Source organism: Cyrtonyx montezumae, unplaced genomic scaffold (genome assembly GCF_038088225.1).
Source record: "Cyrtonyx montezumae isolate F1298 unplaced genomic scaffold, pur_monq_1.0 scaffold_2, whole genome shotgun sequence".
Taxonomy (NCBI): Eukaryota; Metazoa; Chordata; class Aves; order Galliformes; family Odontophoridae; genus Cyrtonyx; species Cyrtonyx montezumae.
The window spans coordinates 18,487,834-18,630,703 of record NW_027071936.1 but is presented as its reverse complement, the minus strand read 5'-3'; the positions used below and the strand labels follow the sequence as shown (position 1 = coordinate 18,630,703).

The window sequence follows — 142,870 nt, the reverse complement described above, 5'->3', positions numbered from 1 at the left end:
AAATGAGCTCAGATGCATCTGTTCTGTGACTGAATAGAGCCTTAAGCACAGCTCTCAGTAGCTGCCAGGTGTATCTGCATCTGTGCAAAGTATCTGCATCTGTGCAAAGCCACCTATGTGCAGGTCTGGCAAGGCTGCATTACACCAGGACTAGGAAATTCCTCTTGATGGGATTTCCCTCCAGTTCTGATGGAAATAAACTACTTTCATTTTGCTTCCACAACTGGTTCACAGATTAGCTATGGGAAAAAAAAGTTCTAGACAATTCTTTGAACTTTTTACTCAAAAAATAAAAAATAAAATAGTGACCTTGAATGATTCTGGCTTTCTATACAACTTTATCTCAAGTGCTTGTGAGAAATTCACTAATTCCATGCATAAATAAGAAAAATAACAGATACAAGAACCTGACTTACCAATAAAAAATTCTTCCTCTGTATTTCCTCTGCACACTAAAATGCAAACAAGCACCCCACGATGTATAATTTCTGGGACACAAGATCAGCCACAAGGACTCTATCTGTTAAAAAAAAGAATATTATTATTAACCATATTCTGTTCCTACAAACTGAACTACTAGCAAAGAGATGCAAGCACATACCAATAGGGTGAAGCACCATATGAAACAAGAGGATGAAATACTTCATGTATTCACGTGTGGCTTTTCTAGTCACATTTAATTAATGTTTGGCTGAATTTCAGTATTGCCTTTTATGAATTGTTTTGAATTCCAACAACAGAGGGCAGCACTATAACCTGGTCGGGTCTGACAGCAGCCTCAGATAAAGCCCCTTTCCCTAGGGCTGTCTTTGCTGTTTATCTGAAAGGTTATTTTAGGATACTCCCATGACACTGGGCATAGGCCCAGCAGTTAGAGGCACTGTCTACTTAGTAGGTATCTCCGGCTTCCCGAGTCACCCCAGCTATGGAAGGCCATGTATCCTGGCACTATCCCAGCCTGACCTATTCAGGGGAAAAACAATCCTGCTTCTGAAGGCCAATGCTAAAATAAACCCATGCTTGCTGGAGAGCAGAGGGGAGGCAAGGAAAAGCAGCCTATGCAAATGCATGCTTCACATCCTCTGCTGTAAGAGACCTCCTGCCACCCCCATTACTACTGGTTGAAGCTGAGAACTGCCTCCCCTGCTGAGCAGTGCCCAGTAGGAGAAAGTGCACAGCTTTAGGTTAGTTTTCCCTTAAGCAGTGCCAAGGAGATCTCTTTTGCTCACTGGAAAAGAGGGTGTTGTAGAAGTGGAGGAGAAAGGGGAGGATGTAAAGAGAGATCTACTGAGGACACTTCTACAGCATATATTCATTCATACCTACTTCTAATACAACTGTACTTGCTGGACATATTCATTCCAAACAATATACCAACATGCAAGAGTCTAATAGTAAATATTAGTGTAATCAGTATCTGTTTCTCATGACTCGCAAGAAAATACTAAAAGATCTTTTTCCTTTGAATCAGAGGCAGATAGTGCTGTTCCTGTTCTTGTGCTCCTGCATTAGACATGTTCCTTAAAGCACTACCCAAGGAATGACTGAAACACAGATTATGTTTTTGTCTTGCTGAGGCAACATGCTACATAATAATCTATTTCCCAACTTCTGCTTTCATCCACATTGTTTTTTCCCTCTCATATCCTGCACACCAACTCAGCTTGGCAAATTCAAATCCAAAGGAATTTTTGGAATTGGGACTCAAACTGGATCTTTTCCAGTTTGAGTTCTGAAGCAGTAAAATACCCCATCAACAGGTTGGACACCACTTGCTATTTTAAATCAGTCTCAGATGTCTTCTTAGTTATTCTTTTGCCTAGCTTAAACATGAAGCTTTGGGTTAGACTCATCCACCACTGACAGAGTAGCACATCTCAATTGTCAGGCCCATAAAGACAGGCAGAAGGTAATTAATATCCTTGCAGTCTCTCTCAGTTGTTTATCAACCAAGCCACACAGCCATCACTACTGCCCTAAGGTTCATGGCTGACTAAATTGAGTAGGTTGTTTCTGATAGCTTTTTAAATAATTCCTTTTGCTCAGGATATCTTGTTCACACTGCAGCAGGAATAAGCTCTGACATTTACAGATCATCTCAGCCACTCTTCTCTCATCTGTATGGTTACAGTCTTCAACATAAGCATCTCAGTCCCTGAGGTTCTGGCTGTCTGGCAGACCACCTTCCTTCATGCGTATACATGCTGGAACTAAGGACATTTTTGCTGAAATGAACACATTTTTTTGCTTATGCTTTAATGATTCGGGCACTTCTGATGGAAAAAAATTTAAAAAAAGCTATTCTCAGCAAAGTCACAACTAGCTCTGCTTCCAGTGGTTTTAGAAGAAAACAGTTCATGAAGAAAATAAGTAATCAAGGATTCCAGCTGGAAAAGAAAGAAGAAAAAAGAGAGAACAAATAAAAGGGAATAAAAATGAGATTTTAATCTTTTCAGATCCTCCATCCTTCCTGATGCCTTCATTCTTCACCACTATGGATCACTCCCTAAGCTGGACACTGAGTGCCCATCTCTGATTTCCATCTTGTCCCTAGAGTTTCATGCATCAGCTGCAAATCTTGGCGTTTTATTCCTGCATATTAAGGCTGAGATGTGTTTATTCCCATGCATCTGCAAAGACAGTGCGCCAATTCTCATGCTAAGTGAGGTTGTTGAGTCACCATCCCTGAATGTGCTTAAAACCCATCTCGATGTGGTGCTCAGGGACATGGTTTAGCAGTGGGTTGTTAGGGTTGTATGGTTGGTCTTGATGATCTTGAAGGTCTTTTCCAACCTGAGCAATTCTATGATTCTATGATTCATCACTTTAGTTACCACATTTCTTTTTGTCTGGTCTGAGAAATTAAGTCTTAAAATCTTATTACATACCTAGAACACACTGCATAGATCTAACTCACCATCTTCATTGTATTATCCCTATCTTTGCATCTTTCTACTGCCTCATGGTCCTCCAACACATGACACGAGTTACACTTTGCATTCTTACAGCTCTGCACAGCCCATTGTGAAAATGTAGGCTCCTGCCTCCAGCCAGATGGGTCACACCATGAGATGAGACTTCAGTGCATACTAGTTACATTTTCAGACTGTCACTTTTGAGCCTTTTCCCAGGCTTTTCCATTTACTTAGGAGGAACTCACCATAAAAACATAAATCAATCTTTTGCAAGGAGAATTTTCTGCAACCCCACAAATCTTTTCTGAAAACAGAACAAAAGAAAACACGTTTCTTTTTCTCACCTTACCACTACGTTGTCTACTTACAGCTTGATTGTGCTGGGGGGTCAGTATGGCCTTGCAGACTGCTTGTGCTCCCCCTTGTGTCTGCTGTCAGATGGAGACAGCTGACTACTGAGAAAATGCGTGCTTTTGTGCCTGGCCAAGCCTCAGCACTAGCAGTGTTTCAAGAAAATGCAGAACGCCAAGCACCAACGAATTCCACCAAAAGCCAAGCTCCTTTCACTTTTTCTTTAATGACATTTCCAGCTACTGGAAATCCCTATTCTTGTTTGGTAGAGTTAGTGAAAGGCCCTTTACAGAGTGCATTTGACTTCCTACAAGAAGAAGGATAACAATGCTGAATTATCATATACGTGGAAGATCTAAATAGTCATTTGGAGCAAAAATCAACTGAAAGAAGGCACCCAGAGTAGGAGGCACACGTCCTGGTCTAGCCCATTGTTTCAACACTGTTTACACTGAAATTTGAGTATCCCTTGTAACTAGGCATCTGGGTCCTGGGAAAGGAGATCAGAAGCACAAAAAGTGATTACTCAAATTTTCAGTGCATTGCTTTATTTAAATACTGTCAGTTGTGGGTTTGTAGCATTATGCTACAGAAATACATAACAAAACAAAGAACTTCTGTGGAATGGGATAATGATGTGTAACAGTAACTTCAAAAACTAACTGGAATTCTTATGATAAAGCCTCCTTTAAAACGTCTTTTAGAGAAAATAAAAGCAATGTAAACCAGCAAAAATGAAGAGGGTGGAGAAGAAGCAGGTGAAAGACCCTTTCGGACTACACTCTCCCCACCACAATCCCACACCGGACCCGCTCCCCTTCCTCCTGGTACCACTCTGCTGCCACTCACCAATCCCAGTCAGCGGGGCACTGGCACACACCTGCCTGCACGCACTGAGGAGACCTCACCCAGCTGGGCAGCACTGCAAACACTGCCATCCTACGGGCTTGTCTGAAACCAGCAGCAGAAGCCCGGGGATGTCAAAGGGATATTGTCTTCCTGTGAAAAGAGGAGACACCACACTTGGTGAATTAAGCATGAGGGAGAAAAAGCAAAGGTCAAGAGTAGCTACACCTGTTAAACAATAAACTCCTCAACTCACAAGCTAACTTTAGGGATCCCCTGTGCTTCCAGCTTGCACCTGCTGTCAGTTCTTGCTTGGGAAAAAGGTCTCTTCAGGCGACTACTCTTCCCATTTCTTAGAACTGGGGAAAGGTTCCATCTTGCTCATGGTGGCTTAGGTGTGCAGGGTTAAAGCTGCTGTCAGCTTCCCAGAGCTGAGATTCACGAGAAAAGACCTCTACCTCAACAGACTGGAGAGCAGCAGAGGGCAAGAGAGGCTGGGGATCAAATTTACAGTCTCACTGACTTGTGCTAACACAGACGTCAGTGAGAAGAGATTTGCTGTCCTGAAGGGAATGTCTATTCGCAGAACAGCCAATCTTTTAGCACCTCCACTGAGATGAATTCTATTTCCACTATTGATACTATATTACCAATTTAAAACTGACCTTATTAACCTCAGCATTCCTCAGTAAAACATCATACTAGAACAATATATAACTAATGTTTGAATGCAAATTCCTTGGTAGACACCTACAATCTGTTGCAGTGGCTTTCACATAGCTACTCCATGCCACAGCGAAACACAAGCTTTTACAGGTGTCAGCCAGAGGGAAGACACGAGGAAGACCATGTAGCCCGCACTTGAGACTGAAGTGTTCCCCTATGCGCTGAAGAGAGGCGGGGTTTTGCCTCACGCTGAGTGAGAGTCAAGCAACCGGAGCATTCCCAAGAACGTGGATCCTGCAGAGGTGACTGAGTGCAGCGCCTGCATGAGGTCTGACCTTGCCGGGTTGAAACCACGGCACACCCCAGGAGGGCACGCTGCCTCCTCTACAGATAGGCCAGCCTCAGAGCACCCCGACGCCCTCGTGCAGGGCCGACAGCCCCGACAAAGAGCTATCCCCTCCCGAGGCGCTCCTGCCAGCTTCCTCATCCCCTCGGGTGCCTCCCGCGAGCTATTAATACAGCAGGCACATGCTCTGACACCGCGTTCCACGCAGCCACCAGATAACTTTAATTTGCCCTTTAAACGTCCCGACCGCGGCGGCGGTCGCCGTCCCTGCGGGGGAACATGGCGGCACCGCCTCGCGCCCCCCAGCGGGGGCGGATCCCAGGGGGTCCCAGCCAATGTGCGCGCCCCGGGGGGCCGCTTCAGATATCGCGAGAGGACGCAGGGTATAAGTGGGGGGGCGGCCCGGGACACGGGGCTATTTGGGCGGCGGGGCGCGGCGCGGGGCGGCTAGGTGGGGAAGTGTGCGGCTCGTTGGCTCTCTCTGGGTAGGGGGTGTCGGAGCGGCTCGCAGCATGGGTGACCAAGCGCTCAGCTTCCTCAAGGACTTTTTGGCCGGCGGGATCGCTGCCGCTATCTCTAAGACGGCTGTCGCCCCCATCGAGAGAGTGAAGTTGCTGCTGCAGGTGAGGAGGCGCGGGGGGCTGCGGAGCTGTGCTACGGGTGGGCCGGGCGCGACCCGACGTGCCTAAATATGGGAAGGCTCTCGGCCGGCTCCGGTTTCGCGGGAGCTGCCCGGGCTCCTCGGGGAGCGGGAGCCGAGCCAGCCGGGCTTGCAGGGTGACCCTGCCGCGTCCTTCTCCCTGCTCTACCGTGCCCTCTCCTCCCGCCCTCCTCTCGCTCCTCCAGGTCCAGCACGCCAGCAAACAGATCACAGCGGAGAAGCAGTACAAGGGCATCATCGACTGCGTCGTCCGCATTCCCAAGGAGCAAGGCGTCATCTCCTTCTGGAGGGGCAACCTAGCCAACGTCATCCGCTACTTCCCCACCCAGGCCCTCAACTTCGCCTTCAAGGACAAGTACAAGCAGATCTTCCTGGGGGGAGTGGACAGGCACAAGCAGTTCTGGCGCTACTTCGCGGGCAACCTGGCGTCCGGCGGCGCGGCTGGAGCCACCTCGCTGTGCTTCGTCTACCCGCTGGATTTTGCCAGGACCCGGCTGGCAGCTGATGTGGGCAAAGGAGCGACCGAGAGAGAGTTCACCGGGCTGGGTGACTGCATCGTCAAGATCTTCAAGTCCGATGGCTTGAGGGGCCTGTACCAGGGATTCAGTGTGTCTGTCCAGGGCATCATCATCTACAGAGCGGCCTATTTTGGGGTTTATGACACAGCCAAGGGTAAGAAATGGATGGAGCGGTGGCTGCGAGGGAAGATCCAACCAGTAAAGGCCTACTAGGGCACCCTGCCCTACAAGGACAGGAGGGGATGGGCTTAGTACTGCTTTGGGAAGCTAGTGCTGGAGCATGTGCAGGTGTTTCTGAAATGCATTCCTGCCCTCTTCAACTTGCTGCTCCAGGCTGAAGCCATGGGTTTGCAGTTGCCCTTATTTGGTGTATTTTTAAGGTTTAATGTGGGGGCTAGTCCCTCCTCAAAGCCCATGGCAGGAGCACGTGTGAGAACTTCTGGTCAGTGAGTATGAAGCAGGCTGTAGATCACAAAATCCAATAATCCTGTGAGCTTGTTTCACTCATAACAGCTGTTCATGGTCATGAAGTTGCAGGCATGTTCCTATTGGCTAGACTGAGTGACTTTCGGGTTTGGTGGGTGACTGCGCCTTCCACAGCCATTCTTCTTGTAACCCTTTTCCTCTGTACTGACTCATAATTTGTTCTTGATGGCAGGTATGCTGCCTGATCCAAAGAACGTGCATATCGTAGTGAGCTGGATGATTGCCCAGAGTGTCACTGCAGCAGCAGGGTTGGTTTCATACCCTTTTGACACTGTGCGACGTAGGATGATGATGCAGTCTGGACGAAAGGGAGGTAAGAATAAACCTGTTCCTGTGGTGTTCTGGCCCTACAAGCATTTCATTAGGGTGGAAGGTGGTGGTGATTGCAAGGGACTTTTATAGAAGGGTTGTTGGTTTTCCACAACCCTACAGGAAACTTCTGGTTATCTCAATGGTGCTCATATCTGTGATTGTTTGCTTTGGTTTCCACATGGTGAACTAAACTGACTTCTTATGAACTCATTATTTCATTGAAGTTCTTGGTTGTTTTCCTTATTCCTGCCTGTTTTCTAAATACAAAAAATTGCTGTACAGCTCAGCCTTATGACCTTTGTTTGTTTCCACAGCTGATATTATGTACAAGGGCACAATTGATTGCTGGAAGAAGATAGCAAAAGATGAAGGATCCAAAGCATTCTTCAAAGGTGCCTGGTCAAATGTGTTGAGAGGCATGGGTGGAGCTTTTGTACTAGTACTTTATGATGAAATCAAGAAGTATGTCTAAAACTTAACATCCTAATTTAGTTCAGTTGTTCTCAATCAACTTTAAAAACACTATTGTGATGTAATGGACAACAAAATATTTCCTAGGGAAACAAAGAATAAGACTTGAATAACATACCTGGTTGAGAGAGGGAGGCATTTATTTAAAATGTGTCTGCTACAGCACAGTTGCACTTTGTATAGAAATTCCTCCAACATTTGTATTGGAACCTGTGTATATATTACACCCTTTCAAACTTCAGGCATGGCATTTTGTCTAGAGACAAGATGTAGGTGGAGAATACACCTAGTTTAAAATCTAATGTGAACTCAAAGTGAGAAGTAACTTTTATACTAAGTAAATGTCTCTAGGTATCCCATGATGATATGGTTTATAAACCATATCTTCTCTAAAGCTATTTTTTTAATCTAAGTGTAAAGAATTTCTGCAAACTATACTAAAACAGTGGGCTGTGAGTTCTAACTGCAGCCTTTTCACTGACAATTTATGTATTTGTAGTCAAACCAGACCACAATCTGATTTTTTCAATTGTACATTGAAGATGGAAATATTGTTAAAATCCCTATATTTTCACAAAGCAAAAAGTTGTTGTTCAATTGAACTAAAACTGAACTCATGAAATAAATTAATATATCCATGAACTTTTCCTGTTGTTTTCAGTGTAAATGGAACAGGTGTACCAAAACTAATATATTTGAAGATACTGTCTTGGTTAATATCAGACATAACTGTTAAGAACTGTTCATTCACTACAACATCTTCATAGTGGAGCATTCAGCTGAGAAGTCTAGAGATGTACATATTTTGGGTGAGAGAGCTCTGAGACTCCAGGTTTCTGTGCTTCGGTATCTAGTATTCTCTTTCCTGTATTTGAAATTAATTGTCAGGCAGGTGGTCCCCCTTTTGTCACTTAACATGAAGGTGCTTTTGGGTGCAGCTGCTCTGTGTGAAATTCAGTCTTTAAAATAATAGACTTCAAAATTACCTTAAGATACACAAATTCCAGTTGCACCAGTAGAGGAAGCTTCATTGCTTCAACCACAGTACTACTATACTTTGAGAGACATTTTCATTCTTGAGCTTCTAAGATTATTCTCCGCTCATTTTCCTCTTCTGTCCTATAAGGAAGCATTCTTCTTTAAATGTGGTCCAGAAGTCTTACTACCCCGGTCTGTTTTAACAGGTTTGTAACCTACTGAAGCATAGGGTTGGGAAGAAAATCAAGGTGCTTATTTATTGCAGCAGTCTTATAAATCTTGGCCTGCATGCTTGTCTTTTCTCCTTCCTTCAAGAATCCATTAGAGAAAGCCTGCCAACACACTGTAGCCATTTACCTCACCAGCATGGGTTCATATGGCATTTGGATGTTTTCTTAGAGAAGATACAAAAAAATATTGGTTACCAAACTTTGGGAGTAATTAAATACTATAAGAATTAAGAGGAAGAAGAAGTATTTTAAAGCTAAGGAGGAGGTAGAATACTACATTATAAAATGCAGGTTAAAAGTTCCTGCTTATAAGTTCACACACTCTGGCATTTAACAGGCACCACTTTCCACAAAGATACTCTGTGTATGAATTGAATAACCACTACTCCTCAGCATAAAAATCCAGCTACCTGCAAAGCAGCTAATTTTGCAGATACTTTGCTATTACAGTGAGATGAACTCCAGTTATCACAGCTGATAGGCCCACTTGAATCCATCTGCTCCTCACAGCATTCTTCAGCAGAACCTTGCACTGAAGTCACTATTACTATACCCTTCTATCTCATAGTTGAACACAGGGAAATACCTTGAATAGCCTAGTAGTAGAGACAGACAAAGCCTACCCACCAACAAGCATATATGTACTGCTCCACCCAGACAATAACCTACTGGAAGAGGGTACTGAGACATATCTTTTGGATCAGGAGGTGGTTAGGATCTGAAGGTAAACCTCTCTCTATAAAGCACAGCATACTGGAGAGTGGGAGGGGAAGAATTTATGCCCACAGGCCAAGTTTTCCCTACCTTTCTTATTATGGAAGGAGCAGCCACCTGCTATTTTAAAAACAAAAGAATTTAAGATGCTAAGACACAAAGGAGAAAAAATCCTAAAAAACAAACCAACTCAGTCCTGTATTCCCTTTCTGGCCCTTCAAACAAGAAAAAATCTCTCAATAGTATGTTCCAGTCTTGAGGTGGTGTGTGGGAAGAACTTTGAACTGATTTTTGTACCAAGCTTTCACCACACATAACCCAGTCGAGATAATTATGATTTTGCACGTGATCAGAACTTGCAACAGAAAATCATGAATGGCATTTTAGGTTCTACAGTGAAAAGCAAGTAATCTTGAAATGACACGACTGCAAGGATCTCCATTGGTAAATCCTGTCACATTTTGGCCAGAAGGAAACTTAACAGATGTACAGAAGCTAACATGACCAAGGAAATAGAACTAACAGCCTGAAGGCAAACCAGACCTGCACCACAAACACTAGCAATCCCTTCTGGTAGACAAAATACAAAGCTGGTCTAAACTGTAATCTGTCCTGGAAGATGGCTCTAGATGCAGCTCTGGATTTCTCATTTATCAGGTAGAAATGACAAAGTTCATCCACTATTTTGCTCATGACATTGAACAAACACCACAGATGGAGGGAGCATACAAGGAAAAGCAGTCAAGAATTTTATTGGTTAACATCATAAAAAGCTGGGATTTTTAACAGGATTTTAACAGGATTTATCCTGAAAGTGTTTAGCTGACAATTAGGAAAATATCCACCGTAAAAGACAAATATAGCTAGCCAATGCTTATCTGAGTGAGGGGTAACAGCTGAGATGCCTTAGGATCTTCAGTAAATGCTGCAAACAGTCTGGCAGAAGATCAGCTCTGGTATAGTGAAAAATCCTATAAACTTCATATGAAGAATGTCTGTGTGCAATTCTTCCAATTCAGCTCAAGTCTGAGATTTGCAGGAATCAAAATTTAAGGATGCAGCTTTCACTTCCTGTTTGAAGAAATAAAAGGGAAAAAGAAAAAACTGACATAAAAACTGACAGCTTACAAAAAAAATCTGTTAGAATTTACTGTTGTAAAAATCTTGATGAAATTATCTAATTTAATGAAGACCTATCTATGTAACTTATTTAAAGCAAAAGCAGTAATGCACCACACACTGATGTCACTAACAAGTACCTCCTACACCACAGGTGAGTGGAAGCATTTCTCCAATTACATCCTTCATAATTTAATATCAAATATAAAATCCTGAAAACTCGCTGTATTGGCAAACACTCCATGTTTATTTTTTCCTTACAACTTCTAAAAATGAAGAAATCAACAGTATTTGGTATTTCATATCAAAGTTAAGTAAAGTGAACTGATGAAAAATCTATTTTGAGAATTCTTTCCCAGAAGAGAATTACATGAACATTCAGAAGTATTTAAATTGTGACCTTGAAATTCACATTCAGGGACAGAAGTAAAATAGTGAATGATTTTAATCAGCAAAATTTTACAAATAAATGCAGCAGCACAATGCAAAAAATGCCTTAGAGTCCCTATCAACAAATATAGCTGTAATAAATTTTTTTTTTCCCCACAATGCTGCTTAAAGATAAAAGCTTAAATATTGTGAAACAGCTACATTTGATTTGCAGGTCACCAGGTGTAGAAGCTCTGCCACACTATCATACAGGACCATGCAAAAAGCTTATTACTGTACAGAATACTTGAAAGTATAGGCCCTCATGCAAGGATGAGTAAAGAATAAGCTTGCTTTTTCGTTGTTTTTGTAAGGCCAAAACAGCACTAACAAATTCCTTTTACTGTGTGTAAGGAAAAAAGCTGATTTCCTATATTTCTTCAAGGAAGAAGAAGAAGTTGGAATGAAAGCAGGGTTCCAACAATACCCACAGGGAACAGCATAACAATTTATGCTTTTTCATAAGACTACAGCCCAACAAATATAGTGCACTTTAAGTTTGCCTTCATGGGTAGAAATAAACATGACATCTATTTGCCAACTACATTTTGACAACTGCATTACATGTTGCCCCCTTTATAAATGGAAGTTAATAAGGAAGCCTATATATTGGACACTACTGCAGATAGTTGATATGAACATAACATTGTAGAAATAGACTAAGCAACTTAAGATTTTATTTATACTTTCTCTAGCTTTCTTTAAATCTTGTTCAAAAGCAGATGGAGTTTCCTGCAGCTCAAGCTTTTATCTTCCCACATGGAAAGGTACAGATCTGCAAAAGCAGGGTCATGAAATGATTGCTTTGCTTTCCATTCTCTAGCCTTGGAAATACCTAAAACCCAGAGTATTTACCCTAGAGTAAATCTGAAACTCTTGTTCAAGAATCATATGCCTCTTTCTAATGCAAAGGTCCTAGTGTTAACTTCTAAAATCCTTCCAAACATGGAAGGGACACAGCCTTGAGTACAAAATGAATATTCATCACCTTGAGCCACCTATAATCATGGAAGAGTAATACCTTCTGCTACCTCAGTATTCTAGCTTTTCACTTCTTCATGCTGCTGTAGAAGGAAGATTCTTTCAGACATCTGAATATGACCTAAGCATTCAGAACACTTACCTAAAGCCAGGATGAGAAGTGCAAATCTAGAAATAAAGTCCTATAGTACAGCAATTCTGTCCTTCCATGTCATGGATACAAATTTCACAAGATTGGACAATAAAACAACAAATACAAAGTAGAAATTAAGTACTTCTCTTTCATATATACTTTCTCTCTCAGAAAACACTGATGCAAAAGCGTATGCTTGAAACCATTTAATAAACAGTTACGTAGCTTATGATTCATTTAAAACATTAAACAATGCAGAGAATATTTTCACACAGTTTGCTGAAAACAGAAACCTGAGGAACATCCCAGATTGTGAGGCAAAGCACGCACTTACAAACAAGCAGAATGAGCTTTAGTTGATTTGGGCCTTTGTGATGCCCCAGTAGGTGAAGCTGACATAGGTTTTTCCTTCTTCTGTCTCACTATACTTGATGCAGTACATGCTCTTGAAGCATTTCCTGTTAACAAATACACAAAAGTATGAATGCTTATGCTAGCATGAAGCTTTCTGAGACACCTATGTTACATTATATTACTATATTCATTACCATAATTTCCAGAACAAAACAAAAATGCCCACAATCATTCTAAGTTGAATACAAAACCAAAACATTGTGAGTCATTTCTAAATGGTCAGAACAAGAAAACCTGAGCATCAGTAATCACAGTGCAGTGGTTCTTTGAACTTACATGCATTACTGGGGATAAGTGACCCACTTCCAAGTATTACACAACTTCTGAAGAAGCAAAACAACTACCAGTAGATTTACACTTTCTAAAAAAAGTGGAGAATTTGAACTTCCTCCACTTAGTCCTTTCAGTAAAAAGGAAAAAAAACTGGCAAATTAAGAAGTTTTTTTTTACCTTCTTAAAGATTCTTAAAATGATTAGAAATTTAGGAAGGTAAATAAGCATTCATAAGTTCACCATACTTGTGGTATGCTTAACAAGATCAGTTTAATGATCTCTCTGCAATGAACCAATCTAGGGAAAACAAATGAATTTACTTTCTCAGCAATCATAATTCTGAATTATGAAAGAGAAACATGTATAAAGAAATGCAAGAATCTGCAGCTTCCCAGCACTTACGAGACAGGCCACGCTGCCTGGAAAGGGAACTTTGTTCTCTTCCAGATGGAGAAATATTCACATAGCTCACATAACGCTGATAGTCCCACAGCTGTTCAGAACGCCTCAGCCCAGGTGTTGGTTTCACTGCTGTCAGTCTCTTCAGTAAAGCCTTAATACCAAATAATTAAATATTAATATTAAATATATCAAATAATATCAATAAGGAGAATGAACAAGAAACTACAGAATAAGTATTCAAAGACTTATTTCTATTTTAATTGGGAAAAAACCCACCAATTTATTATTTTCCAACATGAACAACTTCACTGCTGACTAGTGCATACTACCCCAGACAGATGGCAGCAGAGGGGCACTCTGACAGGGAAGTGTGGATGAAGCAAAGATGTGCCACTTAATTCCTGCATGCAGGAAAAAAAAAGGCACCTATGGATGTTCATCAACACTTGCTGAACATTTCTAGAGACCAAACAGTGTGTGTGAGCACAGTGAGGCAGTGGGTGGTACATTTCAGCAGCAATGACAGTACCACTGCTGGTGCAGATTGCTATGAACACAGCATGCAGGCTCTTGTTCATTGCTGACAAAAATGCAGAGCTAATGGAGGTGACTGTCGAAAAAGCATTGAGAATCTGCTCTTTCAAATAGTGTTATTACTATGCTTTTGGTACCTGTTGTTGTTCCCATGGAAATAAATAGGTGGCATTATTTTCAGAGCAAGTCCCAGATGCAACCCTAGACAATTCCTCTTCACTCAGTGCAGCCTAAGGAAGCCACAAGGCTGGACACCTCTACCCCATAGGATCCCTAGAGAGAGCTACTGACCTCAATTCTGTGAAACTGTAAAATGAAAAGCACAATGTTGGACTTTTTTTTTTTTAAACATCATCCTTTCTAAGTATCTTATCCTTAACATAATTTTAACAATAATTTCAACTATGACCTCATATTATTTCTTCCAAATGAAATCAACCCTGGCAATCATAAGGCAAGCATTACATCACAACAGCTACCTACATAGTACTTCTGAAGATGTACCCATTTTCCTCAAACTTTATTATCACTTGAAATTCTTAAACCAAGGCATCCCATCTTCCAGAATCTAAGAATTTGTAGCAGGACAAATTAGGAAGGACTCTGGTATATCCAACTCCCAGTTAACAGGTTCATGTTAGTATATTTAGCTTCCAGTGCCTGTTTTTCAGAGAACTATGCATTCTCTCTGCTAATTTAATTTGAATGGATGGCCTATGATATTTGACAGCAACAAAATCACTGGTCAGAGTTATAACATCCTATCAATGAGAGACTATGCAAACTGCATTACACAAGTTTCCAAAGGGCAAGTGATACCACTATTAATAAGGATGTATTGTCTAAACAATTACTTATGTGGCAGACATCAAGAATCTATACTGCTGTTAAACTACACTTCATATGAAGTGATCGTTTCCCCACCACCACTCCCATCTGCTCTCAGGTTCTGTTCAGTTTTCTTACTGTTGGTATTTTTTTGTTTGCTTGCTATTTTTAGACAGGATTTTTTGTTATAGATGAAAAAAATCACAGAAAGTGCTTTGGGAAACAGCACAACATTTACAAGATGTTATTTGCCATTGTCTAGCTGTAATTGGAATGTACAAGCTCTCAGTACTTTTTACACAGGACTGGAAACCTGCACAGTGTGCAGGAGAGAAAGGACAAGCCATTTTGGCTCAGGCATATGTCACAAGTGCTCGCATTAAGTGCCAGCCAGTTCACTCTGAAGTGGAAATACCTAAGTAAGCAGAAGTCAAAGGAAGGACTCCAGCTAGAAATAGCTCTTCACTAAAGCCAGTTCAGAACACAAAATGCTAGACTTCTCCACATGTTACATCCAACATTTTACACAGAAGTTCGTCACTGTGTTCTAACACAACCACATGCATTTGTATTTGCAAAGAACATCTTCTACATTGTAAATGAAAGCTCTCAAAACAGATAGTAGGAGCAACATTCTCTTCCCTGTCAAAGTCATTTCATGTCTGCACTGCATCCATAATAGCTTCAGAATTTGCATGTCTTAATATTACAGTAATTTCAAGCTTGCTTCCAAACACATGAATTTTAATATACCTGTTTAATCCCAGTTTAAATACAGTTCTCTGCTTTTACTACTGTCTGTATTTTAACAAGTAACTGTATTTTAACAAGTATCCAGCCCACATTACTAAGAGCAAAGTCAGATTATTCCTAATACAAGGATTGTTTTGTGAAAAGGTTAAGACTGGACATCATACAATCCTTGCCCATGGAAAGAGAAGATGCAGACTGTGCAGTGCTTAAGAGGCTCCATCACTATTTTAAGGAAAATTTGTTTTAAGAAAAGCTTTTGTAGAGAACTAGCTCTCATGGTATCCTACCTTCTGCTAAACACTAAGGACACACTAGTTGTGAACTCTGCAGTATGGAGAATGGCCTGCTTCATACAATCACCACACTAAAATGTGAGTCTTGATCTGATTATGTCTTTGTTACATATCTAATCCAATTCTTATTTTTCTACTAAGAAGTCTACTGTCTTGTGGACCAGGTAGCTACCTTCTACAAGTACTTTGAACAAATAACGTTCTTTTTCAATTATCCACTTAAATCTGCTAACTCTTTCACTGTATTCTCCTTAAAAGAGCATTCTGACAAATGAATTGAAGAACAGTGGCACTTTCCTTGGTCTGAAGTGCTAAATCTCTGTAGTCTTAATCTTGAACAACTGAAGTAATAGAAATTGTCATTGACTTTAACAAGCAAAGAATCAAATCAGACTAAGTAATCCAGGTGCTCAGAGGCAAAGATGTGCTCCTGATCAGATTTATAGAGAAAAATGAATAAGACACAAATGCAGGAATCTGTTAGTTGCTCTTAATAGTAGCTGCTCAGAGCACCTGATTCAAGCTCAGTAAGATTGATTGCACTAGCATTCAGACAGCCAACTATTTTCACTATTGTTTTCTCCTCTCTCATGGAAAGGGATGTAACAATGTCATTGACCATTCCCTAGCTTGGAAAAAGCAGCCTTCCAAGGTAAGAGATGCTACTTTTTCTTGTTTTACTTCTCTTTTTAAACATATGAAGGCTTCGGTTTTCACCTCCTTTGAATTCTAGCCAGCTGACGAGCATGCCTTGACAGCTGTTCAGATTTATTTATATTATGCCTCCTCTAATGTCACTCTCATTAACAACCACACTGTCCCTTTGCAGAGCCCAGGTGGGGGAGGGTGAAGCAGATAACAGTGCATTCAAGGACAGCTTCTTGTTCTTAATGAGAGGGTTTTTAAGCTTCTTCAATTGCCAGGTATATTTCTCAGCTCTAACCTCACAAACTCTTAATATCAGAAACCTCTTAAAAGTTCCTCAGACTACAGAAAAGTACTTTTACCCGAACTGCCACATTTATCTGCAGCTGACATCCAGAGAAAGTAAGCTAGGAGAATACAGAAGATGAAAAGACACCATGAACAGTGTGATAAATAACCAAAATAACTTGGTAATTAGTGAATTTTTATCAGAATTACCACAGCAGTGGTAAGGAATCTCGGGTCTGGGTAAGGAATCCGCACAAAGAGCATGCAGCCTCAAAACTGTGACCACAGTTGCACTACACTTACATCCTACAGCAGTCTGTTCTAGTCAGGTGCCATCTACATACTAATCCCATATCTGGATGGCTTCTCCAGCAAAAAGGCCATGGAAATAATTTTCTTTTTCCTTTCTTTTTTTTGTATTTATTGTACTTCATAATCCTGAGAACCACCTGTTTGGTATTAGTCTAAGCATAATATGAATTAGAACCTAATAAGTGGCAGCATCTTACAAAGCTCTGCACACTGGAGTTTCTAAGAAGCCTCCAGCCCAGAGCCAGTGTTTCTGACCTCTTAAGAGGATCACTTCCTACAACTCTTCCAGAAAAAGAACAGTAAGGTGAAACAACCTCAGTATTCTTTCTACAGAAACACTAAGTTTGTAGCATCTGAGGTGTGGTGCTCTCAGATTTGGGAATGGTTCTTGGGGTAAAGCATAGAAGTAAGGCAGGAGAAAAGCAGCACAGAATTCCTGAGGAAGGCACGTACCCAAGTCCTTCTAGTCTTGTTTGTTTCCACACCAAGAAGTTGTGCCCTTGTTTGCAGCATGACATGGGCATCATAGGAGTTGCACTGCAACACAAGATTAAAGGCTGTGGGCCAAGCAAAATTATGTTCTCTGTATGTGGTGACAGCCAACACAGAGACACTAGCTCTCTTTTGCCTCTTCTCCCCCTCTGAATATCACAGCCCATCAGCACACTCAAATCAAGTGGAGATAAATGAACACGCTATGGCAGCTGCAAAACACTTTCTGACAAGGAAGCTCAGATTGGCCAGCAAAACAAAAGCAGCTCACGGTACAGGAGAAAGGAAACAGTTTAGCTGGAGGATCTCTGCACTTGTAGAGGTCACAATGCCCAGACAAAGTGGGAGGTAAAAGCCTTAAGGACACTTGCAGCACAGGGAGCCAGGCATATAGAAAGGGAAGCCACTCCACAGGTGAACACAGAACCATTTTTCAGACAGGTGTGAGAGGCTGACTATACTAGAGCTAGGATCAGAGTTGTATTCACTGGGACACAGTACATTTCAGGAGAGTATGACACAGGAATGAATTTTAACATATACCAGCAGAAACCGTGATTAACTCATGTCAATACAGTGACTATGTAGACAGGAGAAAAGAGTATCATCAGTTACACTTCGTTCCCTTTCCATGGCAGAGGAGAGTGGCTGGGCATACCTTCAGACAAGGAAGTTTTCTCAATCAGCAGCGTCCCCTACTGGCAAGAGCTGCCCTCCAGGCATGCTAGCTCAGATCAGCAACCCAGAGTAGGTTCTATTGAGGAAAGCACACAGGCACGGACAGCAAGTATAAAATTCTGATACTATTAAATGCCAAGTGCCTGCACCTGAGATTAAGCTGCCTTTTCTTAAGGATAAAGGAAAGGCAATGCTTCAAGAACATTCTAGCAGAACAAGTGATAGTTTTCCTTAAACAAGATATTAACTTCACAAAAAGAAAGAAAAGCTATAATTCAATGGGGGGAAGAAAAAAATACTCAGCACCTGACCTATCTCATCCTCTGTAAACGCTGTTATAGATTTCTCTTCCTGAATTCGTTGGGAAAGCCTGCACCATTCTTCAGCGTTTCACAAAGGCGTATCAAAAGGCACATCCCTTATCTGATACCTCAGATCTTACATAAGGAAAAAATCCTATCAAGAAAGAGAAGACTGGTAAAGTTCAATGAAATTTCAGTTCTTAACTATACAGTGGTTGCTGACCAGAAGAAAACAAAAGTTCACACAGTACATACTTTTAGCTATATAAAAGCAAAATTGTCCTGATCAATGGACAGGGTAGGGAAGCACTTTGTAGCTTTCAGCCCACTCTTCATGGTCTCTGAGAAAAGCATGTCATGCCCACAATGCCAGAAAAGCAGCACTAGAAAAATCAGTATGTTACAAGTGTGATGTTCAAAGTGCATGTACACTTGAAACAAGGAAACAATTGCTCAAAAGCAAATAGTGTTAAATGAAACTTAAGAGCTGTACTAATCAATTGGTCTGCTGAGAAGAAAATGCATTGTCTTGAGTTTGAGGGAATTAACAGACTAAGTGATTTTAGTTTAAAATAGTATGACATCCATCCATCTTGTTGCCAGATCTGCTAACATCCATACAAGAGTCTAAACTTGTTTTATCTCTAAAATAAGTTTTTATGGTTGCCACATATATTCAAATAATAAGAGCAGAGAGCTACAAATACTGAAAGCACTGGATGGATAGCTATAAAAGGATTCAGAAACAAGAATGGCATTCACATTGTATCCGCTGTTTTGAATGTAATGGATTTGATGCCATTGTATCAATCGCTTTGTATTCTGTGAGCTTGTTCCTGAAAGATCAATAATCGTAATGCATAAAGTAGGACAAACAGAATTGACTATGCAGAATTATGATTGTGTAAATGAAAATTCACCTTAAATTGAATAACACTAAAAGTAGGACACAAAGTAAAATGTATTTTCACAAGAGAAAGCATAATTATACAAAGAGCATATTCATGGAAATTCATGGCAGACTTAGTGCAATAAAAACTGATTGGGCAGCACTTCTAGTTCTAAGTATTTAGCAGTGATTCGTTAATAATGAACAGTCCTCAAATTAGCATGCGAAAGTAGTTCTCAAAACTCACCAGGTTTTCTTTTTCAATTCTCCGCTGCTCCTTCTGCCTGTTGATGGCACTGTGGTACACTTGAAGATACGGTGAAGCCGACTTCCTCAGCATGTCAGTTCTGCTTCCCGGCATTGCATACAGTCGGGCCAGTTCTTGGAGCAGCCTCTGGTTTTCCTGATCAATTCGTCTAACTTCTTCATTTGAGAAAGAATAATTCTTCCTCATTCCTCTAGATGGATGAGCGATGCTTAGTTTTCGTCGTCGTTTATCCCTCAACTCTAGAGCAGCTTTAAAATCAGAGCAATGCCTAAGTTCTTTGTCTGCAGAAAAATCTTCTGCCATTCTTCTAGATGGATGACCTACAGTTAGTTCTTGCTGTTCTTTATTCTCCAACTGTGGAGCAGCTTTAAAATGACAGAAATAAAAGTAGGTTTATTCAGAAAGGAAACAAGAATGCAAATGTTACATTCTGTTAAGATTTACAGATCTGAAAAACCAAAGTATCTTTTCCCTCTGCCTATCTGAATTTCAGATCAATGCATTTTGCAATTTTTCAGGGACCGAATGCTTTCCTCAATACATTAATATTACACAAGATTCAGTACAAAAACCAAGTCCAATGTGGCCAAATACTTCCTGCTCACTAGGCACCTCCTCCTCACAGCCAGAAGTTCAGAAGAGCCGAATGAATATAATGAGCAACCAAACACTACAATAGGATTGGCAACACTCATGTTCTATAAGCAACTGAGTCTGACATCTTTATTCCTAAATAACACATACATCTATCAGCTTACTGTGCATGGCAATTACTTCTAAATGGTCAGTGTTCCTGATACCCATTTCAATGCAGTCACCTCTATCTCCACCTTCACCATCATGCATCAGTGCAATGCACACAAACTTCCATCCTCAGATATTTACAGTAGTTGCAACAGTACCAGCCATCAGTATAGGCATTTACCTATACACAGTAACAGGGCCACCGGTATGTAGCTCTAAAGTAATACCGCATATCATCATAATCACCACAGTGGTTATTATTTGCACTAGCAACACAAGCATAAGGTAAGTCTTTCAGGCAACAACAAACAGCTTTGGAAAGCTGAAACTAGAAATAATCCACAAAAACAGGAATCATACTGTCACTTAATATTTATAGGTCTGCACATGGAAAGCGATTTTCACTTTGCTCTGAAGATATTTAAGATGCCCGCAGAACAAATTATGTTTTAGATTGAAAATTGACATTGGGAAAGCATGACTCAGTTATACAAAATGCATTTCCTGAAGCAATTTTGCATATTTACTCCTGAAGCAGTGCTGCATCATGATGGTACAGGAACTGCAAAGAGAAAGATCAAAATTAAGTTTAATGGATGATGAGACTTTATGACAGCGGAAGAAATAGTTGGAAGATTGCAATTTAAGAAAGTAAAAACACTAGAATATTAAACCAGGACTGGAGGCTTTGAGATAGAAAAATAAAACAAAGAATGCACACTGAAATATACAACAAAGCAGACGTGGACATTCCACAAGATAAAGTATTAACTGGAAAATCTCACGCTTATGCTTAATCATGGTTTTGCTGAAGCTTAGCTATCAACCTCAGAAAAAGCAAAAGCTTAGGGATAGAACTTTGCTGTTCTATTATTACCCATCTGAGCCACAAGAAAGTCTGTGCCATAGGATCAGTGGTAGCAGGTTAGATCAGATACCTAGAGCCAAGAGATGGAGCAGGAAACCTTACTCAAAGCACTATCTGTATCACTCCAATATCACAAAGCCTCCAGAAGATAACTCTTGCTCTTACTCACAGGACCATGCAACCAAAGCAGAAGCTTTGAGCAAAGCACAAAAGGAAACAGACAGCATTATTTCCTCAGCAAACATTTCCATGTCAGCAATCTTAAAGCAAGGAACTGCTGAGGCAGTCATTAATAGCTTACAAGTCTCAAAGAATGATGAGCACACACTTACTTCAAAAGGAGACAAAAACATTATTGCAATCTGTCAACTGATTATATTCCAGAAATGATGCAAGTACATACTACTACTTTTTAAAAGTTAGAAACAGTAGCTGGAAATCAAAATCCAAGTTGATGAATTCTGGAATCCCTCTCTGGAAATCAGTAACTTTGTCCCATCACTAAATGCAGCCTAATGTATGCACAGTTGCCCTCAGGCAAGCGTAGTCACAAGGCTGTTGGCATTAGCAAACATTGCTCTATTAGGTTGTCAAGGGAAGATGAAAATCATTTCAAATTCAAAACACAAAACAGCACAGATCCAGTGTTCTAACCAACAGGTTAATAAAGTATAATGTCATTTGATAAACACCCACATACATTAGCAAGTTATTCTCAAGTAAAAAGTAGTATTCCTATCAAAGTCGTTTAGGAATCAAACCTGGGTAAGAATCACACCTGTAAACCTACAAGGGACAAAAAAATGCATGGAAAATAACTAGCACCACACCATTAACAGGGTAACATCAAGCCACCATATACTTAGGAAAAAACAATTAAATATATCCTTATGGGAACATGGTAAAATAGCACTGCCGAACACAGTTGGAAAAACTTAACTTGTAATAAATACATTTGGGCAGTTGTACATTCCACATGGAGCCACATTATACAGTTTTATCATGGAGCTGGGAGACACTACCACCTTTTGTCTTATAGCCATTGCATCTCATGAGTTGAGCAGGACCACACACCATATGCAAGTAGAAGGCAGGCTGTGACAAAGAAGAGTCATTCAACTGTTCAGCTGAAGTCCTGACCTGGCTTTGTGCCCAAAATGCTACCAGTTACGCAATCTCTTGCATTTATGTCTCTAAATAACCAGTGAAAATTTCAGACAGTGACCATATCATAGGACTAGAGGGAATGGCCTCAAATCATGCCAGGGGAGATTCAGGTTGGACATTAGAAAATACTACTTTTCCAAAAGAGTGCTCAGGTGCTGGAATGGGCTGCCCAGGGAGATGGTGGAATCACTGACCCTGGAGGTGCCCAAGGAACATTTTGACACTGTGTTGAGGAACATGGTTTAGTGAGAACTATCGGTGACAGGTATACAGCTGGACTGGATGATCTTGTAGGTCTTTTCCAACCTTAGTGACTCTATGATTCTATATGCCACAATTAAAATAAAAAGAAAATGAACTGCTTCAACCACCACAAAAGCTCTGCTGTGAAGTTGCTTGACAAAATCTGAGCAGGTGACTGGCAAAGCCCAATAACTAAACTCTAATAAGAGTGTGGTTGGGTTACAGAAGACTCCCACAATTCCTAACTGAATTCCAGACTCTAAACAGGGAAGTAGAACAGCACATTTCCCTGAAGAGGACAGGGCACAGAGATCAATCTTACAGTCTATAGATCTTCCCTACTTCCTTCAGCTCCTCAACAGATCTTTATATTACTAACCTTCAGAGGAAGAAAAGTAACAGAATGCATACTATGCAACTTCCTGAAAGAGAATCACTAATATTACAGGGCAAGTGCTTGTTCCTGACAAGGAGAATGTCAAGGATCTCTGTAGAGCCAATGCTTCTTGAACCGTCAAATAAACCATAGTAGCAATTTAAGGAAGTAGCAAAAAAAGGGGTGTAGGTCTCACCAAAAAAGTAGCAACACTGTTTCTGTGGTCAGCATCACTTTCAGTAGCAGTACTCTGTCAGCAACAAGGCTTCCAAACCTGTAATTTCTAATCAGCAGCAATAGCTTATTCCCAAAGCTATGTAGCTGAAAACCCATCCAAGCTTGCACTACTATAAAACGCTATTTACACTCCCAAACATCTCTATTCCCTCCACAATTACTGTGACAAAATTATACAATTAGTAACACGTATGTACAGCCAAATGTGAATTGAACATGATTCCAACTTCACAGCAATAACAACATTTTCACAGTAAAGGTGGCAGGTGCCTAAGCAAAGTCAACACAAGCCTACAGAAGCACAGAATTTGTTTACTGATGATGAAAAGTCATGATCCCACAGAAGCAGTAAACATTTACTCTAAACACTCCTAGTACTTCAGGCACAGTTACCATTCTGAGTTTCAAATTTATTTGAACAATTCAGAATCAAGCAGCCCAGGTTAGAAAGGATCTTCAAAATGCATGGAGCCATAGAATAGTTTGGGGTGAAAGGGACCTCAAGGATCAAGTTCCAATCCCCTGCCACGGGAGGAGTAAAACCTTCTAGTTGCAATTTAATCCCAACACCTAAGTATTTTAACTGTTTAACTTGTTTTGCACTGGCCAACGACAATATAATAGTGAAGCTTCAAGTTGCAATTAAAGATTGTGAAGAATTTGTGACTTCTCATAAAACTTGGAACAGTTCATCTGTACCTTTATATTCCACCAATGAATAATGTAATTTAAACAGATCCCTACTCAGCACTTCATTGCTTCTGAACCATAAATCAATTATTTGGGGGAGAGAAGTAAACAAGCAGTAGCATTTGCATACAGCATGCAGTTCTACTTCTCAATTACTGATAAACAGTAAAAGAAATCTCCCTGTGGTATTCATGGGATTTCTAGGAAAGCTGGTTTCCATGGAGAGACACCTGACTCCCTTGCAAGCAATAAATGAGCTGTTTACTGCTTTCAATTTGTGAGCATTTAAATGACCTTGAAGACTAAAACCAGCCAAACCTTGCATAAAATACAAATGATAATTAGCAAGTAAAATGCATTAGAACAGGATGATACAGCTGTCTTAGTTACACTGAGGCTAAAATTAAAACCATGCACATTTCGCTCTGGAAATCCCATCAAGAAAATGCGTTACATTGCTTCAGTGCTTAAAGCACCAGGCAAATTCAAGAGTTTTTTTTATACTGCTCTGCCATCACAAATGCAAATCTGAAAAATATAAAAGAATTAAATCACAGTTCCTCAGAAATATCTAATAGTTTATCCAAAACTTGGACATAAACTATACTTACTATAACTATTTTATACTAGATTTTTTTCAAAGAGTTTAAAAAATATAAAATCAGGAGTTCTGTTAAAGGAAAAAGTGATTTTTTGAGTATAAATTCTCCTCTTTAAAGCTGTAAGCTTAAAATAAGGCTGCTATTTATTTCATGCAACAAGATATTGTACAGGTGTAATTCTAGTTTTTTCCAGTATTGCACACTTCTGTGATGTTAACATATACTGCATTGCTTTGCAGTCTTTAACAACTTCAGCTGATTCTCAAGCTCTAAATGAGAAAAGCCAACAGCTGATCTTCTACCTCTTCTACCTTCTACCCCGTGAAAGTGATTAGATGTGTGTATACATGCATATTATTTTATACTCACAGTTCAAATTAAGAACATACAAGAACTCAGTGAGAAAGCTATTTGTGTTTAGTCCAGCTGTAAAGTTCAGGGGTTGACATATATTTAAGTAGTACTTTGGATTTGGATGTTGTTAAACATGTTGTACAAATGCATAAACTCAGCATGAAGAGCACATGGGAAGGATCCCTAAGAAAATTTCAGTTGTTAAGGATTTGCCTAACTGACAAATTAAAGCTAAAATGTTAAAGCAGCTCAATTGAAGCTTCTATGTAATTTCCTACAATAACTGTATTCAGGAACACAGGGCTTTTATTTTCATAGCAACGATACTTACACAACAGTGTCTTTCACCAAGTGATTTTCTATGCTTTTTTAATTATAGAAAATGAGGCAGAGAAAAGGTAGAAAGATACATCAGAGAGTACACAGGTCAGGGAGAACAACAAGGAGTTCAGGTCTTCAGTCTGCAGACCTATGTCCTACTTAACCCAACTTCCTCAGGTTAATAATAGCTAATACCATGGACTTACAGACTAATTCTCACAGTCACTTCTGTGAAATAAGCAGGTATCAACCTCATTTTACAGAGAAGAAAAATACTAACTACTAAATTCTTTAGTACTCTGAATACCCTGGGCAATCCCAATCCCACTATTATTCATATTCAACATAAAAATTCAGATAAAGTGATACATAACATTCTTGGCATACCATTGAATTCTGAACCACGGAAATCAAAAGATTTGTCTAAAACCAGAGAGTAAGTCATTAGCATAATGGAACAAGAACTGGAGGGGAACTTAGTTCCCTTTTTTGCCAAACCCATCTCATCAGCTACATTACCTCAAGTCCCTAAAGTAAGGCAGGACATTGAATCAAGACATAGAATCTAAAAATATAAAAAAATCTCCAAATTTCTATCACTGTCTTTCTAACATACAGTTTCCAGTGGGCAATTCCAACAACAAATTTTTCTAATTTTTTTTGCATTGAATTATTTCATACCCTGCTTCTCTGTTCAGGTTGCACAGGAGTTCAAGTAAGATTTGCTAGTGCAAGAAATTCAGGTCTTCCAAGTATTCGTATTTCCAATGCACTGAGTTTTCTGAAATAAACTGCTTCAGGGCCACTCAACACAATGCAGTAACAAATTACACTGAAGTTTTGTAAATTTCAGGGACCTTGGGAAATGAGACTCACATAGTGCTATAAATACTTATGTCCAGCTGTAATTTGACAAAAAAATGAACTACATGTTTCATCAGTGTAGACGATTGAATTCCATTGTTTAAAACTCACACATTCCTATTCTTTCCATAGTATAGTTAATACTATTTACATAACAATTTAAACCACCATGCTTACTTTCAAACATTCTAATAATATATCTGACTCAAATCTCCCTGATCTTCTCTTCCACTAAATGTAATTCTATGTTGTTTTCAACAATGTAAAAACATTCTACATTTTTTTAAATAAATGCATTTAAAAGTCACCTTTCAAATGCTGATTCAGGTCCATATCATTATGTAAGAGATTACTGCTGAAATCAGACTTGGATTCTAAGGGAAAAAGAAACATTAATACATGCACAAAAATGTATTTTGGAGCCTTAAGACTATTCAAGCATTTCATAGTACCAAAATTCTTCAAAACATACATATTATTGCCTCACACTGTCTTTTTACTTTTAATTTCTTAACATTTGAAGCTGCAAATTCAAATAACTGGGTAGAACTGCTGTCTGGAGTTGACAGGGATGTTATATCAGTACCTGTGTCTTCACATTGTTCCACACAGTCTCCAGGCTTTTGTTTTCCTTTTGGTAATCTTATTGCTGATCCACATTTCTGTTCTGGATACAGAAGAATTGAGCTACAAGCACTTCTCTTGGAGGAAGAATGCAATGAATCTGATAAAGAGCTATCAGAATCTGAATCTGAGCTTGAAGATGAGGAAGAGGAACTGGTAGTACTATATGTTTCGCTAGCCCTTCCTACATTGTAGGACTGCTTAGCTGACTCCAGTCTAATCTTCTGTTTCTTGCCATCATTACTACTATCTTCTACATCTGTATAATCTATTTCAGCAGGAACATTTTCCTGCATTCTCCTGCTTGCTGCAGATGTTGCTCCAGATGTACCTGCATTCTCACAAACTGGAGGAAGTGACAATGATGAAGCATCCTCAGGATTGTCTGTGCTATTCTGATTCTTCCACAGATCTTCCTGCTTCTCTTCACTTTCCTCCTCACAACAGTTTGCATCCTTTGAACTAGCAATCAAGTCAGGGTCTGAAAGAACTACTTTTGTATTTCCTTTCTCTATACATTGACCATTTTCTTCAGTTTCCTTCTCCTCAGCAAAATCACTCTCATAGAAAGTGTGATCCACTTCACCATCTGATGCATCTTCAAATCGGTCCACACTGAAATAGGTGTTGCCTGCAACCATCAGAAAAGGTTTCCAAATGTCAGCATAACAACAAATGCAAGTATACTTTTAATGTAATAGTTTCATTCCTTACTAGCTCTAATAATTTTTATTTCTTAAGTTAATTATGTAACATAGCAAGGGAAAACTCCATAGTTGAGTTTTATAATGAAACTTGGTACCACATTATTGTGCATGCTTACCTACTCCTTTCATCTGTTTGCCCATTCTCCAGGTTAAATTGTAATAGATGTGGGGTACCTATTAATGTTTTAGTCTGGATCAAGACACTGATTTTCTTGGCAGTCCTTTCTCTGTAATATACCATGTCTCATAGGAAGCAAACTTGATTCCTTTCAGAATCTAAAATAGCTTCCAAAGTGTGCTTAAGGCACAAGGCTAGTGTACTCAAAACAGTAGTCACTCCATTCACTCTCCCAGGAGCAGATGCTAGTTGAAAGTAAAAAAATCCTAAATTCATATACTGCAGTTATCAGGTCCTCACTGCTGGTACACTCTACAGATCTGCACCTGTAGTGCCATACTTCTTGCAGAAACATACGGTGTTAGCTCCTACACCAAACACACTCAGTAGAGGGGAGACAGTTTCCACTGGGAGATATAAAAGCTACATAAGTTAGGAGAACTAGAATATTAAGAGATGGTCTCAAAGAACAGATGATTTGTTGCCATGGCAAACAGAAGTGAAAAAGGAATTTCTAAGCTTGCTTTGAGCATGGAGGACTAATCCCAAGAAAGCTTCTACCCAAATTACTTCAAAATACAAGAATTACAAAGGTCATAGTCACTCAGGTCACTCAGTTATCTTGACACTTCCTAAATACTGCTCTGCCTCAGGGATTTGAAATCTGCACTTCCAAATAGAAAAAAGTAAAGAGAACAGAAATATTGTAAACCTTAAAAGCGGGAAGTGCAGAGTCTCCTGTGGTTTTAAGGCCCATGAAGAAACAAAGGAGCTAAATTAAGTTAAAGGTAGTATAAAGCTAAGAGCATGTTTACAAAAGAAGCAGAAGTTAATCTGATGCCATATGAGAAACATCTTAAAGCACCTAATAAAAAAGTTAAGTACTCTGAACTTGAAGTATTACATGAAATTCAGCAATATCTCATACACAATTTCCTATGATACCTGCCTTCAGAAAAGCTCATACAGCCTTCAATGTTCAACTGTCACATGAATTTCTGAATGTCTTATAATAGTTTTCTAAGAGAATAATACATTTTAATATATCAAGAGATGCACAAAATAAATGAGACTAGAACAACAGTATTTTATTATGACTGATGGTAAAATGTAGCATACTTCATTTGTCTCAAGTCAAGCACATAGATTTGCTCTGTTGTTGACAATGTTGTACATGTAAGAGTGAGAAGGAATAAGGCAAAACCAGGTTTGCAGGTGGAGGTACAGCTGAAATGCAACACTTTGTTGTGTAACCTACTTTTTGTTTCCTCACTGCTGCACTGTTCAGCAACAGAAGCTAAACAAATAGTATCTAATTGATTAGGCCACAACATAGCTGCACCCAGACATGTTAGATGTCTCACAGCTGAATACAATATCCCAAACAAGGAAAGAATTAAAGAGTGGCAAGAGGGCAGAGGGCCCACACACTCCTTCCCACCATCAGCACTAAACAAGAAGCACACATCTTCCCATTCCACATGGCTACAGATAGCTGAATCACCAGTTTTTCACCTAGAACTGAAACAGAACTGATTAACAGCCAACAACCACTGTTACCAGAAGAATTGCACTTTAGAAGTTGTAACATGCCTGCAGAACAGCAGTCATAACACCAATCAATTCACTGCCAAATGCTCTATCCACTTTTCTGGCACAACCCATAACTATTTCAGCCTCCTCCCTAATGGAAAACAGATGCACTACATTGGTCCATTTCTCTCACTCATGCTCTTAATCATTCAAACTAAACTTTAATTTTGTCAGTTTCCATTAAAAACAAAGAGGAAGCATGAAGAGTATTTTTTGTTCCTATGACTGTCACACAGCTAGAAGGTCTCTAAGAACATTTTTGCTATTTAGAGCAACACAGCAAATAAAAGCACACAACCACCACAGAGCCATAGATGATTGTAGGGCAAAGGCCCTTACAGTAACATATAAGCAATAAATATTGTTCCACTTGACTAAAAAATAGGTAACTCCCCTACTATGGAAAGCCAAAATACAAAACTAGTAAACAAAGCACAGCTTACACAGATTATCACACTGTTCAAGTATACATGCCTATTCTTTGCCACAGAACATGTGTAGTGCTCACATAGGCAAAGTTCCTAAAATGTATGACATGAACATCAGCTGAGATTACTGGATGGCAAATGCCTTCAAGAAAGACAAGACTTATTTTAGACTGCTGCCATCTTGGTTGAACATGAGACCAAGAAAGAAAAGTTCTAAAATGCAGCTCAGGTGGAAACACTGCCATTCATCTGCTATCATAACAGTCTGTTACACTCTCCCATGAATTTGAGGAGATACCCAGGTTTACTTGGAGACACTAAGTTCCAGGTATATTACTCTGTCATCCAGCTTCTGACATAGTACACTTGTAGATGCTCCTATCACCCATGCCACGGAAGGCTGTATACCATCCAATCCACAACTGATGGAAGCCTCCTTAAAGGAGGCACATGGACATGTAGCTGGGTCAAGCCTCTAAAGGAACCAGCCAACTTCCATTTCAAGCCCTCAGTGTGCAATTCTGGTGGGCCTCTAAACCCACAGAAATCTTAAGCAGAAAGACAGGATCCTCCAAATACATTTTTAAACAAAACCATGCTGAACTAAAAAGATTCCACTACATTGTAAGACAGCCCTAAAAAAAATAAGAGAACATCTCTGAACTCCTCAATCTTTCCCATGCTCCCCATCTCACACCATTACAAGAAGCACCTAGCTGAGAAATGAGAAAGGAATGATGCAACAAAACAAATGGTGGGAGAGCTTAAAGCATTTCAAAACCCGACTCTAAAGCTTTAGAGACTGATTATTTTAGCAAGCTGTTCTTAACAGTGATTAACTTTCTAGCAGCAGCAACAACATCACTTCAGCCCTCAGATACTCTGTAGTATTTCACTGTTCCTTTCTCTTGGTAACTGCTGTAATCAGCCACTACCAAGAAGTTTTCCAACCAGGAGAAAGATGCTGCTGTGAATAGGGCTTCAAGCCTAGAACGTATAACATGTGAGCATCCAAATGCAAACAGCAGATACACCCTGAGTGTTTCATAGCGAGAACAAAGATACATCCACGCACCATAACAAAATCAGCTTCTGAAGAGGCATATCCAGCAGAGGCACACGGGACCACCCTCAGCAACGCTTAATCCCCACCCGCCCCAGGGGACTCCGGCGGCTCGGCCCCAGCAGAAGCCATACAGACAGCCCCACACGTGTCACTCATGCCGCAAAATCCCCCCAGAAAAACACACTAACGAACACGCTCCCCACTTCGGTGGAGCAGCACAAACGGCAGAGCCAGTTACCACCCCCACCGGGCACCTATCCCCGTCCCAGCTACCTGCCATGGGTGAGTCGCTGCCCCCAGGCCTGCAGCCCAGATGCGTTATGGGAACGGCGCGGCCGCGGTAACGCCTCGCAACGTCACGGCCGCGTCACGCCAGGAGGAGGGAACCGCTCCCCTGCCCTTATATCGCGGGGCGAGGAAGGCGGGGCCTGAAGGGGGCGGCCCTCACGGCCTTCTTATCCCTTCCCGCCCGCCCTGAGCTGCCTGGGCGGCTTCTTTTTTTCTTAGTTTGCTTCACCCTGCAAGATGAAGGTGTAAGTGTAGCTGTGGTGTTGAGGTGAGGGTAACTGGGCTGAAGCAATGGAGCCTTAGGGTGAAGTGATGGGGTGCTGTGAGCCCCAGCTTGAGGTGGTGAGGTCTTCCACTGTGGGTGCTGGTGTGCTAGGTTAGGGCTGATGAGGTCTGATGCAGTGGTGTTTTGTGATTAAATGGGACGTGTTTCACAGAAGCATTGAGGTTAGAAAACATCTCTTAAGGTCACCAAGCCCAAATGTCCCTCACTGCCATGTCTATAAACTTCTTAGGCATCTCTAGGGATGATGACTCCACCACTTCCCTGAGCAGCCTGCTCCTCTGTGTTACCATTCTTTTGGAAAATAAAGGTTTTTTTATATTTGACCTGAATCTCCCTTGGCATGACTTGACATTGAGCCTATCACTGTTACCTGGGAGAAGAGGCTGACCCCCACCTCCCTACAACGTCCTTTTGGGTAGTTGTAGAGAGCAATAAAGTCTCCCCTGATCCTCCTCCAGACTGAACAATGCCTGCTCCCTGTAAGACTTGTATTGCACGCTCTGGGCACACTCTAGGGCCTCAAAGACTTGAGAAGAGACAGTGCCTGCTTCTGCTAGAAACTGAGCCTGATCTCTGCATCCTCAAGTTTAAGATAATTATTGCAGAAACATACACGAAGACTTCAGGCAGAGTTTCAATTACTTCTGGTGCTGGTGAGTGGCAGCTCTGCTCATGGTCTTCCACTGTAAGAAGCAGTATACTGTGTAGGGTGGAAAAAATTACAGCGTTTTTCAGGGGTCAGTTGTAATAGTAGACCTTGGCGTTTCTCCAGCAGTAGCAGTGTGGCTTTTTAACAAGAAGGAAAGAACTCTGTGCAAAAGATGACCAATTTATAGATTAACTTATTAAAAATCAAAAAGTTTAACTCCACTTTGGCCCTACTGCTCATTGTGAAAAAAAATGGAATGACACAATCATGTTGGGTTTTTTCTGAGTATGGTGATTATTGAGCTGGAACAGGCCAAGACAACTGTTGTGTATATGGCCCTATTTCATTTGGCACACAAACACACACAGAGGCATGTATGCGTACATGTATGAGTGTATATATACATGTGCATATGTATTTTATAATGTGTGCAGTGAATGTGGCAGAATACTACAAGTAAAGAAAAAAATAGCACAACTGGATTGCCTTGTGTTAACCAGATTCTAATTCTACTAATGTTACAGAGCATTTAATGGAGATTCTTCAACTTAAGCTAAATTTTCATATTTGATGTTGCATTTATGATACTTAAGGTTCCTTCCAACCCAACCCAATCCATAATTCTATTTATTTCTAATTTTCTTGAATCTTACTGTTGAAATGTTGAATAATCGCAGGTGCAGTTGAAATCAGTGGAAGCTGTATTTGGAAAACACCAAGTGCTACAAAACAGTAAGCATTCAAAACATTTTATCTCAGGTACCTTGCATTGTATTACTTTTGCCCTTTGTTTTTCAAATGCACCAGGTTTCCATCTGCATTGGCGAAATACCACTGCCTCAAAAAGGTACAGAGAGAATAAATCAGTTCATTTTGTAAAGTACTGAGCCTAACTGACATATTCTGCTGAAATGAAAGCAAGAAAAATCACAGTTTGTGGGAGAGCAGTTCAATTCATTTTCAGTAAAGGAGGAATGAGGTCTGAAGGAAAGATGGTACACAATAGTAATAAAGTGTGTATCATTATAGCGATGTAATCTGAGCCAGAAAGGCTCACAAAGCAAGAAGTAAATGTGAAAGAAGCCTTCATGAAAGTATGAATATGAAGCTGGTGTAGACATACTGGAGGTGCAGATGTATAAAGATAAAAGTACGCAGTACTGTTAAAGTGAAAGATATGTTATTTGTAGGAAAGATATTTGCTGTAATGCTTGAATGAGATAAGAGTTTGAATAACTGATCTTACAAAATAATTCCATGATGGAGGAAAGTTACAGAAAGACAATGAAGTAATTCCCTGGTGCAAAAACTTCACTTCTGAACTTGTTTAGTATTGTGCAGAGAAGTATTTATTTTTTGTAAGTGCAAATGGGAAATTCAAATAACAGTGAGGTACACTTGAAAATTGCTATTGACTTCAGTGGAGGTAGGATGTCATCTGAAATACTATGAATTGTATTTCAGGTTGGAAAGGCATAGAATCTTATTAAAGACTGAAAGAAAAGCAATCAAAGTTCCCTCTAGCTGTATGGATATATACCTGAGTTAATTTCAGTACATCTGATTCGGGGTATGATGTGTGAAGCCTAACTAAAATTGGTGGGATTACTCATTCAGACAAGATTGTATTTTCCTGCGTAAGCACTGCAGGACTAAACCTCCATCGTAGGTAGCTTTATTTTTTATCTTCCTCTCAAATTCTGAGAATTAATACTTTAATGAGAACATAATCTCTCTTTACACAGAACTAACAATGTTACATGCCCTGCTTCAGGTTAATTTAAAAATTCAATTCCCTGAAGTAGTTCTGACAGAGGCCTGGGCTGTTTCCTGAGCACATTTGTGGCAGGAGGTCTCCACATGCTCTGTCTTATTGCTTGTGTGGATCTTTCTGAAGATAGCATAAGAGCTGCTGATCCCTGCCCAGAGCATTGTATTTTCTGAACTCTGAGGAATTAAGTGTATGCTGGGAGTTGGATCTCTGCTTTTTGTTTTCTACCCAATGAGAATAAAACAACATTTCAGGAAACTTTCTGGCATGTTGGGCTTTCTTCAGAAGCTCTTGGGGCTCTGCATGAATCTCTCTGTTGGTCTTAATGATCGGGTGTACTGCAAGAGCTTTGTACCCCAAGCCCTTGGGTGAAGCATTGGGATCTTTGGGCACAGTAGTTTGCATAGAGAAGGACTGTCATCACATTTCAAATTCTCACTTTCAGGGTGATGATTTTTACCATTAACTGTGTTAGACACGTCACTGAAATAATTCTGTCTGCTGTGGATGGCCTGAGCTGGTGCTTAAAAGATCTTGGTGCAATTTAATATCCTCTAAACAGAATGAACTGTGTAACAAAACTAATTAAGCTACTGTAAAGGACTTTGGATCAGGTTAAGGAGCGCAGTCTCTTTTGGTTGGTGACTAAGAAGGGAACTGAAGTCTCTTCAACACTACTTCAGTATTTTGAGAGGAAGTAGATGCCTGTGCAAAGTGCTAACAGAAAAAGGCATGTGTATACCAAGACAAATAACCTGGTGTACGAGTTGGGCTGCACTGTGGGTTAGAACTAGCTCAGAAAATACTGTGTACTGTCCATGCTTCCATTACAGTTCTGTGCTGTAAATGGGGCCCCAAAGCATCTCCAGTGTGCAATATTAGAGCTGTATGTGTAACATTTTGATGCCTGTTCTATTCATGCTCACAGTCTTGGCCTGCTTAACATCTCAGAAGTTTTGGGAAGTTCAGAGTTTTGTTTTTATGTGGTGGCACTTTGCAGTCTTGAAACTTTACATAAATCTGTGAAACCATGGCCTTGATATTCACCTCTTCGCTTGAATGGTATCATGAATCTTACAGCAGTAACTACTGAATTTGATTAAATGAAAATGTCCCAGAGCTCAGCAGCAAGAGCTGCTGCTTATAAAGTAGATGTAGGGCTCTTTGACATCCAGAGACTATTCACAGAATGCCAATCTGAACCCAAACGTGCTTACTAGTAACGTCAGTACTCCAACGCACAATGTTCTCAGTGTAAGAGAGAAAAATTTCTCTCCCTGTAAACGAAGCCCGAGAGTAAAGGAAGACTCGCAAAGTCCCTCTGGCCGAGCCCAGCTTCCTGAGGGAAGGAAAGCACTGCTGCTCATCGCTTCTCGGACAAACCCAGGCCCGCACTCCGGCCGTGGCTGGCAGCTGCTACAACCGAGAAGTCAGCAGGAGCTGCCAGCGCAAGCTGAGAGTGGCTAGCGAGAGTGGCAGAGAGAGAGCAAAGCTTAACTCCCCGAGGAGTTACTGAACGCTAGAGCAAAGAGAGCACAACACCCTCAGCGATCCCAGCCCGGCCGGTCTGTCCGCCCGTAGCAGCGGGGCCGCCGGCCGCTTTCCTCGTGCCCCGCCTCCGCAGCGGCGGCCGAGCAGCGCTTCCCCGCCTCCCGCCCGGTGCCGCCTCCGCTCCTCCCCCGCCGGACCCGCCAGGCGCGGCGGGGCCTCCCCGCCTGCTGCCGCCGCGGCGCTGGGCTCCCGGCGCCCACCGGCGGGCATCGCTGCCGCTCGGGCATGAGAGCCGGCTCCTCCGGCGGCCGCAGCGGTGCCAGTGGCGGCGGCGAGCGGCGGAGGGAGACCCCGGCGACGGCGACCTTTGCGGGGGGCTGCCGCGGAGGGAGATGCGCTTTCTGCCCGCAGCGTCGCCAGCAGCAGCATGCTCCCCGCAACCGACAGCGCTAGTGGCGCGGCCGGGCAGCCCGAAGCGGCGGGGGGGACCGCCGCCGGCCCCGTGGGCTCTCCCAGCCCCGGCGGCGATCCCGGCCGTCGCGGCGCCCCGGCGGCCGCCGGCGAGGAAGGGGCGGCGGCGGCGGAAGACGAGGAGGACGACGACCCCCGCGCGTCCCGCTTCGTGCTGGCGGCGGGGCTGGGGCTGCTGGCCGCCTCCGTCGCCCTGCTGGGGCGGGAGCTCTCCGGGCCGGGGGACGGTGCTTGGCCCGGCTGGGCCCTGCTGCTGCCGCTCCGCCTCGTCCTGTACGCGGGCTGCGCCGCCGTCGCCGCCTCGCTGGGCGCTCTGCTCGGCCTGCTGTGGCGCGGCCGCCGCCTGCCGCCGCCGAGCTTCCCTGCCGCCGCGGGCGTGCCGCTGCCGCCGGTAAGCGCCCCCGAGACTGCGGGGCAGAGGGAGCGGGAGGAGCGGGACTTGGCTCCGCGGGGAGGATGCGAGGACGGGGGTGCGCCTGCGGCCGCCGGTGCTTGGTGAGCGTCGGGCCCTTCGCACTCCTGCGGGCGGGTGGTGGCGGTCGTCAGTGGGGCAGTGTCACCGCAGTACCCGTGGCGGGCGCTTTCTGTACCTCTTCTGACGTGCGCCGATCCGTTCTTAGAGCTCCTTGTTGCTCTTTAGGAGTGTTTTCTGAGCAGCTCAAGGGGAGCCCGGCGTTGGAGGGATATAAAACCCTGTGTATCGCAATTTTCCTCCCTACCCCTCTCCCCCCCGCAACTTGTGTAAAACCGTAACGCCTTAGACACCCGAGCAGGGGTGAAAGTGTCTGGAGACTCGTGCGGGCGTTTCGGTCTCTGTGCCCGATGTGTTTTCTGTGCCCGTGCCGTTGTCAGTGTAGGCAGCTCACTCCCAGTCTTGCTTTGCCCGCTGTGTTACGCGGTGCTGGGGCTTATTGCAGTCCTGTGCTACGTGCTGTTACTTCAGAGCACGATGATTTTAAAGTCGCTGCCAAAGCAGCAGTGCCCTCCCACTGCAGCCTTCTTTCTGGAACTGTGTGGTGTTTTTTTGTTGTTCTGTTTGGTTTTTTTTTCTTCCTTTTTTTAAATCTCTGCGATTCAGTTGAAATTATGTTCATCTCCCTTCCCTGTGCTGCTCTCAGAGCATAACCTGGTTGTAAGGAGGGGCCGTCCCAAAAGGACAGCTGTGTTACCCTGGCTGCGATTCCAGGCACCTTGCTCGGGTTTCTCATGCCTTCGATGTACATTTTTGCTGATGTGTGTATATATTTGATGAAAAATGGCTTCGGGGTCCCTGAGCTGCTTGAAGTACTCTTTCTGGAGGTGATTTTGTTTATGTTTAGCAGTTTTCCTGACTGTTGGTTCAGCATGATGTAGGCAGAGGAAACAATAGCGCCTTTCTCAGCAGCATATAGATGTGTTGGCCATCTGTGGAGACTTATTTCCAAGTATCTTCTGTACGTTTTTCTTGGGTAGAAATGTGAGGTTATTATATGTTCCTGTTGTGCCTGTGTGCTCCTTGTTATCATTCAGATGTTACCTTCTCATTTTCATAGAGCCTTCTGGTGCTGTGTTGTCTCTTTTGGGAACCAGTGTGAGGAAGACAGTAAAGCCAGAATGCCTTCAATGTTGTCATGTCTTTTGTCCTTCAGGAGCAGGAATAATAGGAAAGAACCCTCTCTTGGCCTAATATACAGATATATATATGGGGGAGGTGGGTCCTAAAGATCTAATCTTCTTTTGCGTTTCTTAAGTGTGCAAACACGGAGGATAATGTTTATTTTTCTTTCTTTGATTTTCACATTGGGGTTAGCATATGAGGAAACAGAAAGCATACAGCAATAAATATTTACTCTAGTGGGAGTCAGGCTCAGCTCTTGGGGAAGTGAGTGGGAGTACTCAGTCAACTTCAAAGGAACTTGGATTGAGCTCTTAATGCCATGCTGGAAAAACTGAGCTTTTCCTGAGTTCTCCAATTCTGAAGCACTTACAGTGGGAGTTTTGTGTTTCTGGTTTTCACGAATCTATTTGTGCAAGCGAATAACTCGGTTGAGGAAATGCAGTACTGTACGTTCAGATTTGCTTTGCTTTGTCCTAAATACCACTCTTCCCCTCCGGAACTTGAGAGATGAAGGGTTCTGTTGGGTATCTCAGTAAGAGCATTTTAAGACCACTGGGAATGGCAGAGAAAGGTGTGCAGACTGTGTTGCCACAAAGAAGCGCATTTCTCTATCTGTAGAGGAGAGTTCTGACCACAAGCTTTGGTTTCTTTTATAATTCTTCTTAGGAAGAGAAGGAGAGATGCGTAGACAGATGATAATATTTTGCAGGAATTAGTAGTATTGGTAAATAGTTTCCATTCATATTTAAACAGTGGAATTGTGACATGGAAGTCATACATGACATCATTGTCAGATATTTTTCAGCCCTTTCCAGGAGCAGGTTTAGGACCAGATTATTTGTGGTGGAGAAGGACAGCAACGTACAAGGCAGCAAAAAGGCACCAGTCAGACTCCATTTACAAGGTGTAAATCCCAGAGGGCTTCTCTCTTTGGTGTTAGCAGCCTTGCTAACGCCAACGATAGGCCTGGGAAGGACTTGTTAGACGTGTCGCCTCCTAAAATTCTGACTTGTTCTTTGTGCCACTGCTCCTCTACCACTAACTTGCATAGTGGTAGAGGAGATTGCTTTGTCTCCTGTGAAGAAGAATCATGTTGACTGTGGCAGTGGGAAGGAGAATGCTTTTTCCCACGTTTCCAGTGTGAGTTGTACTTTTGCCAAAAAACAAAACAAAACTGGCAGGACAGACTTCTCTTAGCAGCATAGTAATCTGACTGATTCAAAGCAAAAACTCTGAATATGGTGGTTGGTTTATCTGTATGGAAGGGATGCAAAACCCAAGAATTTGTTTATAAAATTCTGGTGCTGTGTTATAAATGCAGATGAAATGAACAGTACTCTTTATCAGGAACAATCTATGTGGTCTGCCTCACAGCAATAACAAAAGCCATAAATCTGAGCTTGGTTTTTCCTCAGCCAAGAGGGCACGCTGATTTTGTTGTCCTGCTTTTCAGTTTCTTGTGATTTCCAGGGCTCCCAGTGTTTCTTTAAAACTTAGCTCCTGACATGTTTGATCACTCTTGTTTGCTTCTATTTAGCAGCTCTCCATTCTTAGAAATATTTATCACTTAATTTAGAGAAACTTTTTTGGCCGTGTCATATGATCAGGACTGGCAGTTTAAGAACTTGAGGTTTTCTGGGATTTGCCATTAAAGTGAGGTAAAGCTTTTTTTTTTCTTTGGGTCAGGTAGTGACCGAAACCTCAGCATTCTGGAAGGTAGCACTCTTATGTAAGTCTGCCAGGAGTTCACAGCCACTATAACAATATATTTAATTATGTTTTCGAAGATAACCCTCTTTTATATCATAGAAGGTTGAATAATGAGATTATTGGAAGTTATTTGTGTGTAATCTGTGCTTTTCAAGGCAGGTAAGGGAGGCAAAGGACAGGCAGTTTCAGCCTGCTTCACTGTTGGATGCTTGCCATCTGATGAGGCTTGTGAAGGTGAGCTAGCAGGAGCCCCAGAAGCTGCAGGAAGCAGATTTGCCATCTGTGGGCCTCATTTTCAGGCTTGTTGCAAGGCAGCATTTGAGGTAATGAGGAGTTTGGAGCAGCTGTGAGGGAGAGGGAAAACTGCCTACTTCCTTCCTGTTTTCATCTTTACATCTTAATAAGTCTTCAGATGTATTTATGGTTTGTTGCTGCTTATTTATTTATTTTAATCTGCCTTAAACCAAGTGTGTCCTCCAGTCTGTCTCATTTTCTGTCCCATTACGGAATACCATGAGAGCTCTGCTCTGCACAGTTTTTGCTGGTGTTATTGCTAGTCCTTGCAGCTTCTGCTCACTACAGTTCTGTTATGCTAGATTTAGCTTCTCCTGGGTTTACTGCCAAATGCTCTGGTCAATGGTTGTTCTTTTAGATTATCAATCCTTTCTGCACTGAAAGGAGGGTATGTTTCAGTTTCGTTTACTTTCAACAAAACAGAGGATGTGATATTTTTGTTCTTAGTGATTTCTCTTACATAGGCAGTCTAGCAGTTCATTTTTGATGACACAGGTAGATGTATTACTATGCAAGTCCTGAAATTAAAATAATGAAGAGATAGGGTAGCATTGCCTACCAGTTTCAGGAATATTTTAGAACTGTAAATATATGCTGCATGAGCCTCAAGTATTCGGCGGTAGTTCTGTGAGCAGTTGCACTCTGGGGCCTGTAGCATCAATGCTTTTACTCCAGGAATGCCTGTTATGGATAGGAATTTGTAAGCTGGTTGAGAATGGAAGTCCTGCCAGGATCACAATTACCTGCACATGCAACTATGAAGCGTAAATTTTATTCTGACAGAAGACTGATCTCAGGAAACAAAATGCTTTTCAGACTTGAATTTATTTCTCACATAATCCCTTAGCAGTCAGTAACCTTAGTTTTCTGCTTTTTTATTCATTCCTGCCTATTTTGAGATGGCTTGTTGTGGTGTACTACTCTCTGTTCTTCTGTTGCATCTAGTGTTATTTTCACATCTGCATTGCGTCGAGCTTAACGTTTCCTTTTCTCAGTGTTGTGTTAGACTGGCATTTCATATTCTGTTGCAAATCTGGTGGGTTGTACCTTTGTGGGGACTGCTTCTTACTTGAAAAGTACTTTAGCTCTCTTCTGATGTTGTTTTCTGTTGCTCATGGACTTTCTCCTGCTACATGGGTTGCACTGAGTCGGTCAGTAAGAGCAGAGGTGGGCTCAGTGCCTGGGTCATTGACACACGAGTCCCAAAGTTGGAACCAGAAACTGTAATAAGGTCAAGAATGCTTGCATCTTGCATGCAAGGTATGCTTTGGGATTGAAAATGCCATACACCTCTAACAAATGCTCCAAAAATGAAATCTAATTGAGCTCCTTCTTTTGCCAGGTGTTAATTTCTTGTGTTCTGCAGAGGAGAGCAGCAAAACTTTCATAAGGAAAAGGCAATTAGTTGAATATGATGTCCTCTCCAGGCCACCACCTTATGTGGTGAAAAACCATTAGGTGAACAGCCCTAAGAGAAACAAGTTCATGTGTCTGTGGAGAGTTTGGGTAGTTGTTTTTCCCATGGTTTCTTCTTTCATCAGTTGAGCTTGCGCCGCAGAAGAGAACAAATTAATGTTAATAAGATGAATGGGTCAATTTCTTCTGCATCTGTTCTGATTCTGTGTCAGAAAGAGGCAGAACAAACCTCTTTTGTGGGGTGAAAAACCGTGGGAGGGAGGGGTAGGAATGGGCACGTGGGACTGTCAGGCAGGGGCTGCAATGAGGCAGCAGTCTGCAGGCTTTTCTGGCTCCCCTGGGCAGTTTCCGTAGCACGTGGCTCTTCTGACCTCAGAGTCAGGGATGTGGGTTCTCACCATCTTAACAAAGGAGAGACTGTGATGTTGTTCTGTACACTGGGACTGTATACGTTTCTTGAGAATTCATGGAAGCCTTCTGTGATATTAGTTAGCCTGGACGTCTGGCTGATGACCAACCTTGGGTTGGTTTTAGCTGGTCCTTTCAGACTGTTGTTTTCTGCATCTGAAATCATTCTCAAAAGTGTTGAACAATGAATATTGTTCAGAAATCTCTGGGAAATGTACACATCCTATCTTTTTATTTTTTTTCATCCAGGCTGTAAACAAAGGCAAGTTCAAGGAAAACGTAAGCAGTTCCAGGAAGCATTTGTTAGCAACCTCATTCTTTGCACGTACCTTCCAATTGTGCTTCCCACAGCTTGTAAGTTATTTTGTCAAATCTTAAGTTTCAGTCTGGTTTCTCTCATTCTTCTTTGGCAGTAAATTCTGTTGGAGTGGAGCACACCGTGAGGCTGCACCACTGTGAGTCAGGACCAACAGGAACATTCTGGGTATGAGAGCATTTAAGTGAGAGTTTCAGGCTAAGCTATGCCATTTGCAGACATCTTTGTTTCAGGGTGATGCCAGCAGTTTCATGAAACATAGCACGGTTTTCTTGTGGATGAGTGACATAGAGAAAAATATGAAAACACTTAAGTAATGGTTTTCTAGCTGAACCTGTTCTCCATGGGCTGAGACATCTGCATACATCCATCTGACTTGAGATGGGTGGGAGGAACATCTGCCAGGGGGAAGAGATCAGCTGGATTTCATATTCTCTCAGTTGATAACGCTGAGTTTGGAGTGTGAATTTTTGGAAGACCTTCTGTTATTGCAGGTGCTGTGAGCTTATGTTAGCAGGTTGTCACTGTTGTTTTGAAGGTGGCTGTTGCCATATGTTATCCATGCCTGTTTATTCAGCTGATTCATCATTATTGTCACAGAAACAGATTTATTTTTTTTTAAAGCAAGGTAATAGATTTTGCTAAATGCAGGTTCATAAGACTGAAAGGAAAAAGGAGTTTGATCAGCTGTTTCATTGCTCCATTTAAAATCTGGTCAGTTTTCAGCCTCCAAGTGAAGTACCCCAGGTCTCTGAAGGATCATCAAGAATGGTACAACAGTTCAGGTTGGAAGGCATCTCAGGAAGTCATCTATTCCAACTTCCTGCTCAGAGTGGGCACAGGTGGATCAGGTCACTCAGTACCTTCTCCCTTTCAGCTTTGAGCTTCTCCAGGGGTGGAGGTTCTGCAGTTTCTCAGGCTTGCTGTCCTTCTATTTGACCAGCCTCATTATTAAAGTAATTTTGCTTTATCTGATGGGAATTCCCTGTGTTTTAGCCTCTGTCCTGTGCCCCTTGTGCTATACAGCTGCAAGAAATAATAACTCCTTCTCTTTACCCTCTTATCTGGTAGCTGAAGATAAAAAATTACCTCCCCCCTATGTGTGAGCAAACCCAGCCTATGTCACTCCAATGCATTAAAAGTTGTGTTTATTCATATGTTAGATTCTCACCTGTCATTGAAAATTAGTTTTTAAACAAAGAGGAAGGTAGGTTTCTTGCTTGGTCTGTACCTTTCTGTTTGTCATTGCATACAATGTTTTGGTATAGAAGATTTCTCAGAAAATCCAGCATGTCGTGCCTCTCCCTTTTTCCATCAGTAATTACACTTGTGCAGGTGCAAAATCACTGTTTCTAATGCTGATAACCATTTCTCCCTGTTTAAAGTCCTCTTTGATCACTTGTCCTGAACTTTCTAATTGTAAACATTGCTGTTACCAGCTTCTCATTACAAAAATAAATAAATCCGTGTGTTTTGAAAGTCAGATGTATCAGCCTTAGAAAACCCTGTCAGCAAAATATATTCTTGCAAACCAAAATGTGAGGTTACATCTCAGGGAAGTGTTGGATGCTGAGGCAATAGTCCTGGTTTGTTCTCAATGTGAATGTTTGTAGTGGAAGGGCTAAGAGATGGCTTGAACTGGTGATTGAGCACCTGGTGGGAAGGAAGGCAGGGCCAGCCCAGTGGAGCTCAAGTGCATGCAATACACCTGAGTGACCAGAAGGGGTGGAGCCAGGATCCACCTCTTTCCAGACCTCATTTAAGGGTTGACAGTGGAGGTGAGGGTATCTGGAGATACCTGTGTGTGGATGAGGCCTTCTGAAGGTAAGCTGCCACTTTATTTTTGTGCTCACAGCTGCTGCATTTGAGCAGATGCTCATTTGCTGCAGCTTGGGACCTTGCTGCTGTTGTTGTTTTCCATCGTGTTATAATGTTCATGGTTGAATTGTGAAAGGATCCAATGGTGTAGGAAGCCAGCTTCCTGGAAATATGTGCATTGCATCATGCTGTTACTGTGCGGGACCACGTTGCAATTGTGGATTCTCCTTTAAAGCATTTGTTTTGTGCTCTTTACTGTAGAGAGATCCTAAATTGAGAGGCAGGTAAGAAGATGCAAGAATCAAAGAATCACAGAATTGCAGGGGTTGGAAGGGACCTGTAGAGATCATCAAGTTCAACCCCCACCAAAGCAGCTCCCTAGCCCAGGTTGCACAGGTAGGCATCCAGGCAGGTCTTGAACGCCTCCAGAGGAGGAGACTCCACCACCTCTGTGTGCAGCTGTGCCAGTGCTCCATCACTGCACTGTGAAGAAGTTCCCACGCACATTTGTGTGGAACTTCCTATGCTTCAGTTCGTGCTATCACCACACACTGCTGAGAAGAGCCTGACCTCATCCCTTTGCCTTCCGCACCTTAGATATGAGGAGAGCTCGGTATTCCTAATTTTCTTATTTCAGCTAGAGTTAAGCTACTTTTGAAGTGAACAATTTGGCTAGTGCCAGTATGAGACCATGTGCACGTCTGTATTACGTGGATAACATTAGACCAAAATACACTAGGCGTTAGCCTGCAAATTGGCTGAAATGATGGCCTTTTAAAAGCCTAAAGAGTGTTTCTGTTTAAACCCTCCTTGGAGTTTATACTGCTTTCATGTTCTCTGTTGGCGTATGGTGTAGTCACTGGGGGTTTGTGTGGGAGGTGCTGTCTCTTTGCAGTGCAGCTATGCTCTTTTCTTAAAGGACAGGTGTAGCTGGGTAGCTAACTCTTCTTCCCTTTTAAGTCATCTGCTACCACTCATTTAAGTTATTTGTGTCTCTGTGTGACTGAATTCCCAAGAAGAGGACTGAGGTAAGCTAAGTGGCAATAAGGACAATTTCTATTTCTGATTTTAATTATACTCCTATCTATATAGGGACAGTGTGAATCACAGAACTCTGTATGCCAACTGAAAAACATTTCTTCATCCACCCACCTGTTTGCACAGTAGTACTTCAAAATAGACCAATGTTTGTATTGTTCAGCAGCTTAAAATGGAGTGCCCAGAAATGTTTTTGAAGGAAGAAGCCTGAAACAATGTGAACTGAAATTACTGTAAGAAAGCTAATGGCTTCAGTTTTATTTTGAAGTGTTTTATGAAGCTAAATGAAGCCTGGTATGTTGCAAAGATTACATGCATGCACGCACACACACACAGATGAGAGTATGATCACCTTAAATTCCAGTTCTATTTTGTCACTTCTTAAAAATTCATTCTTTCTTATGAATGTTCTCTTTGAATTTCAGAGTAATTGGTCTGGAAGCTCCCATGATTCAGTTCAGACAAGGAGAGTGGTCATTTCTCACAACATGGATAAGGCACTGAAGGAAGGTGAGTCTTAATTTGGACAGAGGAGTATTAAATTCTGTATATACCTCTTGTCCTTTTACTGAACCATAACTGTACAATGTGCCTGGATTTTAGAATGGCCCTGGTTTCTTCCTCTTTGATAGAAAAAAATAAACTCTTGGTCTTCCCAAGAGATCTGCAGTGAGTAATGTGAAGTTGCATTTCCAGTTGAACTGTCATCTCGTTATTTTGACTGCTGTTTTTTTACATAAATACCTGGAAAATATGTGAGAATTGAGTCCTTTGTAAGTGAAAAAAATTTGCCTCACATTTCAAAGACTCACTTGGGTTTCTCTGGACTGATGAAATCTAGTTTCTTGCAGTTGGTCTTCCCATTTGGTCAAATTCTTGCCATGAAAACTGAATCTGAAGTGATGATTTGTACTCTTGACTGCTGTGGTATACTAAATTAATGGATCACCAGTGCTATCAATGACTTACGATTGTGAACTGTTTCTCATTATCAGCATGCAGTTGGAGGTAGAGGGGTTATTTGAAGAGCTGCTGTGGATTCCTGGGTGGATAATTGTCTTGTACTTTCCTCCTGCTACATGCAGATGGCACAAGCTTGTGTTTTTGAAAACTTGATAGTATCTTCATCTGAAGTATTTTTTTCTGCAGATGGTTGGATTTGTAAGTTCATCCTTACCTAGTCAGGCTGGAAGTTAGTTAAGAATATATTTAAGTGATTCATTTCTCAGAGTTGAGTTCCTACTGCTGCGGCAACTTTTTTTATTGCCGCTTCTTTTCAGAACAGTTTTTACTTTCCATTCACACTCTTGAATTTTGGAGAGTGAACTTGTGAGATGGGTTGTATTTCTTCCAGGCCCAGCGAAGTGACTAACAAAGCCAGCTTGTCCTCTGTTAGGCAGTTGAACAAGGATGAGGATTCTCAATGTGCTGCATGTAGATTTAAGCAAGTCTCTTTTTCTCCCAGAGGTATTGGAGAAGGTTTGAATTGAAGATGCTGAACAAGTTGCAAAATGAAACGTTTTACTTTTTTATTAGAGTAAAATTATCAGAGTCTGAAAATGGACAAGGTATACTCCTGGTCGTTGTGGATGCTCTTTTACAAGTTCATATTCTGGTTTCTTCAGCTCTTTATCATCCATGTAATTGAATTTGCCCAAGTTTTACAGTTAGTTGATAACTATCTTGCTTCCCTCCAGAATTACCTGTCAACTTTTGCTTCTGTGCTGTGTTTTTGCTGATTTTATTGCCACTCAGTGTGAACTTTTCTCTTTGTTTAGAGCAGGTCCCCATTGTTGCACAGTTTGCTGCGGTTTTGTGGTGTCTCTCTCTTGATAAGCTGTCACGTGCTTTATTGTATTTTTCCTCTGTTCTCTTGGTCTGTTAAGGTAGTGAGGAGAAAAGGATGATCGATGATGTCTAACTTTAACAGAAGGAGTTATTGATGTTTCCATTTCAACCATCAGTGTTATTTTATTAAACTAGTAAATACTGTGGTTTTCCTGTGATGCTGGCCAGCTGACAGTAGGTGCCCTCCTCTGGAATACCTTCTGTTGCTGGAGATGGTACAACAGAGGTATATGGAATTAATATTCAACAATGTCAGTCACTTTCTGCACTAAAAAGTTTTACATCTGTTTACAGCTCAGTTAGCAACTTCTACCTCCCACTGACAAGCAAGTAGTACAAAAGCACAAAGCTTCAGAATGTTTCTTTCCTTTTAATTGTAGCATCTTTCCATAAGATGCAGATAGAAGTTGAGGGGAAGCTGTGAATTAGCCCTGTTACCCCGTGATGTGTTGCGTTAAAGCATGCAGAATCTGAAGTATAATATTATGTGAAGATTTTTTCCTTGTTGAATACAGCAGGAAAAAAAACCTTTTCATTTTAAACCCGAGTCCTTTTTCTAACCTCTAAACACACTGGAATATGTTTTGCCAGAGTACTTAATGCTTTCTTTCGCTAGATTGATTTGATTCTTGTTTGCCCTTCGTTACTTATGCAAAGAAAAGATGACCCAGTTCTACAAACACTTTTAGTCTTTCCTTCTGATTCTTACTATGGTGTTTGTTGCTTGGGAGCCTCATGCTTTCATCCCACATCATTGGACAGCTCACAAGTGCCTCTTAGGAAAGGCTGTGCTCAGGCTGTTGTGCTGTGTGCTGTCAAGGCTAAAGGCTGCAGCTGTCACTAGACTTCTCTGCCACCAGGGTTGCTGGTCTCCTGGGAACTAAATTTCATCTTCTAATTGCCTGATATCCTGTGATTTTTATTTTTCATGGCCAGTCTTTGTCTCCATACTACTTGTCCACTTTTCTAGATCATTTATGAGTAAGTGAAACAGCATGGGTCATAGTATATATTGAAACTCTGCTTGTGAAATTATTCTGCTGTGAAAATTGGCTATTTTATGATTCCCTTTGTTTCTTAGCCCTGAAGATATTTCATACCAGGGAACCACCTCTTCCTCCATAGTTGCTTAGTTTCCTTAGATCCTGTACTGAGGCTGACTTGATGAAAATATTTTGGGAATTTGATAAGGTTGTACTTGTGGATCAGATCTTGCCTATCTGTTCTTGTTGACCTTTTAGAAGAACTCTCCTAGATTTGTACATCAGGATTTCCCTTTAAAAAATAAATATTTTCACTATCTCATTTCCCAGTGTAAGATCCACAAGTTGATTTTGAGAAAAAATGCAGTGCCTTCTGCCACTCTATTTGAACAGTTGTATTTTTTTTATTTTCGCAGCTCTCAAAAATCAGCTGTTTGGTTCCAGAATTTCAGCAAGACTTGATTTAAATTCATGTTCTCTCTGCTGCTGGGATTCAAACTCTTAGATCTAAGCACACTCTTGGCAGAGTACACAGTCAAAGTCATTTGTACAGAAATTTGTCTGATATTTCTTTGTGTCTCCTGGGCATTTTTGACAAATTATTTTTTATTCTATTGTTTATATGTTTGGATTTTTTGTTTCTTTTACACATCTCTAGTAATTAGTAGTAGTAATTAGTTTAGCTAATATAAAAAAAAGTTAATAACACAAACAGTATGAAATGGGAAATTGTATGGACATGATCTTTTTCTTGCATAGGAGCAGTGAGAACATCTAGCTTATAGAAGGAATGTGTCAGTTTCATCAAGGTTGAATGGTGTAAAATGGAGCTGACCATGAAATACTAGGTCTTTTCCCAGTACAAACTTGAAGAACATAACTCAGATTTTAACATCACTATTGCTAGTGTCCAGGGCTGGTTCCCAGTCCTGAAGTCTGGTATTTCACATAGCTTTTTTCCAACCTGTAGCACTGTGGTCTGAATACAGGTTTAGTGAGCATGAGGAAAGTAAGTAAACCAAGGCAATGTTAAGTGTAAGGCTTCATCATCTTGATCTGTATTGTAAAGCCAAAATCTAATAAAGTCCAAAGGACATTAGCTAAGTAATGGCCAATATCCCTTTAACTTGAAAAATCAGTATTTTGGCAATGATGGCATTGCACCAATTCAGGTTATTGGTTAGCCAGTTTTTAAGAACTTCAGGAAAAGAGCTTTAGGATTTTTAGCTTGTTTTTTGAAGTTGAAGGTAGGGGTGTTTTGTTTAATTGAGTTGGCTTAGGGTACTGGACAAGGGGAATGACTAACAAGTAGCAAAGCATGCAACATTTATTTCTGTGAAACAGTTCCTTGCTGAACAGTATAGTGTGTCATCTTTTGCTATATTTCTATTTGATGTTTTTTTCCCTAAAGATGCAGCTTACGATAACTGTGTTGTGTATGTTAAATCTAGCCTAGTATTAATGCAATATTATAGACAACTGTTTGGTGATCTCCTGATGCAAGATCCTAACTGAATTCATCTTAGTGGTGCACATAGATTTTACTGGTCGTGGTTCTTGCTGGTCTGGAAAAGCTCAAGCAAGTATTCTAGCTGTAGATTCTTTTCTGTTGCTAATACAGTCACTGAAGAGTTTTGCAATTGATGGTAATGAAACTGTTCCAGTCTCTCCTTTCAGGAGAGGATATTCACTTTTTCTTTGATACTTGAAGTCTATGCGTGCATTTGCATGAAGGCCTGCTCTGAGAAAAAGCTCGATTAGAATAGACTGTTCTAAAAGAGAAGCTATCCTAAGGGATTGAGATGCAAGTTGTTACTCCTGTTTTGTAGAGGTCTGGCCAATGCAGATAAGGAGCCACCACTCCTCTGTGCCATAACTCAGCTCCTTAGGCAAGGGGCAATTAAGAAATAAGTGTGCTACTATAGAAACTTTGCAATTTCTATTGACTTATTTATGTATTTCTCTGTTTTTCTTAAGTTGTTTGGAAGCCTTGAAATGTCTTAGAAAATACCATTTAACTGACTCCAGCTCAGCAAAGTGACTTAGTTTCTTTATAAAGCCAAGAAATTTAATTTCTGAAGCATTTGACTAGAAGCCTTTATCAATTTAGTATTTTTTTTTAAATGTTTTTGGTACAGTGATGTGGGATGAAGCCTGGTAGTGTTTCAGGGAGGCAAAATTGCTCAGTATAAGTCGTTATGCTATTAGTATGTTATTAATTCACTGTCGTGGTGTCAGGGAGCTTTTTATAGTTCACTAAGCTGACAAAAAAAACCCAACCAAATTCCTATCAAAGTGGAAAGTAAGAAATAGTGGTGTAGTGCAATTACTTTAAACCACGGTCTTACATTGTCACCTGGGATGTATTTTTCATATTTAAAGAAAAAAAAAGGAGTCCACAACAAAAAACACCAGCACAGCTCTGGAATCAGGATGTCTGATAAACAACCTGCTCAGACTCACAGGCATGTGATGTCCTTTTTCCCCTTTCTTTTCAGTTACCCCTCTGGTTGTTCTAAACTGGTTTCCTCTTGTTCACAACCCCTCCACTGCCAGCTTTTCTGTCGCCTTGTTGGCAGTGCTGTGTGTAGCTTGAACACCTCCTACAACTCCAGAGGCATCTGCTAGTTATGCATCAGTTAAATTGGAGATACACAAAGGTCAGAAAGTCAAAAGAGTAGAAGATGTTGTGATGGAACTTGTCAGTTACAGTAATCCCGTTGCTTGTAGGTACAGTTGGGAATGTTACCTTACCTTTCAAGTTAATGCTGTCCTGCTAATCTACTTGTTCGCTTTTATATCTAGCTCTTTTGATCCTTCAGTATCTTCTGTAGCGTTGTGTGTGTCTTTTCAGATACAAAAGTCTTAGCACCTTCTCTTTAGAGTAACTTCAGAGTGGAGACATTGTTAAATTTCTATCTGAAGAAAGTTTGTTTCAGTCTGCAACAGCCTATTTGCAGCCAGCTTATACGTGTTAATTCGTATAATCAGAGCCACCGTTAAGACACAGATATTAGCTCAAGGTTAGTGTGTAGCTGGTAGCCTGACTGTCTGAGCAAATCCACTTACAGGCTTTGCTCTGTGAAGTGACCTCCAGTAACCTGTTAGGTGCAGATTTCTGTAACTTCGCCAATCTCGCGCTCCAGTGAGAAATTAAAACCCAGTGGAGAAGTTGTGAAACCTATTACCCATCTGATTGTTGAAGGAGAAGTGTGGAGAACTAAGTTTCTGCTATCCTAATGTGCCTTCATTTTGCAGATTTTGCTATTTATTGTTGTACTTCTCCTTTCAGTGTTTGACTACATCTACAGAGATTACATCCTGTCCTGGTATGGGCATCTCAGCAGAGATGAAGGGCAGCTGTACCAGCTGCTGTCAGAAGACTTCTGGGAGATTGCCAAGCAGCTGCGAGTGAGGCTGAGTCACATTGATGTAGTTAAAGTCGTCTGCAATGATGTAGTGAAAGCTCTACTCACGCACTTCTGTGACCTTAAAGGAGCCAATGCCAGGTAAAACTCAAACTGTGCATTTCATTGGAGTTTTCTGCTTGTCTCTCTACTTCTAGATGTGCTGTATCAAAGTAAGGAATAATGTAATATTTTCTTGTGCAATTGATAAAAACCTTCCAGGTTTCTTACCAGATATAGAGACTTAACGTGCGTCGTGGCATCTGTAAGATGCAGGAAAAGAAACATTTATTCTTAGAGTTCAGATTCACTGCAGTTTTCATTTGGTCTGTGAATCCTTTGCTCACAGTAGGATGTGGGCTGCACATGTAGTGCAAACAAGCAAGAAAGAAAAGAGTGAATGTCAGAGCAGGGAGCAAAGAAGAAGCAGTTATCTGTACCTTTTCTGCTGTAGCACAAGGGGTAATTCCATTCAGTGTTTCATTTCTGCTAGCCCCAGGAGGGAAGGCCTTGTTTCTGTAAGCAGTCTGTCCTTCAGTAACTACGTTTTTCTGCTGGAAGATTGTTGGCTGGATTTTCTTTCTGTTTTTAGGTTATCTTGTTAATTTCCTGAATTTCTTTTTGGCAGTGTTTTCTATGTCCACTTGAAAAGGTCCTCTGCTCCTAAATACTGTAATTGCACCCAAATGGTAATTGCATGTGTGAACTCTTACACCTGTGCAGTTTGCTGATCTGAGTGAACTATTTGTGTAATTGAGCATGGAATTTAGGCTTACGTCTGCACTTACCTGTGGTTACCTTAACTGAAATATGCTTTAGTCATTCAGATTTGTGCCATACATTTTATGCTATGAAATTGTTTTGCCTACAGTTACATTAATGTACTTCTTAGCACCCTTTCAGAGGAAAAACATTGCAGTGTTTTTGGTCAGCGAGCAGTCTCTGTGTTGCCATTTGCACTTCATGCTGTACTGGTGCAGACAGTGAGGTTAATGTGTGTATGGTACATGCCAGCGTTATGTGATCTAACATGTAGGATGTGAAGGAAAACTAAAGAGTGATTACATTTAAAAATCAATAAATAAAAAAAAGAAATTCATATGTATGCATATCACAGTAGATCTTCAATCTCAGCATGTATATAATAAGTCTCTGGCATGCTTCCAGGTTTCTTGGTTTGCTTAATTTTTTTAAATATAAAGTGTTTCTTTGAATAATACGCATTTTATACTAAATAATTTGCCTTCTTATACAGTGTTTGCTTTGCTAGAACTTGTTGATGCTAAATCTTGGTCTGAGAATGACGTGTTTCTTTTGGCTTGGCTTAGAAGCTAGATATTCTTGGAAAACCTTTGCTTATATGTTATTATAACTTAAGCAGAAAATCCTTTCTAAGTTAGGGAGCAAAAGAGATGTCATCAGCCTATCTTCAGCTTTCTTTCAGTGTTTTAAAAATAGCAGAAGATTTAAATGGGGATTCACGTTTCCCTCTTAATGTCTATAATAATGAATCTGGTTAGCTTTGGATGATGACTATAGAAGCACAGAGACTGTAATTAGAGCCAGGTACTCTTCCTGTTGTGATGCCAGCTGGAATGCCATGTCCTGTTTCTAGAGCTGAGTTGATAAAGCAGTGTGACAGCATAGGGCGTTTTGGGTGTTCTCAAGGTGGCTTGCCAAGTTTTAAATACTTGCTCCAGCTCTGGAGTGGGTACTAGTGCAAATGAGTGCCTAGGCAAATGCATTCTCAGTTTTCTTCCCAAAAGATAACAGATATCTTCACAGAAGTATGAGAAATAAACCATCTGTCCCCGGGAGGGACAGAGGAATTGATTTCTTCAGTGAGAAGTTCATGTGTTTTGTCACTTGGTTCACTTCAGCCATAGAAATCCCTTTGCTTTTCTACTTCCACTGACTGAATGAAGCCTACAATACCTGACAGATCAGGATAGCTGATAGGATGAAATAGGCTGCAGCCCTTTAGGCTAAAACAGGTAAAAAGAGGATATGGTCCTCACTGTTCCCTTGCATTCCCTCTGGCTTATTTTAATCATTGCAGTGTTCCACTTGATAACAAATAGCTCAAGGTACATGCCCACCAGAGGTGAACAGATAAGGAAAAAATGTGCATTTGAATGAGGGAAAGCATGAGAAGAGGAGGCCTCTTCCATGCTGGCTGGTCGGGAGGCAGAGAATTGGGAGGAAGATCTGTTTTCCTTTTCTTTCCTGTCTCTAATTTCTTTAAAGGAGAACGTCTTTCCAGCTAGAAATGAAGCAAAAGGGTTGTGATGCTCCTCTAGCTGCGGGTAGGACTGTCTGGCATGACACAGAACCATTATGAGTTGCCTTGTCTACTACTCTAACTTCTTCATCTGGCATAAATCATAGGGGTTTATCCTGATGTCCAACTGCTTTTCCTTTTTAGGAAGGTAACTGTGACGTGTGTAAATAATACAGTTACTAAAACAGCAAATGCTGGATGATTCTTTAATTAAAATCTTTCTGATCATGATAAAAATGACTTTGGAAATTAAAGGTTGGCTTTGTCCTTGTTTTTTTGCAGTGCTTTTCAAGGCTGGTTTGGTTTTGGAGTTTCATTTTGCTTTTAGCAAGTCCTTTTTTTCAGGTGTGCTTATGATTCTGGCTTATAAAGATCTAAATTCATTTGTTTTATTTCTTAGAAAGCGCAAACAACTTTCATTCTGCTAGAGTCAAGAAGCTTAGAACTGAGGGTGATACAGATGAAGAGGTGCAGGTTGTGTGTTATTTTAATAGCTCTCAGAATCTCTTTAATAAAAATAGGTGTATGTTCTGATGAAATTCATTTACAGCAAGTTGCATGTACACTTCAGCTCACAACTGTATCGACTGAGACTTAAATGCAACTCTGCAAGACTCTTTCTTGAAAGTCAAAGCAGCAGCTAGACTGGATGGAAGATTTTAGATTTTTTTTTCTCTTATTAGAAAGGATCTTTACGTAATATCCTGTAGAGTTGTCATTAACATCCTGGATGCTCTTTATTCATTTACTTGCTTGCTTCCTGTTTCCAAAGCAGACAGATTCATCTTGTTTGTCATTAAATTCCTGGTTGTGCACATCTGAGTCCAGGTTAATTTTTGTGGCATTTGTTGTCTGCAGACCAGTAGTACTGCAACTCCAAATCTGAGTCCATGAGTTGCATGGGCACTGTAGGTGGTAACTTCAGGATGGGTTTTTAATTTCATAAATCTCTTTTGGGAATCGTTTTTAAGCTCTTCCATGTGGTCTAGAGCATTCAGACTATGTAAAAATAAAGATGATGCTTCTCATCACAAGCTTGTAACCCAACCACAAATAACAGAGGTCTTTTATTGCTTCTGACTGTCATGAGTCTTCACAACACAGAGTTATCAGATGGTTAAGACTGTGGCTATCTAGCATAGACATTAGATTAAAGTAAGGTATTTTTGCAAGACTTCTGTGGTGATGAACCTGAAAGCCCTGTGATAGGCTGTGCTTATAGGTGTGTGTTCACAGTTTCTGGATCTTTCAGTGATTTAGGGGTGGCTGAAGGAAATCTTATTTGCTTTCTGAAGCTGTGGGGTGGCATTGAATTGTGTCAAGAATTCAGAGCGTGCTTGAACTCGTACATTGAAAATCACTGGCAAGAAACTTCTGTGAAGTTAACACTGGCACTGCAGCTCATGGGGAAGTGAAGAGGATGATTTTTAAGTGTGCTGTGCAAACCTGAGTTCTGTCTGCTGCGTTAGAATCTTTGAAGTCACTTGGATCTCTGTGCTCCTATGTATGTCACTATTCTTTACTGTTTGGGAGAACACGAGTGAATGAAGCTGCTACTGGCCGTTTGTTGCCTGTTGCCTAAAGGAGATGAAATGAGCCTGGTTTACAGGCTTGTCATAGCTCTTCTGGAACTTTTATCTGCTGTGCTGCATTTATTAGTTTACTGCATACAGATGTGCAAGAACTTGTAGATAATTGACCTATCTTTCAGATTTCACTCAGGAGAAGCCTGAGTCAGAAGAGATGCAGCTTTCTGGGCGGATGTTTAATTGATAAATAGTGTATTTTCCTTACAAGCTGGACGATGTTTATATTGAGGCAAATAGAATGAAAGTATTCATATCCTCTTAGATAATGGAGAATTCTCCAGAAAACAATGGAAACTGTTCTTACATGGTCTGTCACCTGCAGTGCATGCAACTCCCTTTTCCCCTCGTGTTTCCTCATGCAAAAATATATTAGTTGAGTTAGAAAAACAAGAGTCAAAGATTGGCCATTCTGCTTGTTTATTCTGTGCAGTTCTGTTTGCTCTGTTGACTTCACCAGAAAAGTCCTGGCATGAGTCTTAACTCAGCCTAGCTGCATGTACTGGCTGTTCACAGGGAATAAGTGTGTACAACGGAGAGGTGAAGGTGATGAGAAATGATTCCTGTGTGCATGATAGTGTAGGTGCAGTAAATACTCCAGGGTGTTGGCAGTCCCAAACAGATTGGCATTCCTGGCTGCATGTGGGTGTGTTTAGACAGATGCTAATGGCAAAGCGGACTTGAATCTTGTTTTAGTGAAATGCTATGTGCATGACAGCTGGGCTTCATGCTTTGCACATGATCTAATAACTGTGCACCATGTCCCACAAATTAGGTAAGTTTGTCTGGGAAGGAAGGGCTGTGTGTGTGTATGCTTCTAGGCCACAAAACAGTTGCTGCTTGCTTTTAGTTCAGGCACTCTATCGTTGCTTTTAATACCCAGGAACTGCTTGGAAGAAATGGGTCTGTTGCCAGCTAACAGATGCTGAGCAGACGTCACCTGTTCCCTGGCATTTTGCTTCTGCTTCTGGCAGTGTTTTGAAGTTGCTGACTGGAGGTGGCTCGACCTGTCCAGAGGAGGAAGACTTGGCTTCCCTGAGAGATGGCTGCACAGAGATGGCCCAGACTTTCTGTCTGCCTGGGATGTGTCTGATTTTGGATAAATAATGAATGCCTTTAGGGACAGCATGTGATGTGGTGACTGATGTGCTGTTGAGGAGGCAGAAGGATGTATCTGGAGGATGCAAGAGCAATGGAAATGCTCTAAGTTAAATGGCCAGGTATGCAGTTGCCAGAGAGAAAAGATCCTACCAGAACAAGATAAACAACTTCTGGAGCTGCATCAGCTGCACCACCTGTGCTGGTTAGTAACGAAATCTGCACATCTTATACACTGTTCCTCAGAAGAGCAAACAGTATTCACATCCAAGCTGTTCCAAGGGACTTGTTTTGAAATTAGTCTTGTGGATAATGGAGAGGATTTCAATTCTACATTTAAATACAAAACATTTGGTTTGGGACTGAATAAAAAAGCTTCAGTCAAATTGAAACCCAATGCCATATTTTCACGTTCTTGTTCTTCTAAGGATGTGTTTAATTTTGGCCACCTTGAAACAAATGACTTGTGTTAGTACAACACTGTTTTTACTGTTGCAGCAAATTTACTCTTTCCTGGTCTGACTGGCGAAAATCAGTAGTGCAGTGCTGCCTGGTTGCTGGTGCCACACACTGGTGCCAAACCAAAAACTTCTGGTTTGGCAGCATGCAGTTCTTGTTCACTTTTGCCACACTGAGACAGTTGGGTTGGAGCAGCCCTATGAGTATCAGTTGGTTGATGCAACCAGGGCACAGCCTACAGTTGTGGGAGGGAAACAGATGGAGGATGGGAGGAGGCTCTGGGATGGGATCCGTGACAGCTGAGGGCCTTCTACTGAGGTGCTGGGCCTCTGAGGTGATGCTGTGTCTGTCTCGCTGTAATCACTGGTGTGATAGCCTTGCTGTTTAACTATATATATGTGGTTGGGCTGCCTCAGGCAGTTCTTCTACTTCCCATCCTTATTGCATACTTCTAAATGTGTTTTCTTTGTTGTTGTTGTTCTCGTCTAAATTTGTTTCTAGCTTATGGAGTAGGTGAGTGACAGTATAAGTCTGTTACTGTATAGGTGTCTTGCTCAGAGCAGTTTGATGTAATCTGCAGGTGACAGGCTGAAAACTGATGTTTTAGGAAAGGTAGGTCAAACATACATACAAGGTATTTACTGCTTGCCAATTATGAAAGAAAGACTATACCTTCATTATTTAGCAGATAGACCTGCTTCTCAAACTAGAAATGATCCCAAATCATCTGCTTATGCAGTGGCTTTATGCTGGTGGGCAGCTAAATTCCATGATGTTGTTTTCTCACTGCCCCTCCTCAGAGGAAGAGAGAGATAAAATACGATGGAAAAGGGCTCAAGAGTTGAGGTGAGGACAGGGAGATCACTCATTCACTGCATGGGCAAAACAGACTCAGCATAGGGAGATTAACATAACTTATTACCATCTATGAACAGACTAGAGAGTGAGAACCAAGAGCAAACTAAAGAACACTTTCCTCCCATCCACCTTCTTGTACCACCTCCTAGTGGCATAGAGAAATGGGGCTCTTTCATGGTTACTCTCTGCCCTTAGTCTTTTTTCATTCCTGTTGTTGGACTGTTTCTATTTGATGCAGTTTTAAAATAACTGTATTTCTGTTTTGGTAGCTGAGAACACCAGCAGGACAAAGTAATCTGGAAGTATGTCATAATAGATTTTAAAGTAAAAAAAAATATATTAAAAATATGAGGATCAAAGTGTTTATTTAATGAAGTTTTTCTTTAACCTGATAATGGATTTTTCATGTTTACAATATTTTCAAAAATTACGAATAATCATAATAGAAGTTACATGCAACTTATGTCTCTCTCCTTTTCTTTTCTCTTTTTTTCTTTTTTTTCCCCCTTTCTTAGGCAAGAAGATCCACTGAGACCTTTTTTGTTGCACCCATGCTTGAGGAGCTCTGATGAAGAAGTAAGATTCCTGCAAAAATGTTCTCAAATTCTGGTGTGTTGTCTCCTACCCTCAAAGGATGTCCAGTCTGTCAGCTTGCGCATAGTCCTTGCAGAAATACTTGCAACAAAAGGTAGATGAAAGATCAGAGTTAATTAAACATGTACGCCTGTACAGTATTAATAATTACAGACATCTTTATGTATGTCTTGGTGCTACACTTTTAAGTTTTGATATTTTATTTTCAGTAATGGCCGATAAAGCACTTTATGATACTTTCCAAATTGAGCATATACTTATTTGACTGTTCTCACTTGTTGCCAGGTTCCTTAGTGCCTTTCAGTATAAAATCCCTTTTGTCCATTCCTTCTATCGTTATTTTTTAACATAGGAGAACCCTTTTGTAGTCTTCATTTGAATTATTTTTAGTTATGATATGAATAATTTTGACGTACTGAGCTTTATTCAGATACACAGAATCCATAGATGTGATCGATTGAATTATGGTACCAGATTGGATTTGTTTTAGACTTTGAATTATCTGATTTTTTTTTTTTATTGAAGGTTTTCTATTTTGCTTTTCATTTTATTAGATACGCTTTAATTCAATTGTAAATCTGCTTGTCTTTTTTTTTTTTAATATCATTGAATTAAAATCCGGAAGTTATGAAGTCTCAAGTACATCATGCATTTCTCAGTTTGCTTACAGCCATTACAAATGACTATTTAATATCACAGCTTCCAAGGCATGAAGCAGAAAGAATAAAAACATTTGAAATTTCCCAAATGGGGCTCAACTTTGTCAGTGTACATTGCTTTGGGTAATGGCATGAGCAATTTTATCATGAAGAGATGTATGTGAGGTCTCAAATGTACTGTGTAGTTCAGGAGACTGGTTTGAAATTCATATCAATTTTTTTCATCTTTTTGCCTCTTACATGTAGTATTGTAGTGAAGTACATCAGTTTTTCCTCAACATAATGATTTTGTTTTAAAATATTTTTTCTCTCCAGTACTGAAGCCAGTGGTGGAACTGCTGGGTGATCCAGATTATATCAACCAAATGCTACTCAGCCAGCTGGAATACAGAGAACAGATGAATGAGCATCAGAAGAAAGACTACACATATGCTCCTTCGTATGAGGAGTTCATCAAGCTGATTAACAGCAACACCGATGTTGAATTCCTGAAACAATTGAGGTACTTGATGTTTCACTGTAGCTTATTTGAAACTAAATATGCTGCTTTTGCTCTTCAGATACTGAGATTCAAATGAAGTGTATTTTTAATTCAAGTTTAGATTTCTTTTGACAAAGCAGAGACAATAAAGGTGACAGACCAAGTATTCATTAGTCTATAATATATTCAGCTTTTCAGTTTGATGGTAGAAAATGTTAAAAAATTCCACTTAGCTGGAACTCAGCACAGTTTGCAGTGTGAGATTCTGTGATGGGGTTCAAGTTCCAGCTCGCTTTACCAGTGACGTAGAGGTGTTTCTGGACTGTTGCAGGGAGTTGTTTCCCATTTGCATCCTTCTTAAGCAAGTCAGTGAGCTGTGAGGAATTCCTTAAAGACTTTAAGAGTAAAGACTTTAAGAGAACCCTAAATTCCTACATGTAATCTGTTTCTTGTTGCTCTTTCCCAGTAAAATGTGTACTCCCTTTTGTACTTATTTTCCATTCCTCTCATAAAAATCTGTTACCACATAATTTTTTTTCCAGCTTCTGCCATAACATACGCATGTGCATCTTGAACTTGTTTGCCCAAGCATGAGATGATCTTTATACTTGCCTTATCTTTACAGCTGTGCCATTCCTCCTGTGATTTCTGATGCAAGAGAAAAGATAAAGAACAAGTGAAGCCTGGGAAGCAGGCCAAAGGGATACTATTCTGATAGAGTTTCTGTGTTGTATGGTTTTGTTGAGCACACTAAAGCTTTTGAAAACCACTGAACCCATTTTCAGAGTGCTGGTCTTAATCTGTCACTGGTAACCAGAACATTTATTTTGCTTTTTCGTAGCTCCCTTCAATTGCTGCCACGAGTTAGCTTTCTTCCTAAATGGCTACAGCAACATCTGAAAGACACAAGCACGTTGACTCCATTTGGTGCACTCTGGGTCATCTGCTGTGACCCAGACCTTTTGTTAGACTCAGCTTGATCAGGCCAAGTGATGGTGTACCAAGATGGATTACTGTGGGCAGCATAAATTCTTTCTCTTGTTCTTTTCCCTGATTCTGAAACTACTTGCGTTTCTGAGACAGGAAAATGCATTAAGGTGATGGTGAAATTATCTTGTTGCTTGGCTACTTATTGCTCGTGTGCTGTAAAATTTGCTCTTTACTCTAGGCCAGTGTGCCTTTACTGAGAGCAGGAATTAGTCTCTATTAGACTCTGTCTAAAACCTAATTGACATCGTATTTAGTAGCATAATCACGCTAATGCATCTGCTTGTTTCAAAAGAAACCCAAGTCTTCTGTTGTTGTTATTCAGGCACATTAATGCACTCAGTGTGCTCTCTTTTTAGCTGATAGGTCATCCTAAACTGTGTTCTCTAATCAGGTAGAGAATTTGCTTCATGAAATTGTGGTTTTGGCTGCATTGAGGGTTTTGCTTTCTGGTCTGTGGAGTTCGACTACTGTCATTTTGAGGTGTTCTCATACACCCCATGTAATATTGATCAGTATTAAAATAGAAAATGTCCAAGAAAATTTCATTTAATTTCAAAGAGGAGAAAATAGTATTTGATTTTTGAAGGCTGTGCTTTTTCTTCTGCTTTGCAGAGCCTGTCCCTGTGGCAGCATCTGTAAAAAGCATTCCCATGTGGGAGGAAGGGTTCCTCTTCTGTTTGCTCCCTAGCACTTAAAGAGAGATGTGCCTACCTGTAGCCATCTCAAAATTAGGTAGTATATTTTGCAAAGCTTTCATGATGTTGCAAAGAAGGTTTGCAGATTTATGTCAATGAAACCAAACAGTGGTCTCTATATGGATGAGCAAAACAAATGGTACTTGAGATGAACAAACTAGAATTTCAGGTTGTATTTCCCATCAGCAAGCCGCAGGAAAAAATCTGTAAAGAAGAAATTAAAGAGTTGGAAGGGACCCACAAGTATCATCAGGTTCAACTCCTGACTCCACGCAGGAGAACTTAAAAGATAAACCATCTAAGAGCAGAACAAGCCCTTGGAACACAAAAGAACATGGTTAGATTCCCTTAGAGTGATGGGAGTGGGGTAAATGCTTCCAGTTCTTGTCCTACAAGACATGAATTACTGGTACACTGTACTCAGCATCTAACTTGGAAACCTGTCTATTCTGGGTAATGAAACTGTTTATCAAAAGCTTTGTTTCCTGGTTTTACTTGGAAATCACTTTTTAACAACTATTCTGAGCTGGAGTGTGGCATTTATGAATGTTCAACCCCCTTCTATTGCTTCTAATGTTGCCACGTAACATCTTGGAAAAGGACAAATTTAAGTAGTAACAATTTTTTGTGTAGGCTTAGCTTTGAGGAAATTATCCCAAGGCAGTTGCTGGGAAACTTAAATGTTTCTTTGAAACATTCCTGCCATGTTTTATCTTTGCAGATGATTTTAATTACTGTCTATTTACTGAAATAAACATAAAATGTGTTTTTGAATAAAACAGGCCTGTCCTCAGACTCTTGACTGACTGCAGTCATGAAAGCTCAAGTTCCTGGGTGCTGTAATATATAGGCATGTGGCGTTACAGCAGAGGTGTCCCATAAGTATCTTTTCAAGCTGATCTCATTAGCACAGCCTTGCTAAGCTTTCTTGTGACCAGAACCAGGTATTTGTTATTGGGTAAGTAGGGAAGATTTCCCAGCTGGATCAGCAGATACCTGTGGGTAAAGAATTTTGTTGCTTTTGGTGTGGAGATCAGGAAGAAGAGGCTGTGTGCTGCATCTGCTTGTGAGGAAGCATACCAGCTTTCTGCCTTGCAAAATGGCTTTTCTTCAAATGCTAGTAATGGTGCTAGGATGTTTTCTAAATCTTTCTTTTCCTCTTCCTTGGTTTGAAGCATTGCCTTGAGAAGAAAAACTTTCTCTCTCTCTCTCTCTCTCTCTCTCTCTCTCTCTCTCTCTCTCTCTATATATATATATATATATATATATATATAGAGAGAGAGAGAGAGAGAGAGAGAGAATATATATATATATATATATTCTGCACTGTTTGTACAGCTTCTGTTTTTAAAACTTAAAGTGATGCAGGAACTACTTATCATTAATTCTGGAGAAAGTTTAGAATTCACAGTTTATTAATATCTGTGTCATTAGTATCTTCTGACTTTTGGTCACTTCATTTCTTAACAGAATTTCTCTTTTGCTTTTTGGAAATATCTTCTTGTTTTTGTAAGGGATGTTTGTGGAACTGATATTTGTTTTCATGAGAAGTAATCCATTGTTTTCTGAGGAGGTGTTCTGTCGTTTGTTTTTCCTGAATTTGTTTGGAAAATGCAAAAACCAAAAAAGTTTCCAGGGAAGGTTGTATGATTATTTACAAACTTATCTCAAAGTCACTCTTCTAATGTTTACTTTTGTTGTCATGAAGCGAGGCAGAGTTTAATTCCTGTAGTATTAAGTCTCCATAAAATAAGTTGCCCTTATTTCATTTAAGAGGAAATTATACAGTGAAATTTTACCCTCGTTTCCCATCAGATTCAAGTTAGTAGCTTTCCAATTTATCTATGCTACAAATGGGGAAGGGAAGATGAATTCTGTGTGAAAGATGTGAAACAAATTTACTTCTGTCAGAAGAAGACTGGAGATAAGGTTTGATTTGTTAATGTAGCAGGGAGTAAATAGTGATAAGGAAATAAGGTGGTGGGTACTTCTTAATTCTGCTTTGAAAATGTTTTATTTATACTGTTATTAATAGAGTAGCAAAAGGTAAATATGCAATTCATGATAAGAAAGGCTGTTATCTCATGTTCTGTGCTGTCTTTTACTTAAGGTATGAGGGAAAGGGATGAATGTGACACAGAACTGAGGAAGATATAAGAGGAGAAGGTACATGCAAGATTGTGATTGGTCCAGTTTATTGTATCTGGGTCACTTCTTGATTTTCAAGTGAATACGTCACTTCTAGAAGTTCCAGAGATATTTAATGATCTGTCACCAAAGGGTGTGCTGCTAGAATGTTCAGGCCAAATCTGCAGAGAGAAAGGGCTGCAGTCAGATGGGGCAGTGTGACTGGGGTGCTGGTTTGGGCCTAGGAGGAACAGGTTAAACGGTGTCTTTGGGGATGTAACGTGGAGCATCTCCCTTAAAATAAGGAACAGGAGAAAAGGTGTATCGCCATATTGGTAATGGGAAGGTGTAAAACCAGGGATGTGAACAAATAGGTGTAAATTTGGAAGGAAAGAAGCTGTAAAAGTGGGGACTACCTTCCATATGGCAGTATTTAATTATTATTTGTTCTGTGATACTTGATAATTTCATCTTGTCCCGTGTTTTTAACCTTACACCACCTGAGTGAGGTGAGTGGCCCTTTTACAGGTGACAGAACCAAGGTTCCTAAAGCATAAGTGAGCTGTTCAGAATTGTTTGGGAAACCTGTGAACCTATGTCCTGAGCAGGGAGTTAAATACAGGACTTCATGCAGCAGAATACCACATTCCTCGAGGTGCTCTTCCTCCTCCAAAGTACTGAACAGAACTGTGGTGATGGCTGGAAACAAGATAAAGTAATGGCAAAAGGAAATAAAGGAAATAGGGTTAAAAAAAAATGAAGTATTTGCAAGCGTTATCATAGAATTACTGATTAGTTAGGCAAATCAGGTTCTTAAGTTTCTGCTTGGTAATTGAAGGAGTTGTGTAGAATCAGGGTTACTGCAGGGGGAAAAAAAAAACACACACCTGGTTGGTGTAGTTGTAAGTGAATGTAAGCAGTACACTTACAAAGAGGCAAAGATGGTCCAAACAAACACTAAAAAAAAAATTGCAGGAGAAAAGAAGAATGTGGAGAAATCAATAAGGTTGGTGAACCATAGATGAAGGAGCATGTATTCTAAGGGTTGCAGATCTTCTCTTAAACAGAGTAAGTAGTTCTGGAAGTGGGAGACTTCCCAGGAGGTTCCAGGCTTCATCAGGGAGTTGATTGATGAGGTTAGGGAAGTCCTACAGTCCTACAGCAGTGAAATTTACTGGAAGCCTTACTTTGGGAACTAATAATACCAGTAATAAAGAAATGTGAAAGGCTGCCATGACCAGGATTTTGAGGTTTAGAAAAGATTAATTGGAAGTTGTTTTCTTCACTGTTATAAAATTGACATTAAAATTCAGTTTACTAACTGTGGTAGCTGTTTTGCATTGTGTATAGTGTAGGATTGGGTGACTAGCTGCTTATAATTATTCCTGGAGTGTAGTAATTCACAACTATTTCCTCCCCCCAGAGAAGTGCATAAGCTCCATATATGTACACTACCTATTAGAACCTTAATATACAGCTTTCTGATCTTGAATTGAATTCCTTTTCTAGTTTCCTACAGTAAATTTATATTTGCTTTTCATGTTAAAGAGCATGATTTACTATATTCACTAAGTTAGGAAGTGTCTGTGCTATAACATTAGAGAGAGAGAACGCTATTGCAAATTGGGAGTTTTCCTTTCATTTCAGGACTGAGCTTTTTCCCTACTTTCTTTCCCATGTGTACTGTTGCATAGGTTGTAAACATACTGAGCAACAACTCAGTTTTTGGGGTGAAGGAAGATGGTTTATTTATTCATTCTTAATGATGCTCTATAAGGAATACACTGGAAAAAAAATAATAGTGGTTTTTTTTGTCTTTCTCTCCTCCCTCTTCATCCTTTTTCTCTCCTGTTTTTAAAACTTAGGTATCAGATTGTAGTGGAAATAGTTCAGGCAACCGCAATCAGCAATTTTCCCCAAGTGAAGAGGCAGAAAGGTAAGAATCCTGTTTGTTACCAATCATGTCTGTTGTTTTCATTTTGCAAAGCTATTTGAACCCCAGAAATAACATAGATCAGGTTATGGGACATTTTTAGACAGATTTTAGGGATGCTGTGCATTTAGTTTCTCAGTTCTGTTTCATTTATCTGATTCTTCCAAAAACTTCGTGATGTTCCCCCCCCCCCCCCTCCTCCATGCTATCCCCATCCAAACTCAAGGAAAAGTTTGCATCTGTACTGCTTTTATTTTCAGAACTTGCTGCATCTTGGATTTCTGGTGCTGCAAATTCTTACTCTGAGAATCTTGCTTCCTCTTTTCTATTCATACAGTCTTTTCTTTATTCAAAACATAGAATAAAAAATGATGCATTATGATTATCAGTCAGATTTTATTTTGACTTGGATTATGTTTTGTTTTGTGGTACAGAGCACTCTTAAATCTTTGTGCAGTGTTTTGGCAATGTCTGCCTTATGAAAAGCATGTGAACTTGCATCTTACATTTGCATGTACATTGAAGGCAGATACTTCTTTTTATGATTCTCAAAATGCACCAGAACTGTGGTATATCTTCAAGAAATTTTATCAGTGGAAAAATTATCAAGCAAAACTTTTGCTTGAACAGATACATTTGAGATCCATAATAAAAAGCAATGGACAATGTGGGTGAAGGGAGCTTACAAGCAGAAGGGGGCCAACGTATGATGTGGTCTGATAGTGACAGGACAGAGGGAGATGGCTTTAAACTAAAAAAGTTTTAGGTTATCAGGCATGTCCAACTCATGGGTCACATGTGGCCTGGCACAGCTCACAATGCAGCCCCGCCCCCCCTCCCGTTGGGTTGCTCCAGATGTAATGCCTCCTATTCTGTTGTACCACCACCATTTGCCTCCAGTGTTGTAGGCCAGCAGTAGAAATTGAACCATCCCACTAGTATTCTATTACGTGCTGTTGCTGTGTAACAGATGGCAGCAGAGGGGAGGTCTGTCAGAATGGTGTCTGATGTGGAAGTGTGGATGAAGCACATGGGTGGAATTGAATTCCTCCACGTGGAAAAAAGTTACCATTGACATTCATCAACACTGCTGAACATTTCTGGAGACCAAGCAGTGGTGGGGGGCGTGTAGCCCATGGCAGAGGTTGGGGCTGGGGGAAGGGTGGGGGTTAAGGACCCTTTCAGCCCAAGCCATTCTATAGTTCTAGTATAAGAATGGATTTCTTTGTAAACTAAACTAAGAGATTTTGATATCAGTTTGTTTTTTTGTGTCACATAAGAAAGCTTTTAAAGGTGATTTGAGTGTAATGGAATAAAAAAATAATGCAAAAACAGAGAAAAGAAGCACCCCAGGAGGCAAGGGATTGGCAAGGGGACAATTGATTTTCAGTCTGAAGAGTTTAGAGTCTGTCCTTGAATTTCTGAAAATACAACACGGATACTCATTCCTTTTACATCCTAAAATAGAGCTAGATGTGCATTCTTATAGGATATATTGATTGTACCAAACCGAGGTAAAAGTTAGCATTGTTTTTTGTGCAAGTATGCATCACTGGAAGAGAAATATTAATGCTTCTTAGATGAAAATTGAATGGAAAATGAGTTTCATAAAGTAATAAAATGAAATGGGGAAGTTAACTCTGAGTACATGATGAGAAAATCAATCTTGCTAAGCCTGTATTTCAGTTTGTGCAACATGGGTCTCTGTTGTGAGAAGAATTGATTTGGGGAATATTTTTATGCAGTTTAGTTACTTTCCAGCAGTTAATTACTGATGTTTGTTTTTTTATTTCACTGGAGTTTATCCAGTTAACTATACACTGAGCACTGAAGAGAAGAGGCTTTTCTGAAGCTGCAAGTTCCTTGCTCTACAGAATAGACGTAAAAAGGATGGTGCAATTTATCCTGACAAAGGAGATAAAGTTCCACTTATCATGTAGTTAAGCTGGTTCTGCATTTTTATGGCCTTTTTTGGAACAGTCTTCCTAGTGGGGTGGTCAGTGCCCCACATCTATCCAAGTGCCATTTGAACACTGACAGTGCTCTCACTTAGGTACCTTAACTTTTGGTTTGCTGTGCAGTGGTCAGGCAGTTGGACTTGATGTTTGAAGGTCCCTTCCAACTGAGCTATTGTATTTAAGTAACTGTTCCTTAAGAAAATGATGGTTTTTGACTTATGTAGGACAGTATGTTCAGCACTGGCCTACAGTACAACCCTGTTATAGTTCACATACTTTTAAGGCAGATTTCTTGCCTTTCAGTTTCTCTACTAAACCTTCCATCTCCCAGAGTTTCTGGTCTCACTCTGTTTATGGTAAAAATTTAAGTGGATCCACCAGACTGTAAGAGGTTTAAATATATTTATCTGTGCAGGTTTGTGTGTCTTAGTTTTGTTGGTTTTTTTGAAGGAGGTAGAAACTTTTTTTCTAGTCTGATAATGAATCTGAAAGAAGGTTGAAATGAAGAAGATTTGTGGTACCTTCCTTAAAAATTGGAATAAATGCACATACACAGAGCACAACTCTGTGCTGAATAGAAAAAACAACCCCAAAAAAGTCAGTGCTCATAGAACAGGCCACCATGGAAGTAGCGTTACTGCTTCATACTTTTCTTTTTTAATGCCACACCATATCACTACCTTTCAACTGCTAGACTTCATGGTGAATAGTTATAAACATAAGCTTTATACAAAATGAAAGTTTGCACAGTCCTTTTTTCTTTCTTTTCTAGAATCTCTTTCCCCAGTACCTATTTGCCTATCTGTAATTGTGTGACTGGTCAGTGTGTGATATTGCCCTTTCTCTATTAGTAAATGAGCTGTTGTATTTTACATAGTGGGGATCTCTTCACTTTGATTCCAGCCTGGTGAAGTCTTGTAGCTATTCCATTTTCTGATGACAAAGTTGTGTTGTGAGAGTGTACCTTCATCGTTAGTGCCTGGCTGTTGACTTAGGGCAAATAAGGAATAATTTGTACACAGGGAACTTCTTGCCAGTCAGCAGCTTGGGGCCTGGGATTTTCACCAGACATTGTTTTTGGTAAGTAAAGGTACAGCAACAACTGTGTTGCGGTTGGTACAGCATGGGTGAGCAGTACTGTACAGCAATCAGTGCCTACCTGCTATCTAAATGAAGTAAGCTCTGTCCAAGTACAGGACCAGCAAGAAATAGGACTGAACAGGGGTGTGTAGCTTTACTCTTGATCGATGTAAACAAATATTTTTGGTCTCAAAGAATATTAGGTGTGCGTTATTTAAAAATGAGTTGCTTGAGGGCGACATTGCAGATTGTGATGACTTCTCATATGAGCTATGGTTCCCTGACTTTGTATGGCTTGACCCAGAAACGTTGAAGTATGCCTTTAATGCCAGCATCCAGGGGTGTTTGAGAGTAATGTTTGTCCCTCAGCAAGGACAAAGTTCTTTATTTAACTCACATTGGTGCCACCCATTGGCAAAATGTCTAGCTGTTAAAGCCTTCTGATAAAAGCAGAAAGTATTTCTGAACATCGCTGTATTAAACCGTACTAGTGGAAAAAAATGGCATGTTATAGGGTCTTTTTTCTTTTCAGATTTCTGTCACTTGAATCTTCTGGCATGTGAGCCTAGAAGAGCAAAGGAAAACGTACAAAAGCATCTGATTCATTTTAAGCAGTAAGTTTTGCATTTGACTCCACAAGAGAGTCAAATATCTTGAAAGGCTGAGATAGAATGATTTCAGGGGTTTACAGTACAATGCCTGTTGTGGATGTGTGATGTAACTTCTGTGTCCAGGATCGATTTCAGTTGTTGCTAAAGATGAACAGTAAGAAATCTAGTGTGGCATTAATGTTTGCAGAGGTGTTGGCAGTTTATTTTTGGAGTTCTGCAGGCTGTTGTAAGTAGAAGCTGTTATCTTGTTTGCTGACACTATGTTCCCCATTTACACAAAATTGCTGAATCTTTCAGCATTTGCTTTTTTTCATAACCATCCTTCTGTATGCCCTCTTCCAAAACTGTCAGGGTCATTGCAGCAATGACTGCAGAAGGTGGTTTGCTTTTTACTCATCCTTGTTTCTTCCTGTTGATATTATTGGACTGTGTTCTTTTCCTGAACTGCATGTGCTCTGGCTGGAAGAATAATGTCTTTATCCATCTTCCTGAAAACAAAAACCAAAATCCAACCCTCTCTTCATCTTACCTTTTGGTAAGAGTTGATTTCTTGGAAACACTGAATCACATTTGAGCCTACATTTCAGGAAATGTTTATCCTTTACATTTTGAAAGACTACAAATGCTTATCTGGAGGTTTGTTTGCTATATTCTAGGAGAGCTGTTTTGTAAGAGGATCAATCTGTAGATCAGGCATTGTGGCATGAGTTGGAGAAGGCCTGTCCTTCTAGAAGGAAGAGTAGGTCTCAGTTTTTCTAAAGGCTTCAGAAACAGTCACGAAATAGCTACAAAGTAAGTTGCTAAAATAGTTTGACATTTACTGTAATGTAAATATACTAGTCCTGCAGTTTGACAGAACTTTTTATTCTTTTACTGATGCTGTGTTAGAAAATTCTACAGGGAACCCTTCTCACTGGATTCTGTTTCAAACAGCAACAACGGCATCAAAACCATGAAGGCATGTAGTTGTCTTTGGGTAAAACTGAGCAAACTTTTTCACAGACTGTTTCCAATATTCTAAATGGATTTATTTGATTTACCTTCTACTTTGCTTTGCCCTCCACTATGTGTGTAACAGCATGACCAGAAACCATCCTCATGTGGCAGTTTAGAACTGTTTTTCAGACACCACGCTGTAAATGACCACAGAACATCCTTGTTGAGAAAATTGTTCCTTTTCAAGCAGGTTGAATAAGCAGCCTTTTATTTCTGAATGAAGAAATCTGCTGAGTGACAAGAGGTTTCTCCTGCTGTGTTTCCGCTATGCATCTAGATACTTGCTTTTCTAAGTGGAGCAGACGGGTTATGCTGAAACAGAAGTGTCTGTGGATAGGCTTCTTATTACTGTAGTTCTGAAAGATAGTTGAATGTTCAGCTGTAGAAGAGGACTTTTCTTCTGGAAACTCAGACTCCAAACTAACTTGGAAGAGTGGGTTGTGATGTGTGGATTTTGTCAAGATGATAATATCAGGTGGAAGAAAATGGATACTTCTCCATTCCAGTGTGTTGCAGATGCCATCTAACTTAATTATGACAAAACTAGATTATGCCTTCCCACCACACCATCCTTCACACAGGGGTACGCAGTTATTTTTGCATAGCTTGTTGGCAGTGCTTTAGAAGTATAGCTGTGCTTACATTAATATGGGGAGGGAACTCTCCACTAGCCCTGGTGAGGCCCTGCCTGTTTGATTCTTGTTAATAGAGGTGCCATGACTCTGATCATGGTAGACTGATTTAGTTTACATTTGTGATTTTCAAATGAGTTCCCCAGAGGAGCTGCTTCCTCCTCCTCCCGAGTTTCTTTGTGTGAGCTAGCAAAAGCAGAAGAGGGTAGGAAGAAGGCTGACTATTTGGACAGAAATGACCAAGAGGAGCACAGAGGCTATATGTGGTCAGGGTTATGTTGCTGTTCTCTCACACTCAAATTTACCGTGCTGCCACTGTGACTGTGACATGGAAGGGTGTGTTGCACTTCATGTTTCTAAGGATCAGCACCTAAATTCTCTATAATATCCCTTTAAGGCCTTTCTCATAGATATGCTGCTTGAAATATTTGGGATTTAGTAGAGTTTAAATAGCTTGAACCAACGTTTATGCTTATGGACAGATTAAGTTTTGAAAGTCAGAACAATGTTGTGCCTGAGAGTGTACAGGAGGGACTGAGACTTTGTGGGAGTGACTCTTGATTAATAACTCAAGCTGCTTTTAACCTGCGAGTTTTCACCTGTCTGCAGTTCTGTCTTGTGGATGAGCACATCGTATGTCTATGTAACCTAAATGATTTGATCAGTACTTGTTTGCATTGGAGAGTGGTGTTTAAGCAACTTGATCTGGGTTGTATGGGAACAGCACCAGGCTGTTCCAAGGCAGATGCAGACTGGATGTGACGAGACATTTCTTTACCCTGAGGTGGTCAAACACTGGAACGGGCTTCCTAGTGAGGTGGTTGATGCCCCATGCCTGTTGGTGTTAGAGAGGTGTTTGGAGAATGCCCTGCTTTATTTGCTGTTTTGATTAGCCCTGCAGTGGTCAGGTAGATGCATAATTCTATTATCTTTCTGTAAACCTGTGATTCTTGTTAAATGTCATGGCAGTGGCCTTAAACACTCAGTAGAATTTCAGCTTAGCATTAGGTAGGCAATGCATGTGCTAAGATCAGTTCTAGTAAAAAGGTCCTACAGAAATGCACACGAAGTCATGCACGTGCAGTGCTCGTTCAGAGACGGAGAGGAGTCTGTGCTGCTGTGCCTGCTGCCAGGTGACAGGCGTCTTGTCTTTCTTGAAGCTCTAAAGGAACAAGATGTTTCCATTTGAGTTACATTTTTTGTGGAGTAACTTTGTGATTAAAATGAGATGCTTTTGTATGCTGCTTCTATGGAGAAAGGAATAGTAAAGAAGATCCTGATTAGCTGCTGCTGGAAAAATCATGTGCAGCTTGTGGAGGAAGTTTTTTGCTGATGAGGAGCAGGTTTTTGTTTGTTTTCAAAGGGGAAAGAAAAACATCTGAAAACTGTAAAGTTTTGTTAGTAATGAAACGTTCAAATCTTGCATTTTCTTTCTTTGCATGGTGGTAGAACAGCATTAGTAGCGTATGTCTGCTTCTCTTCCCTTTAGAGGTGCTTACCAAAGGGTATGTGAGTAAATGCAAGCTGCTGCTTCTGTAACATTCTGGTTTTAATTGGCTTTTGCTGGGGTATCTGAAAGTAGCAAACGTACTGATTCTCAGAAATGGTGAAAAGGCTTGTGTTTGTATTTCAGTGCTGTGGTGATAGGAAGGGATGGGTTTAAAAGGGTGTGCTCCTCACTGTAGTGCTCTGTGTTTGTTGGCAGAAGGACTTTGCTGCCAGGCTCTCCTGCTGACAGGAGCGGGTTGGCAATGGGATCTTCAGCACTCCACCTCAAGTGGTTCTGACATGGAGTGGCTCCTTATGGGTGTGAAGATATTTTTGAAAGTAATTAATCCCAGGAAGCGGGTGTGGTGTAAAGTTTGTTTTTCTTTCCTGGAGGCCTTCTGCAATTACAGGATGATAAGACTTGAGGTAGTAAGTGCATCTTTTAAAACCCTCTGAGAATGCATTGTTCTTTCCTAAGAAGTTGTAAGAAGGCTGAACAGTCATTGGATTGCACTGGTCATGGACTTGGAAAGCATGGGTTTTTGAGCAGCAAGAGTCAGTCAGCTCTGCAGAGTGGTGGCTGTGTCCTCAGAGGAGTAAGGGAGTAAGATTCAGTCAGGAGAAGAGGAGGCTGAGGTGTTGCACCAGGGGGAGGTTCAGACTGGATATTAGGAAACATTTCTTCTCCAAAAGAGTGGTAATGCACTGGGCACAGTCTGCCAAGGGATGTGGTGGAGTCACCATCCACGGAGGCATCTAAAGAACTTGTAGATATTGTATTGAGGAACATGGCTTATTGGGCAATATTGGTGGAGGGTGGTGGTCAGTTGGACTGGATCATTTTAGAGGTCTTTTCCAACCTTAAAGATTCTATGGTTCTAAGATGTGTAGCAGTATTTAAGCTATTGAGAAAACTCTGAGCTTTCAGAAACCATTTTGGAGTTGGGAAGAGCAGGGGAAATGCTGAGTTTTAATCTTTCGACTTCGATCTACTGTCCATGTATTTGTATTGTCAGTATATTTAATTGTGACGGAGAACTATTTTGTGCTTCAGGTTTCTTCCTTCTTTTCCTTTTGTTCTCCTCTCCTTTTCCCTCGGTAATACTGGTACCTCCGGTCAGGGATCTGAAACACTAAATTAAATGCTCTGTTGACTTCCCTGTGGAGATAACATGCCAGGAAAACAGATGGCTTATTTCTTTCATGGTAAACTCATTTTATCTTTTGCCTCAGTGAATATATCTCTGTAGTTCACTGTTATATGGCAGCTCAGATGTAAATTATACTTAGTAAATAAAACGCTAACAGTTCTTGAATCAGGAAGCTTCCATACCAACCTGTGAAAATACGTGCAGCAAATGATGTAAAATTAAGAAAATGGTAAAGTATTTTTGAAGTATTTCAGAATTCATGTAATATGTAGGGATTCTAGGGAGTTCTGCACACTTTGAGTTGCCCCTCAGTATACGAGAGGCAAAGCTTGTGGTATTTATGTATGGCTTTTTGCCCATTTAGTTATCCCTAAAGAAGAAAATCTAAAAGGAAAGATAGTTCAGTGTATGAGAAGTGTTTCATTTCAGCTACCTATTTGAAGTCATGCCAAAGAGGTTTCCTTCTTCTTTGTATGCATTTACAGATCTAGCTGTATGGTTGCTTCTTTCCAGGAGCTATTCTGCATATATTTTGTGGACAAAAGCAGCATTCTTTTACTACATTTGGTATTGCAAAAAAAAAAAAAAAAAAAGCAGAATACATCTCTGTCACTTATCCCTGAGCATTGAATTAATCCTGAGCTGAATACAGCCTAAGTGCTTTGCTACAGTTCTAGTTGCAGCTTGAAGAAGCAGGAATGTTTTCTTGAACAGGAGGATAAGAAAACCAGTGTAGAAACATGAATCATTTGCACCCTGCAGCTGTAGAACAGGCATGATTTCAACGCAGTAGGGTTTGTTTTATCTGCTTTATCTCCTAGGTTTTGTTTTGCTTTGTTTTTTAGGTCTTTTTATAACTAAATAGAATACACAGACATCATACCTTCAGTGACCAAGCCTTGTTCAGATGACTGTCTGTCTTCTTACTTCCCTACTCAGCAGAATTATACAGTCTTGCTGGGGCATTATTACATCTTTTCTTAGTCATCTCAGCTTTTCAGATGGGCTGGAGGAGAGGCTGTATGTTGTGCTGTTTGCATCAAGCTCATGAAATCTGAATTTACAAGTAAAACGCATAGGAATATGGAATGCTGAGCTGGGAGGGATTGAGTCTAGTCCTTATTATGTTCTGTCATCGTTATGTTCAGTGAGGTACATAGACTGTCTGCTCCATGAGTTATTGTACACCATGGCTGCAGGTAGTATCCTAATGCCATCTGGTAAATGTACAACCAGTAGTACAGGTTCTGAATCTGTCTGGTGGCAAGCTATGGAGAGTTGGAGAAATCAGCATTCAATGGACATTTGATTTTTCTTTTTTCCTGAACTGTTTTATAAAAACACTTGAGGCATCATTGGAGAACATTTCAAAATAATCCTAATGCATATACAAACTTCTCAGCAGCCGTACTCATGGGCACAGTTGATTCCCAAATGACAAATGCTGTGATCACACAGGGCACAGAGGCGTTGAGGAGATTTAAGTTTTGGTGTTGTAAAAGATGGTCTCTGATTTGCTTTGTTCTCAGATTCAAAAGGGAAAGAAACTGCGGCAATGAAAGCTGACCTGCTGAGAGCTCGCAACATGAAGAGGTATATTAATCAGTTGACAGTGGCAAAGAAGCAATGTGAGAAGAGAATAAGGCTTCTGGGAGGGCCTGCTTATGATCAACAGGAAGATGGCTTTTCTGATGAGGGTGATGGCTCTCAGAGTCAGAAGGTATGAACTGGGTAAAACTTATGCTGCCTGAATGTCATTCTAAGCATGTTAGCAGTGGTTCATATTAACTCTGCTGTCATTAATCCTCCCTTCTCCCAGGAATGAAGTGTAAATTAACTGCTGCATATTTTGTTTATCTTGGGGAATAATTGCTGTAGTGCCTGAAAGGACTGATTATCGTCCAGGTTGGAGTATTGCTCACCATGGAACATAGATAATCTTTCACATGGAAAAGATTAAATGTTCAGGGAATTGATGAGTTTGTGGTAGCAACTTCATTTCAGAAATGTTCACCAACGTATGCGCAATGTTTCTTTGCCTCTTGTTATATTTACTGTAGGAAATAGCTGTGGGTTTTGCAAACACTGAGTTACTCAAAGGCAAACACTTGTGGAAAGCAACTAGCAAAATTAAGAGCAGTCCCTGCAGAAAAACTCTGTTAAGACTGTTGACTGCTCATTTTCTACGTCACTCTACTCTAGGAATGGGAGGGAAAAAAAAGCATAATTGCTGTTGCATTAGTCATCAGCTACAAAAATAAAATCATAGCTAATTAGCCTGGCTAAATTTTGTTTAGTTGCTTCCTTGTGTAATTTACTCTGCCCCTCTGGGCAAAGCACAGCAATTCTGGTATTCTAATTAGAAGATTTTATCTTTATATGTAGGTAGAACAAAAGTTATTGCCTGGTGTGGGCATCTCTAAGTTTCGTTACGTCCTTACAATAATTGTAACTTAGTGGAACATTTCTCTGTCATGCAACTTTTTCTTTTATTTCTTACTTATGTATTGTTCAACGTGAATGTGGTTTGAAAGAGGACAGCTGCCCATCCTCCACTTGTCCTTCAAGTGCAATTTCAGATAGATTGTGCTGAGGCAACCCAGAGCTGTTCCCTGAAGTTGAATGGAGCAAGTGGTGCCAATGGGAAAAAGGCATGCAGCAGAACTTCGAGTGCCACTGCCACCTCTGAGCATGCTGCTCAGGGCTTGCTGAGAGGGTCTGTGTTTCCAGGATAGAAATGTGGTGGCATATTTGGTCGATCTCAAAGGAAAGAGCGTGTCCTGTGACTGCAGACAGTTTTTATCTTTCCCTCTGAGCAGAAACACATAAAAATTCAAAGCATCACACAGTGCTCTGGGGAATGTAGTTCTCTTCTGAAACAGGTATACCCAGAACTATGGATCATCCATGCAGCTAGAGCATTAAGTCTTTAACTCCCAATACACTACATGATGTTATGATGTGGAATATCAATAATATAACAAAAATCATAAAACCGTAACAGTCAGGTAGTGAAGCTGCACTAGGTAGAGGTGCTGATGATTGCATTGGTGGTGGAAGTGATAGGATCTAGTGCTGCTCTGCTTCTGCATATGTTTTGGCATGTTTCTACAGAGAAACCATAGAACCTCTCCTTCATCCATGGCAGAATAGTGAATAGGAAAATTGCTTTTCTGTTCTGTTGTTCCCACTGTGATGTGACCAGGGAAAGTGGTTCTAGGAGGCTGTATTCAAGGCAGTGATCATGCTGCTGTTCTCTGAGCACAATAAAATGCCGAGGGCTTGGCTTTGTTGGGGGGTACTGCCGTCACTGTCATTCCTTCCCATCCACTGCCTGTATTGCAGTAGCTGCACCCTGAGCTCTTAAAGGCTGCCAGCCCCTCCTACATGGGCAATTTTGGTTAAATACTCAGGATTTTCATGGCAACAGGACAAAGTGTTTGTTTGAGATTTAGCAGAGAAGCTGATATTGAAGTTCCTGTTCCTGGCCCCTAACTTCTCCTAGAAATGTCGTCACACCCAGGCTTCAGTTAAGCTAGTGCTTAACCTGTAGAGTAGCTAAGCTCCTGTAGAAGAAACTGTCATTTTGCCTTTCTTTAGTGTGTTTGAAATAGGTCAGAAACAGACATTTACTGATAGTGTTCTGAATTACTGTTTCATGTAAGTTTAGTATAGGACCTTGAATACATCATTAACTTGGGGAAATGTTTGGTGCTAGCTGAAAAAAGAATAAATTGAAACCAAAATATACATTTAGGCCACTAGTCATTTCTGCATCCTACTTCACCTTTCCTGCAGTTTTAGGGCAGTAATAGAGGTGCTAGTAAGACGTTCTGATTATGGTCTTAAATATGAGGATGGATTATTTGGAGTTGTCAGTTTTTCTGTTACAGATTTAAGAAACGAAAATGGCATGCTTTGAAATACTTTTGTAATTATGTTCTGCTATGAAAAGGTGTCCCTTTTTTTCTTTCATAAATGAGTCATAAACTGTAAATTTTGCACATTTCACTTGAAATAATGATCTAAGTGTGTAAACTATAATCACATGTTTAAAACTAACAAAGACACAAGCTACCACCTGAGTCTGAATTGTCAGTAGCTGTGATACTGATTTACACTCTGCCCAGGGTGTTAGATTTGCTTCCAGAGAAAATAGAGTTTTAATTAGTGTAATATATAAAGGTTTTCTTCTAATCTTCTCCTGGACCTTTTTCTTAGAAATTGTATTTTCAGAGCACTGCAGTCTTAATTGAGTTCTTCTTGTCTGTGTTGGTTTAGCAAATGACTTGTTTGTGGCTGTTGTATAGAGCACAAATAATCATGGCCAGCTCTGTGACATTTAGTCTATGGAGCTGCAGTATCTCCTTAGTGTAGCTATGATCTACAAATGCTAAGAGTTGCTGTGAAGTACCAAAGAAAATTCCACCCAGAAGCCATCTGACAGTGTTTTAAGGCACAGGCGGTCTGTTCTTATAATGATACTGGTGAGGAGTTGGTTGAAGGTTGAAACTTCTGTGGAAGAACTAGCTTCCACCTCAGTCCTTGGATAGACACCGATTGAGCAGGTGACTGGTGAAATTTTCACTGTGATTTCTGAGCTTCTGAATGTAAAACCATGTAATGTCAGGGTAAGTGGTGGTATGGCACGTGGGGCTATAAAGGAGAGCTGGAATTGCTGTTTTTGCTGTTGGCTGAAGATGGCATGTCTTGTGGCAGGAGTGGGCTTCCATATCAAGTAGCAAACTGAGAAAAGACAAATGAGCTCAAAATAAAACCCTGAATATCAAAATTATTTTAAGCTGTAGTGTCTGTGAGTATATTAATTATTGTTCATGATTCGTTGTAATGATGCGAGGAGAAGACATCTGGGGATTATTTGAGGCATTCTGAAAAAGACAGACTTACCTAAGGATACCATTTTAAGACTGAATTTTCCCATGTACAAACCTCTTCCTATTGGATTGAGATGGATGTTGCTTTCTGGGAGAAAAATTGGAGAGGTGACTCTTCACTTCTGAGAAGAATGCTTATTGTTCTTCCTTAAAATTGAAGGGTAGTGACTAACATTTGCCTTTCTCTAAATCCACAGAGTTGTCAATGTGATTTATGAGTAGCAAAGAAAATGTAAACTTTTGTGAGCAGATGACGTGCAGTCATCTTTTTTTGAGTTGTTTCCCCAAGTGTGTAGAGCTGTCTGTTTTTGATAACAAGAGGACATAAGCATAATGTTTTCCCCTGCAGCTCTGAAGTTATGTTCACAAAATGTAGCTGAACTACTTGAAAACCTGTGGGCAGCAAGTGAAAGAATTCAACTTCTTGGGGAGTTCACCTTGGAAGCATAGTTTGATTACCTTAGTTCCTGTGATCTGGACCAACGATGAAGATGTGCTGTTTGGTGCCAGGTACATATTTGCAGAGGTTTTACACTTGTTTTTCCTCTTCTTCAGATTCTTCAGTTTGAAGAAATTTTGGCCAACCCTTCATACCGAGAGCATTTTCGAATCTATATGGACAGAATGGATAAGGTGGCTTTGATTGATCTGTGGGAGTCTGTGGAGAACCTGAGGAGTGCAAACAAGGTGGGAAAAACAGCAAGTCCATGCAGCTTGTATATGAACATATACAGTGTTGTATATGAGCATATAAAATATCTGCTTGCTTTTAAAATAGCAATACTATAGGATGGATACTGAGCAATTTAGGACTTTGCCATATTATCCCCCAAACATTAAGTAGCTAATTAAAAATCGTGGACTTCTTTGATAGTGACAGTAGTTTACTGTTTTATTTTTTTATGTAGCAGCATGACCTGTTAAACAAGATACCTTGTAGGTAAAAGTACTTATTTCCCACTCCACTAGAGAGAAAGTGTGCAATAGGATGTTGGTTTTGTTTTGGAAATACCTAGCTTCCTGTACAAGTACATGTGTCTCTGGCATGCTTTTAAAAGCAATGGGTGTGGAAGCATTGATAATTTTAGAATGCAGCTGTTTCTTCACTTAACAAATATCAGTGCTTACTTTGTGAAATGGACTGTTTTGCACAGGTGCACAGGCAGAGTGCCTGATCTCAATAAGAGGCTCACAAATGTGCTTGTTCGTCTAGGCATGAAATCAGCTTGGTCACCCTCCAAGTCATGCACCTGGATCCAGAGCCATCCTGGCACTGTGAATGTTATTATTCTCTTCTCTCTCTCCCCCTTTTTGCTTTGCAGGCTGAAATACCTCAGCTGGTGAGTGACATTTACCAGAATTTTTTTGTGGAAAGCAGAGAAATACCTGTGGAAAAATCACTTTATAAAGAAATAGAGCAAAGCCTAGTGGGTAATAAAGGCATTGAAGTGTTCTACAGAATTCAGGCAGATGTTTATGAAACTCTGAAGGACAGATACTACCCCTCATTTATTGTCAGTGATTTATATGAGAGATCAGTCAAGAAGGAGGAAGAAAGAAGTTCTGTCCAAGTAACTTCTGAGGACAAAGATGAAGCGGTGAGTCACATGGACAATTTCTTACAACACTGCTTTGTTACAGTGAGCTGGAGGTGATCCTGCTTTTTAAGCATGTGGAAGCATCTTCTGTCCTTGAGCTTTGGGTTCCTTTAATTTTTTTTTTTTTTGCTATGTTAATAAATATCATTACTTCTGTAGTTTCATTGGATAAATTCAGTGTTTGCAATCTCTTTGAAACCAGAGATTTTGCTTTTTAGTACCATGGAATGCAGGATACTTCATACACACTCAGTTTAATTTTTTAGTAAAGGAAGTCTCAGTGATTTTGGGCATTCTCCATTCCTGCTTGCCATGCACAATGCTAGGTACTAAGTAGGTATTAAAATTGCAAGAAAGGAAGAGAAAAATAATGGAAAAAATAGAATCTTAGTGTTTTTTATTAATTTATGGAACAAATCAATAGGCCATGTTGAAGAATAAACTGATTACAATAGCAGCGTGACTGGAGATGATGAAACAGAGCATTTCAAATGGCAAGCAGTAACCCAACAGCTGCTGCCTTGGGGCAGACGTTTGCAGCGGGTTCTCTACATCAGTCATGTTGGGGCAACTGGTTATTTTGATCCAGTAATGCTTTGACAAGGGTGTCTCTCAGGCTGGTGAGCATCTTTCACTTCATCTGCAGCTTCAGGGCAGCAGTAATATCTTTGTTTTACATGTGGAATTACTAAAAACAGAGTAAAGTGTACTGGTTTGTCAAAAACTGAATCTGTGAGAAAAATGGGAGCAGGAGCCAGAGGTACTGATGCCAACCTAAGCATTTAGAAGCAGTTATTCCAAAACAAGGCTTTTCTGCTTACTTTTTAATTATTACTTCAACTTCTGCAGATGAACTGTTATAGTCTGTACTTCACATGTCAGCAAATTGTCAGAGATGAGCTGTTGTAAAGAAATTACTTCCCATACAGATTTTGAGAGCTTGCTCAATTTTTTTTAATGTTAATTTCTCCCCATGTCCTTTTCCTTGACACAGGTTTTGAGACGTGATTTCTTTTTTTGTGGCTGACTCAGCTGTGTGTTGAGGGTGGTAGATATGTCAGGAATGTCCTGCCTTTTTCTTGGTTAGGACTTAGAGAAAATGCTGTTGGTCTTTTTGCAGCACTTTCTGTTCTAAGCTCTGTGCTTTTTATTCTTTTCATGTATTTTATTCAGTCTAACCATTCTCACCAATGGTGATAACCATTTCTCGAGGAAAACTGATGTCATGCTTTAGGACTGAACTGACTGTCAGGTAATGTTTACTGCCAAAACATTTAAATTTTGGACGTGGGCATCACCTGTGCTTCCTCTCAGTACTTGGTTAAATGTGTGCCATGTTTGAAGGCTGTTTGCTGTGAAACCTTAAAGAACAAAATATGGCCACATTTTTCAATATTGTTGAAGTTTTTCTGCATTTTTTTTTTTAATCACAAGCTAAGTGTGAAGTTGCACGTGCTGTTAGAGCATCATCTAATAGAGCCATCCTAACAGCTTTATGCCAGGGTTCAGGGTATTTGGGGTGAGAATAAATTACAGCAAGTTATTCTTCTAGAAGTTTCTAATAGCCTTTCAAATGTGGGTAAAAATATCAGCTACTAGCTAGCAGCCTTTTTTCTCCCCACAAATAACCTGTGAAACCTGGTCTAGAGAGCCTGCTACACTGCTGCATCTGCTACACTGGTGCTGTGTAGCTGATCACTGCAGAGGATCTGAAGTCTGTGTTCTGGAGATCCAGTGGAAATGGAAGTTGTGCAGTGGAGCTTAGGTGAAAGCAGCACAATTCATTGCGGTCTCAGCTTTGAGTATTGTTTATTTGGTAAATCTGATAATTTTAATGGAGGCAACTTGCTATCTTGCATCTTAATGACAAACTTGCATTCAGAAGTGTTTTTCTGCTGAAAAGCTTAGAATCATTTAATGACAGATCTTAGAGCCTTCCTCAGGGAGCAGAGCCTCACTGCTTCCTAATTAAATGCAGTCCTTCAGTGACTGGAGCCAGGCTTGGTGTGAGTAGCTGCCAGCTTGTCCCTGTTGAAATTGGTATTCCTGATTCTTAATGACGTCTGTGCTTCCCTGCAGGTGCAAGTGTTTAATTTATGGTCAGAGGAGTTTTGAATGAAGTTCAGCATTGCTAATATTTATTATTGGTATTATTGTAGCGCCAGGACACAATAAAAAGCTGAGCTAAGCTCCGTACGTGTGCTTGGAAGCAGTCTCTGACTTGCTGAGTTTGCAGATCACGTAGAACAGGCAGAGCAGGGCATGCTGTGCTAATATTTGCTCAGCCACATAGGAGACAGGCAGAGCTGGGCATGGATTTCTTAGCCTAAAACTCCTGATTTCTGCCTTACGTTTCCTTCTTTTAGGAAGATCAGACTGCAGAGGTTAATTAGTGCTGCCACTGTAACCTTTCTCAGACTGATTTCACTAAGATAAGAACTCAGATTTCCTTCTGTTAGCTGTGTGCTAAACAGAGAGAAAACTTAATTAGTGGAAATACCATTACATAACAAAGCCTTTTCCTTGTCTGTGGGATCAGTTTTATCCCACTGATAAAGTTAAGAGCTGTTCAGTCATGAGCAAACCTCAGGCTTTTGAGGATGGCATTGCTGATGGTGGCTGCATCACAACGCTGTTTGCTGGGTGTCAGCCTGCTCATTCCTGCTTGAGGAGCTACAGTAAGAACAGGGAGGTGTTAACACAGATGTCAGAAGGTGTTAAAGAGGAAGTCACTGAAAGGTGCCAAGTTATGTATTTTTTTTTTCCCCACATGCTTGCACTGCAGCAGATGGGAAAATTGGTTGGTTTGTTTGAGTGTGAGAAAATGGTTTCTGAATTTAGGTAATGCATGTGTGCCTTTGACACATTTTTAATTAGCATTTCTAAAAACATCAGTAAAATCTGTTTATGAAGAGAAAGGATGTGGTTAGCTGGCTCTGGAAGCTGGTAAATCTGTTTTGTGAAGGTTTGTTGGAGGATGAGCTGTGTGCAGTAGATTTCTGGTTTCATTTTTTTCCCTTGCCTGGTTACCTTTTAGGGCCCAGTGTTTGCTTTCCTATCTGGCTCTGAGTATCAAGTTACTAAGCTGTTGTTGCTTTTAAAAGAAACTTCATTTCTTCCTGTCACTTACCCCAAAGTCTCAGCTCAAAGGTAATTTTCCATTGAAGGAGTTTCGTGGAGCTGTAGTATAAATGATAATTGGACATATTTTTCTTAAGTTTCTTGTTGGATCTGATGGTTGAAGTGTATGTTAGAATCTGTTATACCAATATGCCATTAAACCTCGGCCTTTATCTAGATGAAGAGTACGTCCTCTTACACATGAAATGCATTTGGAGCAAACAAGAAATTTCTCCTTTTCTTGCCTTAATGATGCAGTCACCCTCATCCTCTATTCCTAGAGCCAAGGTTGTGGAGAGGCTACAGAAGAATGCAGCACAAGAATCAATGAGCAAGCCAGTTATGCTGTAAATAAGCTTCGCCAACTAAATGACAAGCTTAAATATAAGAAACAGGCTCTAAATTCCATATGTAATTCACCAAAACCCAACAAAAAGGTGAGTACCTTGGTTGTGTTCAGTCCTTTTTATATTAATATATATTATTATATTTATATCCAGTCATATCAGGCCCTTTCTGGACAAGTCTGATGCCTTTTTTGTTCATCCTGTTTTAAAAAGTGCAATCAGAGCTTGGTGGTGATAACTGTTTTGGGTTTTTTTTCCGATTTTTTTGAAAGCAACTGTCGATACAGCTGCAGATGTGGTTTAAATGGTTTTGTTTGTCGTAGCATAATGACCTCTCTCCCATAGTCTTGTTGCTCTGTCCACAGCAAATCGGATTTCTTCCGTGCATCTCTGCCCACTTGGATCTGTATAATCAATCGTTGGTGGCAGCTGGCTCTGTGTCCCCGCTGCATCTGCAGTGCTGCGGCGTAGGGCTGTGCTCGTTAACTGCTGCTCCCTCTGCTGGCTTGGAAGTAGCGCAGCACGGTGTCACAGCGGCCAAATATGCAATGAGTTTGCTTAAATAAAGGAGCAAAAGATCCGTAGAAATGTCTAATTTCATTTATAAGGAGGAAAGCTGCAGGGCATACTTTGATCAGCCTAAAATTCTCGGGGGATGGCTGAAATGGCCTGTGCCTGTGCCATGGCTCAGGGCTGGGTTCTTCCTACCTTTTGTTACTTCATGTGGGGTGAGTACAGCAATGCTGATCTGAACAGAAGTCAGAAGTTGACAGCCCATTCATTCTCATCGCTCTGGGGACAGTTATCTGTAAAGCAGAGTGTGAGCAGTAGCCTTGGAGGCCACACTGGCCAGCTTCACTCCTTTTGTTCCCTCCACACCTGGTTCAGCAGCTCTACATCCATCCTGTGCAATGGCTATGTTCTTTCTGGAGTTCAGTCTTCTCTTTGACAGCAAGGCAAAAGCTTCATGTTTCCCAGAGCATTTCCTAGTGTTTGCAAAGTGAAGCTATATCATACAAGTACTGATGTAAAGCAGAGCTGCACTGAGCTGAAGTCTGTCCCACTTCTCTCCTGATAGAGGTGGAGGCATTTCTTGATGCTAACATTATTCAGGTCTTTTGTATTCCCAGTGGGAACACTGGTAGTGAACATGATATTAGTATAGTTATGTATATACGTGCAGAGGACAGTAAACTACTATGGTTTAGTGTGAAAATACTGATGGTGGAGGGACAGTTAGACTGGATGATCTTGGAGGCCTTTTCCAACCTTGGCAACTCTATGATATAAATTATATATTCTGATTGTTGTGGAAAGTCTTTTATGGATCAGTCACATAGATGATCTCCTGCTTTCTATCAGACTGTTACTGTCACTCTGTACAGTCTGCTGCCAGGAATTGCCCCTGTGGTATGAGTTTTACAACAAAGGCTCATGAATCAGCTGCTTCTACTGATTTCTGATTCTCTGTGTACTTCCACCTTTTCTAGATACTGTCTCCTGCTATTAGGTATAGACAGTTAGATTACAGATATCAGCAAAAGTATTTCCAACCTCTTCCATCTCATCGTGTGTATCCAAAATAGGACAGTGTAGGGAGGGAGCCCTTGGGTAAGTGGCACTGCAGTAATCACAATTTCAAGTTTGAATAAAACATATAATATATAAATTGTGTAAAAAAAATAATCCTGTTTAACGTGCCTCTTTTACCCTGAGAGTGTAACAGTAGCATGCCTTTCTGACATGTTTTTCATTTTAGTACTGGGGCTGATCTTTGAGGTTTATGTATTGTCCAAGTCTACACTCATGATTTTCTTTTGCGTGTAAATTGGTCTTTTGGATGTTTTTGCCTTTCTGAATAGTAGCCTCAGAAACATGACTAGACGTGCCACCCAAGGTTTTTCTTCCCATGGGTAATTGATTAATCTTCCTTTGCAGATTGTTTCTAAGCTGAAGGATGAGATCACTCTGATGGAGAGAGAGCATAATGACCTTCAGTTGCACATTGCAAGAACAGACTGGTGGTGTGAGAATCTTGGCATGTGGAAAGCCTTCATCATCTCAGGCGAGGTATGGTTTTATGAGTCTTCTGTGGCAGCTCAAACTTGCACAAAGAGAAGGATTAAAAGAATTGCGTGTGCTTTCCTTCTACTTCTGTGTACATGTATACTTTGTATTTGTATGGGGGGAAAAAAACAACCTCTTCTGAACTCCTTTCTTTTCCAAATGATTACTGTATTGCATAGAGGAACATTTCCAGTCCCTAGACTGTTGTAATGGAGTTATTAAAATACCTGTGTGTATATATATGAACAAGTTTTGACACTGGGCAAACTAATTTGCTGTCTTAAGAGCACAGTTTTTCATCCAAGCTGCCTTGTGCTATAATACCATGATTTCACACTTGGGCATGGTCATCTCTCTGGTATGCCTCAAAGATGCACGCTTTTTGCACTTTGTATTACAATGTTTAATGGCACTACAGTTTCAAGGGTCTAGGATAGGATACCCAGAAAGAGAGTGCTTTGTATCTGAGAGGAAGTTGCTCAGATCAGCATTTCCAGCACTGATCTCATTTTTCAAAGATAGCTGCCAGGAGATGCTTGCGAGTCACTTGCAAATACAAACCCAGACTAGCACAGGAGTAGAAAGGTTGGGAACCTTCCTAGCAGACTCCAGTCCCTCTGAGCCATGTGCTGGAAGCTGCTATTCAATCAGCTCTTTTTGCAGCCTTCTGGCTGAGAAAGCAGGAAAGCAGTTCCCCAAGTAACTGTGCTTGGAACCGGGCATTTTTTTGAAGTTGAAGCTGGTGCTCTGTGTTCTATCAGGATGCTGCTGCACCTTTTCTCTAGGGAGGGTGAAACCCAGTGGTCAGATGGGGTTTCCCAGGTTCGATGACTCTGTGGGCAGATACAGGAAGAGTACACTGCAGAGGAAGTTCTCCAGGTGCAGCTGAGCAGCTGTACAAGATGCAGATACATTTTAACTGTGTGCCTTCTGCATTGATGTCGCAGCAGCTCTTCAAATCTCCTGTCATAGGCACTGTGTTGTCAGACTTTCACAGGCTTTTCCGAAAATGTGTCATAATTCTATGAATTCTAAAGTCTTTTCTTCTTCAAACTGGATTAATTAAATATTCTTAAAAAAATTATATTTAAGCTTTCCAGGCTTTTTTTAATTTATAGTTACTTTCCTCAAACAGCTGGGGTGAGAATGGTGTTCTGTAGTCACCTTTCTGTTACTTGCCTGTATAGTAAGACAAGCACTTGACACTTTGATAGTTTCCAGTTTGAGTTTTCTGTAGATCTGATGTATCACCTCTACAAAGAGACTTAAATTCTGTGCAGTGACAGTGAATTTGCAAGACAATCAGGCAGCACAAATTGTTCTACTGTTTGAGCTGTACTTCATCTGTATTTTTTGTTGGCTTCTTTGTTTTCCCCCATTAGGTTTTAGAAGAGAATGGAGAACAAGTGCCCTGTTACTCTGTCCTGGTGAGTTTACAAGAAGTCGGTGGATCTGAAACTAAGAATTGGACTGTTCCCAGGAAGCTCAGTGAGTTTCAGAGCCTACACCGGAAGCTCAGTGAGGTATGAATCTCAAGGCAGGGAGGGGATGCAGATTGCTAAAAGTTGTCAGGGTTGTACGGAGATAGGAGAAAAAAGCCTACACTGAAAACAACACAAAAATGTGACCAGTTTTTAGTCCGGTGTTTGGGCTTTCACTCTTTTTATGTTCATTATCCACACATCTTGCTTCTGCCAAATGTTCATAGAATTATTTATACTTTTTTTTTTAATAATAATGAGTGTTTCACTGAAGTGAACCAACATCCAAATAAATGCAATTGTACTTGCTACTGTTGTAAAGACTGAATTTTGTTTTGGTTGGCTTCCAGGGAGGTACTGAAGGTGACAGTCTTTTGGGACAGAGGAGATTTCCTCTTAACTTGCTCTACCTTTTCTGTCTTGCAAAAGATTGATAACGGTGGTGTTGGGAGTTGCAGAAAGGTTTAGATGCATCAGCCCACAGTGGGTAAGGGAAGGTGTTTTTCAGCATGCAGAGCTGGATAGGGAAGATAGATAGAGACTACAGTGTCTCATTTCCATTTAGAACTGGCACCACAGTTGTGTTTTTCTGCACATTCACGTTAAGTGCTTTCCTACAGTGCTTTCCATCGTTAAAGAAAGTTCAGTTGCCTTCGCTCAGCAAGCTGCCCTTCAAATCCATAGACCAGAAGTTCATGGAGAAGTCCAAGAACCAGCTTAATAACTTTCTGCAGGTAAGAAAACGGACCACAGAGTAATGAAAGTACCAGAAGTTAAGACTTAGATATATGTTCATCTCTTCTGTCCCAAAAGGATTTGGTGAGCATAGTTATTTTCTTTTCACCTCACTTTTACAGCCATTGTTTGGAGCACTGTTTTGCTTCTGTGAATGATGCATCCGTCTCCAACACTTCCTGCTAGTTCCTAAGTAGCTACTCAACCCTTTTTCTCTTCGTTGGGTCTTATTATGCCATTTAGGTCTTTTTCTCCCACTTTTCCCTCTCTATTCTTTCCAAACCAGACTTTGGATGGTCTGTCTGAGAGACCGCACACCCCTGTCCCATCTCGGCTATAGTCTGCAGCACTAAGTGGTGTCAGAACTTCTTCCTTCGTAGTCCCATGCAGTCTGGGTTTGGTGCACAGCTGGTTGGCTTGAGAGGCTGTCAGTAGGGAGGTGGAGTTGTGCCTCTTGCAGGGTGGAAGGAGAAGCAGCTTGGCTTCTGCTGGCCTTGGGCGTGTGAACTAGGCTAATACTGCTGAGGTGTACATAAATTTAATTGAATGCAGTGAATGATTACTTTTTTTAGGTCACCTAAAGCCTCAGGTAGACAGCTCTGTTATTTAATTTCTTTAAATCTGTTTAAAGAGGTATTCTTGCGGAGGGAGTGCAGTTTCCCCTCTGGGGATAAATTTGGTCTCAGGTCACACCTACAAATTGCACATTCAGCACTTGCTTTTTATTTCACAGCACTCTTTATATGAATGGCTGCTTTTTAAAATTGATTACTTGAATTCTCCAGCATACATGTAATTCACGTGTTCCTTGTTAACTGAAATATATCAGTATTAAAAGTGTTGTTGTAGATCTCAGAGTTACCTTCCTATTTACTAGTGACTTATCAGACAATCAAACAGTGCTGCTTGCCATGAACACTTCTCTTGAGGGTAATGTTATTGGTCATCTGGATTCTTTCACAGGAACTAGAATTGAGCACCTTTACTTTTTAGTATGAACTTTACTTATTCCTAAACTGATAGGATTTCAAACTCAGACAGGTTGCTAATTTGTGTCCAAAAAACACTACTGAAAAGATATGTGCTCAATTTATAAACTATGTGATTATGAATCTTCATGTTTTTTTCTTAGATGCTGTCATGATCCTTTACCAAAATGTAGGTGGCAAACTTTGTCCTTGTCTCTTATTCCTTCATGCCCTTGATAGAGCTGTGATATCCCTTGCTCCCTGATGGTTGTACAGTGGTTGCCCATGCTCTGAGTAGTGCTGCTAGTGCCACCAGCAACAGACAGAATAAGAACAGCTGTTCACTTGACTAGTGCCATTTTGGCACTCAGGAGCCCAGTGGCTACAGAAAACCTCCTCCTTCTGGGTCAAGCACTATCACCAGAGGGATTCCAAAAGAGTGTCTTCTCCTATCCTGTGGGCACGAAGAGGTTGGCAGTAACCCTGTTGAAATTACAGTCTGGTGTGAGGGCTTGAGGCAGCCTTTGTGTGCATGTTCATTCTTTGTAGGGATGCATAACCTTAAAAGAACTTCTGTAAGATATTTGAGAAATTCAATTCATGGCATGTGTGGGTGGTGGAATTCCTCAGAAGCTTCTCTGCCTGGATGTGAACAGGTGGGCACTCCCAGGTATGTTTGACTGAAGTCTAGTGTCTAAAGAAGATAACTGAATAATGCATTGAGAGTGGATGCTCTCTCTCTCTGTTGGCTAAAAGGAAAGCAAAGAACAAAACAGCTCAGCTCTGAGGATTTGCATTGTTAAGCGCGAGAGTCATCTAAAATGCATGAAGTTGAGATGAGTTTGGTTGATAGTAGCCAGTCCTCTACTGGTAAGTTGATTACTGACCAGCTAAGGAGCAGTAAAAAAGTTCTGGAATTGTCATTTTTAACTACAACACTGAACAAGCAATTTCTTACAAATTAGAACCTCATGTTGTTAATAAGGAAGTTGCAAGATTAAAAGCTTGATGAGCTTCTTAAGATTATCATAGTTGAGAGTCTGTCAGGCAGATTATTTTTTCTCATTCTACTTTTGAGCTGTGTCTTAATCAGTTTTAATACCTGGCTTGATGCATTTTGTTCCTTACAAAGAAATATTTAATGTGTTTTTTCTCTCTCTGTATTCCTTTCACAGAAATTGCTCTCTGATGAAAGACTCTGTCAAAGTGAAGCACTTTATGCCTTCTTAAGCCCTTCTCCAGAACACCTCAAAGTGATCGACGTGCAAGGAAAAAAGTCATCTTTTTCACTCTCATCATTTTTAGAGCGACTTCCTTGTGACTGGTTTTCTCATCAGGAGGTAAGTTATCTTCCCAGATTTAATTACTTAGCCAGAGTAAGCAGAGAGCCGTTATGACAACACATTTGAATGGCAGGTACTATTGGAAGGCGTTTTCAAAGGTCATTCTTAATTTAGGTAAACAAAGATTCATAAGGAAGAGCTGTCTATGAATTTATAAGGTGTTTTTAATAAAATAAGTTTCCTGCCCTTTCTCTCTCTCTCTCTCTCTCTCTCTCTCTCTCTCTCTCTCTCACACACACACACACGTAACTTTGCAACCTATCACAAATGAATGAAGCCTGTTCTATGTGGGATTATTTTTTATTAGTATTTCCCACTTTCTGTGTTTTAGACATGCATATTTTAGGGAGTTTTTCTCTTAAGAGACTTCCTTTGGCAGTGGAAACTTCTGGAGCAAAGCTGGTTTTTATGAGGAATGTCTGCAAATGGTGTTCAGGCTCACAGAGGGAATTTGGGCATGCAGATGGTAGCCTGTGTGGCCAAACAGGTTGGCACATTTCATACTGAGCCATAAAAAAACCAAACAACCTCATGTTTGAAAACACAACAAAGGATAGATGAATGACTAAAATAGCTTACTGACTAAAATAGCAATTCCATGGTGCTCTGTCATGTGTTGTTTGTGTTACCAGATATACAACCTCCAGGGAACTGCTTCATCTCTGGTTGTAATGTTATATGAAACAATTCTTTTGCTAAACAGAATAAGAGTCTGCATTTACTGCATTCTCTAAATGGAGGAGGATTCACTTGAGCAGAAAAATAAAACAGGGACTGCAGAGAGGTCATTGGATTCACCCTTCTTATCCAAGTAGGCTCAGCAGTACCAGCAAAATTACTTGGCAAGTCTTTATCTGGGGTGTATTTAAAGCTTCAGTGACCAATGGATGTTCTGCAGCCAAGCAGGGGCAGTGTGTCCCAGTTCTCAGCTCACTCCTTGGTTATAAGCCTCTTCTTACCATCTAACCCAAATCTTGCTGTATTTGACCAGCTCTTGTCCTGTCTGCGCCAAACACAGAGCTGCCCATTCCCTTTCTATCCAGAAAACCTTTGTGTTTGGGTGAGGATCATGCTCTTTATCAGGAGTTACTACTTCTGTGGGTCTTTTATTCTTTTGTTTCTTGGTCTGAGCAGCTCTAGCATCTCCTGGTTATGTTCTGTGTAGTTCTTACAGTTCAGTTCAGCACTCTCCTGATCATCTGCATTTCTCTTGGAAGCATGACTGATCTCGAAACACACTGCTCCCACTAGGTTTTCATATTCTTATGTATGAAAATCTCTTCTACACACATCATGCATGCATCTCTCTGTCCAATGGACAGCATTCCTGCCTACGTATCGTGCTTTTACTTTTGACTTCTGCACACCAGCACGGCTCTAGGATTTTTTTCCTGTACTACAATATTTTTGTTTCCTGCATTTATACAGCAACTTATTGCTGCTTTGCAAAGCTGGGGATTCCAAAGGTGGGGTTTGGTGAATGGGAAGAAGGGGTAAGACCATCTGGTGTACAGCTGAGATGCTGTAGGATAGGACTGTAAAATCACAGAACGAGATGGTTGGAAGGGACCTTGAAGATCATCTGGCTCCAACCCTGTGTTCAGGCAGGGTTTGGGTGACAGGTGATCAAAAGTTCGTCACCATTAGGTAAAGAAAGAAAACAAAATAAGAGAAATCAAGTCATGAAGGAGGTGTTCTGGACCAGAAGATAAGGGGAAAAAAACCAAACAAGCAGTGTTGAGGAAATGTCATGCTGTGTCTGTGTTGTCCCTCTGTTCTTAGGAAGAAACGGAAGAGGACAGTGACCTGTCAGACTATGGGGAAGAGGTGGATGGAAAAAGGGACTCTATTGCTGAGCCATGTTTCATGCTGATTGGGGAGATTTTTGAGCTGCGAGGAAGTAAGCTGCAAACCTGCTTATTTTCTGATGGAACCTGTGGGCCAAGAAAGCCAGGGTGCTCTGTAATTCACATTATTCTGCTATTTCAAAAAGTTGGAATATTCTTGCAATCTCTGTAGCCAACTAACCTTGCAAGGAGCTGCTCTGCAACAGTTCCTGACTTCAGAATAAATGCTCTGTTCCGGTGTAACGTTGCAGTAAAAATGCCAGCAGTAAGGGAGAGAATATGCTTTTTCATTAAAGAGAGTAAATCTGGAGAAAGTAGGGAAGTACAACAGCACGTTGACTGTAAATGGGCAGCAGCATATGAATTATGAGGAAGAAAAGATGTCTCCATCACAGAATGTGCCAGCAATGAAGCAGTGTGGTTTTAATGTCCATTTCAAGGTATTATGGATGCATTTCAGTTCTGCAGTCTGTGTAATGGAAAAGATGCTGTAACTGTGGCACCTTTCAGTACCAGATTTTTTCTTTCTTTATCCAATTGAGTGATGGTAATAAAGAAAATTCTATTTGAATGTGGAGCCACACTTGACACTATAAAATTAGGTACAGGGTAACTATTACAAAATGCATTGCCTTCCAAAAATGACAGATGTAGATTCCAAATAGAGGCTTTTCTTCTGATGATGGTGAACAGCATGAAAGAACTCTTAGCTGCTAATTACTAGGAAGAACCCGTGTTTGTTCCTTTAATTGGCAATGGAAGGCTAACTGTGTGAGTGAGAGTGCTTTCAGAATTGCAGTGCTGCTGCTGTGTACTGTACTGTAGTATTCATCTACATATATACTACATAGCATTGCAGTCAGAGGTACAGAAAGGGTATGAGTTTGCAGGGGCTTCCTCTTCTTCTAGCACAAATAGTGGTTGGGCAGTCCCATGGTTCAATATGCTTAAAATATTCTTGAACATTAAAGCTTACAGTATCAGTGGCAAATGTGTAATGCAGGTGTTTGTCATCTGCAACAGTAAAACAAACTGTATAGTAAATAGTACAGGGAAAACACTCAAGAAAAAAGGAGACTTGTGTACCATTAGTTAATATTTAATACAAGGATGGGCTTTTTAGTTTGGGGTTTTGGGGAGGATTCTTGCTTTGGGGTAATGGGGGTTCTGTAATGTTACTGACCCTTGTTTCCTGTCCTTTTTCACTGTTCCAGTGTTTAAGTGGGTGAGAAAAACATTAATTGCACTAGTACAAGTCACTTTTGGAAGAACCATCAACAAGTAAGTGCCCGTTACTTGTACTGAACCTGCAACATTGTTCCACAAGGAAAAGACTGAGCAGAGTTGTTGAGAATATCAATAATAATAATAATCCTGGGTACGTTGCATGTGATAATCCACATTTGCGTTCCATGGTTCAGCCTACAGCAATGTTGAGAAGCCCCTAGACAATGGAATTATCTTTCTGCCCACTTACCCAGGACTTTTTCCCATACACACGGCTTTACTTTTGAAAAAGTAAGACTTTCTTCTCAGTGAAGCGGCCTTGTGTGTGATGAGCTGCTGCCATTTTTCAGAATGACCTGGCTCTGAGTAGCTGCTTGTGGAATACTTGTTTGCAGGTTACACTGAAGTGCAGCCTTCTATACATCTCAGTCAGGTTATCAGCAGTGATATCCATTCTAGAGCACTGCTGCTCAGTCCAGCACGCTGTAATGCTGGTGGAGTTGGCACTGGTAAATAGGCAGATGAAGATGAGCATTGCTTCCGCTGTTTTTAGTAAAAGGTAGATTTGGGTAAGAGGTGATGTGCTCACATCCATGCCTTTTTACAGGCAAATCCGTGACACTGTACACTGGATGTTCAGTGAAGCAATGCTTGTTTACTATATTGGCATCTTTCGAGATGCTTTTTGGCCAAATGGAAAGTTAGCACCGCCACCGATTGCCAAGAGCGATGAACAAAGGCAAGAGACCAAACAGCGAGCACAGCAAAAACTACTTGAGAACATTCCAGGTGAGAACACCTCCATTCTGCTTAATCCCACATCTAATAACCAGTAAGGAAACCACTTAATCAAATCCTGTATGTATTTTGGGTAGTAATGTCAGTTGGACACTGCCTAGCAGGAGTGAAGCTGTATGCTCAAGTCACGTTTGTTACAGACACTCTGCAGAACCTCGTTGGACAGCAAAACGCCCGCCACGGTGTAGTGAAAGTGTTCAATGCGCTGCAAGAAAGAAAGGCCAACAAGCATCTGCTCTATGTGAGTAATTAGAAAACTAGGTTTTTAATTATAGAATCCTCTTAATTGCTGAGCTCCACTCGCTCAGAATTAAAACCTAGGGTGTGTGGTTATGCACATATAACAGTAGGATGATACTAATCTCTGCGGATAACTTTTTTTTTCTTCTTGAAAGAAGTTAGAAAATTACTCATTTCATCATTTGAATCATTTTGGGGTAACAAAAAGCTGTTTAAAATACAGCATCGCTTTTGTCTGAGAGAGTCTCCACCCCACCCAAGTTGCCTGATTTCATAAAGTGTGTGCTGATTTGTTGGCATAGCTGAGAAGTGGACACCCACTGTTTGCTTGGAGAATTCAAGGGACAGAGAGCTCCTGGGCTGGATGCATGCAAGAGGAGCTGAAGGACCCTACGTGCTCTTCTTACCTGTGATCACAGAATCACAGAATTGTAGGGGTTGGAAGGGACCTCTAGAGATCAGTGAGTCCAACCCCCCTGCCAAAGCAGGCTGATGTTCTGAATATACCAGAAAGGTTAAAAGAAATGCTAATTTGGCATCTGTAATCACCTTCAATCTTCTCTGTTTTTCAGGTTTTGCTGGAACTGCTGCTAACTGAACTGTGTCCTGAGCTACGAGCTCATTTAGAGCAGCTTAATGCCACTTAGGTTTGAATCTGCACAAGTGGACCACTAGAGAAATGTCTATGTCCAGTAATAGACATTAAACTTATTTTCCTCTTTTCCATAGAGGGCTGAGGACTATGATTATTTTTAGGGTTTTTCTTTTTTCCTCTCGAGATTTTTTTTGTGAAGTAAACATACTTGAAAAAGATCTGATGCTGTAGTAGGGTAGACAAAACAATGTTGTATAGTTGCCAATTTTTATTTAAATTGTTCTATTTGACTACTCTTCTGTTTCAAATATAGATTGAAAAATAAATGTTCATATAAGCTCAAAGAAACCAGAAACTATTTTAAACATTTATGAGAAGAAGTTTTGCTTATAGTGGTAAACTAATGAATGTTGTACAGTTCTAATCTCCTCACTGAGGATTTGAGCATTCCTTTTTTCTCGTGCATCGAAAAAGCCTTGTTGTGCAATATTAATGTAAAGCTATTGTGAAAATTTTATCAATTTTGTTTTTACCAAAGATTTCCTGTAGTTTGAAGCACTTGTAAGCAATAAATAACAAAATTCAATTTCGGTACTTGATGATTAGGCTGTACTAACAACTATGGTATGAATTCAGCAGCGCCAGTTTCATAAGGAATATCTGTTTTACTGACTTATTGAAGTCTGTGTCCAGAATATGTATTTTAAACTGGTTATCTCTAACCAGAATCCCGTGCTAAACGTCAGGTCAGAGATTAGTGCTTACGAATTGCTTCTATGAGTGACTAAGTAGGTAATCAAACTATTCCAGTAGCTTCCCTGATACTACTCAGGGCTTTTTCCACACAGTTTCAGGCAACTTTCAAGTCTTTCCCTTATTTTATACAAAGGAAGGAAAAAAAGAAACATCTTCAGGGCTTGTTTTTAATTTATGTTAAAAAAAAAAAGTATCAATATGTTCTTAAAGCCCATCTAAACAATTAAATACCAAAAAGCTCCAGGTGCCATTCATTACTTTCTTTCAGATTTAGTGTAATTGTGTTCTTCAGAAAAACAGGACCGACCACAAAATCCATCTGCTGTAGTGAAATCAGTGTTTTTACTAACATCTCACCTCCTTTTGCCACAGAGCTGAACAGTTTTCAAGTGACAGCGCAGTCCTAGGAAGCAAGCTCTCCCGCACATACCAAGTTTGACAAGTAAACAGGTATTTAGAAATGTGCAAGCTTACCATGGCCATCAGGAAAACTTCCCAGAGGTTCATCCAAGTATTGTATGGTAAAAGATTCATAAGGCTATTCAGATGTATGCACTCCTAACCAAAAGGTCCTCCAGCTATTTCTAATACAGGGCTAGTGTAATCAGAACGTGAAGAGGATAGAAGAAATAGACCTGGTGTGGCCGAGAAACAAGCTTCCAGGCTGATGCCTTTTCTTCTGCCGTTCAGTAAGTAGAATTCACTAGTAGTAGAAATTGGTGTGGTTCAAAGTAAAGCTTTTTGTCATACACACCACTTTCTGACTTGCAATCTCTTTTGCCTATGGGTAAAACATGTTAAGATGGTTCAGTAGATGAAGATGAGTTAGAAAAGAATGTAAAAGAAAGTATACATGCCACTAGCAAAGACAAGATTTAAAAATGGAATTCAGCATAAAGTCGTGAGCTGTAAATGGGCTGTAGGTGAAAATTAGATGAGTTTGGGTTCAGAATACCTAAATAGTGAAAATGGAAGAAGTATGCAATTCTTTTAATTTGGTTCAGTTTGATTTATGTGCTGTATAGCAGTGCTACATTGAGAAATCACAGGATGCCTGTCCCAGTGAAACATCTTTAACTGAACTAGTCTTCAGAACTATTTGAAAAGTTTGCCTTTGCCATGTATCTCAGTTACGTGTAAGCTTTTTGCTTTTTTTCTTTGTTATATAAGTTTGAAATTCAAGCCACAAGTGAACAGTCTGAAATTGAAGATTTAAGATGACTTATTGCAGGGAGTATGTGTAATACCTGCCACAACTGAAGGAAGCACTAAATTCTTCCAAGATTAGCTTTCAGTTCAAGATCAGAGGCCACATCAGGATCCAGAAGGCATGCCTTTGGAAACAAAAGAATATGGAGTACTAGCCTGTAGCTAAAACAAAATTGTACACTGCCAGTACAACACTAGTAAGGCCGTGAAGTTTGGTATTTGATACTACATCAGGAAAACTCAGTACTTCAAAATGAGTATACTCAACTCTTGTTGTTAGCCTTAGTTTCATTTTTTAATTAAAAACAAAAGAAACCTCAATTTTCAGTTTAGGTGAGTATATGTTACTGAATGATTAACAACAAAATTATTTTCCAAGTACAAAAGAAACTGAACACACCCACAGTTCCATTCTTTCAGAAGTTTTACAGTCACACCCTTTAACTACTTTACTCCTTGATGTGGTCTGTTCCTTCTCTAGGATCGTAGATGCAGAGATGGATGGCACCAGATACAATTTGTTTTTATACTGAGCTTATTTATCAGTAGCAAATACATTGCTAGCGAATGGTGAGTGAAAGCTGTAATTTTCTGTCCATAATGCTAGACCAGACAGAAGACAGTGGGATGGACTATATTCCTTTGTGATGCCATACAGTAATCGAATCTTGATGTACTTTTTCCATACCTTCTTATCTAGGACTGCTGGCAAACAGGGTCACAGCAGCCAACCTTGTGTTCCTTTCCTGATCTCAACCTATCTTCTTAAAGGCTTTTCACAGCAAAAAACCCAAACTATTTTAAATTATGAATCCAGCTGAAGGCTTGCCTGTTCTGCTAGGCCTTTTCTATCAGTTGGCACACTGAATAAGGAGCCACAGAAATTGCCAGCTGCTAGCTTACCATTTGCATAACTCTCCTTTTATTTGGACTGCACCCAGCTGGGCACTGAAGTATTTGCAGAAACAAATGATCTGTGTATGAAGAAGTCACAGAGCATCTCAGCAAGACTACATGCACACTTCTACACTCCCTCCAGTTAGCACCACCATCTTGCCTTTACTTTCAGGCAATACTAACGTAGTTCAGTTTTCAGAAGCCACTATTAGTCTTTTTGCTCAGGCAGCAAATCTTACTTCAACATTAGCACTTATTTAGAAAATCTGAAGGGAGCTCATCTTCTGCATTACTGACCTTTTGTGCTCTCAGGAGGTATAAAGTAGTTTGTAAGGCTTTAGAATCACAGAACCACCAAGGTTGGAAAAGATCATCCAGTCCAACTGTCCTCCTCTTACCGGTACTTCCCACTATGCCATGTCCCTCAGTACAACACCTAAATGTTCCCTGAACACCTCTAGGGATGGTGACTCCACCACCTCCCTGGGTGGTCTGTTCCAGCACCTGACCAGCTTACCTTAGAATAGTACTTCCTAGCAGCAGCCTCATCTTGCTCTACACCTCGTCCAAGATGGAGGCACCTAGCCAGGTAGAAAGCAGCCATAGCAATCCCTTTGGCTATGTATGCAGGGAGACAGTCAGTCATCGTTGCTAGCATCTCAATGTTGTCATTTGCTGTAGTCCTGTTGTAGAATGTACAGCATTAGGTTAGAGAATGCTATTCCAAGTCACAATTTAATTCAACTTTATTTCCATGTGACGTGGTAATGCCTCCTTTCCATTTATGTATTTACTCAAGATAAGCTGAAACTTCATGTATTCAGCAGGCTGAACAGGATTCTTCTATTTGGCATAACTTATTATTACTTGAATATTCTGATACTGAATATTAAAAAGAAGATAAATGCTGCAATCATTTTCACTGCATGTATACCAATTATGAAAGGAAACATATCTCACACCAACAGTTTCTAGTCAAGTATTTAATGGAAATTAATATGAGTGGAGGAAAGGCAAACCTCTTCATACAGCCCAGGCTGTTATAGATACTATCAGAGACACTGAACATCCTGGACATGCATTTTAGAGCCTGATGTTGGAAGACCTCCTTAGGAAAATTGCTTAACGACCATTTCAGCTCAGTCTCTTTCTTACTTCTGCATACATCTGTCTGCTTGCTGTCACCTTATTTTCAGCATGGCTTTATTTTATTTGTTTTACTATAAACCATTTGAGGAGATAGAAAGACCATTGTTTGAATTATCAGGCTATGATTACTAATGTTGTCACTACAGTATTAGGCAAAGCATTTGTAATTGGAAACTGAAAGCAGGAACTCCCAAAGTCCCACGTTTTTGCCTGGTATCAAACCAAAGAAATCATCTAGCAAGAACATTCAAATACAATGACAGCAACCTACCACTTGAGACAGCATTTGTTGCCATCCTTTCCAGAAGATACAGAACAAGATACCACAGCAAGTATGAGTACCCAGTCAAGTCAGACAAAAATTCTAGTTTTGCACAGCTGACTTGCAATGGTAAGTAGAACTACATGGATTAATTACTTGAAGTGAGGAATATCAGTAGCTAACCTAGACTTCAAATATTAGGGAGGGGTAACTGTACATAAATGTGTGATGTCTGTACTTTCTAATATACCGTTAGTGCATAAAGCCACCAACTGTTATCGGCATGAACGTAAAAGGACCAAAGAATCATGACACAGAAGATATGGGTGTTTGATAACATTGGTTTAGTTGCTATGAGATTTTCTAGGAGCAATCCCCATTGCGTGGAACTGTTTCAGATATGGTGGCAGAATCTTTTCCTTCAGAAATGGTCATTTCTAGCTGCACTGTGGGATTTCATTGCTATTTTCTGTGAGCACAACCGCAGCGGATGAAATGTGCTATTTATCTGAATACTGTGCCTCACAGCACCACCTGGGGGGGGCATGTTCCAAACAAGACTAGCTAAAAAACAAACAGCTAGCCCAGGCTGCACTGCCATCAGTGTATTTGCAGCACAAGAGGGAAAAAAAAACAGCATTCTGTGGTCAAGGAATCTACAACCCTGTTTTCCTCCTGGGATTCTAATTCAAGCGTGGTTTGCTTCACAGCATCAGGAGAAAAAGTTCACGTGTACTGAATAACTGAGAACCCTACTGACTTACTGTGGCAGTGGTCTGTTGTTCCCCCCCTTTAAAAATGAGGTCTTGCAATTCATTACCTCACGTTTCTTGATCTTGAGAAGACAAGTTCATGAAAATACACTTTCATCTAAGTAAGATCTGTTGTCTTAGATGACTATAATAAGAAATTAACCAAAATTAACTGACCTTTGGGCTATGGCAGCAGCTGTTGAGAAGAATTTTCTATTGTAATAATATTCCACAAGGTGGCCTTGAGCATAGATGTTTCCTCTGTCTGCTGCTGCTTTCAAGCACTCCAAAGCAGCCTTAGTGTTCTGACGTATGCCTTGTCCGTAGAGATACATAACGCCGAGTGCACCCTGCGATTCCAGACTCCCGTTGCCACATGCTTCTGAATGCCAGAAAAACGCCTAAGCAAGGGGCACAATATTGTTTCCTGCTTATCTCAATGAATGTTTTGCATTATCTGAGTAACTTTCAATATGAACACCTGTTTGATTTTTGAAGGGCATCAAGGCTGACTGAATTTTAATCCACTCTGTCCTCTCTGATATCTGTGCTAAACAGAAATACATCTCAGCTAGCAGCAGCAAGTCAGTCCAAAGGGAGAGGTACCACCCATGTCCTCATATGGGCTTAAATGAATGGTAATGTCTAGGATTGCTTGGAATATGCAGTTTTAAAGATTCAGGTATACCACTGCAATTGTTCTGTGAAATCCAAGCTTAGTTGTGACTCGCACAATTTGGAAAGGGTGCAAGTGGGCTTTACCTTCTTCAGGTCTTTTAGATCTGGCATGGAATACAGCATTCCTAAAGTGCTCTGGGCCTTTACACTTGCTTTTGGATTCCCGTGGTCTGCAGCAATAAGCCACAACCTAAGGAAACAGAGACCAAGAAAGCTCAGTAGCAGTAGCTCAACACCTTAAACTCATCAGGAAAGTTCCTGTCTGCAATCACCTTTCAGCCTCTTCAGTTGAACGCTTAACACCATATCCTTCATAGTATGCTCTGCCAAGATTGTACGCAGCTGCAAACTTCAAGTGTCTCGCTCCTGGGGAATTGGAGTTGAGTATTTTCTTCATGTGTTCCACTCCCTTTTCCTACAATTGAGGTGTCATAATCATTACCTCTTTAAAATGTGTGTGGACAGTGTGGCTATCAGTGAGGTTCTGACATCTCGTTTACCTAAATACCTCTCACATTTGCAACATTTTGGAAACTACTATATTGTTGTCTAAGTGGAACTGCCTGATGACTTCTAACAAATGCTGCTTCTTAATGGCTATTGTTCTATCATATACATAAATCTTTATTTTCTGTTGCATCTGCAAAGATTACTAGAGGCGTTCAAGACCCTGAGCAATGTGGTCTAGTACCAGATCTGGAGGCTGGTGGCCCTACCTGCAGCAGGGGAGTTGGAACTTGATGATCCTTGGGGTCCCTTCCAAGCCAAGCCATTCTATGAATCTCTGATTACGCTTGGATATCTTGTAACTTAATCTCTCTTCTCACCTTACTTCCAGAATACCAGAAATGTAAAAGCAAGAAGTGCTGGCTGTTTGCAAGTCAAAGAAACAGATTTGCTTCTAGTTTCTATATGAAATCTAGCATGCCTCTACATTTTCACAGAGCATGACTTCCTCTGGAGTTATCTGCATCAACACAGTAGCAACAGAAGTCTTGAAAGTGCTGTGATGGTTTAAGGAACTAGTTCTGGGATGCTTCACACTTGGAAATACTGCTGCCTGATTTCCATGCTTACAGATTTACACTGGTTGTTAAAAACCAACAATTCAATAGCGATTTTTAACCAAGCGACACTGTGCCCATACAGAGTACAACCAAACTCACAGAAGTGGTTCTTTAAAACACAAAGTACCCCATATTTATTTTTCAAATAAACCTATTTCCTTGTGCCTGTGTTTGAGAGTTTCTTCAGCCCAGATGCCTCCTTCATTTAGGATGCTTTGTAAACTTCTGTACCTTATGGAACTATTTCTAAATCAATGGCCTATCTATCTTAAATTACCAGGTTTACAAAGAAGCCTTTAGTAATTAAAAATTGCTATTTGTAAGAGAAGTAAGAAGTACAGCTCGATTACTCACGGGATCTTTATTCGTGCCTAGTCCATCGTAATGCATTACCCCAAGCTGATACAGTGCCTGAAAATCTGTATCCTTGATTTTTTCAAATTGTACCAATGCTTCTTCATACCTCCCCTGGGAAAGAAGGATAAGACACAGTACACCCAGTGAACAGCACCACTTACCTCTGCAGCAGATCTTATAGATTTTCAGTCTGAAGTGTTTCACTCATGAAAAAAGAGAACAAAACACAACCACAGAAGAGGCAGGAAATGGAAAGAGAGTGAGTTAACAACTGCAAGAACATTGGGAAAGGATGGAAGTGCTTAGGACTTCCAGCTGAGGCTTTACTGTTTTCATATGTACACACAAAAAACCCAAGCACCCAAATATAAGCAGTGATATGCAAACACGGGAGAACCAGGTGCTGAGAATAAACCTGCACCAGACTCAAGAGAGCTCCACCTGAGAGCTTGCAAACCACAGTGGGTCAGAAGTGGCTTGACATGGAAATTCAGACTGACTTCTCAGGAGAGAAGAAGGGTGGAGGGTTGAAAGAACTGCTCCTGCCCTTTGAATTTAGCCTGCAGACGTGCCTTTACTGCTCTACGGGTTGGCTTTTTTCCCCACGTGCTTACAGGTGCATACACTGCAGTGCTGGCAGTACCGGGTCTGCTGTCCTATAACACAAAGTACAGTGCGTGCTGTTTGGCCAGTCGGCTGCCCTACAAACACACAGGTCGGGAGGGAGGCCGGCTATGGGATTACCTCGGGGGCAAGTGTAGGGAAAGCGTACTTTGTGGGAACACCCGGTGATTTCCACGGGTAAAACAGGAGTGGGCATCTCCTGTAGTTTTATAAGGCGTCTCTTACCGCTAAAATGGAATGCAGTCAGCTAATATCTACTTCTAGGCAAAGAAAACCCCAACCTCTTCATAGCACTGCTGTCCTCTCAGAAAACACGCCCGTGGATCTCCGTCTTCTGCTCCCCCCGCCAGCGAGGCAGCGTGCCTGCCGTCCTCCGCCCGGAGATAAGCGTCCATTCGTTTAAAAAAAACAACAACAAAAAAAAAGAACATTAAGCGGACTGAAACAAAAGGAAGACGAAACACAGCGCTACGTAGCGATGCAGAGGCGGACACATCTCCCTTTCGCGAGGGAAGCCGCCCGTCCCCGTCCCCGTCCCCGTCCCCGCAGCCGGCAGCACGCAGGCGGACCCACCGGCCGCGGCCCGGGGCAGCGCCTGGCAGCGCGCTTCCATGGCAGCCCGGCCCGACCGCCGTTACCCGCCCCGGGCGTCAGCGCGGGGAAGGCGGGGCCGTGCTGCTCGCGGATCCAGCGCGGGGGGGAAGCGGGGCTGGCTGTTTCAGGCTCGACGCGGGGAGCCCCACCTCGTACAGCGACAAAAGCTGGCAGCCTGCAATACATTGCTCTCTCCGCGCCTGGCGACGCCGGCGTTGAGTAGTTCAGCCCCGTTTAGGCATGGCAACAGAGCGCTTCTTCCACTTCGGTGTGGATGCCAAGGCTGCAAATGCAGCGTAGTGCGGCTGCACTCATAAAAGCAGTGTTACAAACCGCTGTACGCTGCGTGCCGGGGTTGCACACACTGTATGCTCAATAGTAACAACAAAAAAAAAAACCCATATCCTTTCAGCAGTCACGTAAATAATTCTGGTGTTGCATAAGTTGGATGTAGATACTATATATTTAAGGGTATGGTTTTTCACGGTGTACATGAGAATACAAGTTCATAAAATTCAGAACATACAGATTTTTTTCTTTCCTTAACCTTCATCTAAAATACCATTATCAACTCTGAAAGCAGTGAATGATGGCTTTGAATGGACTCATATCAGGAAATCCATCTGGTTCTGAAGAACCTGAATGGTAAGAGTGCAGTTCTTTTTGGCAAGAAAGGATTTCGTGAAGGAGAAGGATCAGGCAGTTAACCTGAAGTGTTTAAGCATGATCAAACTGGTTAGGTGCTGGAACAGGCTGCCTGAGGGCTGGTGGACTCACTGACCCTGTAGGTGTCCAAGGAAAAACGTTCAGACATTGTGCTGAGGAATGTTCATAAGTTCATAAGGTTGGAAAGGACCTAATTAGTGAGAACAACTGGTAATAGGTGGATGGTTGGACTGGGTGATCCTGTAGGTCTTTTCCAACCTTGGTGATATACCCAAAGTTATCTTAGCCAAAGGGAAGGAAAGAGTGTTAGTTACTTCATAATTTGTAAAAAGCAGAGTTCACTCTCTTACTCTTAGAGGTTTCACTAAAAAACAAACAAACAAACAAACAAAAAACAATAGTCTATTTAAATGATGTATATATCATTTCTATTTCAGCTGGGTTTTGATCAATTTCAAGTATTAATCTACTAACAACAGTTACTTCTAAGCCTGCTAGTATTATGGCTAAGCATGATCTTGTATAGGATTGAGATTTAAATAGCTTTTGGTCGCTGAGGTAGGCACAGGTTATAGTAGGCATCCTTGCTCCAGAAGTCCGAGCCCTTCCAACCACACCATCCCTGGCCAAGAAAAAAAAAGAGACACAATTTAAATCTGCTTTGAGTTCTGTTTTACGTATCTATGGCTAAATTAAGATCTTACTGATTATAAACTGTATGAATGGTTTTCAGGTATCCACAGAATGCAGTGACAGTTTTCAGAAAGTTCTGTGCATGCCCAGGAAACACAGTAACAGTCGTTACAGAGCTTCTGTCCCTGTTCCCACAGCCATCCAGCTTGGTTTCTAAGAAGCAGCATCTCTTTTTTCTGTATCCCACTGCCTTCTGCTGCTGCAGAGAGACTAGTGCCATTCTGAAACATTGTACTCGTCACAGCTCTAATTTCTTTCCCCTCAAAGAACCTTTGCCTTCCTCAGAAATAGAACAGAGCCAAACTGAGCTCTTAATGTGTCCCACTGACCGTGATTTACTAAATCAGTCTAGCTTTTAAGTTTACAGAATAATAGGCAATTAAATAAGGTGTTTCCAATGCAAAGGAGCAACAAACTTACTCTAAGAAAGAACATTTGTTTGCACTGTAATAATTTTACATGCTCGGTGACCCAATACATCCTCTCCAAAAGCACTGCATTTCAGAAACTAGCAACAGCTAACATGTATGCACGTTGACTGGGATCAGCACTTCCCATGAGGAGCCCACTTCTCAATGGAGAACTCAGAGAATGGCCAGTTTTCTAGTTGACTAAACATTATTTAATAACGTACATGCATACATCGAGGTGCGTGCGTGCACACAGACACAAAGTCTCACCTTTTCCAAAATAACATGCAGGTCTTCTCCTCCAGTGTAATGCGGGTCCAGAATCAAATATTTGATGTGCCCCGTAATTTCATTCCATGCCACTCCTAGTATGGTGTGAGCCAAAACACCTCCACCTAACACAGCAGGGAGATAAACTATTACATTTTTTTCCATTGCGGTGGTCTAAATACACAAGTCTGACGTAAAAGTACTAGTCACAAGTATTTTTGAACTGCTGATTTCTTGGAAATACTTTCATTCGAATTAAAGAGTTCTTATGAATGATATCTGCAACAATACCAACACTTTTATTTAAACATGCATACTGCTCCTATGATGAGTTTGGATAAGGAATGATACTCCCATCCTCAAAGCCAGATAAACACTGGGAACTTCTGAGGTGGGAAGCTTTGGGAACTGTATGAACATTTGCTCATCCAGAGAGATGAAACTTCTAGAGAAATCAGCTTCTCTCCATTTCTGATTTAAAAAGCAGCCTTTGAGAACATCATTCAGACTGATTTTTGTTCTAGGTTTAATCCTTGAGGGAAATACTGAGTGAAAAAGAGACCAGGCAGACTAAATTGCATGGTTCTCAAGGCTCCAGGGTTTTGACTGGCTCTTGTAAACTGAACCAGTACTAACTGAAATGAAGTTCAGCAGAGGATGGCCATGAACCATGACTGGCATTCTCTGATACTCAAGTACTCACCAATCATAACTGGAGTTCCTTCAGTCTTGAAATGATTAGCAAGTTCTCTTCCTTGCAAAGCGAGTTCAGAACCCTGACTAGGTGAGAAATGGGACGTTAGATCTGTCATCCTCACAAGGCTTAGTTTTTTTAAATTATCCATCACATTCATTAAATGCACAGGTAACTGATTAGAAAGTGGCTTGTTGTGGTTTAGAGTTTTTCTGTGAACTTTCTCTTGGGACAATCTGAAACATACAGATCTTAAGATTCTGTCGTTATATTTCTTCACATTGTGGTTAACGTTTTTAAAACACAAACTGGGTGTCCACTTCACCAGTTCCTGGAGAGATGGACTAAACACAGACAGAGTGCGAAGCTGGAATTCTGGCAAATGGGACAGTGAATTTATAATAACACATTCAGTGCTGCTGCTGCTGCTGCAGCTGTGCCCTATTTGTATAAGGAGAGTTAGAGGTGATAGCTGAAAGTCTGAGAGAAAGACGCAGCCTTATTGAGCTGGTCATTGGCAGTGGATAGCATGACATGTCTGCTCAGCCTGAAAAACACTGGTGCTCCCTTGCAGCAGAACTGAGCAATCCTAAGTGCTTCACAAAGGCCTGTATTCTGGATCCTAATGCACAGGAATAAAAAAGTTCCCACTAGCACAGCTGCTAGAAACAATAGGTGGAAATACAAATTGAGGAACAAAAAGATTAAAATTGGCTGTATGAAACTTTAGGAAATGTTAAAGAAACAAACTATTTTCCTACCATTAAAAATATATGTCACCATAGTTACACGCTCTTTTAGAATATCCACAGTGGAATTTATTCTAAATAAATATAACTAATGCCCAGTATTTTGGACAGAATGTAGGTTAGCCTACATTCTCTGTTTCATTATTTTATTTATCACAGATTGCTCAGAGATTTGTTATTCTGCTTACTGCTGTCCAAGTGGTAGAAATGCAGTAATTTTATTTCCAGTAAATACTAAGCATCATTCTTTTTCTCCTAAATGTATTCATAGGGTTCTTTATTGCACATAAAAGTGTCGGATTGTCAGAAGGGAAATAAATCCTTTGTTTTAATGTCACACAAATCTAGGGCAGGGGGCACTATTTCCAGGCTGCTCAGCAATTTGCCTCAATCCTGCACTGGATGGGGTAATAATTTACTGTCAGTGTGTGCCTTATGATTGAGAGACTGTGTTCCTGTTAACGCCATTTACAGAAAATGTCTTTAATAATTACTGAACTATTGAAAATGTATGCATTCTTACCTGACAAATAGTATTTTTGACGTTATTCCAAAAAGTTGATTCAAAACAAGCTGCACCTCAATAGAACCAATCCATTGCCGTGACCCAACAAATGCTGCAGGTTTGTCTCCAGCATCAACCAGAGCCTTCACAACATCAACACAGAGAAGTAAAGCAGAAATCAACAACATATGGTAGACTATTCCACCAATTTTGGGGGGAAAGAAATAGGTGTATAAATACAGGTCATGTATTTGACCTGGCCACTCAGAAGCAAACAGATTACTGAATTCAGTCACTGTGGTTTAGTTTCGGGGATGTCACTTGGATGCCAGTACAGAACAGTGCCAGTAAGAAGAGAATATGGAGCTGGGCTGATAGGCAGACTTCAAGCTGAGATGCTGAGCTGTGTAATATCTGAGCATACCATTTACAGTGGAGAAGCTGCTTCACAGACTGAGGTGCCTGGCATCTCAGAAAAGGATTCATAAAACAGTAGCCTGAGGAAGAGGCTACCGAAATAACACTGAGACTTGGCATTTAAAATAAACTCTTTTCTTTGCATGCAGCACTTGAGGTGCCTTTTCCACTTGGGATACATAAGCCCACAAAGTCTCCCTGAAGGGCTGCTGCCCTCTTCCAAGTCTGACATGCTACAGGAACATATAGGTATACATTGATTTTACTTAGGGGCAGACTGAGAAATGCTCAAGAAACCCAGTTTTTCTTTTATTGCTTATGCCTCTGTTAGGTATCATGCAAGTCATTTACCAAGTGACCCAAGCTTTGTTTTTAGGAGACTGAAAATAACTGTGGTATTTTTTAGTAGGCACACACCGTTAGTTACCCAAGCCTACACTTTTTCTTCAGTGCCATAAACAGAAAAGATCATACTAAAATTAAAAAAAATAAAAAGAAGGAAATGAAGGTTTAAGTGACAGAAAAAGCCTGCTGCTCTCAACTATGAAATTGCAGAAGAAAGCAGTAAATCAGAGCATAACACCTGGAAACTAAATCAGCTGTCACTGCAGACAGAAGTCTGTTTTAAAACTGATCTTAATATGATAGATTGCAAAACTTGTTCTCTTTCATTTGGCAAAAATAGTGAAAGCATTATAAACAGAGCTCCTAGCAGAACATTAATCCGAGGAAATATTTAGAAAACCATTTTAATGAAGCTGTTTGTACCCAGACATTTGGAGACAGCTCTCCTACTATGAATCTTGTTAAAACTAATGGAGTACTATAGTTCAATTTAAGAGATTTAAGATAAAAAACAAATTTGAAGTCTCAAATATATTAATCTGTATATGGGAATTGCTTGGTTGCAGCCTGAATCAGTGATTGAGCACCAGGTGAGGAGGCATGGCTAACCCAGGGAGCACCTGAGAGACCTGAGGCAGACCCTGGGTCCATCCCTCCTTGCTCTCATTTAAGAGCTAGCTGTCGAGGGAGTAGCTTCTTTTTTGAGGTTCTGCCGGCCCTTGGAAGGAGGTAAGCTGCTTTTTCCAGTATTGTTTTCTAAACTAAATCCTGACCAATACCTTTATAAGCATGCTCTTATCCTAGTGGATGGCACTACTGCACCTTCTGTTGCTGCACTGTTAGTCACTCCAAAATAATCTTTACAACCTTTTCTAGATAAATAAATATAAAAGAGTTAATCTGTGTAAGCATTTTGTACCTGTTGAATTTCCTTGTGTGTTGGTATAGGTGCATCAATGTAACCTTGCTGCCTGAACCAAGAGCAGACAGTTTGCAGAGATCGATAAGCGCAGCCCCAGCCGCTGTCGTCAATCCGATCTTGCATATAGTGATGGTAACTGTATGTGCCATGTACCAAATAAACCTGCACGGAGACAGATGATACAAACAGATCTGATCACACTAGGCTCAATTTTTAGAGAAAGTGTATACTGTTGTCACGACTTTTAGTTAGGGAATTGCAGTAGGTAGTATGGAAGAACTGAAGGTTTCTTATTCACACGTGATCACTCCTCTGTTGCCTGTTAGATATCTCTGTTTGTAGTTTTATTTCCTTGTTTTGGTTCTGAGAAACTCTGGAAATAGATACTAAAAATGTGAGGTATGCTCTGAAAAGGTGTATGTTATTTTATATGACAATGTAATTTGGGCAGGAGGGAGAACCAAGGAATGTGACGTGCTAAAATGATGCCATTTTGTGCAGAAACTATTTTGCATAGGAGTCCCAGTTAGATAATATCATATAGATGAGAAAGAAAAGGTATAGAAACTGAGTCACTGATTTTATTTAAGATTTGCCATTAAAAGTAACTTCTTAGTAATGTTTGGGTTTAAACTTACCCCACCAGACTCCGTACCAGGTGAAGTAAGGTGCAGGTGTGGGTTTCTGAGATAGCCATCTTTATATGGTTCATCAGGAAAATGGTAAGCATTTACTCTCTTGAAATATGGTCTGTCACACGGCAGGTTGAACAACCCATGCAATTCCTACACACAAGTTAGAATAAAAACAAAGAGCACAACTCAAATTTGTGATTAAAAGAAACATTTCAGTGGTTTTGTCTCTGTTATTAATTATAATCTTGACAGAATAGTTTAGTGAATGTAATTAGGCTGATTGTATTATGTTAATATTCAGCATGTATGTTTAGTGCTAGACCTTGCTTCTCTAAGGAAGCTGATGGAGGCTCACCTCCCATGCAAAGGGCCTGTTATTTCAGGCTTATGGCTTAAACAGATTGCCTATTTTTCAATATTGAGCTCTTTTTGTAACAGAGCTACATCTGAAGAGAGATATTGTCTTTTTTTTTAACCTGGGAGTTAAGAGTGAAGGAAATCATAAAATCACCTAGGCTGTCTGTATTACAGGTAATAGATTTTATGCAGATCACCAAACACTGAGCCCAGTAACATTAGAGTAATGTTCAGCCATCAGTGGAGGAAAGTGAACAGAAGAGAGAGCAGGAGAGACTTAGGCATCACCCATGTCTGAGGCCCCCAGAAATGCAAGGAACGTACTAGGTTCAATAATACTTTATCCAGAAGAGAATGAAAAATCCGCACAGCTTCTACTCATCTAAACAGGGAAAAGACTATTTCCCCACTCTCAGTATGTGTAAATGAGTGACCTGATCAGTTTTGAGAGCTTTCAGTCTCAAGGGATTGTTGTATCAACATTTTTACACCTCACCCATATTCCTTTTTCTAGATGTACTGAGCCAGAAGGCAAAAACAAAGTCAGCAAACTCTAGCCAGGGTTGCTCAGCTGTAACAACACCCCTCATCAACCCCCAAAACACAAAACCAGCCAGAAAAAATTCAGCCCACCCCCTAATCCTTTCAGGAAGCTTGCTAAATCTAAGCAGTAACAATTATGATCAAAGTCATCTGTAGGCAGGGTGCTCAGGGAATCCAGAATCAGAAGTACAACGCAGACTGGTTTAATGTAAAATACATCCTATGTAGTATCAAATCCCATTTTCTTAAGGAAACAAAACATTTTATAAAAATTTCTAGTAGATCAATTTTACATGTGGTATAATGCATCTACAATTAAAAAAATATATGTTTTTTTGTATATATGTCAAGATGTTAGTCTTTTTGCATTGGCTGAACGGAAGCTTTACCCTTGCTTCAGTGATAATAATAGTAAAACTAAAAACCATATTATCTCAGTATTTGTTGTACACTGGCTAAATGGAAACACTTTACCTTTCTGTAACTTTCCAGTTGGTCATCTGAAATACCTGTCGGATATGAAATTGTCACAAGGTGATTTTTTCCTGGTAACATGAAATGAAACTGTTCCGGTACCACAATTGATGTTCCCTTCATGTACTTCATGATGCATCTTTCCATATCGGTTAATTGCTTGTGAATTGCTTTTACCAGGAGATTTTGTACCCTGTGAATTATAAGGGACAACACTTAACTAGTAGAACAGTGATGGTGGATCACTTTCATAGCTCAGGTAAACAATACTCATATGTGCATTTGCACTTCCTTTGATGAACTCACTTCTTCAATCCGCTCCCACAGGGAAGGAATAAACTTCAGTGTGCTTTACTCAAAGCACAAAACTGCTCCAAGAAACTGTATCAGAAACAGAAACTCTCTGGTGATTCAGCCCTCTGAAGTGCAGGTACCCTAGCCTCCTGCCTGGGTTTGCTGAAATGCAAGTTACAATGACTCTCTCTCATACATATGTATATTTGCATTTCACCCATCCAACAATCAAATCTTATGGAAAAAATGTAAAGAAATACAAAGACTTTGCTGTTTCCCACCTTCACCTATCCCTTAGCGTAGTTCTGAGATTACAGTCATCAGATGTGCTCCAACTCTGCTTTTATACATAGTGACTTACAGGGTCTCTTGTCATTCTTATAGTGCTTTCCTTTCTTTCCTTTCTCAATTCCTTGCTCAGCAATGGTTCTGTATTCAGCTCAAGAATGCTATATGCTATTTTATTAACGTGACAGAAGATAATGCTAGCTTTCATTTATTACTTACAAGAAAAACAAGCTAGAAAATAAACTGGAAAAATTACAAGTTCAGGGTAACACTTACTTTCCCCACGTTTCTTCTGGAGAAACAGATACAACAACATCAACTGGCAATGTCATATTAACGTAGTGGTGCTCCTTATTTTCTCTTTCAATGACTGGAGACAAAGCATCTAATGAAGATGTCATCTCTAACATGAGGTCAATATTGATTACCTGCTGCTGCAAAGAATAAAGATACCAACAGTGCATCCCCAGTGATCCATGCTCCAAGAGGGCAAAAGGGAAATTGTACCAAGTTTGATATTGAGTAATGAAATAACTGGGTTAAGGACTAAAACTGTGTATTGATCCGCATTCATACGAGGTATCAATGACTTTAAAGGGGTTTTTCTAAGTCATTTAAATGTCATTTTGTATAGATAAGGCTAGAGAGGGCAGATTAACAACTTTTAAGTAATAGGTTGTAAGAAATTATTAGTGAGGTGAGATACGTACCGTATCTTGTAGCTTTTTATCCTTTTTCTTGCCAAATTTTCGGCGGGTCTCGTCATCTTGATCAAAGCTGAAGTATCAACAGGAAGATCAATTTCTAGAATATGCAATTAATCATCTACAGAATCATCATCTTATTTTTTAAATATACTCACTGCATAAATCGTTTTATCTCCTTACAAGCAGAATCATCAGTCAGCTCTGGAACAGTGTTGATACCATTGTTGGGCCACACATAGACTGAACTGTGGCAAATTCTTAACACAAGAACATCTGAGGACAGCTTATTTGCAAGATCACTGAAAACGTATTTTAATGCACTTTTTGCTGATGCTTCTGAAACACAGTAAGTACAAAATTAACTTCAAAAAACTCTCATTTCTGTGATGGCTGCTGGACAAACATTTCTTAAAAAATCACATTTTAAACAATGAATATAAATGCAAGTGCTGTTATAATCAGAAAAATGACTACGTGAACAAAAACTGAGATAAGATTTCACTTGGCAGGTATGCCTCAGTAAAAGCATACTTTTTTCCCTCAGTTTCTGAATGATCAAATAACGACCTATGTTGTTGCTGATTCTCACATCAGTCATTCTTAGGCCTACAGTTGCAAGCTTCTGGGAATAGAAAAGCTTCTGCATATGCTTATATCTGATCTTATTGGTAAGCCCTGGAAAGATTAAATCTGAGCTGCATGTCACTGACTTCAGGTTTTTTTTCCCAAAAACCTCTGCCCTAAAACACAATGAATTTTTTGGAAAAAGGGAGTACAGTTCATCTGCAGGCCAATTCTGGAAAACATAACCAAATTAGCTAAGATGGTCTAGTCCAACCATCAAATGCGAGCCTAGCAGAGAATGGCTTTGTCCCATCAGCCCCTGGGTTATGGGCCCAGCGAGCTTCTGCTGTAATGCTCAATCATGTTTCTTCAACTTTGTTAGCTTAGATTTGCAGTTTCTGCACTCCAAGTCTTTCAAAGCTATGTTATTAGGAAAATATCAGATAAAATCCATCGCTGGGGACAGCCAAGGTCAGGCTGGAGTGGCTCTGAGCACCTGCTGGAGCTGTAGGTGTCCCTGCTCATTGCAGGGGGTTGGACCACGTGGCCTTTAGGGGCCCCTTCCAACTCAAATGATTTTATGATCTAGTGAAATGCCAAGAAAACAAACGCTGTAGCTTGTTAAGTAGCATTTAAACAATTCTTTTTTTTTTTTTAAATCTGACAGCCTTACAGACACACCATCAGTCGTAGCCAGCTGAAACGCCAAATCCAAGCCCCCTCGTACTCGGAAGAGTATGTCCATAGCTTCCAGAATTACCTGGGGATCAAAAAGGAGTCGTTATTTCATCATGCTTCCTCTCAGGTTAAACTGACTCGCAGTGCCGCGGCGTAGAGGCAAGGCCAGTGAATAAGCACAAGCAGGGAGCACAAGCGCCCGCTGACACCTTCCCACAGCCGTACCCCCATGACACGAGCGCTGTCACAGACAGCCGCGGGGGAACGGCCCAAGCGCACGCCGGCTGCGTGTGTGCGCAGCGGGTAGCCCCCCCCCCCCATCCTCCTTCCGCTAACCCGGCCCGGCTGTCCCTCCCCCCGCCGTCAGGTGGCGCTGTGGCAGTAGCCCACCCGCGGGGACCCCCGAGGGAAGGCGGGCTCACCACGCCGTCAGCGCTGCAGCGGGGGCCGAGCCCGGCCGCATCGTCAGTGCGCATGCGCACTCCTCCCCGCAGGAAAGCGGGCCGTACCAATGCGGGGCGTGGGGGGGGAAGTGGGCTGCTGGGCCTTTTCCCGAGCCCGCCTTCTTTTGCGAGGGCGCGAGGCACGCTGAGGTGGCGTGGGGTGCAACAAACATGGTGTTGGGCTTTTGCTGCTCGTGCAGCAAAGCGTGCCTGAGCGATGGCGCCGTGGTTCAGCTCAGGATAGGTTATAAAGCACTCTGTTATGATGGATGTCATCAGCCACCTGCTCAGTCTGTTCACTGTCCTCGTGTTCCTTTGGCTTCCATCAGGAGCGGTGTTGAGGAAAAACAGACATTTGCTATAAGCAATTTGTACGGAAATCAGAAGAAATGGGAAAAATTCACCATGACCAGCTCTTGGGTTGTGGTTGGAGAGCTTCTGAAGCTCAGAATCATAGGGACTGGAAGAGACCTATGGAGGTCATTGAGTGCATCCCCCTGCTAAAGCAGGCTCCCTGCAATGGGTATATTGCACAGGTCAGTGTCCAGACAGGTCTTGAATGTATCCAGAGAAGGAAACTCCACAAGCTCTCTGGGCAACATTCTTAAAAAGATTGTATTAAACCATAAATTCATATAATTAATTACTTAAATTTTTCCTTAAAGTTTCAAATGCAAGTTTAATTAGCAGTATGCTTTTATTTAATGCAGATTGCTATTGACACTATTCTATTATGTATTTTCACATGAAAATTATTTTAATAAAATCGATTACATTGTAGATTGGACCTTATTTTTTTCTTTCTTTCAGTTGGGGGCATGAAAGGAGACACATATGATCCTAATCTATTGCCATCCTAATCTATTGCCATCCTAATCTAAGCCATTCTGCTGACCCTTCTGTATTTAAGAAAACCATGGCTGTCCCATCCAGTAAAGAAGATGGTTTTCCATCTTCCTCCTGGACCTGTTATAAGTGTAATGACTTTAAACATCACAAGGTAAGGCGCTTTAATTTAAGTTCACATTTCATGTGTGCTGTCTGCCAACATTCATTAGGGCAGCTTTTTGCTTTCTAAATTACTTGAATAATTGAAGGAATATCAACGAAAGACAAGAAATGTTTGAAGAGCATTGCTTTCTACATTTATACCTATACTTTTGAAAAATTGTGTTACTGTGTAAGTATTCTAGAGACCTTCAAATAAGGCAGTGCACTTGTAATTGGAAAGGTATATTAAAATATCTTTTCTGATGTAATAAATGTCAAAAATAAACAAACAAATAAAAAAAGCACTGAGAATTATGTTAAAAAAAAAAACACAACAGGATTTGGTTTCATTTTCACTTATGTTTATGGAGTAAAATTGGCTCCCTCTACTGGCAAATGTATTACCAGTTAATCTCAGCCTGTGAAGTTTTTGAAATGATGGCATTCAGATTTGGTCATGACTACAAACATGTGACTGTGTAATGTTAGAGAAGGTTTATAATATAATGGACATATATAGGTATATAAGCACGCTCTTTACCTTTTAAAATCATGCTAAGGTATAACCTCTATTTTTAAATATTTTTCTGTGCGTGGCTTTATTTGAACTCAAGCATATAATCAGGACTGTGTTCTTTATTCTTTAGTAATTTAAAGAAATTACATTCAAATGGGATTTCTGAGGCTGCGTGTAGAAATGTATGAGTACATGTGCATTTTTTTACATACCCCATGAGCAACTTATGTGAAATATTTTAGAAATATTTGGTTAAAATTTGGAAAACAGTCTTAGAGGAATGTTTCACGGTTCTGATTTGTCTTTTACATATGGTACGTGAAGTTAAAGAATTAGACCTCTTATCTATCTGTGGCTGTTCTATTTACCAAATATTTGAACTTGCACAATTACTTTTCAAGTTGCAGAAATGGTTTAAAGGTTTAATTGGCACTGATAAGGCCAAGGCAGAAGCTACATATTACTCCCCACTGATTTAATTATTTTCCATTCTTTCTTACATTCCATTAATAACTTTTTGCATGCCAAAAGTCTGCTAACTAGCAACACTGATGTAAGAAAGTACAATCTTCCATGTATCCACTCATGGTATTAAACCAGTGCAAGAGAAAAATAATGGTACACTTGTCTGGGTTGCCTTCTTATCAGTGTATTGTTTGTGTTATTGTTCAGCAATGGAATAAAAATTCATGTTCCCAAATGAACTGTTTTTATGGGAAACAAACAAATAGACAGAAAAACCTGACTTCATGTAAAGTAAGTGTAAAAAGTGAGAAGGAGTGGGTGATTGTAAAGTATCACTGTGTGCTTGCACGAACTGTTACAATGGACTTGTTAAGAATATTTATAAAGAGAAAAATTTCACATCTCCAAGGTAAAGTTCCACAGAAAGAAGTCCAGTCTACTATTTCAGATTCTCAGCTACGATTTATCTCCCAACAATTTAAAGAATATGTTTATTTTTGCTTCATAATTCCTAGGTTTGTTGGTATGAGAATTGTGAACAGCATTTGTTTATGTATGATGCTTCTATCTCATAGAGTTTAAGAAGTGTGGTAAAGTATTTTTCAAGTCATTTGTTTTCTCACTGCATTACAAATTTTATGTACTTCTGAGTGGAAAGGTTATCTTAGGGTTCTGACCATAATACTACAACTGGATTTGCTAGTGTAAATTCTTGCTCTCACACAGAGTTGTATGGAAACCAAATAGACGCCACATGGATTCAAGTCATTAAATCTAATTACAGAAATGGGTATAACAGTTTTTCATTTTTACAAAAACTTCCCTGTTTTGTAGAATGATATACTAAAAAAAATCTAATTAGTTTATCTTCATCTGCATAACAGATCAATAAATATAAACAACTGGGACTGCACACCTTGCATCTTATTAGGTAAAAATGGTGAAATGAAAGGTACGATTTTTAGACCCTTAACAGAGCAGCTGCTGATAGACATTCAGAGCAAATGAAGATATGAAAAGTGGAAGTCAAGTGTGTAAGGCAATCCAGTTTGATTAAATATTGAAAATGCAATATTTGGTTATTTGATGATGTGTATATTTGGTTATGAAGCTAATATTGCAGTGGAAATAGTGCACATCTTTCAAAGAATATTAGTGTATGTATTAGTCAAGTAAGTCAGTTGCCCACAGTGAAACTGAGGTCGTCATTTCCCTATAGTAGAATTACAGCTGGCAGTTTATTTCATCCATACTTTTGCCATCTTAAAGACCCTCAGTTCTGATGACCTTCTCAAAATGACCAATATCAAGGATTATTGATACTTGTTGTAAAAGGGAGTTGTCTGTTTACCATCATCTCTTTACCACCCTCTCTCTGTTTCCTGACAACTCTTAAGTGCTGCCATATTCTCCAAGAGAATGTACATGGAAGGATCATAACAAATGTAACGTTTCAAACTTCTTGGTTGGAATTATGATCCTAATTTTTGTCAGGTTTTTATATGTGGTCCAAGGAATTTACTCATATAAGTCAAAGCTAATTTATTATTATTAAAAAAGGCATTCCCCCAAACCCTCAGCATATATATATATATCCTAATATTTCCTATTCAGGGAAAAAATGAAGACAACCTTTCTTTATTCTTTACCATAAGTATCTTTATTTGTGTTCATAAGATCCTTTTTCTTCTTCCTTTTTATTTTTTTGGTAATTCTGGACTGGACATCACATCCCCATCATCAAAGTAAATAAAACAAAACCTGACAGTTGTTGACTAGGTCTCCCAGCATTTTTTGAGGCACAAAACTGCTTGCTTTGAAATCAAGAGGACCCAACCATATTTTAAAATGTTGAAATTCAGACCCAGGATTTCTAGGTAGATTGGACTGCACTGCGTTTCCTCCCGAATGCAGTTGTCATGTAGCACAGCTGATGAAACAAAACCAAACCCCTGTAAGTCCGATCAGGGGTGTGTTCCTCAGCTTAGGATATTTCATATAGTAGTAATCCACTGATACTAAGTAGATTTACCTTTAGAAAAGTGGACTTTCTGGCCATTACAGATAAAGGCCACTTGTGTTCTGTAGGAAGAGATGTTGTTTAACAACAAAATGTGAAAAACTTGATGGTTGACTACTTAAGAAGTTATTTTACTGGGCTTGTCAGTGACTAGGAACAGTCACAGGTGAAGCTTTGTTTATCAGAAATGTGAACACTGATAATAGCCCCTTACTGTCTTGGGAAGGGCAAAACACCCCTCGGTCTAGCAAAAATTGTCTAGAAATTATAACCATGTCACAATTCCTTGTGGTGGGAAGATATCATCTAGATAACACCGCAGGAGTCTCTTCATGCATGAATCACAAGCATGATTTGTACCTAAAAAACATCAGATAGAAATTAACAACAAAATACGATTGTAATGGTGTAAGATTTCATTCTTCTCACAGTGTATGTTCTGTTTAAATGCCAGTGTAACAACATCTTACCAAGTGGGACACCGTCACTGCTCGGTGCAGTTTGCATCTACAAGGTTGCTTTATTCTCTGCTTCCAATTATGTAGAAAAAGATGGCATGGTAAGATTGTGTCATTCAAAAACCCAACCTCCTCATAGAGAAGCACTTTTACCACGGTGAGGATAGTGTGAGAACGGCTGCTATGTTCATTTTTGTTTCTCAATAATTTCTCTGTCAAAAACGCAGTATTATAAATACTTGTGTTAATATCCAAAAAACTGGAGATAGCAGCCAAAAGGACAGATTTTAAATCATATAGTAAACACTGATTTCTGAATAAAATTCCAGAGAGACATCCTGGATAGATTCAGTCCACTGCTTTTCTAGAATACCAGCTGAGATTGACTTAACAGCTTGCTTCCTCCTTTTCTAATCCATTCAATAACTTGTTCTGGGGAACAACCATCTCTTCAGTCAAATATTCTTACATGTTATTTCTCTGGAAAAAAGAGCAGAAAACAGTCGTAAATAATTACTGAGCTCTAAAATTCACATGAATGCACTGAGTTACAATTAACCAGGAATTATTACTGTAGTCATCAAATCTAATTAATTGAATGTATTTTAACTTTAATTTTCCTCTGAACGCAGGTACATCAGAGCTATAACCTAAAATAGAGGAAAAGACAAACAAGAGATCTAGAAAGTGTCCTAAAAATAAAACTGGCGAGGGAAATTCCCTCAGAAAAAGTCCTGAAAAAATATTTTGGTAAACGTTATAAAGCCACAATTATAGAGCTAATAGATTTCCCCTCTTCCCATATCCCAATTTATTTTTCTGTACAGCTTATCTCACTGAATAGTTCTATTCTGATGGTTATCCTATGAGTACAATTAGAAGAAGACTCATCAATTTTGTAGATTATAAAAGTGCTATGAAAGCAATTCTGTGTTTCTTTGGAAGATTTCTGAAATGTTGAGCTAGGGGATCAAGGCTGTAGCTTCATTAACTACACAACTCTCAAGTATTTGCTGTTTTAAATAAAATCTTAGAAAGGAGGAAATGTACATTCATAAACATTTATAAAGATAAGCCAGTGTCAGCAAGCCCAGCTTCACTGGTGTTGTTCTGTTACATCAGGTGTAACTTTGAAGATAATAATAACAGTTTGATATGGAAACCTTTTCAGCTAGGTGCCTCTGAGGAAATTTATCATAAGAACTGTCTATCTGGAGTGGGAGAATATAAGAATAAATAAAAATCAGAACAAAAATTAAGATTAAAACAAAAATCAGAACAAAAAATAATTAATTTTTGTTAATTAAAAATTAACAAAAAATAATCAGAACAAAAATCAGAACAAAAATCAGAACAAATTTTAATTCAAGTACTCTGAACTCAAAACTATATGCCTGGATACCTTTCCACAGATTTCTTTTCTTTTCCCCATCCCTTTCACACACAAGTATCTACAAATTCAGAACAATTTATTTCTATTGCATCTCCTTCCAGCAGCATTAATAATTTATCATATTTAGTAAGCCATAAAGGTGACTTGTGCAAGTTATGTCATGCAGCTCTACAGAAGTGTGACAACAGATCTCCTATTTAACTGCTCTTTCCATATTTAATTCTCTCTTGCTCTCTTTAACTGCTCTCTTCTTTCTGTGCATCTTGATTTCACTCTTCTTACTTGGGTTTACTTTGTGGCTGCTTCTTCCCCCATAGTAGAGAACACCGGGGTGAAGAAATGCTGCAAAATGAACTGCAGCACCATGGAATCTTTTCTTGTCTGTAGTTCCTTTCGTAGGCCCTAAAGCATTCTGCACGTCACAGGAAGAGTGTATCATTCCACATAACTGATATTGATGACCAGAAGTCCTCAGTGCAGAAGCAAGTATTCTCCATATGCTGCTTTAATTTATACTTTCTCTTTACAACCTGTTGCATTGCAGGATTTGGGCCCTTGGAATTATGCAGTTGTTGCACAGAATTCTTCTGAGGACGTTACATACCTTCATTAATCTGAATGCAATGATCAGATGGCCATCTCCAGTGGACTCAGATTATCAGAAAAATGTAAACAGCAGTTTTATAACATGAAGTTTGTTTCCTCCCAAAGTTCTCACAGGTGTAAAAGTTTATTTGTAAATTTGAGTAAGAAAATTATTTTAATTCCAGAAGCCTTCTACAGAAGTTTATGGGAAAGATCATGAATAAGTTTTAAATATGGGCTTTTGTTGCAAACACAAAATTATCTGTAGTATAATTATATATATTAGGAATGCAAGTAGGGCAAGTGCAGAGTCTTGTACCTGGGGAGCAATAGGCACACGTGTCAGTACAGGTTAGGGACTTATCTGCTGGAGAGGAGCTCTTAGTCGTGGTGGACTGCAGGTTGGCCACGAGGCAGAAGTGTGCTCTGCTGGCCAAGGAGGCCAATGATATCTTGGGGGGCATTAAAAAGAGAGTGCTGTATCCTGGTGAGGCTGCATCTGGAGTACTGTGTACAGTTCTGGGCTCCCTCGTTTAAGAAATGAAGACATAATAGTGCAAATGTCTGAACTGTTACTGATGAGTGAGTTCACGCAGCTTTTTATAAAAGCAGTTTATTTTGGATACTTACGAGAAATAACCATTAAAAAAAGATTAGCAGAGGAGGCATTGCGACTTTCTGTCACTTTCCAAGAAAGTAAATGCCAGAAGTACCACTGAGGAATCTGACCAGCTCTGAACAGCAGCTGCAGAAAGTTTCCACATCCTTTAACAGGCAGCACCTCGAGAAGAATTAAAAAATCAATGCACGATTTTCCTACGGTTCAAAAAATCAAAGTAATATCATAGAAATGGTAATTCTTCTGGGTTTCAGCATGGAGGGATTTTTCCTTTGACCTCCTGCTCGTTGCAAGGAAGGCTCCTTGTTGTGCAGGTGGAGCTGCACAACGTGCATGTCAACTGCAGAGGGCGCTACAGCCCTTGAGAAGTACTTCTGAATTAGTTTTTATTTGATATCCTTATTTCTTATTTGGAGGAAAATCTTGATTTCTTGTTTAGTAATTCACTTGTGTAAAATGCGTACAATTAAGGTATCTTTATACATGTGTTCTGTGAAGCACCTGCTCAAGGGCGGGCAAATGCTTCATCTTTTCAATCTCAGCAAAGAAGGAGAAAAGTAGGAGCGCCTGTACTTTGCCACAGCGCTGCTCTTTGCCTTTGTGATTGTGTAGGCTCTAAAACGTACTGCAGAATCAGTGCAGCGAGTACCTCAGTACAGAAAGTAGTTTTATCAATGTGCTGCCACAGTTTCTGTTCGATACAGAAAAGCAGCAAATGGGAACATTATATATATAGTATTACTGTGTCATCTCACTCTGATGAACACAGTCATAATGTGTTATTAGTCGAACAGTAAGTAAAGCGTTTCTGAATGTTTTCACTTTCCTTAGGATACATGCCAATAGTTTGTATTGCATCTTCTGTGGTCAGGTGTCGATGCTCTCTCTTGCACTATGACATCAAGTCATTGTTTTCAGTAGCACATTTTAGAACTGAAGTCTTGTTGGCTGCTGATTTCCAGTTACAGATCCTGAGATGATATAAGATATCGAATGTAGAACTGAATATTTGTTGTGTTTCTATGCACTATCGTTGAATTTTGGGCATGCTTGCAAGGCAAGGGAATTGGAATAAAACTTCCTGTATCACATGAGAATCCAGTGCTGTGTTAATTCCTAAACATTCTTTGAATTGGAATGCCCCATTGCCACACGTGTGTCTTCTTCCCAGAGGAATGCTTTCACCTTCAGACTGCTAAGTAGCACCTGTCACTTGTGAGGTGGTTGCTATGTAGTGGGCAAGGCAAGTTTAACTGAGTTCCACACGACCTAGGAATTGGGTGCTAATGCTTCCTGTGCAAAGCTTGTTTCTGTGAGAAGCTGCTAGGTGTGCTATCTGTCAGCTCACTCAAGAAGATCTCATTAGTAAATCAGTACTACTTATTTTTATTATTTTATTTAGTAAATTACTACTAGTTAGTAGTATAGGGGGCAAATCGTGGTCAAGACTGAAGTGCCCCTGAAGATGTGAAGATGAACTCTAGCTTTTCATTTGTCATATGTTTATGAATTAAATACTAATGGTCGATCTGACTATTTCTAGAAGTCTTAAAGAGGAAAAGAACTTTCTTGCTTCCTTTGTTAATTCTCATGCAAGTTCTATTAACTAACTGTGTTTTACATCTGTGTGCAGAAGCCAGCAACATGCATTTCTCCTGCAGTTCCAAAACAGTTGCACACAATTTTATACCCAATAAAACAAACAAGTGGTTTTAATTGTGTAACAGTTTTATTCTCTTTCTTTTTAACCCAGACTATCAAAATGTATTTCAGCATCATTTTTAGAGTACAGTTTTCTGATTGAAATTATTTATGTTGCTTTCTAACAGTAATTTTCTGTTAAATATCTAAGCAAGTGCTCGTGCATCCAGGAGTAAATATTCTTCTGCAAATCTTAGATGTATGTTGTGCAGAGAGGAATAGAAATTTGTACAAAATCTCCTTAAAATATGCCATTGCCTTTTTGTTGTTAGTTACAGGGTTATCATAGAGTCGTTAGTGTTGGTCTGGCCCTGGTTCTTCTTCCATAGGGCTTGGCTCTTTTCTCTTCTTCAGGGTATATTCTAAAGTCAAACAGTATTCCTCAGGTGGTCATAGAAGTTAAATTAGTGCTGGCAGTCAGAGATGCTTTTCTGTGATGTGATATTATTAGGAAGCTGAGAGACCATCATCGTTCTGCAGGGGGCTGATGGGAAATGCATATGGTGCTCTGCAGAGAATAGTAATAAGTTATAGAGGTCTGATGCTGTTTTTTGTTCCTACTGAAGTCAGTGGGAGTTTTACTACCTACTTCAGCAAAAATAAGAATAGGTCCTTCATCAGCACTTGTCCACATAAGCCAGGTTATATGCTGAGAAACAAACTGATTTGAGCCCTGACTTGAAGTGGAGAGTTGCTGTGGTTAAGGCCAAGCATGACTTTGCATCCAGAAGTGTAAATTCTGTAGTTTGCATCCTCTGAGTTCAGAAGATCACTGTGAATTACAGGAAAATGCCCAGTAGATGCATCTAACTTAATGTAATGGTGGTGACAGCAAGATTGGTATAGCCCAATGAAATTTCAAGATGGGAGAAAATGTTTTATCATCGGGTAATTGGAGTGCTAAACCTATATTGTAAGCAAAGCTCTTGTTCAAGTTATGTTATCATAGCAACCTAGTGTGGGTTCTGTTATGAGAAATGCAGGGCATTGAAGTTGATAGCTTTTCACATAACGGGTTGTAATGTCTTTGATTTCTGTTACTGAAGATAATGGTATTTCTCTGTTTTTTGGGAACTATGTGATCAACTAAAAATTGCAGTTTGCAGTGGACACCACGATTATTGCTTTATATGTTCTGTTTCTATACTTATTAGATTTTCCATTGGTGTTGAAAAGTCATTCCTTATCTTTCAGTGCCATCAGAGTAGCCCTCTGATGTTTTTTGCTGTTTTGAGGGAAAGCAGAGTTTTCTGGCAAATAGGGTTTCGGCAGTTTGCATCTCTTTACATTCTGTCAGCCTATGTACTTTGTCCCCTACAAGTCTACGAGATCACAGTAGCTGCAGAGTTCACAGGCTGTGTGGTGTGATAATTGCTAGGGTGAAATGAAAGGCAGTGGTGACCCCTGCTACCGTGTTACAGCTGTGACACAAAGCTCAAGTGGGCCTGTTCAGCTTCTGCTGTTATGCTTTAATGACTGTTATGTGAAGAGATCCAAACATCTGTCTGGAATGATGTTTTGCCTTAAAGTCTAACTGCATAATCATGTTTCTTAACTGCTCTCATCAGCAACACAAATCACAAAAGTGGTTTGTGTTGGAGATGACCAAACTGGTTGAGCTGAGCCCCACGGATCCTGATGGCTGTGTTGTTGAAACAATGAGTAAAAGGGCTGTTGGAATCCAGGATCTTTGCTTGCTGCACCAGTGTTACCAGGCAGGACTGGGGCAGCGAAATACCCCCCTCTGCTCTGCCTTTTCCCAAGTTTGAAGAGCCTTTATTGCCTTCCTTCTCCTTCCTTTGTTCCCCATGTGTTCTCCTGGGGTGGTGGTGGTTGGGGAAGGAAGGGAGGTTTTGTTCACTGGTGAAAATCTTGAGTGTTTGTTTCTGTTCATGTTAGATTAAGAGACAGGTAAACCTGTAAACATGGAGTGACAATTTATTAGTGTGGTTCACTTTGCAGATCTGTAACCTTTGCTTCGTTTCTGCCAAGTGATAAAACACATTTTTTATACTAGGTACTGTGTTCAATTTATAGTAATTTTATATAATGGTTTTGTTCAGCTTAACGTGAGAGTAAGTCCAATTGCTGAGAGGGGACTATACATTTCATTCCATTCCTATTTTACTTTTCTCCAGCTGTGTGTGTTGCAGCCCTTCTCAATGTGGAGAGAATGGGTTTGTTATTTTTTTTCTCTACTGTTGTAAACGCTCTAGTTTCCAGTAGCAGTGTAAAACTGAGCATAATGTTTCAGCACTGTTTTAGAAAACTACACAGAATCTGAAAGAACTGAGGACTGGGCCCGTCGTTTTTCCCTTTCAAGCGACTAGCAGAAGGACTATATGATCATGTGCTATGCTATTTGTCAAGCACTTAGAAAATAAACATTCTAGCATCAAAAGCCTTTATAGAATCATATCATAGAACCACAGAATGGTTTAGGTTGGAAGAGACGTTACAGACCACCCAGCTCCCGCCTCTCCTGCAGGCTGGGTGCCCCCCACAAGGCTGCCCAGGGCCCATCCAACCTGGCCTTGGGCACCTCCAGGGATGGGGTACCCACAGCTCTGGGCAGCAGTGGCAGCGCCTCACCAGCCTCAGTGAAGAAGTTCCTCCTCACATCTAACCTAAATCTTCCCTCGGCTAGTTTAAAACCATTCCTCCTTATTCTGTTGCTATCAGATCATTTAAAAAGTCAGTCTCCATCTTGTTTCTAAGCTCACGCTGAATATCTCAACAACCAGCACTCCAGGTCCTGCCACCTATTGTGTCAACTGCACGTCTCAGCTAAGCAACATCATCATCAAACTTGCTGAGGGTGCACTCAATCCCACTGTCTGTCACTTGATAAGGAGGTACGGGTGGCATTGTTCTCATTCTGGACTCCAGAAATGATTAGGTTTTGAGGACTGTAAGGATATACAGAATAAGTTTCAGTTTTTCACTAAGATTGCTCATGTGTATATTTATGTTCACACTTAAATGCTTTATAGGAGTAGCTTGAAATGTTAACCTCAATAATTAATACGAAATTCTGCTAAAAAATCCATATTGTAGTACTGTTGTAAATTCACTAACGCTGATTTTGTAAGCTTTCAGTCAAGCATATGTCATACAAACTGCTTCAAAAATTTTGTGCTAATTTTGTTTCAAAATTACAACTTTTGAGCCCATGATTTTTCAGTAATATCTGAGCAAATTGCCTGGTATTTTGCTGTTCTGGCTGCGTGATGTGTAATAACGGACCTGCTTAAGGGTAGCAAGAAGCTCAGAAATTTGTGTATACCGAGTTCATAATGCAATTGTGGCTTATATTCCAAATATAATTCAGAGCGTAACGAGGATGTGAATCTATGGAGTTCATTTTGTGAAGTTTTCCAGAAGGAGAAATCTGGCTATTAGTTAGTTAGATAATGAGCTCCTGTTAGATCAGTTGTTTTCTTTGGAAATAATTTCTGCAAGTTCAAATATTATTTTGTTGCTACTCGTTATGCATTGTTGCAAATAACTGTCCTGTTTCAAGAGATGTAGAATTGCCTGTACCTTATTCTAGCATTAAGCACAATTACTTGAAAACTATTTTTTAATTTTATTTCCCCTTTTTATGTTGTCTCTATTTATTTGCACTGTAGTTATTCTCCATGTATTATTTTTCCTATCTGTAAAAAGCAGGGCAAAAATTGGCAGCAGCAATCAAAAGTCTTTCTGATTTAGGAGAAGGCAAAAGTCTCTCTGTTTTGCTGTATTATAGATAGTACTGTTGCAAATATCACTAGATTTTTGGTACAGAGGTTTCAGTCTTATATTTTCTGTGGAAACTTATTTATATGTAAAATACCGTGAAATTAGATACTAGAATTGACTCTTAATTAATCTGCATTTCCTGCAAAATATTGATATAATCATTGTAAAAAGCATCCTGCTTGCCTGCGTTTGAAACTCACTTCTCTTTTTTATATTGTTGTTGAAAACTGGTTCTGTAGCTGTCAGTATTAAGGTGTTAAAAGCATCCATATTAAATCATGTATTTGTTTGAATTTATTTGAAAAAAATAAAGTTGTCCTTTTAGGAAGCACTAAGAGTATCTTAAAAGGCACCCTTAAGTGTGCAGAAGTTATGTGCTAGAGCATTTTACTTTTAGCAGTCTGGAGTGAGTTTGAGAATGCTTTCTGAAGGTTATAGTTAATATACATGGAAAGGATAAAATGTTGGGGAGTTAAGACATGACAATCCATGCACTGAGCAAGGGATTATTAACTGAATGACACAGAAATTCTGTCATGGTATGTTGTAAGTTGTGCAGCTCTTCAGGCTTTGTCACCTTTCTCAGAACTGAGAGAGGTCTTTTTCACATTCCCAATTTATATATCTTCTCCTGAAGTAGAAAACAACATCTTACCCTTTTTCCTTTGCTGTCCAAATAAACAGTAGGACTCATTTCCTAAAGAGCAACTGCTGGGAGCAGGAGCGTATTCCTTTTGTACTAGCCTAAGTCGAGGTTGGGCAGAAGGCCTGAACTCCCTTTAAATGTATTCCTTTCTTCAGAAAATGAACGGAATTGGATCAGTCTGAGAGGATGCTCATTAACAACAAAATGGTGCCATCAAGGTAATGAGATATTATTTTTCTTCCTCAAGTGACCATCATCTTCTTCAGACAGCCAAATTCTGTGGTGAAGTTACTGAAATACCCTGTACCTTACTGAGATGGTTACAGCGTGAATTCCTGTCTTTTATGAATCCACATTACATGTTTTCAATTCAAGACATTCCACAGAAGGACATACTAAGCTACTCAAAGAAACCAACAACTCTTTTTTTTTTTTTTTGCCTTGATTGTAATTGTGAAGCAATAAGAATCATACTTCATTTCTTTGAAGAAAAAGGCCTCATACTTCTTACTTTCTAAGAAGTGTATTTATAGATTGAAAATAAATTGGAACAAGAGGAATTTCAGCAGCCTTAATATGCTTGGCTGTATTGCATTTTCACTCCCTCTGACAGCTCACAGTCATGATTATTTTAGGTAGAGATTTAACAATCACTGTTCAGCGTTATGAGGCACTGAATTAACTGCTGCCTTGAAACAAACATGAAAAAAACTCGAATATTTTTACTTAGTTCATATTACTGGTATTCAAAAGAATATTATGGCTGTGGCCATATAGTTTCCAAAATCCTGAATCTCTTTCAGAAATTTCTTCTCTAAGCCTTCTGCTCCATTCTTATTACTTTTTTCTTTAACTTAATGTACCTCACTTCTGTTTTCCTTTCTATCTCTTCCTCCTGATGGTGGAAACCATCCTTCATTGGCTTTGAGAGTTCTTTACTTAATGTCTGTGAACTCTGAATGAGATGAACACACTCACCTTAGGAGGGAGGCAAGGAGAGGAATGAAAGATTATCACTGAACTTCCTGCTAGGAAGAGCTCAAGTAGTGGTCTCCTTTCCCCTATTCCATGCAGATGCAACAAGTGCAATAACGTCACAAACTAGCTTTTGCCCAGCCTTGGTACTTCCAATTTTTATTTCTAGGATTAGCAGAAAAGTCATTCTGCTAGCTGGCCAGTTTTCATTCTAGTCCAATTGCTGCCAGAATTGTGGCACAGAGAAAAACACATTTTAACAACAAAAAGTTTATAAATGTGTCATTATTTGAAGGTACTGCCTTTAACTGAATCTCATTTGTAACTGTAAAGGCTTTTCATTTATTTATTTATTTTTTTACAAAGATGGTGAGAGGAAGTGAAATATTCATGATACTTTCTAAATTGATTCAGTTGTACTTATAAGGCTACTTTCTGCTATTTTAAATCAAGCCAGTGTTATTGCAGTCCATAAAACTCTGTAGGCTTTTGCTGCTTGAAAATCTCCAGTTGTGTGTCTGGAGCTTTCAGTATTTCTTGATGCTATCTTGCTATCCTCTTCCCTTCTTATTTTCTCTACTTGTTCTAATTTTGAAAGTGAAGGAAAAAGTGTTTTGAGATAAGGATGTAAGGTTAAGAAGTGTCAACGAGCTCTGGGACCACATGCTATCACACCAGTTGATTAACTATCAAGGAAAGCAAACAGATTTGGTTAATAACATGCCAGAAGAAATGAAATACTATGTCTAAAATTCAGCAGTTGAAGGTAAAATTCATTACACTTTGCAGAGGTTCCATTTTTGAAAGAGGCTGGAGTTGCAGTTGTGTTCCTAAACAAAGTTTTCTGAACCACTATTTCCTGGCTAAGTTATAACTGAAAGAGAGAATGCAAAGATTTTCTTCATAGGTTCCTGAGATGCAGCCCAGAAAGATTTAAAGGCAAAAACATGATGACTGTAACAGATAGAAAGAACAAACCTACTCTGACTATTTCTGATTTATACTCTTCAGTTTCAGCTGGATAGACCTCTTCTGGCTCTGTAATTTAAAGGAAGGGCAATCTATATGGGAAAAAAAGTGTAGAATTGTTTTTTCTAGCTAGGTGGTGTGCAGGTTTGCACATTACAAATTGTGAGTTTCTTCTAGTAATAACATCTGTTTCTGTAAACAGATAGTGAAGTAATAGGTTTTAGGAGCAGTTATTGCTCATTAATGGGAGAATGTAATTGATTTGTTGAGATGAATAACAAAAGATCCAGTGCCTGAATAATATAAATCAGATGTGATGAATCTATTAAATCAGTTAGTATATGAAAGTAGAGAATGAGGGAGGAGCTTTAGTTTTCTTACAGTTATTTTATGCGTCTCACCTGAGATATATAAACTTTGCTGTTCTAATAGTCCCCCAACTTCTCTGTAAGCACTACGTCTGCTTATCTCCATTATTTTATTAAATCCTAATGGAAGCATCAATTAAAAACCTCCCTCCTGACTCATTTAACGTTAATTAAGAATTAATTGATCTGAAGTAACAGCAGGAGATGTCATGTCATTCCTGTATTTTTACCAGACCTGTTAATATAGTTCTGTGACTGGTTTGGCAACGAAGGGAATCTGCTATTTGTGATTCATCAGTCTGGGAGATGACTCAGGGCTCGTGTATTAATGAAGCACTGTTACTTTAGGCCTCTGACACTTGTGATGATGTGAAGTAATTGTTCATTAGTTTCTGTTTATCAAATACTTGAGCTGATGGAGATTATTCATCTACAAGAAGGGCTTTTAAAATTCTTTCTTGGAAGATTTTTCTGCTCCTATCCTTGAGAGTTTAACAAATGCGTAGTAAACAAATCATATAAATCCTGGAACTGAAAGTCTGCAGGTCAGCTTGTCTGCAGTATTCAGTTTCCATTTAATACACTCAAAAATCAATATACAGTAATTAGTTATGTGAGAGACTGTTTGCTTGTCGTGTCGTATAGCTGCCTTTATTTTACTTTTTTTTTTTTTTTGTGTGTTGTTTTAAGTCTGGATTTTTAGCGAATTAGAATATTTGCCCTCACTATTCCTTCCTGACTTCATTGCATTCACTGTCTTTGTGTTTACCCAACGCTGGGCACTGCCCATTTTCTGTATGTGAAAGAGCTATATCTGGGGCAACAATTCTCCTGCTCTATTTATATGAAAGACTTAAGTCTCCTGAAAGTGGCAGAGCTCTGTATTCACGTCAGTTCTAGATTTAAAAATGTGTGATGATGCAGCTATGAGTGAATTCTGTAATTTGAAAACAAATCAAAAACTAAATGAAAGTTGCAAGCTCTGTGCTTCATCCACTTGTAGTGAGCATTTGCTTATTTGCTGATTGAATGTCACAAATGTTGATGCTGTAAGAGCCTTATCAGAGGCCAGTTGTTCAATCAACCTCCTAGGAAGAGCAGATAAGATTCCTTCAAATGATTTGAGTTGCGCAACTATGGTATATAAACTATATGCCTTCTGCTAAGACACAAATGAGAAACAAAATGGAAAGAGACAGAAATCAGTTTTGGGGAGAGAGCAAGTTGAATTGCATGGGAAGGCAGTAACATTTCTGCACAGCTGTACTTCTGAACTTCATACAGAGAGCAGCTAGGAATGCAGTGTCTATCAGGAGCTATATTTTTTTTCTTTTTTAATATTTCTCAAGTGACCCTGTGTGCAAAATCAAGGAGCTCTTTCCCTTGGGATATTGCAGTGCTTGTGATTTCAGGTGTATCAGCTTTATTTGTGGATGCCAGTATCGGAGCGAATGGCATCACTGACCTATGTCTGTTACAGAGTGCTGGATCCTCCGAGCTGCAGTTGCAACTGGCATGTGTGAGAGCATGTGTTGCACCCTTGCAACACACTTGTTAACTATGGCAGGAACAGTTTAGTGTGGTTTTGAGAGAGCATAAATGCTCTAACAAACTCTTTTTCCTTTATAGAAGAGATTTTGTGTTGCATGTGTCAATGTGTTTCACGTATCTTCAAGTCTAATTGTTGATAGGTACTGTAGCCAAATGTGAAGAGTACATTTTTACTCATGTTGGGGAAAAAAAAAATTGATTAATTGATAATCCAAGCTTCTGGAATTAAAGAGATTTTTTTTTTCCTGAAAACTAGCTGCATGACAGTTCCTACTGAACTGAATCAAAGATTACAAGAGATAGTACAGCACTCAGTGCAGTTTGCACTGGCTTCAGTGATTGATTTTTTAATAGGCATTCAGGCCAGGTGTAGAGGAGTACAGTTCCATCTTGTTACCTGTTTTGCAACAAGAAAGAATATAGATCTCATGCTGGGGTTTCCCTGGTGACAGAAGTGACTTTTGGTCATGAAATTCTTGATTGTTAGTTTTCCTGCTGAAGATGTAATAGCAACATCCCCAGTGACAAGCATCTCCCAAAGTAAGTGTGAAATCTGAGAGATCATAAAATTCAGTCATTGACTTCCAGCACTGGGAACTACTTTCAGATCAATGAAAATATTTTGTTTAGCATTTAAGCAGTTTCTTACACAGCTGTATACTAATGCAAAGTTACTTAGATGTTCTGGAGCAGTGATGTGACAATGCTATGTAGGAACATGGGGACTGTTCACAGGTTACCTCAACAGAGGTGTTATTAATGGAGGAAAAAGGAGTGCCACAATATTCAGAGAATCTCAGATCTGGGCGTTCAGATGCCAGTGTTAGCACTGGCCATCTGGAAGTGGAAGCTGTACGTTTTGTTTTGCTTGTTTGCTTTTCTTTCCCCTTCTGTGTGGATTTGCTTAAATGAAAAACTAAAAAGTAAAAAATTAATCTGTGATTCATAAACACTGTTTGTGGGAATTATTTCACTTCCATAGAGAAGCATATATAGATATCAGACTAAGATCTGCAACAGCGCTTTGTTGCTCATGAAGAACAGCTGCTGTCTGAAGCTTGCCTTGGTATCCAGAGATAGTTCTCTGCTACAAGCCATGGATCACTGTTTCTGTTGGGTATGTAAGCAGCATGCAGGCTCTGGTGGTGACCACGCTGAAAAAGAGTATTTTATAGCTGAGAATTTGCTTTATTAAATAGTGTTACTGTGGTCTGTGTATCAGTTGTACTTTCCACGGAGATATACAGGAGGCAGTACTTTTGGAGCAGTCTTCATAGCTACAGCCCGAGGCAATTCCTCCTTGCTCAGTGTGGCCCACACAAGCCAAAAGGTTGGACTGCCATGGATTACTCTAACGAACCTAAAATGTTGCTCTTAGAATATTATACAACATTGAAGTATATGATTAAGTTTAATGTATTTCTCTGCTTACGGTGTCTTGCTTTTTTATTTTTGGGAGATTTATTTTCCGTTTCCTTACTTTTATTTCTTTTGTTTTTTGAACTAGGCTTTCTCTGCAGCCATTTTCTTTGGGTAGCTGTGCTTCCGGTACTAATCCTTCATAGGCTTGGCAGCCAAGTCTTGCCACATTCATTGCGCTGCCTTTCTTTTTCTCAGCATCAGCTAAATTTAATCACTCCTCTGAGCGCAGATGGAAATGGAACTTGCTTCCAGCTCACTTCATCTCAGTAAATCCTGGTGTGATAGGAGTGAGAAAATGAAAAAGGTTGCAAATCCCACTGCACGTAATTCCTTAAGCCAGTATTAAGGATCCTAGGTTTTTTGTGCAAACAGTGAATAAGTCTTAGAACCTAAAGGAAGTACGTCAACGTTAAAAGTGATGGAGCGCTTTTCTTTTGGGAGGAATATTTTGAAAGAAAATATTTTTCTTCCATAAAAATTAGAGATCTGAGTGCCTGTATGGGATTTATTTGTGCTGTTATGACATGAAAGTTTATTCAGTGATACCATCGTAGTCTTCCTTTCTTTGGGTCACAACTGTTCTCTGGTTAGCCAGCATCTTCCTTTTAATAAAATTGGTTTGAGTTTTGAGTCTGACCTGATTATTTCCTGTTCTTACCAATCCGCATTGGTTATAGTCTCTATGGACAGGAGCTGAGGCTGAGAAAGGAGGAGGGGCAAGGAAAAAGATTTTGTTGAGGTCAGAAGACCAATTTGTGGCCACTTATTTCACATTTATCCCAAAGCATACTCAATTTGTCTGTTCTGCTTATGTTAGAATATGCTGTAAGAAATCTGGAAAAGTTGTCTGGTGAAAGAACAAAATAAGAACAGAGCCCCTGAGTGGATTTGGTAAGCAATCCAAATAATTCTGAAATATTTAATCCTTTATTTATAACCAAATGCCTTTCACAAAGATTTACAATACTGGGTACACTGCCAGTGATAAAACTTTTCTCTCATTGGATGGTTACAGAAAATCAACATCTGTGCTGAAGAAACAGAAACATGGACTTGGAGTTGCCTGCTTTTGTTCATGCAGTTTAAATCCACGCAGTCCAGCCTGTATGTAAACTTTGAGGGTGTAGGGTGGGAGCAGAACCCCACTTCTTGGTATCATGGATCCTGACGTACTCCACCAGCACATTGCATTTGTCAGAATGCTGACTGGAGGAAACCAATTCTTTTGAATTTTTTTTTCTGAGATTTGCTATTGCAAATATTCCAGTCCTAACTTTCTTCATTACTACTTGTATTGATTTTCAAGCTGCTGATTATTTAAGCCTCTTGGGTTTTGATGCTGAAATCTTAATTTTATGTTCATTTTGTTGTTTCCTCATTTGTCTATGGCAATTATTATAAAATTTTTTGCAGCTCAAATTTGGCCTGAACTACGTGAGTTCAGTGGTGGCAGATCATGGTGATTCTTCAGTGAAGCAAAGCATAAACTTCTCTCCTCCTGGCTGCTCTCTTTGAATATGAGAGATTTTTCTAATGCTCCTCCTAGGGCAGTGCAGCATGTAATTTCTAATAGGACAGAAGAACACTGGACATTTCTTGATGGGCAGCAATAAAAACAAAAAAAAAGTGTGGTTTGAAGGGCAGTGGCTAGTGATTCAGAATGCCTGATTGAGGAGTGGCATGTGGGTAACTCCTTGAGACTTTTAGGGCAGGTTTTGTAGCTATGAGACCTATATGTTTGTATGTATTTGGGGGAGGAAGATGTATGAAAGCTGGAGCACATATTTATAAAGTACTAAATGCTCTGGACTGTATCTGATGCAATACTCTGTTACTGGCATCCTTTACCTTAGATTAAGATGTACTCTTACTCCACATGTACTACAAGCTGTCAGAAACAGTATGCTTCAGTGAGCATGGATCTAAGCCCATCAGCCATCCTTAGGGGTATGCTGCCTAAGCAACTTCAGGAAGTGAAATGCATCCTCAGCAAGCATGCTGAGGATACTAAACAGCACAGGGGTGCTGTTGTCTCTCTGGAGGTACCAGAAGCCTTGCGCATGGATCTATATGGTATGGAGTGCTGGCATGAAATTCAGCAAAGATGCTGTGTTCTGCTCCTGAGATGGTGTAATGCCAGACAGGCACTACAGGTCGTCCCCCCCCCCTCTGTTTGTCATGGAAGCAGCCTGAACCCCCCCCATAAACCACAGACGGACTGAGAGGTCTTTGCTAACCGCAGTGATGTCACCCAGCAGCAGATTATGACATCACAGGCGAGGGATTGTGTCTGTGTGGCTGTCAGTTGTTGTGACAAAGCCTGGCTCATTCCAGCTTGTTCCTGGGTTTGTGCTGAGCGTTTCCTGAGCGAGGCTTGGAGTTAGGTTAAGTGAGACTTTGTCTGCGCTGTGCTGTTGTGCCTGTGACTGCCTGCAGCAGCTCTCAGTGCCCACCTGCACAGCATCGCTTGTGTTTCCCTGGCCCTGCCCCGTGCAGGCAGCTGGGACCCAGCATGACGTGCTAGCAGCAACAGAGGTGAGCAGTGCAGGGACACGTGCGTGGGGCAGCCGTGGGGAGTGTAATGGTGGGAGGTTGGTGGGCAGCACAACAACAGGATGGCCCGGCTGCAGGGCCAGGAGGGCTTCCTGCTGAGGGACTGGGGTATGTCATGCCTTGGGACGGACGGCTCAGTGACTGTGCCCTCTCTTCCTCGTGCAGTGTGTGACATTAGCACCGCACCACTGGTGAAGGAGAGCAGCTCGTCGTCCTCCGCTCTCCCCACCTGCAGGAGAAGATCATGGCTGCAGCTGAGGAATTTAAGTGTCCTATCTGCCGGGACGTGCGACGAGACGTCGCGGCAGCAACGCCCTGTAACCACCAGTTCTGCCTGGGCTGCATCCAGAGATGGGCAAGGCTGAGAGCCACCTGCCCGCTGTGCAGGGTAGCTATGAGGACCGTCAAGGTCTCTGTGTGGGGAGACAGAGAGCACGTAGAATGCACTGTCTCCCCGCCTGCGGTGCCCTTGCCTGCCTACTTTCTTGATGGCACCGGCAACAACCTTGATGGCACTGCGGCCCGTGCTCCATCCGCTGCGCCACGGCCACCTGGGCAGAGGGGAGCAGGGCCCCAGGGAGAGGAGAGACTGGGGGGCCTCTTGCCACGGGAGTGGGCTGCATTGTTCAGGAAGCGACGCAGCATCCTCTCCCCTGTGCTGCCCTCCCTGCACCGGAAGCTCTCTTCCATCATCGGGATCACGTGGTGGCAGGTGCGATCGGCAGAGAGCCTCTTCCTGTGCTGTTTATGTCACCTGGGCCTGGACAGGGATGCCATACTGCAGTGCGTAGAGCCCAGCATGGGATCCATGGCCAGGCCGCTCATTGTCTGGCTCATAGACACCATTGTGAGCCAGTGCAGCCAGGCGGCCCAGAGGCTGCAGGGCCTCGAGAAGGGTGGCACTGACCAGAGGCCGGAGGACTGCCCCATAGCCGCTTCTCCACTGAGGACTCTCACTCCCGACAGCTCCACGGACCCGGACACTCAGGAGGTCCCGGGCACAGCCAGCGGGGTCCTCCACGGGGGTGATGGCGATCTCCCCTCTGCACCCAGCCCTGGGGAGCAGGAGCAGGCCTTCAAGGAGCCAGGCCAGGAGGCAGCAGGGCCCAGTGCCCCGGGCTTCAGCCGAAGTCCCTCCACTCCCAGCCAGCACAGGGAGAGCTCCACTAGGAGGACCCGGCACCCCAAGAAGAGGAGGGCCAACAATGCCTAGGATGCTCCCCCGCCCCGCAAGAGGCCGCCCCCCTGCCGCCTCTAGCAGGGCTTACCATTGTTTCTCGTACATGTGTAAATAATCAAATGAAGACTATTCCACTGACAAAGTGTCATTCTTTCCTTAAAGAGGGCTGGTGCTGCCGTGTGCACACTGCTGCTCCCTGGAGGTATTGAGAAGATGTGTAGGTATGGCACCTGGGGACAAGGTCTTTTTCATGCGCCCCAGGGTCCTATTGGCCTTGTTGGTCACCACAGCACAGTGCTAGCTCATGGTCAACTTGTCATCCACCAGAACAACCAGGCCTCCTCTCTATGGGAGACCTCCTTATGCAACTGAATGTGTATAAGTCCATGGTTCCGGATGATATGCATCCCAGGTTTCTGAGAGAGATGACTGAAAATTCATTTGGAAAATCATGGCTGTCAACTTAGATTCCTGGTGACTGGAAGAAGGGAAACATTTTTCATTTTTAAGAAAGGGAGAGAGGGAATGGGCACAAGTTGTGCCAGGGAAGATTTAGATTAGATTTGAGAAAAAATATTTCTCTGAAAGAGTGGTCAGGCACTGGAATGGCCTGCCTAGGGGGGTGGTTGAGGCACCATCCCTAGCACTGTTCAAGAAGCGTTTAGATGAGGTGCTAAGGGATTTGATTTAGTAGTTGGGTAGGGATAGTGATAGGAGGGTGGTTGGACTAGATGATCTTGTAGGTCCTTTCCAACCTAACGTATCTATGAATCTATGATCCAGGTGTTATGGTTTTGTGATTTTTGTTGTATTGTTGATATTCCACATCATAACATCATGTGGAGTATTGGGGGCAAGGCGGAGGATAAAGAACGGATCCCTGTCACCAAGCTTGGTCGCCTGGTCAAGGACATGAAGATCAAGTCTCTGGAGGAGATCTATCTCTTCTCGCTTCCAATCAAGGAGTCAGAGATCATCGATTTCTTCCTGGGGTCTTCTCTGAAATATGAGGTGTTGAAGATCATGCCTGTCCAGAAACAGATTCGTGCCGGTCAGCGTACCAGGTTTAAGGCTTTTGTTGCCATTGGAGACTAGAGGCCGTTGAGCCTCCCCTCTGCCTGGGAAGATCATGGAGGAGATCCTCCTGTGAAAGATAACACCGACAATGGCAAAATGGAAATAATAATCCAGACAGAAAGTATTACCTGAAGATTAACAGATTGCAGTGGTGAAAACTGAGCTTGGTTTTGTGGAATGCCTGGGGATTCAGTAATTGAATTAGCAGTACCAGAGTAATTAAACTTCGGACAGAATAAAATTTCCTCCATTCAAAATGCTCAGCCCTGTAATGTTAATGTTCTGGCAACGCTGATGATTCATTTTGCTGTTGTATGCAAAGCTGGAAAAATGAGACTTTTCAAAAGTAAAGTAGTAAAGCACTTTGCAAGGATGAGCAAGAGGAATTTCTTTGGGATATGTAATTAATATTTGGAAAATGTGTCAGATGAATGCATCAATGAAAACCAACAAAAAAAATATGATTTCGGTGTAGACTTTTTCATACTCTTTATGTTTTTAAACTGTGTGAACCTGTGCTGTTTCCAGAATGGAAATGCTTAAATAACTTCTTTTGTTTGTTCCTGCTTGTTAAGAAAGGTTACATTTCTTATCCTTCCCACGATTGTTGACTCTGTGGATGTAATCTATTTTCTTTGAGGTAGTTTGAGTGATATTGTTTAGGAGAATTTGTGCTTTTGTTTTTGGAGGCTGAAGGAGGGATGAAAGCTTAGCCATATTTTTAAAGCAATGTAGTTCCGTTGTGCATTAAGAACAACTTTCAACCCAAGATGTATGAAAGTGTGTTTGAATATGAATCTTTGTACTGAGAATAAAAAATGATAAAATGTCTATTGCTAGATGAAGTATTACACTTTCTGGCTAGTGAGTGAATACTTTGTGATGAGCATAGCTTTTATTGCAGTAAGCATTATGATCCTTATGATTACATACAGATATATTCAAGTGTGAGTCAGATGGAATATGTTCCACGATAGTAGATGCTGACTAATATCCTCAGTGACGTCAGACTAAGTATCATTATGACTATTTAATTGCTTTTAACTTACAAGGATCAATAAAATGTATCAAGTGTTTTCTCACAGCACTCCAGATGAAGCCAAGGGGAATACCCTTTCTTATTTTTACATTTCACAGTGAAGAAAGAACTGGTGCTGAATTGCTTGACTGTGAGAGACTTATCAATACTCCACTGTTTTTGTGAGCTCATTTAAAAAAAATAAGTACAATTGTAAGTAGTGTGTCAGCTCAGGTGGTGAGATTTGGAGTTATCTTCATTAATCTTTGTTACATGTATGGGTACTGCTGAGTTGAACCACTGAATGAACACCTGAAGGAAAGATCCTATCAGCCCAGGGAGCACAGGTGAAGGCAATTCACCTGTGTGACTGGAAAGGTTGAAGCAGGCTCCACCCCTCTTAGTTCTCTTTTAAGGGCTGACTGCCACTGAGGAAGACTTTCTTGTTGGAGAGCCCTCCTTTGGGGATTTTTCCCTGTAAGCCTAGATCTTTGGTGAGCACTCATTTTTCCTTTTTTTTTTTTTTTTGTAGCATCTCTTTGTTTGTGCTGGTCTTTTTGTCTTTATATTGCATATTTGTGAAGGGACCAAATATTTTTAGATGGTGTGCTGCTGTTTAGGTGATGTTATTTCTTTAGTTATTGTTATAACGATGAGCAGGGCTGGTACCTCAACTGTGAAAATATTTGAGAGAAATATAAATTGAATGAAGACCTGACAGATCAAATGTTCCCCTTGGCTACTCTGTTTTATTACATTTATTTCTAAATGCTGATCCTAGTAATTTCCTGTGACTTCTTCTTCCATATGTAAGAATACTAGGGTGATGCTACTTATTTCTCAGATGTAGAACAGGTCTACTTACTTCTTAAAATCCTGTTTCCTTTGTGTTAAGGAGAATGCTGCTGTAGCACTCCTGTAGATAGTCAAGTTGCTTTGTCAGGATCCCGAAAAGTATGACAGCACCACAAGTCAACTTCCTCTTCAGTGGAGGAAATGAGCAATTTGCACATGTGTACCAAATCGAGCATATTCTTAGATGTGCTTTGGAACAGAACATAGCATCTGTTTATGGTGATGAATCAACCAGAATTTATTGGGAGAGGTTTCTGATATATAACGTAACTGTCTTAGATCCTTGCAACTGAAACAGCTGTGTATAATAGTATTCTTAGTGCATCTTTATGAGGAAAAGCTTTCAGTAAGCTGCATGAAACTATTTCTAAGAAGCTTTCTTTCTCATGTAGGAAGGGAAGGTCTTTGCTGGCAATGGTTCTTAAAGGTCTTCAAATCCTTTATATGAACATTTCAATTTTGGTTAACCTGAAGTAAAAAGCCAACAGAAGCTTTTTGGTCTGTGCTTGTCCTCCTGCGAAACGGACAGTATTTTAATGTTAGGTCTATTCTAATGATTTATTCTCTACTAAAAAAAGGCTGATAATTATTTAAGTGTATTTCCTGAATAGTCTTAAATTGCATCAGATGCCTTGAGCTCCACCCCTCTCAAAAAACAGACAGTATGTCCAGTGTTCAAATAGATCTTATTTAATAAACCTGAGAAAGCAAAAAGGAAAATTGCGAAGCTTACTAAACGCATCATTTGCGTGTGGGTTTTTAATGTTACAGCTTACAGGCAAGACATAATATCACTAATCATGTCTCTGTTGTACCTTTAAAGCATTTTTGCTGCATTTCATACCAGTATTTTCTACTTCTTTGCTTATAAGTACTCAACTTGAATCAGATCTCTTTTTTGAAGAAATGATGATCTGATTTAAGTTAGCAGAAGCATCTTAAGGACTTTGACTTAGGTATTTCAAGCCTTACCTATCTTAGTAACCTGGTGGAGGCTCTGATTTCTTCATCATTTAAATAGGGCATTGCAGCTTAGTTACGCTCTTTTACTGCTACGCTTAGAAGACAGCATATCTTTAAACTTTTGTCAAGTTAATGTATTTATTCTGTCTTTCAGACTGTTAGTTGCCTAGGAGTTATGCAGGGAAAATAAAGGGGAGGGTGGAAAAGAACTTGCTGATCTTTTGGTCTATGAAAATGTATTTTTCTGGAAAAATGGCCTTAATGAAGTTACAGAAACTAGTTATTTATCAGAATATTTTCTCCTGTGCATGATGCAGGAGACGTATATGGGGGTCTCCTTCTCATTTTCAATCAGAGAATTTTTTTCCAGATAAATTGCTAAATAGCTGTAAGTATCTGTATATGTTCAGAATAGTAATGTACCAGTATCAGCTCTTTGAGTATGCATTAGTCTGCAATCTAATTACTTCTGTCAGGTTATAGAAAATAGGAAAATCTTGTGATTCTGTAAGGACTCAAATCCAGAAACTCTGCTTCTGCAAAGAAGTATGGGCAGAAAGTGCTATGAGATGAAGCAAGTCTTAAAATGTACAGTATCTACTGAAGGTATTTAAGGAAACAAAAAGCCAGCACTTGCACAGACCCAATTCAGTGCTGAAATGCTACCTCCCCTTTTGATCTTGAGGAGGTATTATTTCTGAGATACTACACTCATGTGGTCCTGTTTATCAGTGATTTCCATTCCACTCTCATTTCTGAACTTGCTTGACTCATTTCTTCACTGCTGGCTCCTGTTCTATAGTTCATCTCAGTGTGGTTCTGCCTGTAGTCTGAATTTGGTATCTCTACTTATTGGTGTACTCATAGCTGCTAATACCTTGTAGATGTCAGATTTAGGGTTAAGAGCTTATTTTTCTCTCTCACCTATCTTATCACTTCTCCAGTAACTTCTTTGGAAGATTCCTGTGGAAATAGCCCTGCTGAAAGGGAATTTTAGAAGTAGGAGCAACTTTTTTTTTTGCAGTAGTAGTAGCTCAAATTTAAGTCATTCTTAGAGTATGAATGAGAAGTTATTTCTTGGTTGGACCTTGACATTTGATTCAGTGAAACAAAAGTCTGGCTATCTATTTTCATAGTTAGAGGCTGAAAATACAAGTTATCTCCTATTTCAGTATTTCTTAATATTGCATAATGAAACAGGATAAATGCAAAGTCCTACTAACTGTGAACATGGAAAGAGAGTTAAAAGTTATTACTTTAAGAGCTGTGATCTAAGATGAGAAAATTACTAAATCGTAGCTCATATCAAGGAGGCACAATTTTGAGACTGAAGCACTAGAAAGCTTCTGTCAGTTTGGGCTGGATATCAGTCACTATTGCTGTCAGACTCCAAGTGTCCTGTGCTCTTGGCCAGCTGACACATACAGTGCTGTAATACATGGCAGACTGATTTATTTCAGATGCTGCTTAGTTGAGTTTCTGAGGGAAGTGAATAATATGAGCATTTATAGCAATTCAGTGTGTTCTTTGCATCTAATACCTTATCCCTAAACATCACATTTCTGAAGTGTTCCCAGAGATTCATAAAATCGAAGACAATACCTCAGAAATACTGCAGTATACTTCTGTTTTCTTAACACTACTGAGTTAGAAGTCTTCAATTATATGGACAACCACAACTGTCCCTAGGGACTGTGCTCACATCAGTTTAGCTTGTTACTTAAAACTGCTTGCAGGTCTGACTCAATCCTTTGATGCCTCCTTAAGACTTTAATGTGATTTTTACTATTGACTTTTAGATGTCATCTTGTCTTAGTAAAGATGCTATAATATTAAGAAAGAACAAGAGAAGAAAGATTGCTTTTTTTGTGTTGCTAAGGGGGGAAAAAGTACAGTAACACAATGTTATTTTCCTGTATGATTAAGTTATATGGACTGTGAGTTTATAGTAAGAACATGCACTTAATTTTATGACAATCAATACACAGTAAATAGAATTATTTCAGCAGTACATTAACTTAGATTGCGTTGTTGCCTAAGTCTCGTTTCTTGAATTTTGTATGATGAACTTCTGGAGGAAGAGTTCAAGTGGGTGCTGAGATGTAGAGAAATCCATCTACTGTCTCTTTGGAGTCTGCAATTCACTACTTGAGTCAACACATTGAAAACTCTGCTCATGATAGTTCAAACTTGAAATCATAAATATACCAGCTAGTAAAAGGTTATTTGTATGATTTTTTTTCAGTTTAATTATAATGATTCTTTGGACTGTGGGAGACAACTGTTATCAGTGGTTCTGCTATGGCATTCCTATATTTTTAGAGTAATACATAAAGGGTAATTTTTAAGGAGTACGTCTCAAAATTTGCCTTTTACAAATAAGTTCATAGAACTGAAGTACTTTTTCTCAGGGCTCAAGACAGTTATAGTATATTGAAAGGACTATTCATTTGCTCGGGAGTTAATTTACCGTACATGATCAAAGCAGAAACATACATTAGTGTGTTTATTAAGCAAATGCTAGAGGAAACTGTCATGAAAAAGGAAAAACTGCTTTAATGCTGTGGTTTCAAGTGCCCAAAAATGAAAGCAGGATGTGAGTTAAATATTACAAAATGTCTAGTGTAAGTCATTTTCTCTCCTTTATGAAGATGTGTAGTAATTCACTCAGGTAGTGTTATTTCAGGTAGAAGCTGTACACAAAATAAGTATTTATGATTTAGGTATGAGTTTTGCGAAGTTTATATAGAAAAAACAGCTCAAAGCCTGATTCTCAGATAGAAAAGAAAAAACATGAGTCTGAATGTTTAATGATGTGTTAAAGTGACGGCAACACATTCAGAACGCTTATAGCAAGGGTCAGTACCTCTGTATATACATCTAACAGCAACAAAAGCTTCCATACAAGATACATAAGTGTTAGAAATGTTTAATGAAGAATAAAATTTCCGCTTGTTATGAAGTGGATATGTATTCAAACAGGCAGCTATAATTGTTTAAATAAGGAGTGAGGCTTCAGTCACAGTCTTGTACTTATGTCATGCAGAGTGTAAGAAGAGTTATTCTAAAGCCAAACTGAGAGATGTCTCTTAAAGGCTCTTTCAAACGATATGGTTTCTACCATTTCAGAGAGATTGAACAGCTTCTGCCCTTGCTAAGTCATAGTCTTTAAAGTTAGAGAAGAACTCTGAGATCCTCAAATCCATCCATCAACCCCTCCTGACCATGCTCACTAAGTCGTGTCCCTCAGTACCTCATCCACATGGTTCTTGAAACCTCCAGAGATGATGATGCCACCATCTTCCTGAGCAGCCTGTGCCAATGCAGCACTGCTCTTTCAGAGAAATATTTCCTAATACCAATCTGAACCTCCCCTGGTGCAACTTAAGGCCATTCCCTCTGGTCCTATCTCTCCTTACACTTATCTCTTCCTGGCATTTTACAAATCTTTGACAACATGATTGACAGATTTCTCCACACTCTCACAAGTCCCCTGGTGAGACAGGGAAATACTAACATACTAACATAGTAAGCAGTTTTCTCAAATTGTCCCTCAAGCTGAGAATTGGATAGAAATGCTTTTGTGTCCTCCACAGCCTCTCTTATTGTGAATGCTATGCACTTGCCAGGACTCATCTTCTCATTCTTTGTAAGCTGGGTTATTTTTTCCTCCTTTAATATAATTCCAGTCCCAAACTTCTGTGAAGTAACTTAATTACTGCTATTGTTACATTTATTGAGTCCTACCCTATTCAGCTGCTTTGCATTCACAGTTAAAGTTGCCAGGATATTGCCCTTACATCAGCTTTGCACCTTTTCCTGCTGATATAACTCGACTTAGTTTTTCTCATTGTTCAGGTAATCCATTTACAGTTAATGGTATGTCACGTTTGAGGTAGCTGCTAGGAGTGATTTAAAAAGGATGCATTAAGACAGTGACACAGACTTGTTTTAATATTGAAATAACTATTTCCTTTAATACAAGTCTTCCTGAATCAATGGAATAGATGCATGAAGGGTAGTAAGTGGGAGACTTGACTATAAACAGAAGGTAATAAGCTGGCATTTAAAGGTATTAATGAAGTTAGATTCTTTAGGAAAGGATTGTCTTCCAGAATATTAAAATATAGTTCTGGTTATTTAGCAAGAAATATATTCTTCTTTCTGAAGTACTGTATGTAATATTGCTGAGTACAACGTGACGCAATTAAGTGCTTTTCAGAGATATGCTGATTTAGCTGTGAATATCCTGTCTGGTTCCTGACAGCATTACATGCTTTGCTGTCCATAGAGAAGCCCTCAGCAGCAACTAGGGTGGAATGGCACTCTGTAGTTACAACAGCTAGGCCAAAAGAGAAGAAAAAAATATGGTATTTAATGGTGATCCTAAGACTGGTTTGGAGCATTTCGTGGCATTACATGGGAATAAAAGAATAATGAGTAAATGAAACATGGAAGAAGGTGTAAGATTCTTTTGGGGTTAGGGAGGAAAGGGAAAACATTTTTGTAGCAAGAATGAACTCTGCTTTTATGATTTATAAAAG

At 40.3% G+C, this 142,870-nt stretch overlaps 5 protein-coding genes and 2 long non-coding RNA genes across 11 annotated transcripts in view; 3 read left to right on the top strand and 4 right to left on the bottom strand.

The window, feature by feature from the left end:
• The window catches only part of LOC136048767 (uncharacterized), a 19,771-nt gene extending 19,285 nt beyond the window's left edge, over positions 1–486 (bottom strand). For both annotated transcript variants that reach the window (XR_010622220.1, XR_010622221.1), the window contains exon 1: positions 417–486. This is a non-coding gene — a long non-coding RNA (uncharacterized LOC136048767). The remainder of the gene's footprint in view (positions 1–416) is intronic.
• Positions 487–5,571: 5,085 nt separating this feature from the next.
• Positions 5,572–7,621, top strand: SLC25A4 (solute carrier family 25 member 4). The gene is made up of 4 exons (XM_065736528.1): positions 5,572–5,747; positions 5,971–6,457; positions 6,962–7,102; positions 7,416–7,621. Exons 1-4 carry the CDS (start codon positions 5,637–5,639, stop codon positions 7,571–7,573), a joined length of 897 nt encoding a protein of 298 aa, XP_065592600.1. The 5' UTR covers positions 5,572–5,636; the 3' UTR covers positions 7,574–7,621.
• A 2,690-nt stretch (positions 7,622–10,311) lies between these two features.
• On the bottom strand, positions 10,312–30,882 carry CFAP97 (cilia and flagella associated protein 97). 2 transcript variants are annotated; one of them, XM_065736546.1, is made up of 7 exons: positions 30,803–30,882; positions 26,580–27,248; positions 26,302–26,367; positions 19,507–19,892; positions 13,246–13,396; positions 12,491–12,614; positions 10,312–10,565 (listed from the first exon to the last, which is right to left on the bottom strand). In XM_065736546.1, exons 1-7 carry the CDS (start codon positions 30,807–30,809, stop codon positions 10,559–10,561), a joined length of 1,410 nt encoding a protein of 469 aa, XP_065592618.1. In that variant the 5' UTR covers positions 30,810–30,882; the 3' UTR covers positions 10,312–10,558. The 2 variants fall into 2 exon arrangements, with proteins under 2 accessions (XP_065592618.1, XP_065592619.1); XM_065736547.1 differs by lacking the exon at positions 26,302–26,367.
• A 4,404-nt stretch (positions 30,883–35,286) lies between these two features.
• On the top strand, positions 35,287–93,852 carry SNX25 (sorting nexin 25). Its single transcript, XM_065736538.1, has 19 exons — positions 35,287–35,876; positions 44,508–44,592; positions 50,206–50,422; positions 57,118–57,290; positions 58,171–58,357; positions 64,014–64,084; positions 73,527–73,717; positions 77,448–77,579; positions 78,215–78,490; positions 81,892–82,047; positions 83,896–84,027; positions 85,407–85,547; positions 86,126–86,239; positions 88,384–88,548; positions 90,334–90,451; positions 91,613–91,679; positions 92,233–92,414; positions 92,564–92,664; positions 93,236–93,852. The coding sequence occupies exons 1-19, from the start codon at positions 35,442–35,444 to the stop codon at positions 93,308–93,310; spliced, it is 3,018 nt and encodes a 1,005-aa protein (XP_065592610.1). The 5' UTR covers positions 35,287–35,441; the 3' UTR covers positions 93,311–93,852.
• Positions 93,853–95,191: 1,339 nt separating this feature from the next.
• LRP2BP (LRP2 binding protein) lies at positions 95,192–101,375 on the bottom strand. 2 transcript variants are annotated; one of them, XM_065736560.1, is made up of 7 exons: positions 101,291–101,375; positions 100,383–100,496; positions 99,234–99,376; positions 99,046–99,151; positions 98,461–98,684; positions 96,638–96,803; positions 95,192–95,348 (listed from the first exon to the last, which is right to left on the bottom strand). In XM_065736560.1, exons 2-7 carry the CDS (start codon positions 100,416–100,418, stop codon positions 95,283–95,285), a joined length of 741 nt encoding a protein of 246 aa, XP_065592632.1. In that variant the 5' UTR covers positions 100,419–100,496; positions 101,291–101,375; the 3' UTR covers positions 95,192–95,282. The 2 variants fall into 2 exon arrangements, with proteins under 2 accessions (XP_065592632.1, XP_065592631.1); XM_065736559.1 differs by lacking the exons at positions 100,383–100,496; positions 101,291–101,375 and adding an exon at positions 100,547–100,606.
• Positions 100,903–101,475, top strand: LOC136048766 (uncharacterized). Its single transcript, XR_010622219.1, has 3 exons — positions 100,903–100,973; positions 101,101–101,398; positions 101,436–101,475. It is a non-coding gene; the product is annotated as an uncharacterized LOC136048766 (long non-coding RNA).
• A 1,275-nt stretch (positions 101,476–102,750) lies between these two features.
• Positions 102,751–112,045, bottom strand: UFSP2 (UFM1 specific peptidase 2). Of its 2 annotated transcripts, none has more exons than XM_065736526.1 (11): positions 111,818–112,045; positions 110,728–110,908; positions 110,576–110,642; positions 110,142–110,299; positions 109,284–109,476; positions 107,913–108,059; positions 107,272–107,436; positions 105,609–105,733; positions 104,346–104,422; positions 103,643–103,767; positions 102,751–102,891 (listed from the first exon to the last, which is right to left on the bottom strand). In XM_065736526.1, exons 1-11 carry the CDS (start codon positions 111,879–111,881, stop codon positions 102,805–102,807), a joined length of 1,389 nt encoding a protein of 462 aa, XP_065592598.1. In that variant the 5' UTR covers positions 111,882–112,045; the 3' UTR covers positions 102,751–102,804. The 2 variants fall into 2 exon arrangements, with proteins under 2 accessions (XP_065592598.1, XP_065592599.1); XM_065736527.1 differs by having other exon boundaries at positions 110,142–110,296.
• Between the last annotated feature and the right edge of the window lie 30,825 nt (positions 112,046–142,870).

Coding starts and splice junctions, on each gene's coding strand:
- UFSP2 (XM_065736526.1), bottom strand. CDS start 111,881: ATGGACATACTCTTCCGAGTACGAGGGGGCTTGGATTTGGCGTTTCAG. Junction 110,909..111,817: donor TCAGCTGGCTACGACTGATG/GTGTGTCTGTAA, acceptor ACTGTGTTTCAG/AAGCATCAGCAAAAAGTGCA. Junction 102,892..103,642: donor TGCATGTTATTTTGGAAAAG/GTGAGACTTTGT, acceptor TTTCTTGGCCAG/GGATGGTGTGGTTGGAAGGG.
- CFAP97 (XM_065736546.1), bottom strand. Junction 26,368..26,579: donor GGAACAATGTGAAGACACAG/GTACTGATATAA, acceptor TTTTTCCCTTAG/AATCCAAGTCTGATTTCAGC. Junction 19,893..26,301: donor CCTGAATCAGCATTTGAAAG/GTGACTTTTAAA, acceptor GTCATTTTAAAG/CTGCTCCACAGTTGGAGAAT.
- LRP2BP (XM_065736560.1), bottom strand. CDS start 100,418: ATGCATTACGATGGACTAGGCACGAATAAAGATCCC. Junction 99,152..99,233: donor TCAACTGAAGAGGCTGAAAG/GTGATTGCAGAC, acceptor CTGTTTCCTTAG/GTTGTGGCTTATTGCTGCAG. Junction 96,804..98,460: donor GCTGCTGCCATAGCCCAAAG/GTCAGTTAATTT, acceptor ATTCTACAACAG/GACTACAGCAAATGACAACA.
- SNX25 (XM_065736538.1), top strand. CDS start 35,442: ATGCTCCCCGCAACCGACAGCGCTAGTGGCGCGGCCGGGCAGCCCGAA. Junction 58,358..64,013: donor GAATTCCTGAAACAATTGAG/GTACTTGATGTT, acceptor TTTAAAACTTAG/GTATCAGATTGTAGTGGAAA. Junction 78,491..81,891: donor CTGAGGACAAAGATGAAGCG/GTGAGTCACATG, acceptor CTCTATTCCTAG/AGCCAAGGTTGTGGAGAGGC.
- SLC25A4 (XM_065736528.1), top strand. CDS start 5,637: ATGGGTGACCAAGCGCTCAGCTTCCTCAAGGACTTTTTGGCCGGCGGG. Junction 5,748..5,970: donor GAGTGAAGTTGCTGCTGCAG/GTGAGGAGGCGC, acceptor TCGCTCCTCCAG/GTCCAGCACGCCAGCAAACA. Junction 7,103..7,415: donor GCAGTCTGGACGAAAGGGAG/GTAAGAATAAAC, acceptor TTGTTTCCACAG/CTGATATTATGTACAAGGGC.